Source organism: Anomalospiza imberbis, chromosome 6, assembly GCF_031753505.1.
Source record: "Anomalospiza imberbis isolate Cuckoo-Finch-1a 21T00152 chromosome 6, ASM3175350v1, whole genome shotgun sequence".
NCBI classification, from domain to species: domain Eukaryota; kingdom Metazoa; phylum Chordata; class Aves; order Passeriformes; family Viduidae; genus Anomalospiza; species Anomalospiza imberbis.
The window spans coordinates 33,683,511-33,794,317 of NC_089686.1; the positions used below are offsets into that span (position 1 = coordinate 33,683,511).

At 44.5% G+C, this 110,807-nt stretch overlaps 1 protein-coding gene across 6 annotated transcripts; it reads right to left on the reverse strand.

The window, feature by feature from the left end:
• Positions 1 to 3,107: 3,107 nt before the first annotated feature.
• Positions 3,108 to 90,493, reverse strand: ACTN1 (actinin alpha 1). 6 transcript variants are annotated; one of them, XM_068193201.1, is made up of 22 exons: positions 90,259 to 90,493; positions 49,071 to 49,185; positions 43,840 to 43,959; positions 36,867 to 36,953; positions 36,211 to 36,298; positions 35,226 to 35,304; positions 29,236 to 29,317; positions 27,527 to 27,612; positions 20,702 to 20,794; positions 19,343 to 19,573; positions 18,645 to 18,792; positions 17,903 to 18,053; positions 15,360 to 15,468; positions 14,735 to 14,875; positions 12,609 to 12,791; positions 11,757 to 11,891; positions 10,749 to 10,928; positions 9,656 to 9,802; positions 8,036 to 8,116; positions 7,419 to 7,484; positions 5,815 to 5,973; positions 3,108 to 4,000 (listed from the first exon to the last, which is right to left on the reverse strand). In XM_068193201.1, the coding sequence occupies exons 1-22, from the start codon at positions 90,361 to 90,363 to the stop codon at positions 3,842 to 3,844; spliced, it is 2,745 nt and encodes a 914-aa protein (XP_068049302.1). In that variant the 5' UTR covers positions 90,364 to 90,493; the 3' UTR covers positions 3,108 to 3,841. The 6 variants fall into 6 exon arrangements, with proteins under 6 accessions (XP_068049302.1, XP_068049300.1, XP_068049298.1 ...); XM_068193199.1 differs by lacking the exons at positions 8,036 to 8,116; positions 27,527 to 27,612 and adding an exon at positions 26,081 to 26,166; XM_068193197.1 differs by lacking the exons at positions 7,419 to 7,484; positions 27,527 to 27,612 and adding an exon at positions 26,081 to 26,166.
• Between the last annotated feature and the right edge of the window lie 20,314 nt (positions 90,494 to 110,807).

The following is a 110,807-nucleotide window of genomic DNA, read 5'->3' on the forward strand; positions in this document are numbered from 1 at the left end:
TGGTATGAAAATTATATTTGCATTCTGTTTTCTTAACAAAGACGTTTTAGTTCAAGCTGATCCTTTTCACAGCCATTACAGCCCCCACCCACTCCTTTATTTCCGTGATAAGACCAGTCAGTCTGATTCGTCTGGATGGAATCGCCATGGATATATGAATATTTCTTTGAAACAAAGTTCACTCAAGGTTGCAGACTAGTTTCCTTTCATTGCCTTCTGAGACTCCTGGCTCTGCTCCTGCACTCTGCTCCAAACCAGATGCTGGCAGCACCGAAGACATGCAACGGTCACAAGACATGCAAGGCTTTAGGAAATGTGGTTGACATTCTGGCAGGGAAGACAAGACCCATGTTGTTTGAGCATTGAAGTGTTTTCTGCCCCTGTACTATCTATCAGGCTGAATAAGGCAGGTCATTGAGATCTCAGCAGCCAAAGATATCAACAGTCATGAAAGAACTTTCTTTCTTACTTTCTTCAAAAAGTATTATTTCAATTTCCACACCTGAAATACTGAGTATGGGAGACTGGCAGAAATGGTTTACCCCTGAAGGGAAGGAGTGAGCTTGAAGTGAATTGTCCACTTTTTCTGTTCCTGGCAGACAAAGGGGCAGTCGCTGAGCTGCAAACAACTGCTTCTAGAGATGAATTTCTTCAAGACTGATTCCAGGCCTTGGCAAAAGAATGGCATGTTAGCTGCAAAACCATGAGCCTAATACCAAAAGCTGCTTTCACATTTCAGCATACAAATTGCCACAGACTGTTAGGCCACACAATTGCACAATAAATCTTGTGCTGCAAATGAGGAAGGTGAATGTCTTGCAGCAGGTCACGTAAGCTCTAGCCAGTCTGTCGGAGGCTGTGCCACCTGAGAAGAAACATGCCAGTATACTTTAAGCACACCTATTGCCAATATTTTTAACCCTATTCAAGTACTCAGAAGCACAGGCCAGACCTTTCTGTTGCTGTTTACATCTCAGTTTCACCAAAGCAGTGCTGGGGTACCAGCTTTCACAAGGCTGGAGCCACCAATCTGTAACGTCAGCGGGGATGTGACTCTGCCCACACATTGCCACCAATCTGTAGAGTCAGCAGGGATGAGCCAGCTGCTTTCTGTCATAAAAGTAGGAATACTTACACCTAGCTGGTATTATGTGTGAAACCTGGTCACACATTGCAACGTTGCCACAGCTCAGGAAAAGATTTTTATGAAGACTTCTGGAATCTCCAAGCACATACTTCCAGAGCGCTTGTCACCAAGATGATTCAACATAATTTGGCTTCATTCTCAGAGTGGTGGTAGACCTGGGCCCAAAGTGATGGCCCAAGAGGCAGCTAAGCTCTTTTCTATCCCTTTTTCAAAATAACATGGATCTTTTCTCCAGACAGTGGTCATTTAATAGCCCAACAGACATGCCCATTCTCCTCCACCCCAGTTTTATTGCTTAAATAAATAAATAAAATTTTATTAAAATATCATTGCATCTTCTGGGAGTGGGTACAACCTACAGAGATCGATTTTTTTAAAAATAAAATTTTTTGTAAGTGTAAATGTCCTTTTTCAGGTGCAGCAGACCAAGAACAGGGCAGCTACTGTGGACAAGGAAAGAGCGTTACCAAAGCAAGGGCAATGGATATTCAGAGACAAACTTCAATATAAATTATCTGTTCAGGCCTCTAGTTATCCTCTCTGCTGTTTTAGCTTTCAAAGAGATGAGTACTATGTGATGCACTTTAAAACATGGCAATGGAAATCAGTATACCATACCTTTGAGGAGGACAGTCCCATTTGCAGCAACACAGTAGTGACATAGCTGAAAATCAAGTGGATTAAATGCTGCTGTGGCTCCAAGTCCTACATCACTGACAACTCATAACAACACCTCTAGGCCTCTCAGTATCATGGGTTTCAACACAGGAGGCTCCAGCTCAATTCCAGCCCTCATTAACAACACAATTATAGCTAAGTTACACAGAGTGTCTCCTTAGAAGGCAAACTGTGGTGAATGCAGCCTGGCCTAGTCTATATATGACGCTAAATGGCATTAATATGCACGCTCGCTGTAAATTCGTTATCCAGCCTGCAGGAGAATACAAATCTTGGTATATGCTGGAAAGAAGTGTGGTAGCAGACATTAGCATCCCCTCTCCACATACAGTAGGCAGATACTGTCATGTTGGAATACGTCACAACATGCTCCTATAATTACTGTGTCCTACTGAAGGTCAGGAATAAACCAGAAAGCTGTGCTGAACCCCATCCACCATGTACAATACATTCCTCAGGTAGGTATGCTGAACCCAACCATGAACAACACGTTCCTCAGGACTCAGCTCTGCCCTGGGGAACAGGGCACGATGTTACCAAGGAGCTCTTGGTGAATCTGCCCATGAATCCACCATTCCTGCAGTCGTTACTTCAAAATAAAATCTGTCTTTGGGACTAGAGACAGAGGTATGTGCTTATACCTATAAAACACTTGAAACATGTAACGAAGCAGTAATGTTATTTTAATGTTATTGCTCCTAACCCTGTGTTTCCTAAGAAAGCTGTGGGAGGGCAGGAAATGCACCTGTAATATGAGCTGGCTGGCAGGGATTAGCTGCTTCCCTTTGCCAATTTCTGGACACATGCGTGCGTGTGTTACTTTATGACTCAATAAAAGTCCCACAGGAGTTGTCCTGAAGGCTGCTTTCTTTTGTATGTCAAATATAAAGATGACCCCTGGAGGAATCTATGTTGTCAGAAAATGTGCTATCAAAATCAGTCAGATGTTCAATATTGAGCAAGGAACAGTAGATTAATTTTTCATGGGTGGTTTAAGATATGGTGCTTGTTTGTACAGTTCTAGCAAATAATTCTGTGCTGGTTTTTAAGGAATAATAACAATATTGCTTCTAAAGATAGGGGTGTATTGGGGATTTTAAGTGGTCATTAAGCCCTGAAAATTTCAAAATTATTCAGCAAGAATGGAACGGCTATGGGGCTGAGAATATACCTTTAAATCTAGAGTAGCTTCAATTAAAACCATTAATTTTGGATTTCTCCTTATCATGTGTAACTAAATAGGATTAAACTATTTAACTATACAAATGAATAAAGTCTAGAGTTGTTATCACAAGAAGTTTTTAATATGATTTGTGACAAGCAATATCAAAGTTATCAACTCTCAAGCTTCATGTTCTGAAACCAGACAACTCTCAGCAACAAAAAAAAGTTGTGCACTGATAAACATAGGAGGCGTATTGTATTTTTTAATTAAATATGAAAACATGAGCTGTGTACATTATTTTTTCCCTAGAAAACACAGCAATTTCAAAAGTTTATCATAAAATATTTTCATGAAATGAGTGAACCAGCAAACACATGCACTTGTGTGCCTTCCCCCCTCCCAAGAAAAAAGTGATGAGAGAGACATACGCAAATGTAATAGTTAACAGAACAAGTGGAATTTTGTCATAGTTTGGTTCTTTTTGGAAAGGATGGAATGTAACATTGTGCTTGACTTCCTATGTCACAACAAAAAATATTTGGTTCAATATTATAACATTTTCTTTTTAAGTTTCAATCTGGTGGAGAAAAATACCTTTTTCTATAATAAAATATGTCTGTTCTTTTTAAAACGTAATTTTTTGCACAAAATAATTTTGTAAACTGTTATTTCAAGGGCAAGGTAGGCAGTCCCGTGTCAATGTCCTCCCCCCCACTTAAAAATGTGATCTGTTATCTGAAGCAGAACAGGAAAACACAAAAAAGAGCGGAGCAGAGGTTGCTTTGCAAAGAGAAAATAAGGTGTGTTGGACGGGGGAGAGGGGAGGGAGCGTGTGGTGTGACAGAAAAAAGTTAAAGGTCACTTTCGCCGTAGAGCGCTGTGGAGAAGGACATGTAGTCCAGGGCACCGGGTACAGCATCACGGCCATTGTATGGTGCCATCCTAGCAATGCAATATTCAGCCTGGTCAGGAGGCAGCTCCCGCCGCAATTCATCCACAGTGATGTAGTTCTGCAATGGGGACAAATGATAAGGCAATGGTTACTTTCTGGAAACTGACTTTCCTCTGAGGGACAATCATCCCCTGTCGCACCAGGGCAGCAGGCAACACTCAGGGCTAGGGTCCCAACAACTAGACCTGTGCTGTACACCCACACCAGGAGCTCTCTGCACTTACACCCTGGGAGGACAAGCACTCCTTCCCTACTGTTTGGACATGCAAACGGTTTTTACAGTGAAGATTGGTTTTGCATGAGAGATGCTGGTGCAGCTGAAGAAAGACCTGGAGGTAAGTCAGGCAAGTTGTTAGTGAGATGACTGTGCCTTCCTGTTGACAAAGGAGGTCCTGCTGAAAGTACATGGGAAGCAGCAGAAATTTAATTTGGACGCTGTCGCTCACCAGCAGGAGGTAACAGCTGCTTGTGCTCCTTGGGAGTTGCCATTCCCTCTCTTCAGAGAAAAGGAAGAGGCCAATCCCCACTAGTTCTTGCTAGTGCACCAATGCAAGCAGCAGACAAGCAAACACTTTGTATTGCTTCCACAGTTCCAGCAACAGTCTTTTCACTGCGGACATTTTTTAATAAGCAAGGAAAACTTATGTAAATTTGGCTTCTGGAGAGTGACTGCGCTGAGCTGAGCTAGCTCGGCCTCTCTCCAGGCAGAAGGTAACAGTAGTTGCCTGTTTGCTAATCATAATCACTATGTTGTCTTTAGCTAACTGACTCACGGCCATTTGCAGTCTGTCTGAGCAATAGCTCAGGTTTCACACTATCCCGGCTCTCTCCTGTGACTTCTTATGATTTCTTTCTCCCTTTCACTTTAATGACTGGGGTATGAGGGACTTTTCTTCAAAATGAAATATTAATTCCTGTTACAGTCACCAGAGAAGTTAAACACTGACAAGTATATGTAACATACTGCACAGAGTAAACAAGTTAATAAGTAATAGTGCATCTCAAAGTACCTATTTATTCAGTGGTTAGCTTATCTGAGTAACATGGAATTTTCTGGCCTCAAAAGACAATAGAACTGGCTTTGGTCAGGTATATGTCTAAAGGACAGGCATCATGGGTTTCTAGATTACAATTACAAAAAGATTTTTAGTGAAAAATTAAAACCAGTACTGGATTTGAGGGTAACTCATTACAATCTGAGAAACGGTATCCAACATCTCGTGCGAAATAACTAAAATCATTAGCAAATAAGAAGATATGTTAATATTACATGTGCATATTATTTGTTCAGTTACATAAAAGATTAGTGGGCATTGTTATATAAGAAAAATAAGATTACATTTTTTTATCAGCTGCTTCCCCGATTATATAAATTCCAAAAATTAATACTTTTCATATCACCCTGAGTTCTCCTACATTCAACCAATTTCTGTGGTTAAAATATGTCCCCCCTGCAGATACAGCATATCCTCAATGAAAATCTATTGATTGTGTAGCTGATAGTGACATGTAAATCTGAGAAAGATAATCTCAAGTTTACAGCTGTCAGTAATGAACAGTTTTCAACACTAATCAAAAACCATCTGTTGAACTTGTTAATTTTAAAATAACATTGCGACCAAGCTCTTAATTAAAATTTTGAAGCAAGAGTGGGCTGCAAAGTTCTGACTGACAGCTCAGCAAGACTTTTGTGTGCCTTAGCAGGCTGCTCATTAACCCACACTTTAACCTTGCACTCCTTCAGCACTACAGAATGCTCCTGTGAAAACACCCTCCCATGGCAGTGCTTCCCTTGACACTTTCTCTCAGAGACAAGAGAAAAAAGAAAGCAAAAGTTAAGCAGATACAGGAAACCAAGGTGTGGAGCCTGACCTTATCTCCAGCCAGGATCTTGAAGGAAGCCATAACCTGGTCAGCAGTATCTGTATCTGCCGTCTCCCGGGACATGAAGTCGATGAAGGCCTGGAAGGTCACTACACCCAAACGGTTCGGGTCAACGATGCTCATGATGCGGGCAAACTCTGCCTCTCCCTGGAGAGCAAGAGAGTCATGTCAGCCTGGGGACTTAGGCAGCAGTGCTACCAAAGTGTGGAGAAACCGTTCAGCAACTCATCTCACAGGCCAGAAAACAAAGCCAAATAGAAAAAACCTCTGGGTTTTTTTTTAATCAGGATGTTCTTTTTTAGTTTGCTGTTGTGTACAAATGCTTCCTACTCATTTGTCCACTGGAATAAGACATTGCCAGCTATGCCTGAGGATAACATCCACATCTAGGACAAAGTTCCTACTGGGGAACAATACCAACTGACTTCAGAGGAAGACCCAAATTTCTCTATATACGTGCTAGATGTCTGTAGCAATATTTGAAGATCGGCACTCCTCAAATCCTTTTACTTTCATTTACTTAAAAGAAAACTTCTACAGTTTTCTTCAGCTGACAGAAGAGATGTCTCTGGGACATTTTATAGTATGGTACTCATCTTTAATAGGCAAGCTTTGCAAAGAAGGACTTGCATATCTGGAGTGGACATGGGAAATAGTCTCTACAGGGAAGAACCTACAAAGAAGTTTTGCTACAGAAACCAAAACCTTGTAATGTAGTTTTCTTCATTTCTTTCTGCATTTAAACCAAAGGTTCTCATCTCTGGGATTCCTTCCTCCCCAGGTAAGGTGGAGAGAAGAGCAGAGCAGTCTTTTCCTGGGAACAGGCTCTCCTAACACATTCAGAACAGTATACATTCAAGAGTAATTAAGATACCTAATCAAATGTTATAGTCTTGGCATGCTACACCATAGAGTCTGTATTTATACTGGGCTGATGAGTAAGATAATTAAACACTATTTTGCCTGATATCAGGAGCAAAGACACCAAAAGTGCAGATGAGTATGCTTGCACTGTGCTCTTCTCCTGCCCTTTGATGAGCATCAGTCTTTGGTGAAGCTCTTCCTAACAGCTGTCATGCCTCTCAAGGTGTGACGTTACTGTTCTGAATATTCAGGTATTCTGGTGAGGAAAGAGCTACAGGAGAATGACTGGAACTTGAACTTACATGTACAGGAAAGGAGATGTGAAATGAATAGTAGGAATGAGAGGAGCAGCATTCTGAGTGTGTTCAGAAGTGAGGTCACGTATACATTGAATGATTTCAACTGATATTCAGGGCTGGGGGAGGTTGTGTATGCTATGCATCAATATGAGGAAGCTTACTATTTCTTCCAGTAGTAGCTACACAGTTTGATAAATATAATTTTTATTAGAAACATACATGAATTAGACAATTATTCCCATTTTTGTACCTTTGGCTAGACCTGTGAGACAAGAGTTTTACATGTACAACTAAGACTAGATTTAACATTGTTGATAATTCTGGAAAATAAGGCTATATTTACCTTGATTCACTACACATTCTCCCTGTATTTTTGAAGGTGCCTACAAAAATCACTTTGCGTAGGAGTGACAGAGGGCTCTACATTACCATATTGTAACCCATGGAGATAAGGCAGGCTCGGAAATCTTCACAATCCATCATACCAGTCTTCTTCTACAGAGAATGATGCAAAGATGGAAAAGGCCAAAAGAGAAAAGGGAGACCAATCCAGGGAGAAATGAACCCATAGGAGATGTTATAAAGAATGAGTTTCAGGGGGGAGAAGATAGTAGGGGGATTTACAGGACAATGAAGAGTAACAGAGGAAAGGTAGTTTGCAAAACCATGAAGAAGCAAAGGTGGTTTTGGACGTGGAATAGTTTATACACAAGAAACATATTGGTGATGAAAGAAGAGCAAGAAGATATTAAGCAAGACAGATGGAGGAATGGACAATGAAAGGAGTTAGTTTTAAGTGACACAGACGGAAAAAGAACAGTTTGAAGATATAAAAGGAATTCTCCCAAGACAAAAAATTAAGGAATTAAAAAGGAATAGACACCAAAGTGCATTTAGAGAGGAAGTAGTATAGAAAAGTGATGTATATATAGTCAAAGACAAGAACAACAACAGATGGATTAAGACAAACAAGAAAAGAAAGGGAAAAAACCTGTTATTTTTTCACAGTTTAATATCTGGCTGTGTTCACCACTAGCTTTCAGTACCTGTGCATCGTTTCCAATATCGTAACCCAAGCTGATGAGACAGGCTTTGAATTCCTCAGGGCCAAGTGTGCCGGAGTGGTCCTGGTTATGCGGTGTGCCAGGCAGCAGGACATGCAGTGCCAGTGCGGTGACGGTGTGGGGCAGAAGGAAGGGACACACAGGGGAGATCAAAGGGAGGTGAAAGGACAACAAACAGGTGCACCATGCAGTGGGTGAGGAGAGAGGAACAGGAAAAATGACATGCAGATAGAAAGACAGGGAAGAAAAATAAAAAGTGCACAACATTAGATATCACAATGACATTTCAGGATGTGCTAAAAATGCTCTTGGAACAGTTCCTTCTCAGAGAGCTCATCCCATGTTTAGAGCATTTGAATGACAAAAACAGCTGATGCTCAGAAGCCTCAAGATCTCAATCTCCCAAGTGAATTACTTGCATCACTGCTTGTTATCCAGTGTCAGAAGCCCTGTGTTTCACCAGAGTGCAGGTAAGCAGGCAGAGGCAGTGGGAAGCATTGTCTTAATCTTATAGTCAAAAGTTCCACTAAAGGAGTAGGTGAGGGCAGGTATGTTTGGCAACACACCCAAGGAGGCTTAGCTGTCAGGGCATCTGAGGAACAGACAAAGAAAACCAGCTGAAGCTCAGGGGAGCAGCGTTACGGCTGTATTTATGAGACCTGCACAGGGGGTGGAGCTTTGACTGGCAAAGCTATTTCAAGTGCTCAGCTCTGCCAGCAGCACGGATGTACAGTGCAGCACCACACGGCTTGGCAGCTGCTCCTCCCTTTGCTCATTGCTCGCTCCCCCAGTGTTTGGATGTACCCCTCAAATAATACACAAGCTACAACAGAAACTAAGAATCCCCATCCATCCTGCAGAATTTTACCTCACAACAGCCCCAAAGCACTGAAGAGTCCCTGCCTGCTGCCACCACCTCTGGCCAGATCAAGGAAGCTACAGACAGGATGATGGGGCCAATTTCAAGTGACTTTCTTCAAGAAAACCCAGTTTTTGAAGTCAATGTTAAGCCTTCATAATCAAATAGTTGAAGGCGGGAAAACCCTGTTATGTCTGCATTAACATTTAGACTGTTGTGAAGAAGGGGCAAATGATAGGAAGGTCAAAATATAAAATCTACAGGGCTTCATGGGTCCCTCTCCTAAGAAAGGAACCCATGGTTTATTTTTCTTAGGTAGAGAAAGGCTGAAATAGCCAGTGTTCAGCAATTTAAAAGCATTGCCAATCTCTGAGGGCAAGCTGTCCTCAGATATAGCAGAGATGGTGTAGAAGAGTGGAGAACAGATGGTCCCAAGAATTTCATAAACCAAATAATAATTTGCTCTCTGGAGAGGAATGGATAAAAGTCTAATTGCCTAAAAAAGCCTTCAAACCTCTCCATACTCTTGCTTTACTGGGAAAGTTTGCAGATTCCTATGAAGACATACCTCTCCCAGGCTAACAATCACTTGGCAGTCTTCACAGAAATGAATGATCCACAGGAGTGGCATTTTTAAGAATGAAACATCTTCTGTGATCCCGTTTTATCACAGTGACTGCTTGTTTTTTATTGCACTGTGCAGTCCATATGGAAGCTTGTAGCTGCAGTCAGCACTGACTTACCCTGTCAAAGTGGTTGAAAGAAGCCCGGAACTCATTCATCTGTTCCTGGCTGATTCCTTTGGCATCACGGGTCAGGATCTGGTTTTCCACTTCGTTGATGGTTCTAGCAATTGTTGTTAGTAACTGCTCCCAGCCCACGCGGATATGCTAGTAAAAGAGGTCAGGACAATATCGAAATTAAGAAGTCGCTCTTCTGCTTCTGAGGCCAGTAGATCAGTTGGATCAGTGCTACTTATTGCAAATTAAATGATCCTAGTGTGGAAGGCAGTCCCTGGTGTCCATTTTCTCAGAAAAGATTCCTTCTAATCTGCATGTGTTTAAAATCTGAATTTTGACTGAAAATACCCCATACTGAAGAGGCCAATTTCTGATCTTTCTTTCTCTTAAGAAAAACTTAGTCCTATTGCAAAATTCCTTTGCCTGATCAAAGCAACATATTGGAGGCCTTTAACACAAATGAGAGGCAAGCCCAGTGCTTCTAGGGTTTACTTAAGCAGAAGACTCTTCTTAACCAAGAAACTGAATAAAACACAATGCTTGGAAGACATTGGTACTCCTTTGCTTCTGCTGTTGTTTTAACGGAAATGGCCAGAAACAAAAAAAAAAAAAAAAAAAAAAAAGAAAAAAAAAAGTTTCAAAGCCTGTCTGTGTTCAGCTGGACTAATGTTGAACTCAGACTGCTCCCAAGAAACCTCATATTATCAACAGGAAGCCAGTCTCTGACTTTAAAAAAAACTTCTGTTGAACTTTTTTTTTTCCTGCCAGGTAGTGGCAGCTCAAATCATCAGCGCTTCCCTTTCTAATCCCAGCTAACACCATCAGGTGGCAGGAGAAACGAGACTCGTCATTTTTTCAAGCACTGTGGGATCTCATTCAGGTTGTTTCTGTTCTCTGTATTTGGAAGTACTTTGGAATGGTTGGCATGAAGTATAGTAAGGCAAAAATGAAATTCTGTGACACGTCAGTGCACGCTTGGCCATGTTATCAAGCCCTCCATTTTCCTGAGAACCACAGCACGTTGCCAGAGCTATATGTGGCTGATGCTAACTGGCCACAGCAGATGAGGCTGTTTAGTTGCTGCCAAAACATTTACCTCCATGGTGTAGTTGGTGTGCTTGTTGTCAAAGATAAGGGCTTCCTGGATCAGCTGGTGGTCTCCTTCCAGCTGGTCAATCTTTGGTTTGTAATTCACAATGCTTTTCTCGTACTGCCGCAAGTGGTTGAGCTGGTCCTCCAGGGTCCCGTGCATCTCTATTGAAATGCGGCCAATCTCCTGCATTAGCAAAGCCACAGGAGTTAAGATTCCACTGAAAGGACAAGCCCTAACATGCCTGACATTTATTGCAGCAACTTCCCTCTCACACAGCACGATGATTCAAAAAAAAAAAAATCTAATGGGGCAGTTACTTTACAGGAGCTGAGACAGTGTCAGCAAAAAATTTAGCACAGCACTGAACATTTGTCAAGTGAGGTGAATCACATAAGATGTGTCTAATACCAGAATACAAAAGAAAAGGAAACTGCAGTCTATAAGCCAGTAATCTACCAAGCCAGATCTTTCTCTGGTGTACTGTCTGCCACTAAGTTACTTCTTCATAGAGACATTTCTTTAATTGCTCTCTTCTTTCCAGCTCCTGCCATCTGTAATAGCTTCCTATTTTTAAATTTTATCAACTCCAGTGACTTTAACTCAAATATTACCTAAGGAGAGATCTCCCTTAAAAATGTCTCCTCTGCAGATGTTTGGCATATTAATTGTATTTATTTAGTCACATGCATCAAGACCATTGCTGTGCAAGCAATTACACAAATTGTCTCTGATCTAGGATTTTGAATTTGTTGCATATAAACACAAATCTTAAAATACCAGTGTTCCCCATCTTAAGTAATGCTTTTTTTCTGGTACTAGAGTTAGAGGAAGAAAAGTACAAGCACCTCAGTAACCAATATCAATCTTTGGATTCTTGATATTTTCTATGATGTTTCTCTTGCTGTAACTTGAAGAAAAAATGGCTGTGACAATGGGCAAGAGAGAACACGAATAAGAGTATCAGAGAAGACCACAGGGGAAAACAGTGTTTCAAAATTTGCAAAGCACTACCTCCATCTTGGTCTGGATCCAGGGTCCAATGACATTGGCCTGTGCACCAAACTGTTTACGAAGTCGTTCATTTTGCTGCTGGCGAGCGTGTTCTTCCATCAGGGCTTGATCCCTTCTGGGAACCAGCTGCCGCACCTATAACAAAGAGTAACAGTGTGCAGTTTAGACACACAAAGGCACATGTACAGGAAATGCAGAAGTTGCCGCAAGGGAGGGAGGAGTGGGTGTTTGCAGTGAATACGAGCTGTCATATGGTTTTAGTCATAGTGGGCAAGCTCACAGAATGTGAATCCTATCTGCTGTAGGACAGACACAAACTCATGTCAGGCCGTGGAAGACCAGAAGCAGCTTCCATTCATTATTTGGGTTTTTGGTGCTCATGATAACTGAGTTGTAGGATTCTGTTCCGATCTCACATGGGTCATTTTGTTTGGTAGTGAGAGCCATAAGCACAACGGGTACAGACAGCAGTTGCTCTTTTAGGATTACAACAGGGAAAAGCTACTTGGTGCAGAGATAGAACATCGGAAGGGCTGAATGGTGACAAAGGATATTGATTCACATGCTGTACTTACCTGCAGCAACTGAAGACTAAAAACCTCAAAGCTTTCAAATCTAGCAACCTTCTTTTAAAATTAGCATGTAAAAGGGGGTCTGATGTGCCTTAGGCAATTACATCCTTCCACTCTCCAAGTACAGGGCAATTGAGCCAAAACCAAATGACAAAACCCCACTAAACTCAGCAGTAAGCATGAGAGGGTAACTGCAGAGTAAATGATCCATTTCCTGGGCCCGCAGTGGTTGAGCAGTGACATTGAACCCCACTACCCTGCAAGGCTGGAAAGAACTCACATGTTCCCATTTGCCATTGATCTCATGTGGGGTGATTGTAGTGTAAGGATTCGTTCCTGCCATGTTGACATGATATGTCTGGACAATCTTTGAGACTTCATTGTGGATTCCCAAGATGGCTTGTCGCTCCTTGTCCGCATCTGGCAACGTGGCTTTGAACTGCTCATGAGCTGTGGTCAATCCCTGCAGAAGGAAGGCAGCAGCAAAGGGAGGGTAAGAACATTATTTATGAAATAGCCTCTTCAGCAAATGTATTCCTGAAGTGACTGTAAAAGCTAACATATTCCCAGGACACAATGCAGGCTACCTTAATACACTTTTCAGGTTCTCTCAGTATCACTAAATGGGATGTTTTAAATAGATAAATGATGTGAAGTCTTGTTTTCCCTCTCTTTCTGTCCCACGTTGACCAGTGACAGAGATCACATAGCAAAAAAAGAAATAATAATGGCTTATAATTTAGGGGGAACTATTTCTCCAACACTGCTCAGTGACTGCTTGTTAGCCTCTTCAGGGAAGAAGATGTGACTACTAGAATTACTATTAAAAAAAAGTCTCACTAGTTTAAATGTGCTATATGCTCTTCTCCCACTAGGTATGCACTACTTCTACACCCAAAGTAACTCCAGGTGAGTACTGAGGGTCAGATTCAATTTGATCACAGTTAGAACCAGGTGAAGGTCTTCCAGCCAACTGCAAACTTGCACAGGCATCATATGCTCCTGCTGCTGGAAAACAGCTCCTTCTCCCTGACCACAACTGGCCCTTCCTGCTCCCTGTCTCGCTGCGGTGCCCTGGCTGTGCTTCAAGGACTGATGGCTGGGGCATGCTTGCTGGTACTCTGTAGCCAGCTGACAAGCCAGCTGGCCCTGGCTCATCTCCCACTGCTTCTACAGGCCTTTAAGGTACTTCATCCCAGAAACCTAGAAGATCAACTCTAGGGAAAGAGGCAGGAAAATGCATGGGAAACAGAGGTGTGTGCAGGGATAAGCAAGAGAACAGTGTGGACAGAAGAAGGAATGAAAGTAAACCACGTGATTGACTGCACTCTGTCACAACACACACTGTTAACTATTTTCTGTAAAATTCCTTCCTTACACGGTGACTCATCGCTTTGCAGCTGCTGTAGCAGCCACAGAGATGTAACACAAGTCTGGGGGCTGGGAAAGACATTGCAAACAGTCACAAGGAGGCAATGGAAATGGTTAAGTGCTGTTTAGATTATTCTGCATTAAGAAAGACTTAATGACCTCCTTTGTTCAGGAGGGAAGGATGGAAGAAACAAGTAGCAGCTCAGTAACTGTCAGTACTGCACTGAAGTCCTGGCTGTTGTGTTCCCTGTAGGTCTCCCTTTTGCTGCCTCACTGATGGTGACACGCCTGTTAGCCATTCTGGCAAAGACCTGACTTGGATTCTTTTCACAAGCCCATCAAGCAGGTGAAATACAAGTCCCCACTGCAATCCAGGAAAGAGTAATTCCTGCTCTCTAAGGTCTGCAAATGACCTTATATACCTCAAGTTAATTTCCTAACACCCCTTCAGAAGGGGAAAAACTGAGATACTGTGTTTGTTGTCTTAGAGAAGGCAAGACAACTTTGATTTCAAATGGTAATTCAGCACCAAAGTGGACAATTCTGGTTTTTTCTTGTGCTTAGCATCAAAAACCAACTAGTAGCTCAACTGTCCTCATGGCACATCCTTTCACATAGGACCAAATGACCTGGACACGACATTCCATATGAGAACTGACTTGCAGACCCTGTAAGCAGCACAAAGCCTTGCTCATGTGGGTTAAGAAAAAATCCACAAGACCCTAAAAGATTCTCTCAGTTTTCAGGTTTCCATTAATATGGTTCTGGAGTTACTCTGAAAAATCTGTTTTCAGTTTTTGTGTTCAGCTAGGATGATGTATGTATGTATGCTTTATACCTATTCAGATCCAGGTTTTTGGAGAAAATAAGGAAAAACATACTCATTTTTGTTTCTCTTGATAAGGTTCACTCAATAGAGCAGAAGCACCAAAATTATATAACCTATAAATTCATACCACTCTGAATTCATACAACTCAGGAGACCCCAAACCTCTCACTGTCCCCACCTAACTGGTGCAAATGACTGCTCTGTACCTGGATCTCCTCAATGGTATGAACGATGAATGTGTCCTGCAGATCTTCCATGGCCCCTTCCATCCAGTTATTGAAAGGGGCAGCTCGTTTGGCATACTCCAGGTACAACTGGTCAATTGTTTCCAGTAGTTTCTCTGTCCTCTGTGCATGCACAAAAAGAAATAAAAGAAAGAAAATCAGGAGAGATGGCTGGAGAAGAATAACCACATAGATACATGGGTTGTCTGAGCTGCTCCTTCCTTTCAGACCTCCTTGGTGCTCCCAGGATGGCACATCAGTAAAAATCTCTCTGCTGTTAAGAGATTACACACTGGACAGATTTTTTCCCTCTAAGGGAAATAAAATAAATCCAAGGTCCTTTGAAATAAAACAAAACAAGGCAAAATTTCAGGCAGAATGAGATTACAAAACACACTAAAAAGTAAAAATAAATCAATAGCCTGAGCAAACAAATCGCACCATAATTGAGCTGAAGAAAAGCAGCCTAAGTATACTGAAATGTAGCCCATGTTTACAATTTAGGATGTTCTAGGAGTTCATAAGTGAGCTGATATTGCTTGTGCCCGCTGCAGCTTGGCCCCCACAAACACACTACCCAGAAGGTCCTGCTCGTGACATGTCTCACCTCCAAGGCTTCTCTGCGTTTCTGGGTTAGGGCACCCAGATTATCCCACTGATCACAGATCTTCTGGCACCTGGCATTGACACTGGGAGAGTCGTAATAGTCCAGCTCACTATAAAGGGTGGGAAAAAATGACAAGAAGTCAAATAATGACCCTGTACAGAAATAAGAGAAACCTATTAGAAATCTTCATCAGTCTTGAAGACAGATTCAGACAAAGAGATCATGGTCACTGCAAATAAAGCAGGTCAGGATGACTTGTTTAGCAAGTTTAGGAGACACTATATGTTATGCTGAACCAAACAGCACAGAACAGGACTACCCAAGGCCTCAACAAATACTGGGGCTGGCCACCTGATGGGAATAACTTGCCAAAGGGGGAAGGGAGTATAGACTTTTGCTCAAACTGGAAATAAGCAGATTATGATGAGAGCAATCTGCTCCTGTATTCTGCTTAAGAACATTATGCAGTCTAACAAACTGTGTCTTATACATCAGAATAGAAACGGAAGATTTTATTAGGAACACTAAGAAACTGCTTAAGATTGTCCTAAGAGTTGCATAGTACAGGTGGCAAGGAATAGCTGTATTACGTAACCCAGTAAATTTATTTAGGACAATCCTAGAATAACGGTGTAGGTTTCTCTCCTGTATGCCTGACAAGAAGTGCTTTGCTGACATGTCTATAAGGCTGACACTCAAGGAACACAGGCTGGTAAAAGTATGACTGGGGAAAAGAGAACAAAGGGGCACACTAAAGCTTGCAACCTTGCATGCTTCATACTCTGCATGTGGGCAAAGAGGGAGAAATCTGCAGAGGGAGACCAGCCAATCTGGGAAGTGTCAGCCTTGAAAGAAAACCTCAGAATAAATCACTGGGAATAAATCACTGAGTGACCCTGAGCCATCTGACGAGCAATTCTTTAAACAGTAATGCAGGTTACACTCTTGCCCCCCTCAGCCTTGTTTCTTCATGCTGTTGTACTGCCCTCCTGGGGTGTGTGGGCACAGCTGTTGGTGGAGTCCCCCAGTAAACTCGCCAGGTAACTGATGGGGGCTAAAAATAACTTCTTTGCTAGGTTTTTAATCCAGATCAGTTGCTTGATTTACTTTGCTGCAGAGCCAGCACTGCAGATGGAAGAACTCCTTCTGAAAGCCTAACCTGTAACACACCTGTGCTGGACCACTGCAGCTCAGGAGGGGAACGTGCCATGTCCCCAAACATTCCTGCCATGGGTAGCTACAATGGCTTCCTCCCACCCTCTGCATCTCTCGGTAAGTGTGTCTCTTGGGGAGAGAAGACCTCTGCCATGGTTTTTCAGGGCATGGCCTCTTTGCTGAAATGGAAGATGGCTTTTATAATAATAGCAGAGTCTGCTGTTCTTACACTTTAGAAGAAATAACCTCTCCCACAGCAACCCAGGATGCTACACTTAGGCCTCAGTCTTCCCTGTTGCTCTTAGAGCTGCAGCTGCTCTGGCTGACATGTAGTGTGTGCTTTGGAAGTGGCAAGTCAGGTAATGCTTGCTGACTAGACAGACCCAGTTTTAATCTTACTGACATGGAGGATTGCCTTGAATCCTCCTCCTGTTCCAAGGTCAATCCTCCAGTGGAAAAGAGAGCAATTCTGTAAATCTCTGTTGTTAAAGAAGATAATGATCTTGATCCAATAATCCTAATTTTTTAGAGAAAAACAACTCTTCAGCCCAAGAGGACTGATCTTGGCCCAGATATTAACTTCAGATAGGCCAGTGTGACATACAAATCTTTTTAAAATAGGAAACAGAGTCAAAACCAAGTAGTTCAGACTGTTTTTTGCCAAGAAACATGCAGGGTTTCAAAACCTCTCTGTGCTGCAGCTGCTAGCTCTTTGCCTGCCTGCTATCTCTAGCAATCCTGATAAGCCCCCCATTTCTCCTGGTAACTTCTCTTACTCCAGGAAAAGGAGTGGAGGTGAAGGTTTCCAAGCTGGAGGGAAGCAAGGAAAGAGCTGATCTGCTGCGAGGATGCCCTGCAGCAAGTGCTGAACAGAGTGCACACAGGGCAGGTACTCCTGGGGGAAAGAATGAGGCCACGGTGGGCTCAAGCAGCTTTTTCCTTGCTGTGATAAGGAGGACTTTTTTTTTTTTTGCTTTGGTTTGAGGTTTTTTTTGTTAAAGAGAGCAAACCAAGACCCTCCTATCCTCTCCTCTTTCCTTCTGTTCCTGGAAAAGTATGACAGTATTACAGGTCTGAAATACAGCATGTGCCAGCAGCAGGTCAGACTTTAGGAAAGGGTTCATGGCAGCATAATGAACTGGAAGAGGATGGAAACTTGGCTTAGGTGTATAATTCTGCCTCCTCCTCAACAGCACCCACAGCTCATCCATTTTCTGGCCTACTGTTCTGGTGTGTCCGGATACTGGATAGCAGTATCCTAGATACTGTTTGGAAACACTGGGAATTCCCAGCATTTTTGTATGGGGATGGATTTTTTGCTCTCCAGAGGGCAAAGCTGACTAAGCCTCCGTGGCTCCAAGGATGGGATGTGCGCTGGGGTGCCGTACTTGAGCTCTTGTGCAATAGCAGCAATCTGCTCCACGCGGTCCTGGTGTGCTGCCAGGTCACTCTCAAAGGCCTCGTGTTTCTTCAGCAGGGCCTTTATCTCCGAGAGGGTTGCAGTTTCGTAATCCTTCTGCTGCAGCATTGCTTCCTTTCCTGGGGAGGGAGCCAAAGGACAGAAGAATGAAGGACAGGACCCAGGGTGGCCAAAGCCAGCTCCTGCCACCCAGGCACCCTCGAGGGCCCTCAAAAGAGCATCGGCCTCACTCCAGCTGCCCTGCCCGAGGCTTGTCCCTGCGCCTGCTGGCCTAGAGAAGCACAATGCTCACTTTCAAGCCACGAAGTGTGAGTTTGCCATTAACAACACAGAAGGGCACATAATGTAGCTTAAGCCAGCACTGTCACAGTTTACTCTGCTCGTCTCAGTATGTGCAAAATGGGTTATGCTGATCCTGTAAAAGCCCATGGTAGCATTTACTGTACAGGAACTCTTCCTCTGCTCTGTGGCTGCTCTCTTCTACCCAAAGTTCTCACTTTGCCACAGTTAGGAAATGCCAGTGTTGACTGCATGATGCAGAACAGAGATCAAGCTGGTTTCCATACACTGCTTTCTTACAAAATAAGATATAAATCTAGCCTTCTCAAGAGCAAACTCTCATGGAAGGACCCGTGCACAATCCATCTCCTCCTCCCTACGTAACAGTCAGCACTGTGTCAGGCAATAGGAAGCATGTAGGTTGGCATTACCATCTGTCCAGGACTCATGAATGGATGCCTTCTGCCGGAACTTCTCTGCCAGGTGATCCAGCCTCTCTAGCCTCCGGATCTCATTCAACAACCACTCCTCGTAGCCCTTCTCAGCCTGCTCTAGGCCACCCCAGGCATTGTTTATATCCTAGAGACAGAAACATGAGAAGGAAAGGCAAGTTAGAAGTTGGAGGGAAGACGTTCAGCAGCATTAGTTTCAGTGAACTACATGGCTCCCACTGATTGGAGGGAGTGAGCATGTGCTTTTCATCTCACAGGGCTCTGCAGACAAGTCAGGGAGACAAAGTGTCAGACTTAAGGCAAGCAGGACTAGAAATCCAGGATATAACCATCTGCAGAAAAGAGCCTCTCTGAACACTTCTGGAGTTTTAAAGTTCCCCATCATCAAACTTTAATAAAACTCAACCGTTTCTGAATCAGAAAGAACGAAAGTCACTGAGACATCTCCTCATAAAGACACGCAACTTGTGAAGAGTCTCAGAGTCTGATTTAGACACAGGGAAGCAACAGTCACTTGATCCTCTCCTATCATGGCCTCCCTGATCTGTATTTTTCAGGAGTCCTCTCATAGAATATGTCACTATGAAGGTGGGCATTCTCTGCCCACCCATGGGCAGAAAGGACCTCTTGTTTTTTAGGCATGTTTGGGGTATATAGAAGCATTCACCCCCACTCACCGAGACCATTTTCCCTTCGGAGGGCATGAAGGCAGGCCTATTGCTGAGCCGCAGCTTGGTCTGCAAGGTGTTGAAATTGATCTCAAGTTGGCACTTCTCCTGGACCTTGGGGGGCTTGTGCAGGCGGCGGTAGTCCCGGAAGTCCTCCAGCTTCTGCTGCATGGCTTGCATGGTGTTCTCTGGGGCCCGGTTCTCCAGCCAGGGGATGGTGCGGCGAATCCACTCCAGCAGCTGGGAGGAGCAACGACAAGAAGCCTCGAACTGAAAATTGTGCTGAAACTGCAGGTGTTGCTCTGATTTCATAAGGGACCATTTACTTTTATGTTTGCTGTCGGAAAGATTCTGCCACCAGGAGGGCTCATAAAGGAAAGTTGGCCAGCTTTTTTGGAAGTACTTTTTTTTTTTAATGACCAGCACATTCCCTACCACACTAAGTAGTATTGTTTGTTGAAGCAGTGTCAATCCAACATACTTAAGGCACAGCTTTTGCACAAGCAGGACCAAAACTATATCCTCAGATTATGTTAAAGCCTTAAGAATTTTGCCGGACTGTTGCATAACTAAAGGATGCTGTAAGTCATCTTCAGAAGAATCTGACAGGAGAAATCAAGTTCTTGCCTTCAGTTGAGCCTTACACTTTTCCCACTCTAGCTTCCTCAAATTCACTGTTGCTCTTTGAATATACCTCCATAGCAAACCTATGTGGAGAGCTGGCAAAATGCTAATGCAATAGGCAGTCTACAGGGTGAGTGGAGTAGTGCCCTATGCTTTTCAGATCAGGCTGAAACCAGGCTTATGGGTTACGTTTGCTCTTCTATTGTCCATCTCTTCCCTACTTATCTACCACAAACATACTCCAGACCCCATCTGGTCTCTTGTAGCTTCCCTGTTGTCAGTCTGACCGCTTTCTCAGTTAACAAATGCAGCCTCCACCTTGTATCTGACACAGATTCTTTCCATTAGCAGCAAATGTGTGTTTCTTTCCTCAAATATCTCAAACTTTTATTCTCTGATCCAACTCCTGACTTCTACAGTATATGAACATACAAGCTGTATGGAAGATGCAATGAACTTGTATAGTTCTGATGAATGCAAGTTAAACCAACTTAATTTTTCCTTCAATTTTAGCATTTCTGAGTTGGCTTTTAATAAACTGAGAAATTCAAAGCTTCTCTGTGGAAGCTTTCTGTTTTAAAGTATATTGCTCTTGTCTTTAAGGTAACTTCAATCTTTAATTTGAAGAGGAAAAACTAATTTTCCAGGGAAAACAGCAGTGGTTCAATAGCACTCCCCAAGATTACTTATCAGCATTAAATGCAATTCTTTTCTGCATACCACCACTCAGAAACCAACACCTACATCACTGGCCAGTTTTTCGTAGTCTTCCATGAGCTGTTCATTTTCTTGGTTGACTGCCAGCACCTTGCAGATCCGATTTGCTGCTGTCTCCGCCTGACAAAGAGAAGAAAAATGGAAGAAGGGAAAAAAGTGAAAAAAAACCCCAAACCAAAACTTGCAGCTTAGCTTCCTGCTACATACCTGCAGGTAAAATCTTCTACCCTTAGCTCTAGAAACCTGTCTGCACTTTGAGACATCTGTCCTGACCTCTCTGCTTTCCATCTGGCCTTCTACAATGATTTGGTTTTTCCCTTCTTCAGAGAATCTCAGCTGTACTGATTCTGCCCTATGTGTTGTGGGACAACCAATGTTTCTATGCTTTTTCTGGAGCTGCTTCTGTAAGAGGGCCTTGTTGTTTGCTTCCTACCAGAGGGACCCTGGCTACCTCTTCACAAATACAGGGAATTTCTGCTGCCACCTCCACTCCCCACACCAGCATTCTGAGCTGGAACAGCAGTAACAGAGTGATGTCAAGGTGATGAGACTGTCTCCATACTTTCATCCCAGGAAAGAACTACCCAAACAGAGTTAAGCCACAGACTGGACTTACGGGAAAACTCCTAATTTTGTTTGGAAGATAAAATGGTAGATACTCCTTTTAATCTTAAATTCTGCCCAGCAGAACTGTATTCCAGTTTTCACTGTATTTCTGGCACTGATTACAGGGCCACCTCCTTGGTGGAGCATACACCTACCATGTATTCAGAGTCTTATGATCCAGCTGAGAAGAGGATTTCTTTTTCCCCCATTTTTCTGGGTGATCTTTCTGCTTACTCTTCCAAAACAAGTCTCACAATGAAAAAAATATCCTACTGTTACTATTTAGGTTTGGAGTTTTTTTCTTTCTTTCTCTCCACTGTGAGACCAAAACATGGTTCTCTGCAGGAAGCTCAATGTGTCAGAACATGAATTTGGAAAGTAAGGATCAGAAAAATCCCAGCTATGAACTCAGAAGCAGTGATTGGCATGGGGGGCTTACAAGCAGGCTGACCCTTGCACAGAATGTATCTGTGGGTTATCAGCTCCCTTTATCATTACTATGGTGTGTGCCATACCACAGAGCCTGAGGACATGTCCCTGTGATGCATCAGGGGATTCCTCAGACCCCTCTTACCACAGTGCAGCTGTGACCCTGGTGCCTGGGGAAGGTGCTATAGGTACCTAGAGACCCCCCTGGGAGAACTACTCCTTACAGAGGCTGAGTGTAAATAAGGAGGAGAGGCCAACACTAAAACAAACCAACTGTGAATGCTGTGTCCTGCCTCAAAACTGCATTTAGAATTGATGCCAAAATAAGTTTTGCTGAGCTTATAGCTGGTAAGTTTCAACCTTTTTCTATTTTTAAAATACCTTTTATTATTTGTTTATTCAATCTTCAAGGACATTTGAGAAAAAACCTCTAATTTTAGCAGCTGATATGAAGCAGCCAGAATAGCAATAGTCATAGGCTGTACAGTGATGTATGGATTGCTAAGGTCCCAGGGGACACAGCAATCTTATTCATTTGTAGAATGAAACGAAGCTGTTAAAACATCTATTCAGTCATCTGCCCCTTCATTAAAGTTGACCAGCTATGAGATACATAGATTATCAGCTAATTTAAAACACATCAGAGAGACCTGTACAGGGAAAGGAGCAGTTTCACTTGAAAAGAAACCTGAAAAAAGTGCAAACAATGGTTACATTTAAGAAAGCTTGTACTTTGACCTATTTTTAACTAAAGTTTGTACTCTAATGGAGTGTTTTTTGATATTAAGAGAAAACTATAGACATGGGACCAAATAGTATGTCAAAAAGACATTGCTAGAGTCCTACCATGATATGCCTAGTGACTGCAGCGAACTGGCAGTACCTAATGTTTATCTCAATCACCCCAGGAGAGGTGTTCATTTAACTTTCTTATTTTTACACCCCATAAGCTCACTGCAGCAGCAGCCAGCTGTGCAGGCAGGATCCCCTTCCACTGAGGCATATTTACATGTATTTGATGATAGACTTTCTCCAGCTGCTCAAGTTTAAATATGTGTGTGTATATATGGGTGTTGAACAACTGTCCAAACAAAAAGACCCTAAGAATGTCAGCAGTTACGACATTAGTTGTATTTTCCTAATGGCAGGAGTGTAGAGGCTTTCTTTCCCCCACTAGTACTTGCCTCCCAATGGTTCTTGCCTAGGAACTGCTACTGCTCTAGGCAATAGTGTGCAGCTGCTGCAGCCACAGGAAAGGCTCGGTGGCCACAATCACCATTAATGTCATGAGCAACACGTTACACCGTGCTCTGAGAAAGGTAGGACAAAAGGATGCCAGAGCTTTCAGGCAACCTTCACAAATACCCTCCACACTACTGCTCACTGCTGATCCATGGTGATGGCAACCTCAAAACTAAAGTGAAATACTTTTAGGTAAAAGAAGAGTGGCACACCAAGGTGTTTACATGAGGCCAAGGCAGCTGCCCCTACACCTTCATTAGTTCAGTGGAAAAAGCTATTTTGGCTTCCCCACACTGCTAAAGGGAATGATGCATTTAGGATGTTCATGCTAACTCCAAAAAAGCCAAGATGCCCACAAGGCACAGGGCTGCACTGAGAAGATGCAGAATCCTGGGCTCTGGAAGCTGCACACCTGTATTCTCAGAGAACCTGTGTGAGCTCATCAGCTTCAGTGCAGCATCGTGCTGACACATTGTACTGCTTGCACTCAGAGTCTTGGGGAGGGCAAGCCCAGGACACTCTGCTTGATACCACACTGCTGTGTCTATGCACATGCTGTCTGGTGGAATCAAAATGAAAAACTGAATGGCAGCAATTTATCTGCCTTTTGTCTTTCCTGTACTTCTCAACCATAACTTGAAATGCTTAGGATAGGAGTATATAGTTCATAGATCCAAGTCCATAGATAGTTCTCTAGTTCATAGATCCAAGTCTTTCTGCTGAGGAGGATCACAAAGGAAGGCATTCCCACAGTGCACTATGTAGGGATGCCTGCCTGTTGCTGTCCTCTAGCCTCAGGGGAAGATGCCTGGCTGCTGCTGTCCTCTGGCCTCAGAGGATCACTCCAAAATACTATACACCAAACACAATCTCTTAATAAAACAGTAAAACATTAGTTAGAAATTGTCACAAGTTTACAAAATATTAAGCCAACCAGCAGTTGCATGCATTTAGTGTGAAAGTCAGAAGCGGTTAGAAAACAAGCAAACCAACCAAAGCAAGTATATCTACAAATATATATATTAAAAAAATGGCATAGAGAAAAGCAGCCATCTACACACACATGTCGGGCTGGGGACCCTGTACCTTCAAAGGCTCAGGATAAGAGAATGAAAGAAGCAGAAAGCGGCTCATGGGACTCTCCCTTCAGGCCTGGTGGCAGTAATGAAAAATCTGGATGAAAAATTGAGCGATATCACAGTAAATCACCTAACCCTGCATGAGGTGGCAGGACAGTAACATCTGGGCAGGGGCTTATACTCAGCAATCACTTTGCATTTGCCTGCAGTTTGAATCTGTGTCACTTAGCAGCTGGCTAATTTATGACTAGGGCAGCTCCAAAAAGGAGCTGTGCCCCTCCTGCCACAGCACAGTTGAGTTGCTGGCCCATGAGGACTGCTAAAAAACGAATAATATATTAAATATTCCCTGTAAGCCAGCTGGACTACATGGGATTGAAACTTAATACTGAGAAAATTCATCTGTAGTTTTTGGCCCAGCTACTTGGTTCAGGTCCTGAGGCAAGCAGAAGACTGTTTTCAGTTATCCTAGCAGACTGAGCATCCACCTAAATTGCTGATCAGAGCATGGAAGCTGCTGAGCAGATTTCCAAATCATGGAATGGGTGCAGAGAGAAAAGGAAGAGATTGGCGAGTAGCATGGCTGTTTTTGCAGCAGGCTACAACCCTCCTCATATTGTGGTTTGATGTTTCCTCATCTGGAGTTCCTCAGGTTAAGCAGACTGCATGGAGCAGTCCCTCAGGGGCACCTGGCAAACAGTAGGCTTTATCATGAAGCTGGCATGATTTCTGAAACTACAGTCTTCCTGGGCAAGTATCAGCGGGCTGGAGCTTGCAGACTGGTCTTGAGTGTTTTGAACAAAAAAACCACAGGATCCTAGCAGGAACGTCATGACTACACAAATTATGCCAAATGGGCAAGTCTACTGCACTGCTGTGGGATGCATTCCCAGTTCCTTGGAAACAAGACAGTATCACATAATTTATATGAAACTGGGCAAAGAACAAAAAGCTTGAACTAAAGAGCTGCTCCCTGGAAACTACTGCTTGCATTTGCCCTCTGAAAGCCAGCATCAACATGGAAACTGAATCAATGCTGGGACATCAGCACTGCTTTGCACAAGAGATGGAATCTTCCTGGAGTCAGATTAGCCCTCAAACTGGGCAACACAAGAATTTTCTAATCTCAAATAGAAAAGGCCTGTCCGTAACATGAAGAACATAGTCCTGGATTTTGGATTTTACTGTTTTAAAGCCTCCCATTTGAAATTAGCAGTAATCTTGTGGAAGGGCTGCAGCCCAGGCAGGTTATGACACGGGAGAAAAGAATTGACCCTTTTCTCTTATTCAAAGGATTACAGGGAAATTGCTTGCCCAAAGGTGATCTGCAACTATTTAGTTCCAAACATCCTGATGTCAGGCAGAGACTTTGGAGTAAAGAGGAAGCAGAGGAAGAAGGAAGGCCTGAAGCTAAGGAAACGGGCAAGGCAGAGGAAAGATAAATAAAACATATAGGTGGTTTGGAAAACAGAAAATAATTACAAGGGAGAGACAAGGAATGGAAAAGCTTGTGAGTTTGGGAAAGCTGAAGGCCTGGTAGAAATGAACTTCATGGCTGGAGCACAAAAGTGCTACGTAACCAGTTCACAGATGATTCAGCCTAGGAAAAGACCACTGACCTAGTGGAGGCTGAGTGTGGAAGGCAGGATGGCAGCCCAAGAGGAACAGGCTGTGATTTCCTGGAGTGGGCGGATTTGACTCTGGTACTTCTGGAGGTGCACTGCCTGGCCAGGACAATGCCCACTAGTTACTGAAAGGGTACTGCCTCTGTCAGAGCAGACATCCATTCACCTTCCAATGCCAGCTTTACCACATGCTCTCTCCTCTGCTGTGCTGAGAGACTGGAGGGAAGGAGCAGCTCAAGTCTGTCCAAAAGGACATTTACACCACTTCTCCAGCAAGATTACAGATGGCATATCCAAATGCATCACAGGATGCACTGGGCTTCCCTGCAAACGCCCTGGGGCGGATGGGGTCTGGCGCTCCTCACCCGAGAGGACAGGTGGGCAGGGCGGGGTGAAGGGAGGGGTTGTTAGCGGTAAAGTCTCACCTTCTGCGCCCCTGAGAAGGCGTGGTAGTAACATGAGACATAGGTCATTATGGCCTTCTCATCCGGCCTTAGCGTGCCTATAATATCTGTGCAGAGAAGGAAAAGAGGTTGAAAGGATAAAGTAAGAAGCAGCACATAGGATAAAACAAAACAATCACGGGTGGCGTGAGAGAGGGGGAGAAAACTTCCCATCATGCATTGCAGGACAGGCCAAACAGATTTCCATGCGGAGAGCTGGGAATTCGGATCAGAAGGTGGCTAGCAGTGTTGGCTTGTGGCTCAAAGAGGCACCCCTCCCTACCCCCCAATCCAGGGGGATCCTGAGATGAGGATCTGGGCTCTGCACCTTCACAGCTGCAGTCTGGGGCCCGGCCCAAGGATGCAAACAAGCTGTTTGGAGATCTGAACACCCGCGCTCGAGGCCCTTCGTACGCCAAGGAACTGGAGATCAGAGCCTTCCCACGCAGTGCACTTCCTACACAGGATCTGCTCTGCTGCAACGTGCACTGCCTGTTCCTAAGGCACTCAAGTACAGGAGGCTGCTTGGTTTTGGCAAGAGATGTATACAAGGTTTCATCCTCAAAATGTTTTCCTTAAGTGACTCCATTACCAACAGGAAAATGGCTAAGTCAGAAGCAGCAAGGACTCAACTGCCTGATTTCCAACATGGATGAGAAAAGAGAGGGGAAAAAGGAAACGAATGAACAAAAACAGGCATCTTTGTCATGATAAGCAATGCTCTGTTTACAAAACCACCATGGATGTACTTGTTAGACATGCTTTGTAAACCCCAGGTGAACTGGGACTGAATTTGTGGCACATCTTGAGAAAGCAGCAAGTTCAGACCTTAAAGCAACGGTGCTGGAACCTGCAGCATACATAAGGCAAAAGATAAAGCTTTGGCCATTCATTAAACCCTTCATAAAACTTCAGTCAGCTCTGTTTCTCCATCTTTGGAAAAGGCAAAAAAAAAAGAAAAAAAACCGAAAAGGTATCTGTATTACTTCCCATGGGGGGAGGCTACCGTTTCCTGCTGGGCAGAGCATCTGTGTGGTGTGTGGTGGTCTTTACTTTTTGTAAGACTAAGCATGCTAGCTCAGATTTACCAGGATCAAGAGGTCCAGGTTCTTGGCCATGAGGACAGCAGTTCACAAGGCAAATGGAGAAGAGAGAGCTCCCCACTCCCTTAAATTTGTATGTGTGCCAAAGTGTGGCATACCTAAGTGCCACTGGAAGTACTGCTGACTAGAGGGAAATGGAATTCCTGGCTCCCTTGCCCCGTGTATTGTATCTGGGGCACCACTTTGAACCAACAGCCAACTCTACCAAGAACATAATAATAAAGATGCCCGTAGCTAGAGAGGAGAGAGAGAAAGGAAAAAAGGTTTGGACATTAGCAACGGCACCAGGTGTGCTCTGTGGAGGGAGCTTGGGATCCTGCGATACCTTCTGGGCTCCTGAGAAGGCGTGGTAGAAGCTAGAAACATAGGTCATGATGGCCTTCTCGTCAGGACGGGCAGTTCCAACAATGTCTGTCAAAAAAAACCTCACGTTAAGAGCATAATCAACTGATGGGAGGAAAGCAGAGGAGAGGTAGAACCACAACTGTCCAGGAGGCCTGCTGCGGCGTGTGTGTGTCATAGCAATTCCACAGGGCTTCCCAGCATTCCCCAGAAGATGTGTGTGTCTCTGAACCCAGGATCACCCTTCTCGTTCCCCTCCCTCATCATAAAATTTCCTCTGAGTCTGGCCAGGCTAAGGCAGCCATATGTCAGCAAGTCTTGTGTCACAGCACTTCCCTGTCCTGAGAACATTACTGTGATTGGTGGATTGAATCAACCCAAACTGGCATCAGGCTGACATGACTTTTATAGACATATTATACTGCACCTCCTCCGTGCAGTTCTGTTCTTCTGGAAAGATACTTTCTCCCTTCTTTTCCATGTCTCCCTCCTCCATTTCAACACAATGATGGCTTGAATTTCAAAAGGCCCTTTCATTAGTTTCAGTGGAAACTCAACACCTCCAGAGATCAGAATTAATGGTGTGGAGGAATGCACATTAGCTTGACTCCATGAGGGAGGAGAGAGATCAGTAAAGAGCAATGAGAACTCCTGCCAGGGGCCCTCTTCATCACTGCTACTTTTGCTGAGATCTGAAGCTAGATCCGCTTATTTTGGAAGTGTCTGTATTTCCTACAGAATGGCAGGATACTTTTGAATTTACTCTGGAAACCTCATGATTTTTTTTTTAACCTCAGCATGATGAATGCAGGGAAAGCAAAACTCATCTCTGGGGATGGGAAATACCACCTAGGAATATGAACATCCTAGTTACTGAAATACAGGTTCACTGGGTTTGGCTGTCCTATTCCCACCTTTCCTCTTTGCTCCTCTCACTCCTTAATTTAACAAAAATGTTTAACTGCTTCCCCTGTCTAACCCATCTGAAAAACAGCTTCTACCATTGAAGCCTGATGGCTTTAGGCAAACAGCCAACAACCAGTGAACTTATTTCAGGCTGTTGGTTGTACTCCAGAGTTACAGTCTTCAAAATCTGTTGCCAAGCTGGTCCTGACAAGGCTCTGAAAAGTAATCCTTGCTGTCCCAGTAGCCTCAGAGATGCAGTCGTAATCAGCACCAAAAGCATCTCTGAACAACATGGAACTCTGCTTTGGTCCCAGACCCAGTCATGCCAAACACTTCTGAGTAGTCAAGAAAAAGCAGTCTATAATAATACCATGCCCTCAAAAGGAAGAACACCAGCAATGTCAGAAAGACCACAGCAAAAAAAACCCTGGAGCAAAAGGAACACAGGTCTACACCATACACTAACTCAGTATTTGGCCTGATAATTGAAAGAGAACACTTCAGTCAGCAGATGACAGGTGTTACTCATCTCTGCCTTGTGTGTCAACCCCAAGCTAAGATCTCCACACTAGACTCAAAAGACTGAAGGTCAGAGGAGGAAGAGGGAAGCAGAACATGTGAGTCATTATTCCATTTTAACTTTTTCCCTATACAGTCACTACTACACAGTCACGCAGGGAACATTCAGAGGTTACTGGAATCTTGTACAAAATAAGTCCACCTAGAAGAAGTGGAAAATTTCTTCAGAAAAAAAAACAATTTAAAAGCTGTTGGAGTCTACTTTACCTTCTGCATCCAGCATCTTCGGAATATCCAGATATTTCTCAGCCACATCAAAAGCTGTGTTTAGATTAGTGAGAGGATCGTCCTGGGAAACAAAGAGAAGAAGAGCATCAGCATCAACTTTTAACAAAGTACATAGAATTTCTCTCAGAAAGACCTTTGTTTGGTTCAGGTAACTGTGCTTGCCAGACAAAATTGTGTGAAGCCTCATGCAGCAGATGAAATAATTAGCTTCCTTTGAAAAGAAGAGCCTGGGGGACTCTTGGTATGATATTTAATGTATAGTCCATGCACTTGCAAAAAAAAAGGAATAATGCATTTTGTCTTGAATCTAGTTATAAGTAAAATTAGCCTCATATCATACTGATAGTAAATGATGAGACCACATCTCACATTTACATCTCATGCTTATATTAAGTTTGCAAGTTCCATTTTAAAGAACTGTAGAGCTGTGTATCTGTTAGAACATCTAAGCTATACCAAAATAGTAACAACATCTGCAACGGGTGCTGTCCTCAGCTAGTGTACAGTTTGTTGAACACCAGTTGAGTGGGAGGAAGAGAAATGTTTCAACAAATCTCTACAAAATAAATACATATAAAAGTACCCATTTTGCCTTGACTATGGCTTTTCCTCATGCACAGGTCTTGTAATTTCCCTAGTACATTTCTATTCCTCTCTATATAAACTTTCTGTAGATTTTAAAGAGCCACACAAGAAAACATGAAAAACAAATGTCATTGAAAATTAAAGACTCTGAAAATTGTGTCCAGCATTCAAACATAAAACTCAGTAACAAGACACTTGCCAACCTGTGTAAGAGTGTTATACCAGCTTGTTCCTACATTCCTGTGATACTTCATTATTCTGAAGGATCAATCCACTTCATGGGGGACACATGACATTCGCATTATCAGTTTCTACTGTTGAGACATGTGGCTTCTACTGGATGAAAGGTTGTGCATAAACTGTTACGTGTTCAGCTGTCTTGTTTGGTGCCTTTTGGGTGGGAGGAAAGGTGGGGTGGTACTCTCCACACTGTCATTTGTGCTATTCACACTGGGACCCACATAAAAAGCCAGGAAAAAGGTAGTAAAATTATTTCACCTTCTTTCTAGAGTGGCATCCATATTCTGTTTGTTTTCTATCTGAGCCATGTGCCTTTGCTTACTGCACTGCCTTGGAAGATTAAGCTGTGCCTCAGCTCTAATCAACAGGCAGTTTCCTTTGAACCACCCAGCAGGAAAGATGAAGCTAGGCAGGCTTGGGTAGACAGGGTAAGGGCATGAATAAAATTTCCTTTATGGCACTGGTCATTATGTAGCCCTCAGATTACAGCCTTCATGAACTAGGAAACTGAGCTGCTCTGAAAAGCAGTTTCCTGCAGCATTTCCCTAGGAACCAAGCATGTATTAGGCTGGCATCCAATATCAGCAACATATTCCTTTGGGTGAATGTCTCTCTCAGACAGCAACCTATCAAAGTAAATCACGCGCAAAGGCCACTAAAACAGACAGTGATCTGTATTAAATCCACTGGAATAAGTCAATAATAAGCAAGGCAATGTTGCACAGGCATGCTGTGATGAAGCCAGCAGCTGTCACATACAGTGCAACATAGTGTCAAATCCCTATATTCCTATATAATACACCTTCAATGGTGACTACATCAGATATATCTACATCCACCTCTTCAGAGCTGAGCTGTGGAGCAGGCAGTGGATTTTTACTGGTCTCCAGCTACACGGAACCGTCCTATGCCATGGAATTAGAGGAACCACTTCAATTTCAACCTACTTGTCTTCTATGCCTGATGTGGAGAAACCTCTATGAACCCACAGCATAACCAAAAGCCTTATCTGAGGAGGTGAGACGAGGTGGTATATAACCTACTTTATTCACTGAGTGTAGACATAGCCCTAGCTTCATTTAGGGAGAAAAAAATAATGGATTTTCTTTCACTCAAGTGCAGGAGCATCTAGAAATGCCAAGTGGCAGCTCCCTTGCCAGTCTTCCCCTAGTCCCTGTGCCATTTTCTACTTCTGTAGAAATGTCACCACTGTGTAGCAAATTTGACCCCATGCTGACTGTGACCATCATGGTTATTAACACCCTGACAGAGTGTTTAGTATTAACACAAACCCCTCTTTAGCACAAACCCATCTGAACAAGCTGCATGAAGATCTGCCAGCCACTCCTGGAGGAAAAGGAGGAGCAAATGTCTCACTGCAGACAGCTTTCCTATCAGTTTGCAAGTAACAACACCAGGAGCACTGCTGCTAAAGGTTAAAAAGAAATTTTTGGCTGAAAGCTGGGAGAGGTTTCCTGATGGGAAAACTTACTGGGCTTGGGCAGTCCCAAAGGAAGGGCTGGAATTTTTAACATGTGGGAAACTGGACTCACCTAGATAAAGCCAGCAGATTTCTACTTCAAATGCAAGAAAGATGTGTGATCACAGTATCTCTTAGGGAAAGAAACTAAAGATAGCACTACTGAAAGCAAGCTGCTTAAGTCTAAGACTAGCTTGGAGATGAGCAGAGAGCTACACTCGAGCAAGACTCTGTTCCCTGCAGGAAAAACTTCACCCCTCAAGAACAGTGGAGCAGCTCATCCCAACAATGATGCTTCTTTGTGCATGAGTTAGGGTCCCCACTGGGGCATTTCAAAGTCTACAAGAAGGTCCCAAGCCCTATGAAATTCCTCCCAATTCCACCACTTTCAGTTCCATCCCACTGTACACCAGCTGATCGTTACTTCAAATCACCTGTTTCAGCTGATGCCCATGAAAAGGGCCAATGTAATAAAGACCGGCCAGGCAGCTCCAAGCCTCGCACTGAAGCACCACAGCTGCAGGCACACTTCAGGGACCCAAACACAGCAAACCAAACAAAAGACAAGTCACCTGTCCCCTGATTCCTTCCACAGCTGAAACACAAACACACACCCAGAAGATCACTGACCCAGATGAGGCTGCAGAGGTGACTTGGTTGCAATTCCATTTACAGGAACATAGCAATGGCAGAGGCATGAAAAGGAACAGTAACTAGCCAGACTGTAGCTGAGCTAGCCACAAGAAAATCTATACCTTTACCATAGAGGAGGTATTTTTGTTTTAGTGCTGGCAGACAGCAAACCTGCCCTTGACAGATGCCAACTGGCTCATTCTCTGCTTTTGCTGACTAAAGACTATCAAACCTCTTCATCTTTCACAACTCTAATTCATGTGGGGACTCCTCTCTTTCTCCAGCTATTTCCAAGTCCTTGCAGCACACAAGGTTGCCAAGGCAATTATTACAATGTAACATAAAAACCATCATCTATTAACAAGCAATCAGGAAATGAGATGGAGGGGAAGGAAAGCTGAGAGAGAGCAAGCACTTACTATATCTGCTAGAACTGAAGACACTAGGACAGAAATCCAAAACTCATGTTTTCAGACATATCTGCATGTAACACAGCAGTACACAGACCACAGTTCTATACATATTGTGGTATATAAGGGGGTGTCAGAGCCAGCAGTCAATCACTGTACTTGACAGAAGTATCTTAGATGTAGCTCACAGCTGAGCTACAGTCAAGGTTAAAAGGAGGAAGGGAAACCCCATCTTTGCACACCTCTCACTTGCAGACCACAAGCTGAATCCCAAGACCTTATCTTCAGTGAGCTGAATAACAGCAGACAGATCGGCACTACATGGAAGCTAACTAACCAATTAACTGGGGTGTCAGGGAATCACCAACACCAAGCTGAACTTGTACCTGTTGTTTTGAGGCCTGGACTACACAAATAGCTTTAGCTAGGCAGTGCCCGTATGCAGAAAAGAATTGTGCTTGTTCCTAACACAGCTAGACTAGGAAAAATAGCTAGGAACAAACTCAATACAAAACAGTGCTGATAAAAGAAGTTGCTAAATTTTGGGAAAACATGCGGTTACTACACTGGCTGGCTACTTTCTGCAAGTATTCACTGCCAGTACAGGTCTGTAGCCTGGGCAAAACCTCTGTGACAGAGCACAAAAAAAACCCTCAAGTTGCAGAAGAAAGCTGCCCAAATAAAAAGTACAGTGCAGAATTCTGAGCAGCTTGGACTGATTTCACCTCTTTATCTCATAGATTTGGTGCATATATATACACAGAAACACACACAGCATTGCCAAAGGCACACACTACTGAGTTGCCACTAATTGCTCCCTAGAGCTGGAAGACAACTTGAGGTGGATCTCTCATCTACTATCCACTGCAATGGCTGCCTCTCAGCAGCCTCCTCTATGTCTATATATTCCACAAATGGTTTCAAATATCTAGCATTAAAAAAGGCTAACTTCCCTTCAGCACACATCAACTGCCATAGCTAAGGACTAGGCTCTTAAGTTCCTCCCAGCTATTTGCTCAAGATTTCAGCTGTTGCAGAGTTCTCTAACATACATTTAATCTCATCTCCTTAGAGTAACTGAGGCAGAACAACAATAAAAATGATACAGAGACTGTGAGAACTTAAGGACAGAGGGATCCAGATGAAGGATGGAATCAAAAGCAAGCAGAGATCAAAAGGTGCTGGTTCCATTTAACCGTACCCCAAACAGGAAAAATCCCCTTTCATGTACATTGAATTTGGCTAGAACAATCACCCTGTTTTTCACCCTAAAAAGCCTACAGTCAATATCAACAAATAACTCGCTTTCCTTCATTATGTTTTTGCTTGGGTTTGGCTTAGGGCTTTGTTGATAATAGAGTGTGTGCTGTAGCATTTACCTGCCTGGGTTTGTCAGGCACACATTGCTTAGCTGCGTTATTTTCCCAAGATTAGGCATGGAAAATTTACTCCAACAACGCTTTTTCTTCTTGCTGCTATTTATGTAAACAGGTACAGTCTTCCCCCCACTGTTTATTCACCATGTGCTGACTCCAGACACTAAAACTGATCAGAAAAACTGACTGCTCTGGAAGACAGTAAAGAGCTAAAAGGTTATTGAAAAGCAGATCAGGCATTGTACAATTCAGTGCCTCTGGGATGCAGCTAATTTGATTAGGTCATTTACACTTTGTCCATTTGCATGGTGATCCAAGAGCCAGGATCTGCTGGTGATGGGCTTCTGTTTTTTTCCCTAGCTAACATCAGGTACACATGCACTTTAAACAACACAGTCCAGGAGACCTGATGGACAAGCTTTTTGTGTTAGCCCCAGCAATGACCCATAAATTATAGTCTTGGTGACATTTCATTATGCTCTTGGTGACATGGGCACATTCACAGTGAAACTGGATCTCAGCACACTGCAGGAATGCTGGTAGGATAAGAACCCAGTTTGATCTTCTATTGCACTGCTGGGTCAAGATATTGGGAGCAGCATAAACCACAAAGTGGTTATAGTCATCATCCATTCAGCAATCTTGTCTCCAAACCACACAGAGAGTAAAATTTGGAGCAGCTTGGTAGCATGCTACCAGAACAAGTATTTAAGTAAAACTGAATTTTCTGACAAATGCTTTTTTGGCACTTGATACCTATATGCTAGGAGAAGCCCAGAAGCACTGCAGATGACTCAGTGCTAAGCTGCAAGCATGTGACAAGTGTCCAGTGAGGGCATACAAACCCCTCAATGAGCATTTTGAACACCAGATAACTGGTTTCTATCCAACTCTCCACAGAAATGTTAAGCCTGATTTGACTCACTGGTCTATGACATTAGCACGGAACTATTCTCACATTTGGTATTACTGAGTTTGCCAGCTTTTGCTCATCAGCTGAGATTGGGGCACGTGTGTCTCATACAAGGCATTCTGAAAGCAGGGAAAGTCAAGCAGGAAGCTCATTAAGTTCACGCTTCACTAAGAAGCCTGAATGTACTGATTCATCCCTCCCTTCCTTCCCCCCCACAGTCCTGCAACTGCCAGCTTGTGCTGAAGTTCTCCAATTATGTTTATCAAGCTAATTCTTCCTCTTTACTTCTAAAGTGCCAAGCATCTGGTCTGACAGACAAAATGGATTTGTACCTTTCGTAGCTTCCCGTAGTCGATGAGCTCTGGACGGTGTCTATGAATTAAAGCACAGAAACCAAGGCCATCCTTCCAACTATGAGAGAAACACAAGAGAGAACAATGACCATTGTTCAGCCACGGAGACAAACAGTGGTGAGCATGAGGGAACGCACCAAGGCAGTGAGACAACTAATTCTGGTTTAGTTTCCAACCAACAGTGCTTCTCTAAGTGCTGGGAATGAAGGATATCTTGTATGTGCATGAGACTGCAATAAAGATTCCTTTCAACCCCTACAAAAATTCATTGTAATTAAGACTTGCCCATTGAGTTGGGACCTCGTTTTTGGCAGTTCTCTGTGCTGAACCCTCTGTGCATGTCCTGTGCAGCACATGAGCTCGAGGGTGGAAAAAGGTGTAGACGCAAGCCGCAAAGGAGGAACAAGTACATTCCTCAGGGAAAAGACAGATGTCCCCAGCCAGCTCCGCTGATGGCAGTTAAGCTAAGAAGCGCTTTACATTATATGGTTCATACAAGGCTCCAAGATATGCTGGAGAAAACACTTTTATGCAGGATCTTCACCAGAACATCTGCCAGCTTGGAAATATGAAAAGCAGAGCAAGTGAACCTCTTATTCCTTCCCAGCTTTGCCATACTACAGAAGTTAGGAGGCAGGCCTTTTTTCATGGCTCTTAAAGTGTTCTGAGTTTTCACAGAGCAAAAGCTCTCTTGCTTAAGGCCATGCCACAAATGCTGCTCTTGGAGGACTTAATACCCCGAAGAACTTTATGAAAGCAGCAACTGTAACCTGAATGAGGAATTGGGATGTAGGTATTTGGATCCTCTTAGAGCCTCTGCCTTCAGCTTCCTAGGCATCTCTCTGGACCACACTGTTACTTGTGCACGTGCATTGCCTTGGGAGTCGTTTAGGAATACTGCTGAACATACTGAGAGACATAGGAAAATAACACAGATTGTAAAGCGTTCTTGCCTGTAACTCACCTGATATGGAAGTTCTGGATGTTTACATTTTTGTAGGGGGCTGTCTTCCGCTGACACCATAACAAAAGTCCTTCTTTAGCAGATGTTTCTAGAGAAAGAAAGAAAACACATCAATTAACTTATTTTCTTAGAAAACAGAAGTCTCTGAAACATATGCTAGAAAATCATCACCAATTCCTCTTTGGTAGAGACTGCACTAAATTGTGCTTTATTTAACTTCACTTGTCAGAGAATTTCTTGTTTGGAAAAGTCTACTAGGATAGTTTTGTTACTATTATCTTCTTCATGAGGTTCAGTAATAAGGAGATAGCTTTCTGGAACTAGATAGTCTTGTAGTACTCTTAAGTGATAGGTTCATTTTCGGTGCTAGTCCCTAAATCAAAGTCCAACACTAAAGTTTATTTTCAGTTTGTTTTCATCCTTTTGAGCTACTCTTGAAATCTCTTCTAAGAGAAGCATCTGAAAAACTCATCGCAGTGTGCTTGAGATTGGCCATAAATGTTTATAAGGTGTCAGGGCAGCTTGGGAAGGGTAGCTCTTGAGGACCCTTCAGTGACTCACTTAAGAGCACCTTTTGGGCCATTTAAGTGGCAAATCCATTTAGTTACCCCAGCTGTCCGTTACTGAACAGTGGCAGGAAAAGAACTGAAATTTACCTTCAACTGAGATATCCTGAATGGCAAAACGAAGGATGATGGTCCAGATCATTCCAAGGGTCATTTTAACATTGCCATCCACGATTTCTATGGAGAAAAAAAAAGGTAGAAAGAGAAGAAATAGACAAAGTTGCAACTGCAAATCCTTGTAAAACAGGAGCATTGGGGAACATTTCCTTTTGCAGATGGGAAAAATTGAATGCCTGCTAAAAATTGTTTTTCCCTGCCTTCCCAGGTGTTCTGCTGATAGGTACAGTACCCACTAACCAGACTGGTTCTTTTGCAGTACAATACTGAGAGCAAAACAGACACAGATGATCCCAAAGATTGGGAACAAGCACTAATTTAAAACAGTGTTATTCCCCACAGGGGCCTAAAAGCACCCTCCTCAGGTATAATTACTATTACTTAGAAGTCAGAGAAGCCAAACTGAGACAAGGAAAAGCCTTCCTTCTCTTATCCCATATCTGCTCCTAGTCACCTATAGAACTCCCCCACCATAAATATTCCAGAAGAACCAGAGATAATTTCCAGAGCAGATGAGCTCTAACAGCTGGTTTTCTCCTGTGAACAAGATACCACCAAGAAAACCATACACCATAAACATTTTAATTTCAAACAAGCCTAAATACATCAGACTGCCTGTATAGGACTTCTTTCAGTCATGTAATTCCCAAAAGATACTACAGAGCATTTCTCAAAGTCCATGCAGCCTGCTGGAAGAGGAAGCAAGGACTCATGCTGACCAGTCTGTGCAGACCATAACATAAACTATGATTGAGAGCAGACTGTGCTTTACTATTCATTAGATTCCACAACATAAATCAGCAAGGGTCAACAGCTTGGAGGTCTTACAAGGCAACTGCTTGCGTGTGTGAGGTATGATCTGTTTAGGATGGAGGATCAAGGTCCTGAGAACAGACGCTTGGGGCAATGCTGGCCCAGAAAGAAGCTTCCACCATGTATGGAATAGAGCCAAAGAGTGAACAGATGGGTCTCAAGTACTGATCTCAACATCTACAAAAATTCCACAGATACATATATATACAGTTACAGAATTTACAGCCTTCACATTGTTGGATAGTGAAACCAGCTAAGCTGCTTTCTCCTACTCATTCTCTGACAGGTCCCTGTATGGCAGGATCTTTCACAAGCAAATGGCAAGTTACAAGAGTATTTTCACTAAAAAAATGGTTAGAATTAACCTACTGTTTGGAGGTAGAATAATTCACGTCCCAAGACGATTGTCAGAAACTATTTTTGTACTACTGTAGACACCTCCATGCCACTTCTTTCCTAAAGCTGCCCAGCAGGAACATGTGTTCTGGGGCAAGCACAATTTGCAGTATAGGAATTGACACCTGTCTGGATAGCGCCAGAAAAGTAACAGTATTTGAATCTTTCCTCTTAAGCTGTTAAAAAAATGTTTTTCTTCTTATGAAAAAATTTCAAAATGTGAACCTTGTATTCAAAACCAACAGAGCAGCAGCACACACCCAAAAATAGATTTTCAGAAATCATGCCCAAATTCCTGAAAACTTAGGATTTAGAGACACATGTCACACAACTTCCAGTGTAAATCAGGATTATAAAATCTACTGTCCTTTGACATATATATGAATTAGTGATTACAGATGCAAAAGACAGAAAACAAGACATGCTACCTTGTTCTACCACAGTAAAACTCTGTTTCTGCCCCTTTCTAAACTTCAGAGTACACCAAGATCTCTTACTGGGTCATCAGTGCGCCCAGAATTAAACAGCCAATAACTTTTCAGTTCAGTACAAAAACCTACAGTTACTTTTGTTGGCATGAAAAAACTGTGTTTGTCAGTTAACCATTTTCACATAAATTATTTTTTTTACAGATATTTTGAGGTCAGGGGGTTGTCTGCTAGGCTGATGCAAGACAACATCATGCAACGGCAAGTGTATTCAGTTCTGTACTTTTTGCATTCCTCATCCCTCCAATAAAGCACTGCAATCAACTTAAAGGAAAATCCTCACTATTCCTAAAAGTACCTGAGATACTGCAGCTAAAATATACAGAAAGCATCTGTATTTTTGGCTTGTTTTGTTAATGTGATAGATATTCATGGGGATCTTCAAAAAGCAAAAAAACCAATGCTTGTAAAACCCCCAACAGTTGGCAGGACTCTTCTAGGATATATTTAAGACATGAAACTAAATTGAACTCTTTATTGGGCTTGATTAAAATCTGATGACAATACTTTAATGCTGAAAATGCTTCATGAACACTAATTAATCAGTCAGTCATCAATAATCAATTAAGTCATTAACATCACATAAGAACTCAGCACTATGCTCTGGTCACATTCTAAAATTCCAGTTTTATAAAGTCAGCTGGTGGAATTAAAGTGGAAGTATCCCTTCTTTCCTAGTCCTCTTTACAGCACAACCCATTTAAAAAGGAAGATGTGCTCCCTGTTCCCGTATCTGATTGTTCTTTAGCAGTGCACAAAACCAGAATATTTCTACCACTTCATCTCCACATGCCATTTTACTTCACACAGTACCACCATGTACCAAGCAGATACTGATGTCAGTGAGATTAGGGAGTGATCCATCCCAGGATACACATTAAACAAGCCACACAATCCTCTGTCATTTTTTTTTTTGCTGTTGTTGCTCTTTGAAATAGAGTTGACAAAATGGTTACTATTTGTTAGAACCAGGCAAGCATTTTTCATTTCTAGTACTAAAAATCTTCGCCTGGAAACCTGGTTACAAAGTCAACCAGACTGATCAGAAGACTCTATGCTCTGTGGCCCTCACACACTTGGTTTTCTCAGCATTCCCTGCTGCCAACCTCCTTTTCCTTCAGAATTCACAACCCTTTATCTGCTGCCAGTGTCTTTCTAGTATAGTAGAATAGGCCAAGAAACAAAAGCTAAAAATATGGTTGCAAAATAGGTTTGCATGAAGATCTCTGCTTCCTGGTGATGAAGAAAAAGAAACTCCACAGGAATTGTTAAAACGTTGAATGCAACACTACAAAGCTAGAACAATCTAATGTTTAATTAAAGACAGTATGCTGGCTCCCTGCTGATATAAGGAAGACTCAGTAATGTGAGAGCAGTTCACGTATTAAAACACTTGTAATCAGACAGTATTTTCTAAAAGCCTGACTCTGCTTTCCAAGTGCTCTTTCTAGGCAGGGCCTCTGCAAGCACTGTGTGCACTTCACTGCCAGCAGCTGTTGAAGGAACAGCAGCAGCAAGCACATGTTATCAGTGTGATTTACATTCAACTTGAGGGTTGATCAATTGCTGGCTGAAGCTGGTGAAGCATCTGCATCCACTAGAAGGAAATTTTTTGCACCAGTGAATATGCTTCCACCCAGCTCCTATCATTGTACCGAGTAACAAGTAGGCAAGAACTACAGTATTGGTTGGCCACAGAGACGTGCCTTTTGAAATGCCACCACCTCTTTTAAATGCATGAACTCATTTTGAAAAATGCAAAAATTATTAAGCTTCCTTTCCTGCCATGGATAGTTAGAAGCAGAATCAACAACACAGAAACTGCTATGCCCTCGTAGATACTTCTGAGCTGCCCATGAGAGCAGAGCCTTTGGTTACCCCATGGAGAGAAGAAGTTGCAGGGCATGAACAACTGGCAGGATAGCACGATGGTCTGGGAATTGGAGACATAGAACAACAATGGTGACAACATAAAGGCTGCTCTGCATTTTGCTCTGCAAAAGCCAAATACAGCAGGACAACTATCCACGGCCCTGTCTTCAGAAAGCATGTTGCTCCTGATGGTCCTGTCAGATTTAGGACAGATAGCTGGCATTGTTAGTGAGGGTATAACTCTCAAGTCCCTAAGAGTGGACAGGACATTAGGGACAAATAAAATGCTACACTTCACTCACTGACATAGGGGAGACCCTATTCCCCCCCCCTTTTTTTTAATAGTGAAATAAATGTATGCCTGCACTGCTTGATGCTTCAGTAGGTCTTTTACTCAGATGGGACTTTTGCAATCATTGAAACCCCTAAGCTTTATTTCTCCTTTTGCTTGTGCGGTGAGAATAGAGGTCAGTTCATCCAAAGTTATCTGTATGTTGAAGTAAGCAAGATCTGTTTAAGAAAACAGCAACTTTCTATGCAGATTTAAGGTAAAAATAAACCAGTCGTAGGGTGACATACTTGACCTATTCAGCCTGTTAAGTCCCAGGAGCATTTGACATGAATATGGCATCTATTACAGCAAAAGAAGGCTCCTGGAGGTGTCAGATGACAGTGAGATTTAAAAGCAGATGAAAACCATTTGGCTAGAGTCTTCCTTGATCCAGATTTACACAGATCTGCTGTATGCCACAACATACTTTGATTCTATGGACTCTGGCTAACAAAATGTTTAGATTAAAACAAAGCAAAACCAACCCCCCCAAAACACAGGACATTGATGGCCAATATGCACAGAGAACTACAGCTAGACTGCAGACCCTTCATGCAGGACCCTGGTGCCTAGCAGACACCCAGAGATGGAACAAGCCCCTGAGGTAAGGAGTGTGCTTCCTCAGCCAGTACCACCACACTGCTGCTGCATGGTGGTTTTCTTCTCTGGGAGAAAAGCTCCCTAGAAAACCTTCTACCTCAGTCCAACCTGACCAATGCACCTACAGCTCATTTTCTTGGTGCAGAATGATGACTGACTCATTGGTTTTGACCTTCTACCTTGCTGCTGCATGATGTCTTTTAAAAGTCTCAAAGCAAGTCCCTAAAATTCATGCTTCAGAAAGGTTCATGATCCCTTTCATGGACAGAATAAACTTCTGTGCTGTCCAAAGTAAATTCCATTTTTATAGCTGATGTGCAGTTTACTGCCCACCAAGCACCTGACAGGCTGGGCAGAAGTCTCTGCAGCAGGTTATGTTCTTTGGTGACAAGCAGAGTGGCCTGGGCTCAGTCTGTGTGCAGGGGCAGGCTCTGAGGCGGGCAAGTCCATGCTGCGACCACACCCATACGGCCTGAGCTCAAGCACCTACAGCACAGGCTCAAGCACTCTGTATAAAAATCAAAGCTAACCTTAAACTAAACTGTAGTGCCTTGCCACCTTTGGTAGTTTAAAGAAAGCCATATGTATTGTCCATGTAGCTCCATAGGCACCAGGACAAAGGAAAGCCAGGAAACATTTGGCAGGGGAGTTCAAGATCACTATTCAGATTGATATGGATCACACTTCTGTCACAAAATGGCACTTCACAACCTATTTCTGAACAGGGTAACTGCTCTGAGTCCATACTGAGTAAGTGGGCCCTGGTGATCTTTGGTCACAGATCATTTGACTTGCAAATTGTTTCTAAGTGCTGTGAGATGCAGTCACAGCTGACTCAGGAACAGAGTTTAAAAAAGAAATCCCTCAGAAGAAAAGAAACTAGTGCCAGGGAGAACAGAAGGGGAAAAAAAGGGAATTTAGGAAGGAAGGAAGATAGATAGGGTTTACATATACTCTGGAAAATAGGAACTATTTTAAGGTAGACCATCTCTGGGTCCAGATCCAGCTTCCAGTTTTCTAGTCTGAAAAGAGTCCTATGAAGATACAGACTATTGTATCAGACACCAGATGCATCAGTCTTTTTGTAAGGGCACAAAATGACCTTAGATATGTATTTGTGCTCCACAAACAGTACTCACAGCCAGCAACAGCTTAAGGTTGCTACTGCTGAAAAAGCTGAGAAATTTGAAGGAAAGTTTTACATGCAAAATACTGACCTCTTGCATTTTGCTCTTCAATACCAAACACAGTGAAGAGGCATCTGCAATGTCCCTGACATTAGCTCTGAGTTATTCCAGAGTCTCCATGAAGTCAAAGCAGTATGTTGAGGTAAAGGTTTTGGTAAGGCAAATATAAGCACCTGCAGTGGCTGAGGTATCTGCCTGATCTGATATGGAACCAACCAACCATAGGATACCCCAAGAGAATGCTTGAAAATTCAAAACTGGGGACAGCATGCCAAGACTGCAATGATCTCATGAGCTGAGAACAGGCACAGCTCAGCCCTGTAGCCCCAGGCTCTCCCAAAGAAGGAATACACATCCAAAACTGTATCATGGGCTCATTTCCTGGCTGTGTCATGAGTTTCCCTAGAGAAACCAAGTATTTCCATCTGCAAAGGGGAGATAACAAACTTCCCTCATCTTCCATGGTCACTGTAAAGACAAACCTACAAATATCTCATAAGCAGAGAGTCTCCACAGCAACAATGACAACCTGAATCCATAGGAAGGACTTACAAACAGATCCAGAACAGAGTAAAGTGTCATGAAAACCTGTAGGCCCTTCTGGGACCTGGGTGACATATCTGTAAAACACCTACCGCCTCTGCTAAAAAGACAAAAATCTTACACAGCTGCCTGCTTTCTGTATGATCTGCAAGTTCTTGAGGGCATCCCAGATGCTGCCCACACTGGTCTCTCCAGAATGATAAAAGGCTTCCAGCCAGAGCATCCAGCTATGTAGGGTGCACAACCAGAAACATGGAAGCCATGACAATTGGAACCTCTGGGGTCCTTGTCCTGTGCTGGGGACTGCACTTGGCTTTGACCCATGCAATGTCCCCCAGCAACAGATCCTCTCCAGCAGCTCTGAAACAAGCTAAATACAAATAGCTGCTATGCTTCAATTCAGAGTTTTCTTCATTTGAGAAATACCTCAATTAATTTGTTTCTGCCATTGCTCAAAGCTTTCCTTAACTCATGAGAACCAGGAGAAAAGCAGGATGACCTGACCAATAATCCCAAATGGAAATCAGGTTTGGCAGCCTGGTGTGAAGACAGGATTTAGAACCAGAGTAAAAGCCTACTATATCCCATTTTTAACTCAATTGTTTATTCTGCAAGAACACAGTAGGGCTAGGGAGGTGCAAAGAGAAATGACATGCTGCTATGAAAAAAAGGCAAGGGCTAAGCGCAGCTTGGGCTCAGAAAAATGGTTCCTTTACCTTCTGCTCCAATGGATACGAGCTTGACTCCTTTGCTGGCAATGAAATCCAAGGCCTTGTTCACATTGGATATTTTGTGCACGCGCATTTTGCCTCTTTCAGGCTTAGCCAGACGTTCACCTGATAAGAAAGAGGCAAAAAATAGTATTAGAAAACAATTCTGCACCTGCTCTTCCCTGGTGCATGTTTCCTGTGGTGTGGCTCCCCGTGCTCAGCCTGGCAGAGAGTAGACCTCCCTGCATCCTTTCAGGACAGCCACACTCACTGTTTAAGCACACCCAGAAAGAATCAGACAGAAAAGTATCTTTTTGATGCATCACAGATAAATTAGTAACAGAAAACATGTCCTTTTCAGAATAGGTTTGCATCAGAAATGAAAAAATCCGTTAAATCTCCACTGAGCTTGGCAATGGAACCAGCCTCCCCTAGCCACAGATAATGAGGCCTGCAAAGAGCACAAACTCCCCCACCCCCAACAAAGACAGGTGAGGAGCGCTCCCCCAGCATTTGCAACACCCAACTTACACAGCAAATCTCTCCTTGGAACTACCTACAGTCAAGTATGAGGGTGATCTTGTACCTTGCCTTTTCTTTCCCCCAGCCAAGATTCAGACCTCCTACCTCTCTAGTCTCTCCACTGAATGGCCAAAAAACTGCCTGTAACAGGGAATAAAATTACTTCTTTGGCAAAGTGGCTTTATAACTGTAAGGACTGTCACATCAACTCCTTTCCATTAAGTTTGATGTATTTCTAACTCTATACTAGGTCTTTTGCACAAGAGCATTCTAAATGTTTATACGGAGGCACAAAGAAGGAAGCAGCCTAGCCCTGAGGAAAGAACAGGTTAATCTCTGATAGAAATCAGTCTTAGGATAACACCCAGCTCCTGACTGCAACAAAGCTGGTAGATTTGGAAAAGCACTTTCCAACCTTATTTATTTGAAAGAGGTACATTAAATGCAGTCATGTCCTTCTTGATAGGCTGCTTGTAACTACAGTCTACTTTTACTAACAATAACCCAAACACACAGAGTAAGGAAATTAAAGCTTGGACAGGTGGACTTTTCAAAGAAACCTCAAACAGAAATATAATTAGATGGGATTTGAGGAACCACGTGTATACAACAGGTGCAGAATTGAAGAGAACATCCACATCCAGAAGAGAACATCCACATCCAGAAGAGAACATCCACATCCAGATCACAAGCTCCAGAATACAAAAACAATCTAAAGAAAACCCAAGCGGATTTTGTACTTTAAAAAGGTGTAAATAAAAGGAGATCAAATGGGCAAGTCTAGGCAAGTCACTTGACGTATTCAGTTTCAAAAAACTTCAGCTATATCTTGAACTGAATTTTTAAGTAAATGTAAGCTGACTCAAACCCTTTATTTGAGGTCTAAGCATGAGAAAGAAAAGTACTTGGCTTGTTTCCTAACACAGGTGTGAGGAAAAGCTAAAACAAAGAGAATAGTATCTCCACAACCATGCCCTCTAAAGGAAAAATGTCTGGAAATGACAATCCTTTAAAAGTGTTTCAGTGGTTACTATAAACTGGTGTCATTATCTCTCACACTAAAGGATAAAACCAGATTCATTTTCAAAAGAAAACAATGTCTGACAATTTAAGTAAAAAGGTGTATTTTATGGTACTGCCTCCTTTTCCTAGGATTAAAAGGAAAACCCAACTTTTTTGTTTTAATGAAACCTCAAGTACATGTCACAGTACACTGCTTTATTTTTCCACCTGGATAATGCTAGTCATTCTAAGAAAAGTTGAAGCATATTTGGTGACAGTTATTTGCAACAGTTTGACAATGACATTTTACTGTGTAATTTTACAGTAGACTTAAGCAGTCTTACGCAGCCAAATGTCAACAAATGGGTTGAGCCAGCTAAACCCCAGCTATTTCCTTCAGTTCAGTGTGACTGTAAACTAGCCTTGCAAAAAGAAAAATAAAGACAAGCGATTAGGTTTCAGCTGGAATAGCAAGCTGATCCAATTCACCTTGTGGCCACATGTGCAATGCCAGTGCAGTGGAGAGCATCTGAACTGCTCTCCCTGGGGCTGGGGAGAGCAGGATTGTTCCCCGTGACAGCCACAAGATCCTCAAGTCCTTGAGGTGACTGCAAACCCCTCTCAGATTCAAATCCTTTCTCGGTGAACTTTTTTAGCTTTCAAAACCCAATAACTATTTCCTTCAGACTTGGACATTGTTAGAGACTTAGACTTCCAGAAAAAAGCATCATCAGTTTCCATGCCATACATTATTAATGATGTGGACTGTTAAAAGGAAGCCTGCTAGAAATATGTTCTACTTTGAGCTATTGGTGTTACTGGCTTTATTTCTCAGTACTTCTCCTAGCTGACAAAATGAAAATGGTCTACCACTTGCTTCCATTCTCTGATTCTCATGTACTAGCCCAAGGCTGTGCTGTAAAAGCCAAGCAATGCAAGGATGTGTTGGCATAGAAGTTCCCTGCAAATTTATTTGGGAAAAATTTCAATTATTGACTCTGTTTCAAGGGGGAAAAAAGCACCTTACAACTTTACTTTAGAAGTATTAAATGTAAGTTCAGCCTTTTCCAGTATTTTAGTATTATTTTTAAAACGCCTTTGTCAGGAGAAGGAAACATATATCGTGAAAAATGAAAGTGTATCTTTTGGGGCAGTTTCTAAGGGGGGCTGCAGTTGTTACTTCCAACCACAGAGGCCAATCAGAGAGGACCTGCATTGAGGAAATCCCAGGACAGTCCATAGAACTTCCCCAGCTGTACAGTGACTGGGGAACAAGGGGCTCCTGTGGGGCTGAAAGGGGACCTGTCAGCAGCACAGCTCACCACCAGAAGGTACCACGCCAAGTACAACTGAAGCACTCTCCTCTTGCAGACCATCATTGCTTCCCGTACCTTGGGAAACTGCACTGGATGGGAAAACTGCTTCCTACTTGCCCCAGATGCCTGGCACCAATGTGTTCCCAGGGACACATGGGAGGGTCTCCCTCCCTGAAACAGGTTTCCCACAGTCCCAGTGGCAGTCCTTCTTCCACTGCAGGGTCTCCAGAAGCTTCCCCGAGGCAGGCTCCATCCCTCCTGCCATGGCAGAGTGTCAGGAGCCACCCTGCAGCAGGGGCAGAGGGAGACAAGTGCTCCCTCACTCCCACAGGTCAGCCAGGTGGAGGAGGCACTCAGCTCCACATGGCTCTCAGACAAGCTGGCCCAGCACTCTCATGGCTGAAAGCTCTTAGGGCCTCATACTCTGGGTTAGAGGAGATCAGCACGACAGAGTAATCCTTCCCACGCCAAATTCCCATCAGCAGCTCTGCAGTCCCCCAAAATACATGAAGAGGATAGTGTGAGCCAAGAGCTGAGAGGCCAGAAGCTGGAACTGGAGGCCTAAGAGCCATCCAGAGACTCACCATTTTGGCAGATGATGAGTGGGAACCGTGGCAAAAACATACAGGTGAGCCCTTGCCAAACATCAGGAGACTCCTGACCTTCCTACACTGCTCCCCTTATGGGCTGCTACTTCCCCAGCTATGGACCTAAGGGGCTGCTAGAGGAGCTGGCAGCTGGAAGGAAGCTCTGTATGAGCAGTGGGGCTCACAATGGATAAGGGAATTGCCATGATGGAAGCAAAATGAGGAAAAAATGTGCTATGTTTCTCTTTTTTTTTTGCCACTGCACTTAGGAGAGCTGCATTCTAGCTTCTGCTGTCTCTAGGGAAAGGATGCTCAGTCTTAAGGGTGTGAAGGACCATGGCCTCTGGTGGGATGCAGTCCCCAGCTGTCCTCCACTGGTCATTCAGCAGCAGGCTGCAGTCACAGAGCTGCTCTGCACTGGGACAGGGACGTGCCATGCCCACGCCATTGCAATTGGAAGCCGCTGGCTTCTTCTCAAACAGAGGTGGATATGACAGGCCTTGCCAGTGGGCTACCAAAGGGACAACAGCAGAGGAAGAGTGGGAGATGATGCAAGGAAATTAAGCAGCATGAGATACAAGGTCCCCTGCTTTAGCACCAAGCCTCATCTGCCCTCTCCTACACATCCTTCTCTCCCCTATCTTCCAATCCAACTATTAGAAGCTAAGCTTCTAATCAAGGCCCAGCATCCAGGCTGCAGACCTGCCTCTCTGAGGGAACACAAATACAGAAAATACACTAACAGGACTCTGCTACCTCATTTCTTACAGGCACCCCAGAAACAATGTGCATGCTGCAAAGGTCTAACAGTATTTCGAACTCAAATCCCTCCAAACCACCAGCATGGGCAAACTCCCCGAGATTTCACGCTATATTCGTAACTTCTTGAAAAACACTGACAATAAACTGACAGAATCTTTGCATAAAATGGAAAAAGGGACATTAAGGAAAGAAAAGGGACATAGGAAAGGCAGTCTGAGTGCTACTGTCATGGCCATTTAATTGGAAAATATACCAAGGTCAGGAATTCAAGTCACTGAATTGCTGCAACTGGCTCAAAAGCCATCAAAACAAAGCCTGTGAGCTGGGGTGAACAACCCCAGTTTGATAAATACAGTCCTGCCCTCCTTCAATCCCTCCTACAACACTTTACTAAGGTATTTATTTCATGAGCACATTAAAAGCGATTACTGCTTATATGAAATAATCCCTGGGAGATAACTCTCTAGTAATGGGCCATTTGTGACACAGAGTAATACCAAATCTGACCTAACTTGTCCATGCCACTGCTTCTATTGCAGAGGGATTTTGCTTTTCTTCGGGATTTTTTTCCCCCCATGAAGGTTTGAGCATTGAGCTCAGATTGAAACTAGAATGGAAAAACTTGAGTCATGGCTGAAATTGAATGACACAGAAGATTTACTCCCTTCTTCCAGAAACTTCTATCATACTCCTACTGCCATGTGGCTCTGGTATGATTTCCCAGTGCAGCATTCCCACACTTCCCAGAGCTGCTTCATCAGCCCTGCCAAGCAGTAAGAGCCACTGCCTGGATCTTCACAGGAGGCTGTGCATTCCTGACAGGCAGAGAAAAGCCAAGAAGCCAGAGCAGGAATGCAATAGGCAGCAGGCACAGGCCATGAGCTTTGGAGTACATTCCAAGATGGCCAGTGCTGGAGACATATATTCGTTGGGAGAAATTTGTTCCGAATCAGGAAGCAGCTGTTCTTCCATTCCAGCAAAAACTGCAGCATTACAGCCCTTGCAAGCCGTATCCTGCATGGGCAGCACCACACAGAACCTCTCTCACCTGAAATGACTTCCAGAAGTAACATGAGTTTAAGACCATCCCTGAAATCTTCCTCTATGTTCTCAATCTGCGTCCCAGCCTTGCGGAGGTGAGAATTACACCATGCTGTAAATGTCTAAAACACAGAAAAAGGAAGGAAAAAAAAAGCAGTCAGTAATCTTCCCACAAACCAAACAACAGTTCCCAACCAAATCAGTGCTGTTAAGTACCATGACAAACGCTCATTAAGTTATCATCTCTCCATCCCATGTCCTTGTGGAGCACAAGCATTTGCACCTCTAAACACCCAAAGTTGCAGGATGTTTCTGCAGCAGAAGGAATTTGAGACAGTCATTTTACAGCTCTAGCACATCTGATATTCTGGAGAGGCTTCTCATTTTCTGTTTGGCTTAGAATACCTTGAAAACGATTTTTAACCATGCTCAGTGCTCAGATTGCTAAAGACTTCCAGTGGTATTAGATACCACATATTAATACGAAGGAGAACAAAGAACAACATTCCAGATGATTTTTTCTCTAGAGAGGTGCTTGAGAAAAAAACCAAAACATTCTTCAACCACCTCTGGCCTACTCCATCCCTAGCAACTCTTAGACACTGAAGGAGAGCATGCTGAGCTCCTCAGCCACATAAATCACATCCCAGTAGTGTCTGTCCTGCTGTCTCCATTCTCACTGACTAACTGCTAAGCAGACCTCCCTTTCCTGTGACCATCCCAGCTTTCCTCCCCCATCACATGGAGGAATAAATACTTTCTGAACCAGGATAGTATCACCCATCTCAGCAGAAGTGCAGGTCCTAGAAAGGATACAGGCATCCATTACTTAGTGACACTACTGTCTAGCACAGCCCCAAACTCCCACTACCTGAGAGCCTCTGGCAGAAGCATCATTGCAGCCATCTCAAAAATAAAATCGCAGCACTCTGTAATTAGTGATACCATGCACCACCACTGGAATAGTAATACGAGTCTGAAGTGCAGGACAGACTGAGGCCCAAACTACAATACAGCCAGTACTATACAGGCTAAACAAAACTCTTTTTTTGCACCTTCTGACCTCAACTAGTCAAGACAAAAGTATCTATCATGTGAGAGAAATTAATTTCACCACAACAGATGACACCACATTTTTTGTGGTTGCAATCTGTAAGCCCATGCTCTGAACAATGGGCCTGTGGGGCACTGACAGGGGAGAGCATTTCTTCCAAGAGATGTGACAGGAGTTATCTCAAAAGAGTACCATGTGAACTAGTCTGAAAGAGAAAAGTTTGAGGTCAAAGCACAAAAAGCAAATATAAAGCATGTCAGACACCTCTGTGTGGCATAGACTTAGGTGAATCAAAGAGCTGATTCTCATCTGAATGTGCAGAAGCTGTTTGACACAAAACTACTGTTTGAAGAGTAAATGGTAGCAACCAGGAGGACAAGTTTGTTCAAGTGCTAATAAATGTGTTTCCCGGTGTTTGAATAGCAGACCAAGTAAACCCTTTCCTTTGTACAACCTGATAACCCCTCTATCACCCTCTAAATAGAAGGCTGAGGTTACTCAAAAATGAATGTATCCAAAAGCTCAGTACTACCACGAGGACAGTCTTTCCTCCCTCTCCCAGATGTGGTCCTAGAGCCAATTCAACTCACTGAGCCAGCAAAGAAAATTGTTCACTTTCTAAAGACTGGTCTTCTGCTCAGTAGTGCATGGAGGCAGTTCAGCAGAATGTTAACAAGCCTTTACAAAAGAAAATTGGGCACGCAAGGGCCAAGCAGAAGGGTGGAGTGGACCACAGCAGCCATCCATTTTAAGCTGCTGGGGAACCACAGAAGGACTCATTTAATACTGAATCAGAGCACACTAAAAATTTAGAAATGCTTTACTACTTATCCCATGCATGGGATTTCAAAAGAAAGATTACCCCAAATGGCAACATGATTGTTCTTCAGTGTCTCAAAGCTGGGCTTTCACTACTAACCTGCTCTCATTTGAGTTCACCAGACCACATACAGTGCAGCAGAACACTTCCTTGGAAAAATCATTGCTCAACAGCTGCCAAGCCTTCCACTGCTGTGCTCAGGCCTTGTTCTCCACTGGGACTAAGGAATGGAGCAGGATAACAGCACAGCTGTAAATACTTTTATGGCAATGGCCCTTTGGACAGATGCATATATTATGGAAGTCTGGGATCTCTTTTTTTCAAAATGGCCTGGTTTCCTTACAGATTTGGAAGCTTGGAAAAAAGAAGAGTAAGTAATTAGGCACCTTTTATTGCTTTTTATTGTTAATCTCCTGAGGAAAAAAAAAGAGGTGGTGGGTTTTTTTTTTTTTTAATAAGAGTGGCTTTATTTGGAAAAGGGCCCTGTATCCTGAAGTACATCGTTTTGGTGCTATTTTCTTCATTCTACTGCTTGAGCTGTATTACAAGAAGAGAGGTTAATGTATTTGGCTCCCTTTTGCAGCCAGGCTACTTCACTCTTCCAGAAAGGGCAAATGAGAGAAGAGATGCTTTCAAATGCTACATCATCATCATCACATGTCAAAGTATGAGAGCAAGTTTTGTCAGAAAGGTTGTGGATGCCCATGAACCTCCTTCTCATATCTGGAAAGCAGACAAAGAAAAATACCTTGAGCTAGTGTCTGGCCCTGGGTGACATTACAAAATTCATGTCAATTTGAAGAGGAACCCTGAGATAACTCACAGGCCACAAGGCTGCACTTTTATTTCTTGTCTGACTTCTCTGAAGTAATTTCAGTTTTGTTCTCCATCAGCCCAAAGCAGATCAGACATCTCTGCTTTAAATCACTGATAACTCCAATACAGCTCTACTGGGCATCCCTCTGCACAGTTTGAGGGTGGAAGAGAGTCACCAGTTCTACACTTTCAAGAAACACAGATGAATGCAAACTACTAATTTTCTAAACTTTGCTTTATTAAAAAGCCTGGCAGGATAACTAGATCAGTGAGAGTATTTTTATTGCTGCAAGGGTCACCTAGGGCTTGGTAGGAAACAAAGTCCCAGAGCCAGCACCAACTTCTCAACTGGAACCATCTCCATCTCATCATGGCCTCAGACAGGCTCAAGTGACACAATTCCACAAAACACTGCCACTAGCCATGAGTGGCAAAATGGACACTTCAGCTTCTCAAGAACATGGACCATGAAGGGTGACTAGATGGAACACACAGTTTCCATGAGACAATTCCCAGATGTGCAGACATTTTCTCAAGGCATCTTCATGTCCCACAAGAATTCCAACAAGCACAACACTACAAGCAGCACAACAGCATATGTGAACAGCAACAACCAGTATCCCAATATGGATACATTAGGCCACTTTACAAGAAAGCAGGATTATGAATGTGTTTAATAACTGCAGTGGGACTCACAAACTGTATTCACCACAGATCAACCCAAAGCAATATCTATCATCAGAAAATAGCTTTATGTTGCATTTACTGTACGTACTGCAGAGGGGTAAAATACCTTCATACTTCAAAGCAGTAAACTGGAAAGAGATCTGACAGATAGGAGAAGCCTGGAGAAATGCATCAGAAAAGCAGAGGGAAGCAAAAGAAGGGAGAGTTGAAATTTTCACTGTCCACTGATCAGGTCTTGCAATCCTGGCAGTCTTGTTTAGAGCCATTTTTACTGACTTGGCTTCATGCATCTGCAGAGGATCCTTTTTGTTATTCTAGGAAACCTACTGAAACCTCCCACTCACCCCAGCCACCTTCTGGGCAACACAGCAACTCCTCCCCACGCCTTGAGTCACAGCTACCAGTGGCAATAGGCTCGGTGACAGCTAAGCCCTGCTGGGCTGCCTGGCACCAGCAAACATGTTTCAAAAGCAGAAAGGGCTGTCAAAAGCAGCCAGCCACCTTTCTGGTGCAGGCCTGGTCCTGGGAGCAGCCAGGTAAGGAAAAAAAAAACAAAAAACTACCACACCTGCATTTGTTGTGGTGAGGTGACTTGCACCCAGTTCAGAGGGCAAAAATACAGTGTCAGGCAGAAACAGCAGAGGTTCTTCCTTGCTGTTTGCAGACACAGAAGTCTGCAGATCATTCTCCTGCTTACTTCTAACTCCCTGTCCCAAAGACAAGAAAACAAACAGTCTGTTAACCTTGAGGCTTATGGAAGTTTCAGAGCTGGAAAACTACTTAATGTTAAATAACAGCACAGAAACCTCACACCATAAATTTTCTGTGGCAACTACACAAGAGGTGCAAAGAGAGCTGTGTTTCTTGGCCCTTGGATCTTTCCATATATTGTACCTTCAATTTTATTTTTGGACACAACAGATTGCCAGGATACCCCTGTAGGTCTGCCTCTTGTTCACTGTTCACTATGGAAGATGTCTGATGAAGGAGCACGAGTGTTTGCACGTATATAGATGCATTTCTCATCACTGCTCTCTGTACTCCCTGCTCCTATCTAGCTACGATTTGTAATTTTTTTTTGGTTTTTTTTGTTTGTTTGTTTGTTTGGGTTTGTTTTTTTTTTTTTTTTTTGCTTTTACATCTCAGCCTAATCAGCAAGATCCCTGACATCAAGATCAACTCTTGCTATTTGGCTAATAGGTCCTGCACAAACAATAGCACATTGGTATTTTACCACAATATATACCTGTCAGATAATAAAAAGAATAACAAATGTTATTAAAAGCAAGCAAATATGATTAACTGTTCTGCTGCCTCAGCATATTTACTGTTGGGGTATCCTCTGCAAGGCTACCTGCATACCTATATATACCAGTCTTGCAGACCCTTTCTCTTGACACAACATGAAACGTCCTTGCTTCTTCACTGTATTAACCCTTTCCCAGTCATGAGTTAGTTAAAACAACAGCCAGGTGACAGTCCTGCAACCAAAACTCTAATGAGGTATCATCTTCAGCTAGGTCCTTCCAGGTGTCTCTCAGCCCTGACAACTGCTAACCTAGCCATACCACTTGTGCATACACACATGCACCCTCTGGTATTCTTTGCACTTTCTCAACATTTGCTTTTGCCCCTGAAAGCCAATAACCTTTCCCTTCCACACTTATTTCCAATCTGAGTACCTTTCTGGTACCAGAGTGGCTCAGGCAGAAATCCTGAAACCTAGGGAAGCAGGACAGTAAGTGAACATTTTAAAGAATGTTTCTGCCTCAAAAGCAGCAGCACCAATACTACTTGGAGCAAATCTAGAGAGCTCTTTGCTGAAAGAAGGCAGTCATAAGGCACTTCAGCTGCTGAGCAATTTTAGCAGTGTAAATGTTGAAGCTACCACAGCCACATAAATGACAGATACTAAGAAAATAAATAAATGGTCAGCTTCATCTCTTTGTGGCTGGGACAGTGACATTCCAGCTTTATCTGACCCTTCCAGATGCTCTTCTCCCCTTGCTAAATCACTCTTCCACACAGCCCTGCTTTCCATGGGTAAATGTAAACTTTCTGACACAGCCAAGAGACTGCCATATTTGTGCAACAGCCCTGGAGAAGCTGTAACTGAGCCAGAGCACTGCTCGTTGCCTCTTTTCTGACAGGAGAAAGGTCTGGCTTAAACAGAAGAATTCACTGGAGCACTGCCTCTCCAGACCACCACCACTGTGCTCAAAGAGCAGCAGTGTTCACAGCCACCAAGGCACCCTCATTCCTTGTGTTCATGCTGGGGATGAATTTTAATCGAATATTTCAACACAGCCCTGCTGTTGAGATTTGTCCACAAAGGTTTGGCTCCTCTTAAGAGGGGGATGGAGCTGCTAGCACACAAATCTCAGTCTAGTAGTACAGTTTGATGCTGTCTACACGTGTGCTCTGCCAAGGGAGGTCTTGAGTGGGCTGAAAGCTATGGGTGCTAGCCCAGGCTTTCTTCTAGTGTTGTAGGAGAAATGACAGCAGGACTCCCTTTCTAGTCGCCAGAAAAGAAAGCAGGATATTCAAACAATACTTCATACATGGCTGAAAACCAAAATCAATTTACCCAGCTGCAAGTGCTGCTCTTCTGCTAGACATGTAGTTAGCAGGGCAGCCGGGCTTCTGACTGCACAGCTGGGCTGCATTCCCTGCTGGCCTGAATGCCAACCCTCCGTGGCTCCTGCTTACTGCAACATCATACATTCCTACAGGACTGCTGGGACAAAGCAGCCAATTCTTGCAAAAACTTTTACACCCAAGTCCAGGCTGAAAGGAATTTTATTCAAATTATCTGAAACAAGGACTGATGCAATCCTCTAATAACATTAAATAGTTTATTATAAGGGGCAGAAAACTGCACACAGAGCTTTTTTTAAGCAATAGGATTACTAATAAAGCAGTCCAGCTGGCCCATAATGGGATCCCTTCCACCTTGGTAGCCTGGAAGCTGAACATACTGTATCAATTAAGGAGGATGCTAGCCCATGGCCACCACAACTATCTCTCTCTTGCTACTTGAACAGAGAGACTAGGCCATCATCAACTTACTAACTGGAAGGATTTGGCTGGAGAAGCCATGAAAAATAAAGCTCCACAATCCAGTTCCAGTTTCCCCTCATTCAGCAGTAACTCATTTACTAGCATTACCTCTCAGGGTCTCATGTGATTTTCCTTTTCCTAATGCTACTGCTCTGAATCCTCCTTTCACATCTTAAAGCACTTGGAAGAAATGCTGGGGTCTCGTGGGTGGCTGCTTAACACCCTCCCCACATTCAACACAGACTCAATTGACAGGCTTGGTTGCAGCTTCTTTTTCTGCACAAGTCTGTGATATAAGCTGACAAGGAGGTGCTCATTTAATTGGGCATTAATTACAAAGTAATCCTAGATCCTGTCAACCCCCAGCACAAGAAAGGCTATGGCTGGACATAACAGAACACATCAATAACCCTAGTGAAGAAAGCTGGGCATTAAAAAGGCTGTTCATGAGATACAACTGGCCCATTGAATATTTTCTCTGCCCATGTGCTGCAAGTGACAGAAGCTTTATACACATACATATTATTGGTTTTTAATAGTGATGGAGGAAGTGCAGACCTACTACAGCCCTACTTGTGTATACTACACCTCTTGGATTACTCCTTGGTGTGCCTGGATGTCTGCCAGAATGCCCAAAAATCCTCAAAAATGGTTGTCCCTTCCCCTCAGGGGAACTCTAGGAATTGCAGATCCTCTAGACAAACCTCATCACAAGTATAGGGAGCCACTCAAAGTGCCTTTCATTTACCCTGAATTAAGAGAAAAGTAACCATTTGCCATACTCTCCAATTTCATCTTCTAACCTGAAATACCTTCATTACAAGTTGCTTTGCATTTGAAGCCACATTACGATTTTGAAAAGAAGAAAGGCATTTGGTAAGCCCTTTTGGTATTTATGTTCCAAGCCCAGTCTCCAGGACACAGGGGTAGCTCAAAGAACTTGGTTTGTGTTGACAAGTTACGTTATCAGCAGCTGACCTCTAAAGAATTACAGGTATGATGCTCAATGAGATGAAGGCTGCACAATGAAGAGCTTTGCTTTCCAATAGAGCTGGCCTTTTAGAAGAGCTGAAGGAATTATATGGGTATTCAGAAGGAACCATTACAAACACTTGCAGCACAATTTCACCACCTCCACAAAAGGAGTTCAGTACTACTAGCATCAGTGCTAATGCACTGTTCTGGCTTAATTGCAGCTGCTGAGTTCCAAGCTGAAAGACAAAATATAGCCCACACTACTTTCTCGAGTGCTATGCCCTGAAAACGGGATGTACCATTATTACTGTATTATGCAGTACCAGCATCTGCTCAAAGAACCATCTGGTGGCTGCATAAAGACTTACTGAAGGTGAAAAGGCCAACTATAAGTCTACTTGCATTTAGCAACCCCAGGGCACAGCCCCTGCAATTTGGAAACACAGAACTCAGTCACTTTTTAGCCACTTTCCAAAACCCATCTCTGCAGCTCAGGATGAGAACAACAGTACAGCAGTAAGAGCTCTACCCCTAAGTGTAACAGCATAAGCCAGCTTGGATCTCACTGGCAGTGTGAAGTTCTCCACTGAAGTCCTTCTTTGTCTAGACGAGCTAGGAGCTGCTGCATAGAGAAAATAAACTCTTCTGACAGCCAATTCATCCTTTTGGACACTGGCAATGAATTAGCAGCACATCACTTGCAAGAAGTACAAAGTAAATTCAGTGCAGGAGTTTACATTTTTGCTCAGTGGAATACAGTTCTCAGTGTCTTGCACAGTTTTTAATTCTTATATCCTGGAAGACAGGACAAAAAAAGAAAAACTCGAAGTCTGTTCCACAGTGGTTTCCCAGTGCATGGTGTTAACTGCTTTGGAGCCAGAACACGCCCTTTTATTAGCTAAGAACAGGCTGAAGTGGCAAGGGCAGAAATCTCAATCCAGCACACTTCCTGTCCAACACAGGGTAAATATTTGTTCTCCTCTACATTTGTGCCTCTGGAGCCTTTAACTCCACTTCTGCTACAGAGCTGCACCATCTCACAAAGAATCTGCTTCTGGTATTTGAAAGCTACTGACCATTAAATCAATGAGCTGGCTGGTATTTCAGATCAGTAAAGTATAAGCTCTTTTTATTCCTGAATTACCAGAGAGCACTAATAGCTAGGAAAACACAAGAAGCCCTTGAACATGCAAAAACCATGAAAAAAAAAAAACCCAAAACTATACAAGGATATCAACTGGCTAGAAGAAAGGTCTTTTAGAGTTTATCATGAAGCTCAGACTAGCAAGACTCTTTATTATACTCCTCTCTCCTATGAAATCAGCTCATAAATGTCAACTTGCTTCCTAGCTCTCGCATAACAAAAATTAAACAGAGCTTGTCTCTGCATTTTATATGCTGAATTTCCCACAAGCTTTATAGCATTTCAGGATATACTGGAAGAAACCACTTTACCACACTAGGATGCAACTATTTATAGACTGGAAAGCAGCAACAAACCACTGAAAGCCAGACTGTTCGATTCCTGGAAGCTTAACTCCAATTGCTCAGCACAGGATACAGCCAAGACACCAGGATGAAAACCTGCACAAGCAGCCTTATATTCCTGATGGCAGGCCTCCACTTTATAGCTCACCATCCAGGTTTATTCAGACACAGTACTGATTTCATTGCGAAGGTAAGGTGTCACCCACCTGGTCCCAGAACAGGCTGGGGGGATGACAGAGAACACCTGGCAGCGTAACACAAATCAGGACATGCAGCTCTGCCTCAGCTCTGGCCTATCTGAGAGCATGGGCCAAAGGTACAAGACTTCTTTCAACTTGAAGCAGGTCAGGGAAGCACTTCCTTCTGGTGGATTCACGGGTAGACACAAACACAACTGCTCCAATGAAGATTTGTCTTGCTTCTGCCATGAAGGAATATGTGTGGGACCTGACAGTTTGTATTAAGTCCACAGAGCCAGCAGTGCAGGAGCTGATCTGGCTGAAAGCCCTTCTGCAGTGTAGGTTCAGAGACATCTGGGACTGCCCAGAGCTTCCTGGGAGGATTCACAGGTGGTGCTTTTTCTGTGGCTCCTCTTTGGCTGTTTACTTTGCTGATGATGGGAAAGGGAGGAAGAGGAAGTTACACCTTCATTTATCCAAGTTTTTAAAATACAGATCTATGTAAACAGGTTGATTAATTGAAACAACTGAATGTATTGCCCACTGCTCTGTATGGATGCTGCAAAACAAGCACAAAGCACTGGCTAAAGTTTAGGGCCTCTGCAGCTCTAGAGCATAAAAATCTTGAAATAATCTGGTTTTCTAAGGGATGATGGCAAATGTTTTGGATAAAAGAAACGATAGCTGCATTTCAAGCAAGAAAGGGCCTCCAAAACAGTGTCTGGCATGAAGCCTTAGAGCTCCCTGTCAAAGATTGAGGAATCAGAAAAGATAGGCTACATGGCATAGATGTATTTGGGCTTCACTCCCATCACCAGTAACACCAACTCTTGGATAAAACATATAGAAAGAAGTAAGATTTTTGAATACATTTATCCCCTTGGCCACCATCACTGTCCCTGACACAATGTGCTGTCAACATTCAGAGCTCTCACAGCAGCTATTTGCAACTGTGAAACGCATAATTCCCCGCTCCAGAGAGGTTATTCCCAGCTCCAGAAGAGTCACCTTCTGAACAAGGTCTGCAATTGTTAAGGTCATTCATCTGAAATAGGATTTTCCAAAATTAAGAAAATTGCTCCTGGGTCAAGATGACTCTGATTCACATGTGCTACCAAAGAAGTAAAGGCCCTGAAGATGCACATGGATCTTACTGTGCTATGAACTACCATACACAGGGTGAAAAGCTGCTCTGTGCTCCAAAGCACTTCAAGGTGAGACTTGAGATGAGGGTGGAAGTGTCAGGGTGCTTGGCAGTGGTCTCAGCACACCCACACCCTACCTCTTGTCATTTTCTATATCAAGATCATAGTAAACTAGAGAGATCCTACACAAACACAAAGACTGATCCTTTCTGAAAAAGGAACAAACAGTTCACAATCCCTACAAGTGACACAAACATGTCTGAATTGCAGCCTCCTATGCAAGACCACAGGCCTGAATCCTCCCCATTTTCCAATGTTTGGAGCCATCAGGTTGCTCTCAATAGCTACATTCCCTGCCATAGTGCATTCTGCTCTGGTTTGGTCCCTGCTGCTAGCACTGCCAGCCTAACATAAGGGAACCAATGTAACTGTGCCAGTCTATAGCAGATCACACCTAAGCAAGTGAGGCAGCACAAACGAGAAAGAAAGCAACTGAAAATGCAATGAGCAGACAGCTCAGCATCAGGGGCTGATACAAGTGCAGGCTTACATCTCACAGCAGAGGTAAGAATGGGAGAGGTTGAAACAGGGCCTTTAAACAGAGCCAGGTACCTCATATTTAATAAGGTGAAGAAAGGGATGGTACTGAAGAAACATGAACTGAAGGACGTTTGAAAGTGATGAATGACAAAAATTACTGCTGCAGCTGTTTGGGTGAGTGTGATTGGATTGCTTCATGGAGGTCAGAAAAAAAAATAATTGCCATTACTCAAACATAAGATAATTGGAAATCTGTGTGAGAGCTGCATGGAGATTCATCAGCCATTTTGGAATAAATAAAATGTCAGGTCAGAGCAGGGAACGTCACACCTATTGTTGGATAAAATTATTTAACTGATCTGGGGGAAGGCAAATTACTGAATGTTTACATGAAGGCACTGTAAAAAAGTCTCACTGCTAACCCATGTGAGCAGTAAATGTCTTCTGAAGTGCAAAATACAGAACTGAGCTTTGGGAACCCTGAAGAGGGACCACCTGAGCACCCTTTCTTCCTCCCACCTCCACACAGAACAACAGAGACTGAGAAGGTGGAACTGCTCCTCCATCTACCCCCAAGAAGATGTGCTCCTTTCATTCACACAAGCAGAGCAGCAGGAGTTATCCCCTTTTACTGCTGTTACCTCTGCAAAGGCAGCACAGACAATTGGGATGGGACTGAGATCTACACTTTCTCACTAATGAAGAGAAGGTAAGTCTTTTTAGTATGACACAAGCTTACCAGTGCTTCCATTCCCTGGCTACCTGAACCTGCAGGCCTTCAACAGTGCACAGACAACCAGTGTCAGGATGATCAGATCCTCAGTGAATTAATGGGAGTTGACCACAGGAATTTTGCCTCCCAGGCTTTAACTCTTAGGTGGCCTCACATATTTGCACAGCTGTAGGTTCAATAGTTTTTTCACTTCCAGTTTAAATGAAACCACTAGTAACAAAAAAAAATTGTACAGATCAGTGTCTCTGTGTCCTGTGGTTGTGGGGACGAGTATTTATTAAGGTAATGGCCATATTTTAAATTGAATTGCATTGACATTTACTTTTAATTGGATACCATAAGTAGGAAAGCTACTATGGGTGGTGAGATTGTGAAGATGGTCTTTTCTGGAATCTTAAGACATGTTTGTGCTTAGGCATGAATGTGTCATCTAAGAGTAGAATACAATAGGATTTAAACTCTCTACAATAGCACTGAATAGCAAGTTATTTCTCAGTGAACACCACAGCCAGAGGAGGGTATAATTAGCGAGCATCTTCATGGGCCTCAAGGCACCTGCATGCCACTGCAAGCTTCTAGCACTGACTTACACCACATGCACTGCAAGTGATGGGACTGCCTATCTTCACGCAGTAGACATAGTCCTGACTGGTACTGAGGTGCGCTTTGAGCGATCTGTGCCAAGTCGGTGGGTACACCTGGACAGCACAGTCAAAAGCAGTGTAGAGCATCTAAGCCAAGGCACCAGGAACAGTGGTGGGAGTACAGCACAGCTTAGCAATGGCTGTCTAACACAGGAGCTGTAACAGGCATCTAGGGCACAGTCCCTCACAGAGATTAGGACCCAGCAAACATGGGCACTGAGGCTGAGCAGTACAATGAAGTGAAGAAGGGGCGTTCACATCTTCCCAGCATGTTGTGTTCAGACCAGGATGCAGATCTTAGAACAAAGTAAGAAAAAAAGGACAGCTGAAGATTAAAAATTACTATAGGGCATAATTACAGCAGGAGTTTTGTTCCAGACTACTGTGGTTCAATGTTTCAGACATCCCAAGAGACCAGCAATTGCACTAAGAGAGATGGAGGCAATGCTGGCTCACCCAACATAACATCTGGCTGAGGATAGCACAGCACTCTCCCATGCATCCTTCAATTTGCTGTCTTTGCTCCAAACTCATGTTCCTTGGCCCTGCCCACAGCCACCAAAAATTCAGCCGGGGAGTCTAGGGACAATATACTTTAAGGGGATGCAATCTTTAAAGAGTGTCTTGATCTCACAAGCAAAACCTTGTATTTTTATCTTAATTATATTGTCTTGAGACTGTTTATGTAGGTTATCAAAGTAAGAAACACTATCTAAATGAAGTCAGATGTGGGACTGATACCAAGGATTAAAAGCAAAAGAGAAACATTCCAGTTTGTTGGGTATTTTTGTTTTCTTCTTTCTTTGATCTTTTATTCAGTCGGAACCATTAACAACGGTGGTTCCAGTTCTTAGTAGCACAGTAGCTCTGAGCTAATATCTATTAGTATTGTTTGCTATTTTAAAAGGTTGTGCTACAGGTTTATAGTCTAATTTTCCATAACTTCTATGAAAAGGAAAAAAGGAAGCGAGACTTAAAGACACATGCACCAGGGATCTGCAATACTTTGGGAGGGTGTTGAACTTGTTAGAATAGCTGCCCTAGGTAAAGCCTGGGAAAGGCAGCAAACTTTCTGGACTTAATCCAAAGGCTACCAAGAAGAATGTTTCCACTGACTGCTGGGAGTTGGGTTCAGGCCCTGCACCGTGGGGGAGAGTGGCAGAATGACAGAAGAAGTCTGATGACTCTAACCACGTCCAAAGGAGCCTTAAGGAGTTGCTGCGTTATTTAATAGCAGTCACGCAGAACACTTCACCAGATATTATTGGGGGGAAATTGATCTCTTTTTAAACCTAGCAGCAAGATTTTCACCATCCTGATGACAGGAAAGCCTAAGGGAACATAGCAGGAAACACACTGCAGGAGGAACTGGGAGGAAAACACTGCTAACCAGCCAGTTCAGCCCATCAGGAAATGTTTACTCTTTTTTATTTTTCCATGTCAAAATGCTGGAGGCTTCAAACTATGTTCTCTGAGAGACAGAGAACAAAGGGACATAGGGGACACAAGTCCCAGCATCGATGTCCTGGCCAAGCGGACATTGCCATTGACTAGTGAGGATTTGGGGACCAGCCCAGGACTGCCTTCTCTTAAAGTCATGCTCTGCTCCACAGTCACCCTATGAAAAGATGTGACAAGCCCAAATGTAATCTATATTACTAACACCACTCTACTGTGTCTGGCTTAGGAAACTGGCACACAGGGCAGTCAGGAAAGCACATGAAATATTTGAATGCAGAAGCTGAATCTGTAGCAACTCCAGTGGCTGAGGACACACTGTGATTTAAGCACTAGCCACAGACACAGTGAAATTCTTGCATTTTCTCATTTCTAGGAGATGAGGTCAGAGAGGACGTATGATGTAAACTGGATGGTGAGTGCCAAAACTTTGCTGGGTTTTTTTTCTTCCTGTGCTCCACACATACCCAAAGCCTGTCCATTTATAGAAAAGGCTATTGGTATAAAAGGTGCATTCTGCATTAGACCAGAGGAGGCATCATGCTGGGTACAAAAACATTAGCTCAGTTAAGGAATAGGAGAAAAATCTCCAGTGTTTTCCCTCACTAAAAGGAGCCTTCAGATAGACAGAGGACTGAAAGAGCAGAGAAAAATCATGTATTTTCATCAAGGAAAATTAACATACCTCTGAGTTTATGGTGTGCTAGCAATTTCTAATAAAAAGCACTAGACACCATTTTTTTTTTCTTAAACCAGCTTTAGACTGGAAAAAAAGAGGATTGGAATATTGGAATAATTCTTTTTTGCCATGACAAATTTCCCAAGTTACTGTGTATTAAACCAAATATCTTAGGAAAGAGCAAAGATAGAAGAAGAGTAAAATCCCAGCAGAACCAAAGTCAAATTTTTACAGGCAACTCCACAGTATTTGTTAGTATTTTCTCTTCCTTACTGTAGCTCCATTTCAACCCTAACCATACTCCCATATACTTGCTTCCTAAACTGTGAGTGTACCTAACTGATGGCTGCAAATTCCCCATTTTTAGAAAAGACAGTTTCAGGATAGCTCTGATAATTTGGCCTTTTTTCTGCTCTACAGAAAAGGGTCTGTTTACAGCAAGGGTGCATATGACAAAAATATTTTGTTACAAGTTGCAGAATTTTGCCCTAGCAGTGGAATTGTGATGTCTTTTGGGAACTGTAGTTCAGATGCTTCATGCTCCCACTTTCTTGTGTTAAGAAGAAAGTGCGGGAACCTTCTGCGGGAACTTGTTTAAAGGCATTGTCCACCATAAGGTACCCGGTAGGATGGTACTTTACAGAGTGCACTTAATGGGAGATGTAATTCCCCTTGGAAACCACCTCACAGATACAAATGAGGAATTGCTGATGGACCCCTTACATGCCAGCATTCCCCATAGCATTGTCAAGGCACAGGGCACACACAGTGCTGCCAGTTTTGCCACCAATCATGCAGTTGCTGGTGATAGCAAGCTGTCTCTAGGACAACAGTCATTGGGAAGTGATCATGGCAGCTCACAAGATCGTAGTTTGCTGAAAAAGGAGGGCAGAGAGGCAACAGTAGGGTTTAAATTTCAATTTACCTGTAGGGAGATGGATGATGAATAGTTGAGGTGACCAATTTGAATAGGGTCAGGCAAAGATTATTATTTGACTCTGCTACTGTTTAAAGAGAAGAGGTGATGAAAATTGCAAGATGATAACTGTTACTGACTCGTTCTGGAAGGGGAGGAGGAAAAAGGGAAGATGGGCTCTAGTTTTGTGTTTTCTTGCATGAAAGAAATTGCAAAAAAAGCTGAGTGAAGAGGGTTGTGTTACAAGTGTTAATCTCAGTCTGGCAATGGTGGCAACAGGCTTTGGTCCAGCAGTAGCTGGAGAGAATGACCATATGAAAAATCTTTACTACACATGAATATAAATATAGAATTTTCCATTTCTCTTCCTTTTCCCTGGAAGCATATGGCATTTATTCCCAAAAGTTTCAAACAGCAGACACTGAAATGATCACTAGCTCAGTGAGCAAGGAATTATTTTTCCACCTAAAAAAATTGTATTTTAGCCTTGAACATAATGAAATCCTGCAAGACGAGAATATATTATCAGGTGATATGTAAATCAAATTAATTTTTAACCTCCCTGTCAAACAGAGCACAGGAGCTCACTGTGAGTCCAGCTGTACATTTACAGCATTCATGACCACAGGTGCAGCCAGTCCTTAGGGAGATACGCTACAGGATGTACAAGCTACTGGTGGAGGTGAGCATTTGCAAAGGTTGTATCCACACATCTCTGTAAAGCTGTGCTACATTCTGATGAGCAGCTCACCCTACTACTGCTACTAGCTCAGGTTTCCTTTTGGCACTGGGCTCTGCTGAAACTGCTCAGAAACCACAAACCACACTTTAATAAACAAAACACATACACACAAAATAGAAATTCCACCACAACTAAAACCCAGCAATTCTTCTGCTCTTTCCACCTCCCACACTGAGCTTCAAACTTGCATTTAGAAATATCCAAAGTGACCGGCTCTGCTCAAAGCATTAAAACAGCTGGAACACAGACACATCAGCAGTTTTAGTCTTTGTATGTAGCCGCTGGTAATATGTCTGCATAAACTCATTATAAGGGTTTTTATATTTGCTTCCATTTCTAGGCTGAGCAGAATGGGAAGAAGCCACAATAAGAAGCAGCATTAGAGAACTCTAAAAGCTGGAGTGCTGTGCTCAGACACCTCAACCCCCCAACAGGGCACCCCTCCACTCTGCTCAACAGCTGAGATGGGATTAGTTTAAGAGGCCAGAGGGAGGACATGGAGATGGCTGCAAGGCATACCCTCAGATCAGAGCTCCCCAGAAACAAACAGTTTGAGCACCCCCCTCATTATGCACCAGAGAGCTTCACTGTAAACACACCCTCTACTGAGGCAGAGAGCAGTAATATAAACCAGATGCTGTAGGGAATTTTTTCCCTCTTCGTCTGCACTAAATTTAAATACTGAACTCTTCTTTTGCCAATTTATTTTTAAAGAGCCTGTGTGCTACTCTTCATCTCTATCTCACTTGCTTGAATTAAACAGAGAACTCAGTAACCCTCTGTGCACTTCAACCACCCTGAGAAACACAGCTCTTCACAAGATCTTGAAAGCTGGGATGGAGCTTTCCAACTACTGGGCCAGGCCCCCTCACAGCTTCTCTACCCTTTCACCTGAGAACAAATGGAATCTTGCAGGTGAAATCATGCCCTTTAAAAAGCTTCCTCCTCCTTCATATAAATTGCACTTCAGGTCTTTATCTTCTGAAGAGTCATGTGGTAGAATCAACACAGGAGCTTAATTCCCACTTTGCAAAGTGTTTTGTACTTGCTTTCAAAAACTGCGCCAGACCCGATGAACACAAATTAAGCCCCACCAAGAAGCCAGTTTAACTACAGTGCCAAGGGCAATCCACCAGCCTTCTGGCCAGGTGACCAACATGATGGGTATCCAACCACAGGCCTTGCCTCCCAGGCAAAGGAATGGAAGCGCATTGCTTCAGAACATGCTGTCTCATGCCTGCCTCGAAGGCCAGGGAGGACAACACCCAAAGAGCAGTGCCCCTGCAGACAATGGGCTCCATCCGCACTACCCCTTGGCACTCCAGTGTGCCTGCTACCACAGCAGAGCTTAAGTGACTGCACCTGCCACAGGCATGAAGTCAGCACCAGCTTCCTAGTGAAGGCTTTTTAAGTGATCGTGGCTGATCATTAAAATGGAATCAAGTTGAAGCATCATGGGAGCTGTGGCCTTGGCTCCTCTTCCCTTTGCTGGGCTATCAAAACCCACAGCTGCTTTGACTACAAGTAGGGCTTTTTTCCCAGGAAGCTGCCTTAGCCACTGAACACCTCTAAACATCGGCTGTCCTTGGCAATTTAAACAAATCACTAGTAATGAAACAGACAACATGCCATTCTTGAAAGATGCAAAATGCACTGCAAAATGCCAGTGCACATTTTCCTACATACTGTTGTGTCAATTCCTGATTGGTTTCAGCTCTTCTTGAAAAGTAATGCTTCATCCTCAAAGTCAAATATTAACTTACTTATTCTTTGATAATGAGCCATTCCAGAAGCAGCAGTACTAACATATTCTGGCTCCCTACACTGCCCCAGTGTCCTGGTGTCTAGGTAAGGAACAAACCTATTGGGCTCATTACATCATGCCACACCTCTAGAAATGAGATGCAGCTTGCACCTTTCCTCTTTGTTGCCCAACTTTTGACTTATTTTCTCCATTGACATAATTGACTCTTCACAGGGCAACAGCTCTTCTGGAATACAAACTAGCTAAAGGACGGAAAATGAAAGGATAAAGTGGCCAGTCTCCATTGTGGGGAGAACTAAGTAGAGGATTACACAAAATCTCATACAAGAGCAGAGATCATCTGATGTAATTACCAGTGATAGAGAAAAAGAAGATTATCAGTAAGGTGTAAACATATTTTGGTTTATAAATCCTAGCTGGGAAGAACTAGATTTAATCTAAGACAGGTGGGTAAGATAATGACAACAAAAGTCACAGGTGATTAATTCCCCAAGGATTCAGCTGTATTGGAACTACACAAACATCTTACTGAATCTTAAATTAACTCAAAATAAACTGGGACAAAACAAGGAAGATCAACAAACTCATCCCTTTAACAAACAGCAATGCCCAACATGTGAAACTGCAAGCACAGGTGAGGAAAGAAGAGCATGAACAGGAATTATGGGCATCACAGTAAGAGCACTCTGCTCATGCTGAGCCTGCATGCAGAGCACAGTGAGGTCCTGAACGTGCACAACGAGACAGCAGGAACAAAACATTTTTGTAAGCAAACTCCTTAAATCATCTGAGGTGTTCAATGTACTTCTGTTTTACAGTTCAGTAGGAAAGAGGAAGACAGAATTATGCAGCAATTGTTCCATATATTTACAGCAGATTTTACGTAGAGCTTGACTTAAGTGAAGGTCAGATCAATATTCTATGGCTTGCAGTTGGTTTGCTTAGCTCTTTTAAGGCAATACAAAGGAAATCTCTCCTTTCCTGCCCCTCCCTTGCCACTCTTGGAAAAGACATTGTCAAGGTACAGAAATAATTGTGGAAACCTAGACTCTTTGTGGACATTATGGTTGCATATTAACCACCGGTGACAATAGCAGCTCTGAGGGCAGCATGAGGAGGTGCCCTTCTCTCATACACAAAAGTTAAACCACTCAAAAGCAGGGGTACTTTTTTACCTTATGTATTGCAAGTTCTGAAACTGTCTTACAAAGATACATATTTTGGGAGGCTATCAGAACTGGACTGCTTTAAAAAGTAGTGCCTCAGCATCCCCCACAAAACAGGGCATCAAAGCCAATGTGAATCATCACAACACATTATTTGCCTAGACTGAGTATGCATGCAATGATATCTCTTAACTCATACCCTTCCTCAGACTCTTTCTTCCCTTTCTAGTAAGCTCTGATCTCATCTGAAATGCATGCTCCTTTAGCTGCAATGTCCCCAAGCAGCATATGCTGCCTTTGAAACTCTCAGATGTGGCTCCTGACCACAGGAAGCCATTTGCAGTCTGGCTTGCAGTCAGGAAGACCAAAGTACAAGGATGCCCGCTGCTTTATACCTGCAGATGGGTAGCTGGAACCACTACTTTTACCTAGGACAACAGGCACACCTTGTTTTCTGTGATGCACAGAATCACAGAATAGTTCAGATTGCAATGGACCTTTAATCTAGTCCACCCTCCCTGCAGTGAGTAGGGACATCCTCAACTACATCAGGTTGCTCAGAGGCCCATCCAATCTGACTTTAAATGTTTCCATCCAACACTTCTCTGAGTAACCTGTTCCAGTGTTTTATCACCTTTATTGTAAAAACCTTCTCTCTTATATCTAATTTAAACCAAGCCTCTTGCCTGCACTGCAAAGGCCCTGGAAGCTACACAGGGTGCCTGCTTACACACCCCCATTCACGTGTTAGACACCATTTGCTCTCCACCAGGTGCACGGCCTTTGGAAAAGCAGATGCAGCCAAGTAGCACTTTCTTTTTTTTTTTTTAGAACAGTCTTTTTTATTAATTGCAAGGAAAAGAGAATCAGCAACAATAGCACAGCTTCTCCAGTGTCTGCCAGCAGCACCTACCTCCTCCAGCAGCTTTGGAGAACCCCCAGGGCCTGTTTCACACTATGCTCACAAGCATCCTGATGAAGGAGACACAGGAGGGATCAACTACAGCAATACTTTACTACAATGACTGAAAGAAGCCCCACAGGTACAGCAGGGCACGAGGCTGGAGATGCTCCTACATCTGGTATGAAGGATAAACATGATGTCTCTGCTCAGGGAAAGGTGAATTATTTACACAAGACATTTCACCTGAGAGTAGAATGAGAGAGCAGGGATTCTGCCTTTATTTGTACGCTTGCAACAAAGAGTATGCCTGATAAGGACACAAAACCACATAGGGCAGACAGCAAGTGACACACCAGTGCTCATACCAGATCTGCTGAGACTCATCACAGTGATGGGTTCTCTCTCCACATCATCTCTGGTATCATTCCATCAGAAGGGACAGGACTTGCAGAAATATCCAGGCCTCAGGTAGGAAGCAAATTGCAGAAAAAGGTAACACCTTGCTGAGAACAGTTTCCTGAAAGGCCTGGTTCAAATATGGAAGCTCTCATATTGGAGAGCTCCTGCTTGAGCTGCGCTGTCACCCAAGAAAAACACCAATTCCCCCTGCCACATGATATACATTTGAAACAGGCAAGGAAGAAAATGCAGGTACTGAGGAGAGCATGCTCTGGTTCCAACTCAGCCCTGATCTGTAAAGGCAATGGAAGTACTGTAAAACCTCACTGCAACAGCAGGATACTGGGAAAAACAAAACCTCAACTACAAGACCGGGCAAGCAGTCTGGGCAGACTACTACTAAGCTGTACCTTGACTGTTCCTTACATAACTTTTTAATCTCTTTTTTTTTTTTTTTTTTTTTTTTTTGCATCGAATTTAATAATCAAGTAAAAACTAGTCTGTAAGACACATGCCAAGCACCCTCTCACATAGAACCCAGCAGAAAGGCTCCCGCACACTGAGGCACATCACATGTGCCAGTTCAAGGTAGCTTTCTTCTGCCTTTAATCACTTCTCCCATGAATAAGTAACACCTAATGAAAGTGCTCTTACCCTGACAGTATTTGTATTCTGATACCCAACTGCTACTCATATGCCTCTCCTTAGACAGCCTCTTCTTAGGATTACAGCAGTAAGGGCAGGAGACATGTGAACACAGATGCTGCTTAACATAAACGCTTAAAGCAGTTGTTTAGCATAGTACTGATTTCTTATTTCAGACTTTATGCCCAAAGACTGCTGGATTAGCCCCCTTCATGGAGACTTTAAACACAGTGTTCTCTATAATAGGTGCACACCTATACATGACAAAATTAAGCCTGCTTCGTTGTGGATTCACCCTCCGGCTCCACAGCCAGTATTATTGAACAAGGACTACAGGGTCACTCATCATTTTGCCCAGTCTTGCTCTGTATTTAAGAGTGGACACACCAGTACCTCATTCACACTCGTGCTTACATCACCATCAACCTTGGCATAATCCCACAGAAGGGAAATCTCAAATACAGTATTGGTCATGGTCCTCTCAAGTAAAACATGTATTTTAGGGGAAAAGGTATGGTTTCATGATGGAGAATGACTAAGCCAACCAGATTTCTTCAGTTACCATGGTTGGATGGCCACTCAAATTCTTCCCTGCTGCCCAAGGATTGGTAGCAGAAGTTACCACCACGTCAAGCTCTTCAACCCTGCTGCCCTTTATTGGTAAACTGCATGCAAATATCTACTACACACAGAAAGCCAGGCTAGCAAGAGCATTGGCAGACCTAGGGGATTAGACTGAACTTGCTTTGATGCCTATTCACAAACGCTCATATTCTTACATGTTTGTGTAAGAAAATGCCAAATCACTTAGTCACAGATAACACGTCAGAGTACAGCTCATCTCTCACAAAGAGTGCCTTCCATACTCACCATTCCTAATTTTGCTGTTGCCTGACAATTTTCCTTTGCAACAGTTGCTAAGCAAAACATTTGCAGATCAGCTTAGTATCACAACTGACACTTGATGACTGTCCTAATGGTTACACACAAAAAATGCATGGCTGTACAGTCTGGTTCAAACCACTGACAAGAAATAGGTAAATCAAATGGAGGATATGCAGTTCATGTGCAGGTCTGATCACAGCCATTATGTTTGCTGTCTGTTTTCTCAAATAAAGAATCTTCTGAGCAAGGCAAGATACACACAGATAACAAGACAGAAATATAAGTTATCATGTGGAAGTCAAATTACCTTGGTACAAACAGTCAAAGAACATTTACTGTCACTTGTTTCATAAGACCTAAATATTATATTTCAGAAATGTCCATACAAGGTCTGTCAATGATAACTGAAAAGAGGTATCTTGCTAGCATCCTAAGACATCTACCACAAGTCTTCTAATTAGAGGAATTTGACAGTATTTCTGGAAGTTCAAGTAGCTTTTTCTCTTACAACAGTGCAGTTAAGTGTAAGACCAAAATAAAGAAGATAATTCAAGATAGACTCAATGTGCTATATTTTTAATATCTGTGGCTAAGAAACTGTGCCATACATTAGCAGCCACAGCCAGCACTCAACAGAATAGAAAGCAGGAATTCATCTCTTTTCCTCCTGAAGTACAAAGGAGGAAAGAGTCACTGGGGTTGAGAAAAGGAGGGTCCTTCTGACACTACTAGCAGACATATGGAGAGGTTTATTTCAAGCTTGGGCTTAGATCAGAAAACCTCTCCTAATTCTCTTCAGCCCAAGAGTTTCCTAAGCAGGTAGACCCCAACAACAGGATGGTCAAGAGAAATTATTTTTCTTTTAGCATTTATTTTTACTTCTTTTTCAATTAACATTGGATTCATCACAGGGAAGTGGGGAAAACGTACACCTCCTCATCCTTCCTCTCCCATGTTTACTTTGTGTAGATTTTATCCATGGATGATGATGCAACTTTTCAGATAAGACAGAAAGAAAGGGGGTGGAAAAAGACCTTTAAAAGCAAGGGGAAAAACAGACTTTAGCAATCTGTCTTCAGAAATGGCTGCAATGCAGGTTGCTGCCAAGCATTGAAGCTCTAAGGAGGACAAATGACCTGCTACTACACCAGAGAAGGGAAAAGCCACATGTTGTGTATGGGCAGAGATGAGTTTGTTAGGAGTGAGAAAGAGACAGAGAGAACTGCCTTGTGCAGGAGCAATAGAATGGTGAATCAAAACCTGCCTTGGGCCCCATGGAAGTTTGCTACAGTAATGTCCATGCTGATAGCAAGAATAGACTGTGCTGTGAAATTACACTTTTCCTCTTATCCAAAACCACACCTCAAAAATTAACGTGAATTTTACACTTAGTTCTCCACCACCACAGCTTGTACTCAGCACTGAACCATACCCATCCAAACCCCTAAGCCAAGGGGCACAGTCTCATTTCCCTGTCACTGTCAAGCCAGTGCTCTAATTTCAGACCAGGATAAGGCAAGAACCTCCTTTGGTAGAGATCAAGTTACTACGGTGTAAGTCAATTTCTGGCAAAATTCCCCTGGCTTCAAGCTTAGACTAAGATGAATGTAGTTCGGTCCAACCCAGTCTTCATCATGAAATTGTTCATTTGCTGCTCTCCCCATAGCTCCCTTTGAAGGCTGCAGGGAGAATCATGTCTCTGCAAGAGAAATGATGGCAAACTGCATAGCTTCAGAGGAATATAAACATGACACACATTGTTTCAGGGTCTTTGGTTAAGTGCTAATCATCTGGATTTGGATGCCAGTCCTGATTATGAGAAATATGTAGTAAACAGAATCACACCATGTGATATGCGGGCTTAACCCTCTTCCTGCTGGCAGCTGCACATCAGCACAAAGCTGCAATGGGAACAGCAAAACAGTCTCCACAAACCTAACTGGCCTTTTGTCCTCAGCTTGATGCCTGCTGCTGTCTCCTCTGAAGAGCCACACCCACACAACACAAGGCTGCAAAAGGATGTATGCAATTTTGACCATAATCAGCCCCCTGGACATCTGATGTTTGGTGATCTTCCCTGCTCTGACCCAAGCATATGGCTGGGCGATCCTACATGCAGCTTCACAGGGAAGAGGGTATGGGTAATTAAGATGCCGCAGTGAGAGGCTCAAGCTGATCTTGTCTGTGGGCCAGGAAGAAATAATCCCACTCCCAACATGCTGAATAAGCAGTGGGTGGGCTTGAAGGGCAAGGGTATATGTGTTCCAACCCTTTCCTCAGCAAGCAATCACGCGATTGTTGCACACTACAGTAGGTACTGGCCATCACCCAGGGACACCACGGCTGCTACACAAGCATGCGGCACAGGGCATCGCTCGCTGCGCTCCCGCTCCAACTGCTGCCACACATCACGCAGTTATGGCCACACAACCCTACAGCAGCACCCACCACAGGTGGGGAAGAGTAAGTGACCTGAACCAGCAGGCTAGAAGGCAGTAAGTAAAGAATTTCAGTCCTCTGTTCTCATGGGATTCTCTTCCCTTCCATGGAATCACATATGCTATTATCAAGGCACGCAGGACCTAACCTTTGCAAGACTCTTACTTCCTCTTATGCAGTCAGATGGTCACACAACATTGTGCTTGTAAGGGAAATATTTTCTACCTGCAGAAATCAGACAATCCAACTCAGAGAGTAGAGTTTTCACAGATCAAATTTAACTTGATACTTAACTAGCCTAGCTACACTTATTAGTGGCCCAGGACCGTCTCACATCCTACCTCCTACATCCTATGCAGCATACTGGTACTGCCAGAGGAAGTTAGTCATTTCCACATTAGACAGTCTCCCATGCCATGAGCCAGCCAGCTCATTTCTGCACACAGGTAAGGTATTGTTAAGTGAATTAGAATTTATTTCTTCCCTTCGCAGCTGCCAAAACTGCTAAGCCACTTGAATTGCTTAGCAGGCTACTCTAGTACTTTTTTTCCCCCTGATTTCCTGATGTTTAAGAACCCAACCCTGATAATTTAGAGCCTGTCTCCAGCTCTCTGTGTGGTTTTTCTGTATTTAGGACTGCTGTAGGCTGAGGTCTACCCAGAAAAACTCAGAAGAGAGCCCTGACATGCTCATGCTGCTGACTTTGAACTACATTTGAAGCAACAGCCAGCAGAACCATAGATGTTCATATGAACAGTGACAGGGTAGCAAAAGCAGATCAGATCAGAGCCCTATGCACTGGATATGGGATAAAGAGCCAGGCACCCATCAATGGAGCCACTACAGCAAAGCATCTCCCTGCTGACACAGAATTCCCGCTGCAGCAGCAACCAGCCCTGTTGTATTAACCCAAAAGGGAAGCACCAGCTCCCAGGCATGAGGGGCCAACCCATGGTACAACCCTGTGCTCCCCAAGCTCCCTACAGCAGTCTGGCCCCTCTTTAAAGACAGGGGATCAGACTACTGCTACCTATTCATGGAAGTCTGGTATTCTGCAAAGCAGCATGTCAAAGTCCTCAGGTTTTGAGCTTTCAGTCTTGGAGGGCTAGAAGACTGCACTTGCTCAGCAGTTTTGTTGCCTCAAATCTTCAGCAACTAGGTTCATGAGAGCTGGACTGAGCTCTGGCAGTCTCTGCAGGGCCTGACAGGAGGCGGTTAATACTCCTGCACAGGCAACAGCAGCAGCTTCTTTCCCAGCTCAGCAGCTGCTGTGCAGCAGTTCTTTGACAAGCCATCAAGCACTCACTTCCAGAAGGCAGGAGACTGCACTGGACTTGAAAGTGAGACAGATGCCAAATCCCAGTCCAGGGCCAGTGCTTGGGGAACCAGGCAATGTGATGTTCAGAACACAGATGTGTGGGTATTTATTTCCACATGAAAAACAGTCAGAATTGTTTTTTTCTTAAGACTCTTTCCAGCTCTTTCCCATTCTCCTGCTGTTCCTTCACTGTAGAGAGCTAAGTTTAACTCTTCTTCCCCTTATTGTTTTGGTAAATTAATTTAAACACCAATTAAGATTTTTCATCTGGCTCACAGTTCATGTCCACAAGTAGTAAATGCGGGAGCAATGTAGAGGCTGTGCCTTGCGAGGCAGGGAACAAACAGCTATTTCTCAGGCAGCTATGTTTAGTTCAGCCCACTTACTCTGTCAAGCAGTAAGCACAGTCTCGCTGCTTCCAACATGACTTACTTGTGTCAGGCAGATTTCCATTCTCTACTTCAAAACCCTTCTTCATTCTCAGACATTTGCATAGCTAGAGGTGGGCAGGTTTTAAGCTGCATTCCTACCTATGGAGAGTTGGCAGACACTTCATTCTTTTCACATGCAAACTAGAACTATCACCTGGACCGAGCTACAAAAATTCAAGGAATTTGGGCAGGGCTTAAATTAAGTGGGAAAGCATTGCTTTGCTTTCCAACATAGCAAAAGGTATTCAGAAGCCTGGAACAAAGCACAGACCTCTAGCTCCTTTGGCTGCCCGGAGCCAGGTCCCCTCTCCATTTGCTGCAGCTCCAAAGGGATTGGTTTGATGGCTGACATTGACCACTTTATTGACAAGCCCACCATTTATGTGGTGGGCAGCCTCACTCTGAACTTACCCTTCACTTCCCCCACCCTGCCACCTCCTTCTCTTTACCTTAGGCTCAGCAGTGATCAACTCTGATCTGGCTCATAACTCATTTTTCCATAGCACATTCAGGTACTGATGCATCCAACTGAGAAAGCACAGTCCAACTGGACTAAAGACTCTGAAACTGCATCTGGAGTGAGTCTTGTCCCAAGTAAATGGAGGAAGGGAGAACATTCAGCACTTGCATACGCCAAAGTTAAATAAATTAGGTGTGAAACGAGATTTTGGCGGGTATTTAGAATCATCATGAACTGTAAATTTGAATATACTTTATGTCACCCTCTGGCAAATTCTCTAGCATTCACTTTACAGACAGCAATTACACAACACATTTATTCACCCCTTTTGTAAGGCTGCAGAAGTAGCAAAGTTTACAAGCCAAAAAGCAGATAAGCACTATATAAACTACATTAAGAGCTCTGGAGTGCATTATCCTGAATATACATATGTGAAATATTTTGACCACTAATATCTTCTTGGGAAAGCAAAGCAAGCAGCAAATGGGGGGTAAATTATATCCCACTTAACTTGATAGAAACAAGCATGTCTAGTTAATATTTTTATTCTATTCTTTTCTACTAAGATCAGAAGAGTGGTGGTTGTTCTGGGCACTGCAGCTTCATGACAAATAAGCATACTTAAAAAACCGTGTTAAGGCTCACATGAGGTCACAGGAGAAGATGACCTACCAATTCACCATACAGAAGGTCAGAGTGGAACAGAAACCCAAGTGAGCTCTGCAGATGCCTCACTCTTCATGATGGACATGAGGGCAATACTCATTCCCAGAGGCACGCTTACCCAAAGCACACATCTTACTGTGTACTGTGTACAGCACTGATGGAGAACTTTGCTCTTTGCCTAGAGAACTGCTCCTTCGGATGGGCTGTGCACCCTGAACACACACCTTCAATCCCCACAGCCTGCCTGTGCCCTGTACAAACACTCCTCTACCTCAGGCCTCCCTGCTGCTGCCCCACTCAGAAGCAGAGCAATGCTTGCTCAGGGGCTGCTGGAGCCCACTCCCAGCGGGGGGGGCTTCCAAATAACCTCTGAAGGACAGCGACACCACAAAAATAGTCTCTAGATGAAAGAGATAAAGGTAATTATTAAAATTTTACTAACAACAAGTTTCAAAAGCTGTCTCCAGCAGCACATCATTTTGTTAATGTATCAGACCATGAAAGCCAGCAACTCACCTAAGCAGAACAGCAATCTTCAATCCAAAGCACGTGAGATCACTGAACACAATGGCAGAATAAGATGGGAACACATTTCCCTTCCCAGCGCCTGTTAATGAAGGTGAGGCAAGAAAAGAAAGGAAGAAGAGGAGGAGGTAGAATTTGGGATAGGGATATATGGGAAGAAAAAGATATCAAGGAGTACTATAAGATTGCTTTAAAGTCAAAGCAAAATTTAACAAAAAATAGTATGCTGTGATTTTATTCTCTGGTTACATCCATACCAGAAACACACTACCAAATACTGCTGTACTATGCTAGAAAAATTGAAAGAGAGTGAAGAAAGTGTTATATAATTGCAAATTTGTAGCGATGTAGTGAAAGCAAACATCTGAAGCTAAACATCACAGAAATATAGAAGAACCCCTTTGAAGTGGCCAATCACTAGACTTGGTCCTGAAGAGACACTTGGGAGCGCTTAATCAGGGTGTGCTGACAGTGGCTGCACCAATACCTAAAACCAAGGCAAAGACATGGTGGTATTGCAGAACAACATGGAACTGAAAATAATTTCTCTGAATCAAGCGCACTACATGCAAGCATCACAACCAGGATGTACTGAAATCAGCATAAGTGGTCTTAAAGTAACACGTAAAAGCAACAAAAACTAAGGTAAATTTAAACTCGGTTACCATCTTTTCAGTGCTTGTCGCCTTGCATCACCTGGGCACCATGCTCACAGATCAGAGTTCTGTGGTGCAGGCAGGTGTACAAACACAGCCGAAACACAGTGCCTTTCCCCAGTTCCTGCAGGCTACAAGCCCAGCAAGAGAGTGCAGGAAGATGCAGGGAGCTGCACAGGCAGAGTGCAAGGCAACAGGCAGCCGCTGCTCAGGCCAGCAGGCAGAGATCTTGGCACATCACAGGGCCCACCACCCCCACCTTACTGACCACTCTGCCCTGTAGGCAACAAGTACAACTCCAACCTTTCACACAGCTCTAGCACAAGTTAAGTATAGGACAGCAGCAGTGGAGGTTGACAACATACACAGGGCCCAAAGGGGTAAGAACATCTCTTCCTTCCTAGGCTAAATCCAGAGCACATGGAAGAAATGCATTCTCATCAGAAGTTCTTTTACTCTATTTGACATGCCAGGGGCCATGGTGCAGACATGCCCCTATTGCCCAGCACCACACAGAAATAAAGCCTGGAGACTGCACAATAACTTCCCAAGAGCAAAATGAAAACCCTGCAATGGAAGTGGGTTTTGGATGGATGTGTTTTGTGTTATTTTGGGGGGGTTTTGAGGGTAGCAGTAGTAATCGTGTTTGTTTGGTTTGGGTTTTGCTGTTGATGGTGGTTTTTTTTTTAAAACCTCCTCCTTAGGCCAGAAAGATTTTTAATTTTTCTGACTCCATCACAAGCTAAATATTACCAACAAATACCCTCCACAGCTGCCGAGTACAGCATGCCTGCCAGCTGGACAACGAGGTGTTTTACCACTGCACAGCCTCTGCTGGCTGCACTTGCATGCAGTCACCCACCCTCAGTCCTCCTCATCCAGCAGGGCCCCCCATTTCAAAAGCTGCCCACACTTGATCCTCACCGTGGCCCTCCTCCTCAAGAAGGAAGAGCTCAATTTACAACAGGCTTCATCTCAGGAGGTAAACATGAGGAAACAAAGGCCAGAGACAAGCATGCTGACAGAGTATAAAGGGGAGAGCAGGTGAAGCCCTCAGGAAAGCTGTCTCATTGCTCCCAAGAGAAGTGGCTGAAGAAGGCAGCAAGGCATGCATCTGCCTGGAAACCTTGCAGGAATTAATTTGCAGGGTTAGAAGCTAAAGTCCCTTGGCCTTGCCCATGAATTTAGTGCTTTGGCAGACGGAGGGAGAGCATAGGCACTGCACATTGGGACAAGAGGGTACCCTGACAGCAAGAAGACATTAAGCCTGCTGCAACAGTGATTTTCTACCCTGTATAAAGCAAGCGCTAAGTACTAACACATCACACTTTCGATGCCACCAGCTGCCCTGAGAGTTCCACCCAATGCCACCATCTTCTGCTGCATCTTGTGAAAAGAAGCCTCCTCTTTGACAGAAGATCACCACCCTAAGCTTGGCACACCAGCTCACATCCATGGGGCTCTGAGGCATCCCTCTGCTGTGGAAAGGCCACATGGCACCTGCTGGGGCTTGGTACAAGAGGCAGTGGCAGCTGTGCCAGGCTTGCCCAGTGTCCCCTGCACCCACCTCTGCCCCATCAGCAGAAACTACCTCTCACAGGACTGCAGGCAGAAGCTGTGCTGGTTCCAAGCTCTGCAATCAGAGGATATTCTGCTTCAAGTGCTTTAATTACTGTAAGCAGTTCACTAATTACAGTAGTAATGATTGGATTATGGCCAGTTAACAGCTTTAAAGAAGCAAGCCATTATAGAAGGGGGAAATACTCCTTTGGCTTTACCATAGAAAGAGATTTCAGCAGTCCACCCAGTAGGAGGCTGTTTGTAGCTGGCTGGGTCAGACTATTTGCAAAAAGCTGCAACAGCAAGGAGCTGTGTCATATGTCACTAAATGATACGTTGGCACATGAAAATTATCAGTGCTGGAGGAGGTGTGTTTGCAGGAGCAGAAGGTCTGTTAATGTGCTGAACCCATGTGCTCCAATGCCTCTCCATGACTGGACTCAAAAGACATGATGCAGGCAGGTGTGTGCATGCTACATTACTGACATGGTATCATGCCTGAGATGCTTTGTTTCAGCATGCAAGTCATGAACACAGGCCTTCTAGAAAGTCTTAAGAGAGACCTGCTAGGTTGAACCAAACAGCTAAAGGCAACCTCTCACACTACCAAAAGCCAAAGGCACTCACCAAAAAGAACATAAATTTCCTTTCACTAGCAATTGTTGCCAGCATTGGGAGGACCAGAAATCCATACAAGTAATGGACAGAGAGGCTCCCTCCACACCTGACACATACATCTCCTCACTCTTTCCCAGAGTCTGACTACAGAATAGTTTGCAGAAAAGCAACTGGACTAATGGATCCCTGCAAGAAGTCCTATCCCAAAGGAGACACCTCAACAAGAAGGACTAACAGCTCTGGAAGATGAAGTTTTTTGTGGCCATCCCTTTTCTGAGAAAGGCAAGAAGACTCCCATATATGAGGAAGGTAAGATTACCAGATACACAGCCTCCCCACCTTGAAAGGCACCTTCCACAAAACAGGAAAGCAAGATACTGCTTTACAGAAGAAACCCCCAGTGTGTTGAAACTACAATAAAGGCAACAATACCCATTCACAGGTGACTACTCTGATGGTACTGCCAGCCAGCAGTATGCCACGGCCCTGTGGGTCAGGTAGCTCTGCCTAACCAAGAAAAGCCAACTTCTTGCACCACCAGCAGCCACTTTTACATCTCTACTCACCCTAGGAAAAGCAGATGTCTCCACCTCTTGCTAGCCCTCACCCACAACAGCCAGCCCTTGGTGGTAACACCACTATTGTACGCCCTGCACAAGCTCTTCAGTTATTCCCCTTGCCTACCCTCAGCAGTATCTTGTTCTGCTTGGTTTTCTTGTTCTCTTTTCCCTTCAGAGGTCTTCAGCTGAGGACTGGCAGAAACTGAGCTTGGTATCGCTGGCTGGAGGGCGAGGATTTCTGGCAAGAGAAAAACAGTAGATCTGGGCATCTTGCCCAGAGTGAGTTCACACTTGGCTCACCACAGCTGGAAATAGTCTTATCCGTGGCCAGAGCTCCCCAACGGCCCAACAAAACCCTTGGGAAACAGCAAGTTTCCACACGCTGACCATTTTGAAAGAGAGTGAAACACTGGTGCTCATGACTGTACCACCACGCTGCACCCAGCCAGCCTTCTCTGCACAGCGCAACCACCTGCAAGTGCCACTCCCAAGGGGTGCCTGATGAGCAAGCACTGATGAAGCACAGGGTCTCTGGCTTTGTGGGCAGAACCAGGTGGGGCCAAGACCAACGCTTCCTCTGGAGATGCTCCTCCTGTACAGCAATACTGCAAGCAGGGCTAGAGGGAAGACAGAGGCTAGCCTGGCATAGATACAGTCTAAACACCTTTAAACAGCCTCCTTTTTTTGGCACTGTTTAGCAGTTAAGAAATTAGTTTGCTTTTTTTGCAATCATGGAGTCACTTTTTACAATTTTCTTGGGGATAATACATTTAAGTAGCAGAACTAACTTGCCATGTACTGAAGGGTAGATTTAAATAAAGTGAGGGGTATTACAGGTAAGGAAGTACTTGGGTAGCAAAATAAACTTGGCCGCTGGAGAGCCAAGGAATCTGGCCAGGAAACAGGGCTCTAGGACTTACACATCATTTTCCATGATGAAGGAAAGAGCACTCAATTGGGATGAAGAGACCATACATGGTTCTCTCACTGCCTCGCATCGGCCTTTACAGGCTAGCTCCTGCAGGGAAGATGCAACAGCACAACTTCCATTTACAGCAGCAGTGAAGTTCAAATGCTTAGCATCATATGAGCAAGGAGTAGCAAGTGCCCTGGCTGCCTGATCAGAAGGACATGTAAAGCAGATATCCTTCCTCAACTGCCAATTGGCCTTGGTTCAGCACCTCTGTAGGACATGAGGGTCATCCTCAGCATTATAAAAGGAAACGTCAGTATTCTGTGTGAAATTTCTCCAGCCATCCAGCACTGTGTTCATGGAAGGAGCAGAGCAAACCACGTGCCCATTCACACTATGCTATGTGACACGTAGAAGATTTCACAAGGGTCCCTCTGAAAAATGAGGGCCATGCATAGGACGCATGAGCAGAGCCTACCTGTGCTATCCTGAAGGGAGACCCCACACTGCAGCAGTGCACACTCACTGCCAAGTCGGGCAGACTGACAAAGAAGCAATCAGCTGATCCATCAAGTCATCCCTTCCTTCCCACTGACCACGTCAGTTATCTAGGAGGATGTGGAAAAAGTTGCTACTTAAGAAGCCTGCCCTGCAGCCTCACCTGCCTATGAACTATCCACACTGGTGCTCCCAGTAGCCCTGGATTGCTGGTATTCAGAGACCTACTTGAAACCACTTCAATCTGACAGACAGGTGATACAGAGACACACATTAGTGGTGTTCACTGTAGTGAGTGTAGCCAAGACAGTCTTTCCACTTGCCAACACTTCCCATCTTGGCTCTAATACAATAGAAAAATGACAGGTTTGCTGTCATTTCTCACACCACAGGGTTGAACACATTTCCAGTCTACACAGACAGAATGACAAATCAAAGACTTATCTGGATGAAAGACCAAAATCCCCTCTGTTTAAAAGCACATTCCCCAGCCCTGCCAATGGGAGCTGTTTCAGAACACTGAGGCTGGAGAATGTCTCTGCAGAGTCTCTTTCATGTTGTAGTGCTTCAAAGCAGCCATGGATTTGGAAGAGAGGACAATTGCAGGTAAAATCATGAAGACAGCAAACTGCAGTACATACAACAGCTGGCTTTCAAAGGCCTGACACAGTCCTTACCAGTAAGATGCACTCACTGCCAGCTGAATGGCAAAGACACAAGGACAGGGAACCAGCATGGGGAAAAAATGGTTCTGCTTTCCTGCCTAATAGGGAGCCAAGAGGCTGAACTGGCACCAGGCCACACCACATCCTATGACCAAGTTCTGCTCTCATACAGTAGGGGAATGAGAGCAGGAAGGCAATGGCAGGAAGGGAACTGGAAGTAATTTAGTTAATCATATTCTTAATTATTTTTTAAATTAATCATATTAATGCTAGTGCCTTGGTTCACCTCAGCATTTTTTTATTAGCCCAAAAAGTCCCCAGTTCTGTCTCAGGGATCTGAGTGACTATTGGGAACCTGTATGTCAGTCTCATGCACCGAGGTCAAAAAGAAGTGGTGGGTGGTTCCACAGACTTCAATAGAAGGCTCTTCTGGCATGACTAACACCAGACAGACAGTACTGCTGCTGACAAGTCTCTCACCACTCTTCACCAACTCATCCCCACGGATTCAATCTCTCAGTAACAATGCTTCAGCCCCAAAACCCCAGAGTTACAGCAAATCCTATGCCTCTATGAAGAAAAGATGACTGCCTTTCTTGCTGATGTTATGTCTTTCCCACCCTAGCAGTTGTCAAGCATATTATACCTGCTTTTCCACCCTTCAGGCACAGTTCACATACTGCTTTGATGGGATAACAGGGTTTTACATTGCTATAGAAGATTTGTAGAAGTCATGCTAAGCACATTCCTTAAGATAACCATCATGCTTCCAACAGTCACACATGGCAAGATGTCGGAACCCAGAATGTCCCCTGGACACCCTTGGATGTTCCAGACCCAGGTCAAAAGCATTTGAGACCCTGGAATGCAGCCACAGACCCCTGTGGCTTTGAACCTGATCCATGGAACAAGTTACCAACCTTGCAGGAAGAACAAGAAATCACAAAAGTTTAGATATTATAGTAGAAGTAGTCACAAAGTGAAAGGAAGAATTTTTGAGTGCTGTACAGGGGGGTTTTAGGCCTTGTACAGAGGGGTCTGAGTTTTGTACGTGGGGGTCAGAAGTTCTAAGATGGAGGGATTTGGGTGTGCCCTGTCCTCTTTCCTTCTTCTTCCTAACCTCCATGGTCATGGTGATGTTGGCACTCACAGATTGGTTTAGAGTAGAAAGTCACTGTTCAATATAGGTGATGGGCATTGGGGGAAAACCAAAAACACTTAACACGTAATGGATGATATAAAAGAGGGCACCAGCCCCCTGGGCGTCGGAGTGTGCCTTTGCCTGACTGCTGAACGGACCACAGCAGCTCAGGAAGAAAATCTTTTAGATAACATACAATAAACTACCTTGAGACCAGACAACTGAAGACTACTGAGTCTTTCTTTGGAGACACGGGATGCAGGAGAGACTTTTCCACCTTTCCGGCTCACCCCAACCACGGGGTGAGTTCCTCTAGCAAGAAATCAGTTTTATAGTCTCATACAGAAGAAAAGCAAACTCTTCCACTGTCTTCTGTCCTCCTCAAACACCATTTCTCAGACTGTACAAAATACCTCTAAAAATCACAGCAATCCATCCAACAAGCCCCTGGGACTGACACAACACATTCAAGTGAGACCAGTCTGTTATATGTTGTATTTCTGCAGCTTCCCAATGTTTCCCCAGACAGTTCTCCAGCCTCTTTTCTACACTGACTGCTTTCTGCACTTCATTGTCAGAAAAGAGCACAGCCGTTCTCCAATAGCTAAGTGCACTCCAGAGAACAGACTAAGTGTCAGGCACAACAGTGATAATCCACAGCCAGATGGAAAATACTCTCAGACCTTCGCCAGCACAATCATGCAATTTTTCACCATCTCTGTCACTGCTGTTTGTGCCAACCTTAAGAACTCCAGGTCAGTGTTTTTAGTGGATTCCAGTGAGTCGCCACAGAAAAGCACACAGGCTCACAAACTGGCTGGGGAGGCCAAATGAACCCCGCTCCTCCTCTACTGAACACTGCATGAGAGCTGCACCTCTCACACAGCACACATGAAAAGAGTAAAGTGCCTACAGCAGGAGCAACTGGAACCTCAGGGCTAGGAAGAACAGATACCATTCACTGGGTCGCTACTGTAACACAGTTTCTAAAAGCGTGATTCCAGTGTTCATGAACACTTTTACCCAACAGGTTTACTGTCCCACCTTCTCAGTTACCCCCCAGTTATACCTGAATTATACAGACAACACCATCTCATACAAAAGCATGTGCTTCTGAGGGGACAAGAGGTGATAAGTTCTTGCCCAACACACAAACTGTTTTCCAAGCAGCTTCTACTTAAGGATGCCCAAAGTAACATGTCACATGCCCCAAGCTACAAACACTGCAAGTGGTCAGGGCAGAAAACAATGTTATCCTCTCTAGCCTTTCCATTCAATGCACTGAAAAAATGTCATTACTAAATCACATGCACAAGAATTTAAACTGGTTGCCTGAAGCAGACAGCAAGAAATTCCCCAGACAGACACCCTTTACATCACTGGGCTGGTAGCTGGATGCCTTTGAGGTGTTTCACCCTTCCCTAGAGGACTGGAAGGATAAGTTCAGTATGGATTGATGAGTACCATGTTCTCATAAACTGATCCTTGGTATCTATTACAGACTCCCCCTGAAAGAATCTGCAGTCTCCTTTTTAACCCATGCCTGCTTTCTCCTTAGACTGCCCCCTTACACAGGATTCTGAATAGGACTGTAAGTCACAGCAAAACACACATGCCTCATTCATCATCCTCCATGAGGTTACAATGAATAATAATATTCTTGTTAGAAAAACCAAACACACATATCCTGACAAAACTTGATCACAAAGTATGAGGCAGCCTCCACACTCAAGGACAAATAACTGATCTACAAAGCAGATATTTCCAGAGTTCCCTACAGCAACTTCTGAGTTTAATGTTTTGAAAAGCAAGTATCTGGCAACAAGATACCTATGTTAAACAACAAAAGCTTGATCTGAAAGATAGGAGATATCTGGTGACCTATATCGACTGCCTGCAAAAGAGCAGCTGAGCAAGCATCCTTACAACTGTGACTATTCTGCTTCAGTATCGATACTGGCCAGCGTGAATTAAAGCTCATAGGACACTCAGGTGCATCAGGGCCACCTTCCCTGCAGCACACCCACACTGCAAAGACCATGCAAGGACCATCCCTTGCTATGGCCCACACAGGGTACAGTGTCACAGCAGGAGCAAAGCAACCCAGTGCAGTGCATTCATCAACAATGCACATTTATTTACCTCATGGCTGAATCTATGATGGCACTGAAAGAAATTTCAGCAAACTTCAGTTTAGGAGTGATATCACACCTTTTTGTGGGTCCACAGCAGCTACCACAACAACTTCCAGCTTTCTGGAAATTTAGATACCTTTTTCAAAATAGACCCTATCTGGACAAGAGGACACCCAGCCCAAGTGTAAGGAAGCTATGATTTTGGCTTTTACATTTTCTCAGAGATAACAGTCACAGTCATACCACCTGATTGGAGCATGCTTACCAGCAGGCTTGGAGGTGGGGTGTTTCCATAATGGCCCTATTTAATGGCTGCTTTTTATCATTAACAACCCCACCTCAAAGAGGTGATTAGAACAGCAAAATTCAAATCATAAGAACATTAAGGCCTGCAGGATGCAGACACAGTAGGGCCATTAGACTCCTGGCTTTTTTTTAACCCTTGTATTTATGTGTATCTTTACATGCAGTGCATGGCACAGAGTAGTGAGAGAGGTTTAAGAAGACCTGGGTTTCTAACAGAAAATTTCTCTGAGTTCATGAACAACTGTACTTAGTAAGCACGTATTTGGCACAGAAAAGATGCAACAAAAGTCTGTGCTATCACTGCTTCTGCAGCACCATAAATATGACCAGTCCAGTTCTCTAAGCCAAAGATATCATTTACTGCCACATTGTCAGAGATGCCAACGTGGCAAGGCACAGCAAGAGTGGATAAAGCACAAGGCACATTAATTTCATCAATTTGATTTTTTTCATAATTTTTTTTCTTTAAATAAAGACCAGCATTATTATCATTCCTTAAGAGCATTAAAGTTGCATATGGCTATCTTCCACACACTGCAAATGAACACTGCTTCCTGCTCCTAAGAAAGCAGTTGTCAGGTCAAAAAGCAATCTGGCATTTAAAGTTTCCCTGCCAGCGCTACAGTTAGGACAAGTTGCTTAAGGCAAGATTTTAAAATAAACCTGAACGAGCAGTACCTTGAGCAACGAGCTCATTAAATGAGAATGGCCCGCATGAGAACCTGCTGTATGCAGGACCTGAAGGCTGACCCCTACCAGCACCCCCAAACAAACCCAGCTTCACCCCAGTGTGATTCCTGACACTCAGGAAGGAGACAGTGACTGGAGATTGTCCTTCCCACTATCACCCTTCACCTCATCTGTGAAGATGAGCCAGGCATGCTGAACACCACCTGGCTCACCTAGTCCTTCACACCACACCCACCAGGAAACGTTTGAATGCTGCAGCTGGTAACTTGTCATCAGGAGGTAGAAATGTCCTTGTGGGCACAAGTGACAATCTCTTGGCCACTAAACACTCACCTATGTACTTCTTACTAAGCAAGCTTGTCTATCTTGACAGCTAGGTGAGTCCACTGCAATGGATTTCAGCAAGTTTTGCTCTGCAAATCTGGGAAACTGCAGGATCAATCTTGTTATGCCTTAGCTACTGCTACTTTGAGGCCTGACTCTATAGACACGAAAGAAGAGAAGGCAGAGGGAAAAAAAGACTGTTAGAAGAAACTGCTGAGATGAGTTCAACAGTTCAAACTACTGAGATGTAGCTCAAACTACTGAGATGTAGTTCAAACTACTGAGATGTAGTTCAAAGGAGAAAGCATTTTAATCCCCAGAACAGACCCCCTGCTCCTGCACAAAAGATTGTGCAGAGGCTTATATCAGGTGAAAAGTAGCTGAATTTGTTCAGCACAATTTTTTTTTTTTTGCTGCTTAAGAATAGCAATGCTGTGATGAGCTCTTTAAAACCTCTTAGAGAGTCATTTCTGATAGACATGAAAAACTGGCTTCACATAGAAATCTGTTTTCCTCCCAGGAACTGTCACTTTATACCTACATTGTAAAACAGCAGCCTCCCAAGAAGGGGCACCTAGGAAGAGGTGTGAAACCGGTGCTTCTCCTCTGCATCATATTCAAGAGGCCAACTTTCACCCTCCAAATATGAAATTCATTCTGCAGTTTGCCTATTTACCCATTTCAAAGCACCATTCCAGACAGCAAAGGTTGTAACATCTGTCTCAGCACAGGTAGGAAATTTGCAAACCAGCTCCCAAAAGCTCAGCAAACTTGTCCTTATAATGCTCCTGTGGAAGACATTACTAAAATTCAGTAATCTTCCCGCTTTTGATGTCTGCTGTGAGTTCTGCTGAGCCCGTGCAGCCAGGAGAAGGGGAGCTGGATTTAATTCACATTTGAGTAACATTACTAGACTGCTCGCTTCCCAAGTCTCAATGAGTCCCAGCTGCACAAAACCTGGCAGGACAGCAATGTGGCACAGCTATCCCAGCCTACAGAGCCTTCCTGAGGCAGGACATGAGGGGCTGGAAACAGCTGGCAAGACACTGACACTTCTTGCACAGATATTTGCTCGCTGCATTACTGGCCATGCCACCACTTCAGACATGCAGTCCTCGCTCCCAGAGAGGGCCCAAGAAGTAAAGTTTAAGTCTGCCTCACCAGCTGGTCTCAGTGGTATAAATAATAAAAATGACGATAATTCAATAGCACTTAAACCAGACTTAGGTGAAAAAAAGCCTAAAATATGTGAGTCAACAATAAAAGACTGAGCCTGAAAAGAATCTACAGGAATATTTGGGATCAATCTCTCCTATTAATCTCAGTAAGGTATTAACTAACATGTACCGTACTGAACATTTAACTTTAATTACCGTAGTGATTTCATTTCACAGGTAAGAGGGACTGACAGTTTTACTACACCACACTTTTTGTTTGGTAGATACTGTTACCTCCTTACATCTGAAGGAAGCAAGCCCCAAGACCCCAACAGCGCTTTTGGTCACATTCAGACCCCCAGAAGTCCCTGCACAGCCTGCCCTGGCTGGGGTCCAAACACCAATCCCTCTGAGAGGATATTAGCCTGATGGGCTGCAACTGGGAAGAGCCATCACTCCCAGACCTGATCCTCCTAACTACAGACACCAGAGGGGTGGGTCACCAGAAAACTTTGAGCTTGCACCCTACTGCAGAAGTGAACAGCTTCAGCTGTTGATCAGCAGAAAGAGAAATAATAAAGTGATCCCACCACCAGCGACAGACATTTAACTATATAGACTCCTCCAGTCCAGCAAGCTGGAGAGTGACTCCCACCACATAAAATTCAACTGGCAGCTGTTGATCAGCACAAGAAGTTGGCTTTTATTACTTAGAACTCCCTCTTGGCTTCTTCCCTCTGCACAAGTAACCCACGTTAACAGAACAGCTCTCTGTCACCCTCTTGTGATAGGACCAAGAGGTCTTAAAATCTCCTGGAAGGAGGTAATACTAAAAGAACGTGACATTTAGAGCATGTACAACAACCTTGGGTTTAAGACTTTTGAGTCCAAAGGTTTCACTCCAGCTTCTGACAACCAAACCAGTGTCCCCCTACATATAAAATATTTTACCTCACTCAGCACCATAAAAGGCAAAAAAAAAAAAAACCCTACAGCATAAAAACCATTTCCCTTCACAGCCTGTCAGCAAGGCTGGTGATCTTGCTGTGGGCCCCAGTAGCTGTTTCTAGATGTATTGACCAGATATAGGCATAGGACTGGAAACAGAGATTGTGGCCAGGCAGATCTTTTGAAAAGGAAGAAACTTCCCTCCTCAAAGGAGCAGAGCTCTGAGTTCCAATAAGCCATGCACCACTCACAGCCCAGACCAAGACTGCATTCCTCACTTTTCCTTTGCTGAAATATAACCTCACACACCATCAACTCTTTCTCCAGTAAATGCCCTTGTTTGTATACCTTAGTTCTCATGCTGTCTACTCTCAGCACTCAAGTTCCTGAGCAAGGAAACCACTGACAGCAGCTCTATAGCTATCTCCTTCAATTAACTCATCAAAATCCAGGGGAAAAACTTCTCAGTGGCACCATTTCAGACAGCTTTGAACAGGAAAACCTGAAAACCTTTGATCTGGAAGGGGAGGAGGGGAAGAAGAAAAGAGTTAGAGAAATAATCATCTTCTCACTGTTGTGCTCTCCTTCCCAACTGTTCCCAGCTTTCTACAGAAAGCCCCATACCTCGGGCCACATTATATATGTTAATATATCATTTGTGAATAAAAAAGCACTATCATCCCCCCTTCTCAGGGAAGGTCTGGGATTCTTCTGCCTGCTCACAGCAAGGGGAGAGCAAGGCATGATCCAAAACACGAGCCAGTGACGGGCTGCGAAGCCAGCGGGAGCCCGCTGCACCCCGAAGTGCCCCTGCTATGCCAGCATCAGTGTTGTTCCAAATTCTGCTTTACTCCTGTCTGACGGAGTGACCAAAACGGAAATGTTTCGGGGATTAGGATTCCTGAGTGATCTAATACAGGATGCTTTTGGTTTAAAGGAGGAGGGGGGGAAAAAAAAATATAACTAGCTAGCGGCGAGGCTGGAGCTCCTCCTGAGCTCCCCTCCCCATCGCCACCCTTTCGGTTTAAAAAGGGGCCGAATGTTACCATTTTTGGACATGAGCTCGGCGCAAGCCCTGCCCAAAACCACACCATTCAAACCAGCAGCCAGTTACTGTCCCGCCGCCGGCCGGCGGGGCCGGGGCACGGGCGGCGGCGGGGGTGCGGGGGGGATGCGGAGGGGCCCCGCCACCGCCCGCCGGCGTCCTGGCTCCGCCCGGGCGCACCTGCGGGCCGGGAGCCCGTGTCCCGGCCGACGTCTGCTGCAGCGGGGGGACCCGCCGCGGCACCTCCCTCCCCGCCCCGCCATCACCTGCCCGCCCCCGCGTCCCCGCCGCCTCGCCTCGCCTCGCCCCGCCACGCCGCGCAGCGCCAGCCTCCGGCCGGGCGCGCACCGGCCCCGCCGCAGCGGTGGAGGGGGCGGCGGGGCCGGGTCCCGGCAGCCCCACGGGATGCACGCCAGGAGAGAGGACGGGGGTGCGCCCACCTTCCTCTGCTGCTTCTCCCAAGCTGGGTCGAGGAGCAGGTCCCGGTCCCAGTCCTCCTCCGGCTGCATGTAGTCATTGGTCTGCTGCGGGTCGTAGTGATCCATGGCTGCGGCCGCTGCTGCCCGTCGCGTCGCGTCCCGCCGGTGCCGCTGCCCGCTGTGTCCGTCCCGGCCCCGCGGCCGCTCAGCCCGAGCGCGCGGCGGCGGCGCCCGCTCCCACCTCTCTGCCTCGGCCGCGCGCAGCGCCGCGGGGGCGGGACGCCCCGCCCACCACCGCATCCGCGCCTCTCATTGGCCGCCATCCTCGCGGCCGAGCCCCGGCCCCCCGAGCGTGAGCTCTTGCTTCATTGGTGGTCGCGGGCGTCCGTCACAAGATCCGTGTGCCGTGATAGGCGGTTTGCGGCAGCCCCGCCCCACTCGCGGCCCTGCCCGGCACCTCCCCGGCGTGGGGCGGAGGCCGCTGGCGGGCGTGCCGGGCCGCGCCGCGCCGCGCCGGGCCGCGCCCTGCCGTCCCACGCCGCGCTGTTCCGCGCCGCGCCGTCCCGCGCCGCACCCTGCCGTGCCATGCGGTATGATGCAGGGAGGCTCCGCGCCGCTGTGGGGGCATTTGTGTCTCGAGGGCTCCGCGGCTGGATGGGGTGCGGGAGCCTGTATTGGGGCGTCCTCACCGGCGGATCCGGACAGCATTTTGTCACTCTTGAGTTGGAAGGGACCCACAAGGATCATCGGGTCCAACTCCTGGCCCCGCACAGAACGCCCCAAGAGTCACACCCTGTGCCTGAGAGCATTGCCCGAACGCTGCTTGGACTCTGTCACATTTAGTGCTGTGCCCTCTTCCCTGGGGAGCCTTTTCCAGTGCCCAGCCACCCTCTGGGTGAAGAACCCTTTCCTGATACGCAGTGTAAACTTTCCCTGATAACAACTTCAGGTGCATCAGATCCTGTCACTGTGGGGATGTTTTTCTGCGGCTCTGCTGGCGCCCATCCTGCCGGCCCCGGATGCGAGCGCTCAGCCACAGCCCCACAGTCCTGCTGCCCGACTCTAAACACAGCTTTGTGGGGTTGTGCAGGAGTGCCTGCACCTAGGATGCCGAAGGAAAGGGCTGTGCTATCCTGTTCCTGACCGGTCGCCGCTGGTCGAGGCTGGGATTGCCAGCACTGGCAGCCAGAGGCCTCACGGCCCGAGGGAGATGTGTGCTGCAGCCGTGGGGCATCCAGTGCCGCGCCAGGGCCTCCCAGACGCATCTGCTGCCGTCTGCCCACAAATATCCTGTTTGACAGGAAAACGCTAAAGTGCGTTTGGCATCGAGCAGCTTCCTAGAAGGGAAACACAGCGCGTTAAGGAGTGCACCAACACGCAAATACTTGACGCGGGCTTCCGTCAGTTAAACAAGTAGAGGGGGAAGAGGACAGCAGCGTTGTTTGTTCCCCCTGGTAGTCCCGCTGAGAAGCACTGTGGCATCTCTCACAAAAGTGAGAGGAAGCCCAAGAAAACGCCACTCCACAGCACGGTGCAGGGCAGAGTGAGCTTGTGTCCCAATTCCTCTGATACAGAGGAAGCAGAGAGTTTGGAGCCCAGGAATGTGAGAGAGGAGGTAGCTGAGAATGGACTAGAAAGATGCTGCAAAGCACCTGGTTGAATTGAGCTGAAATGTTCCACATCAAGCTAGATTTAGCCCTAAATTACACCAATGAGCTCCACTTGCAAAAAAAGGGGAATTTTTTTCCTGCTTTTTAACAAACATTGGAGGTGAAATTGGATATATTCTTTACTTCTTGGCATAAATAACTGTGCAGTCTATAATGAACAGACATGTATGGTATAATGGTACTCTGTACTGTACTCTGTCTTCATGTTTCATATGATGTCCCTTTATGTACACTTGCAGATGTCAAAACCACAAATATAATTATCAGAATTACAATGGTTCTGCACCATTCAGAGACTTGTATTCACTCTACCATGCATCACTCAAGATGAAGAAAGATTATTTAAATATGTAAGTACAGTAACATTAATAATTTTGAAGAGGAAGGGCAAATTTTTATTTCTTACAACCATTCAATGAACCCCCAGTAACAGAAATTGTGAACCAACAGCTATAGCCTGATCACATGATAGAGAAACAACAAAGATGTCTAACAGTTTTGTACCTTCTGGTTTTTATTATTTATGAAGATACTTTCCACCTGAGAAATCTGGACGAGTATGGGAATTGGTAGAGATCTGGGGAAAAAAAGGAGGAGGGAAACAAACACATTCCTTGAGAGAAGTTTTAAGCTTTGTATTTTAAGGCAGGGGGTCCTACTTGCTTTACCACCCCTATATTTTAAGAGCCCATTATTGAAAGGCAGTTTTCAGACCTTCACAAATGTGGTGAGAAATCTCAACTGTCTTTTAGTTAATGGGGATTCTCAGCATTTCCCAGGATATGCTCAGCACCATGGAGGTCCAAGGCCTGAGACATGCAGGGTTTCTGTGAGGCTGAATCTTCTAGCTGCTGCCTCTTTGGTTACTTGGAGTTGAGTTGCAAAGCAATTGTCCCCATACTCATAAAGTTACTGTTTGTACCTATGTGAAATACACCAGTGATGTCTTACAAGGGTCTGATGATACTATAAATAGAAAAATGTTTTTAGTTGCCAGTATCCTGTTCATGTACCTATTTCTTCTTGCACAGGGCAAAGGATGGATTAGACATTTAATAGAAAACATAAGTGCAATAAACTGTTATAAAATCAAGAACTAGTGTGAGGTTTCCAGTGTATTAGAGCCTCTCTTCTAATTGTCTCTGACACTTGTATTTCTAACTTCACCATCCTTGCTTCTCAAAATTCTTTCTTGGATTTCTGGGAAATGTCTTAATTTTTCACTCCTAAGTCCATCCCAACTATTAGCTTTTTACAAACTCCTTAACAAAAGGAAGTGAGTGTTCTTAGCCAGTTTTATGAACTTACGAGCAATAGTGAGAGGGGGGAAAAAAGACTTTCCAAACTTGGAATAGTTCCTGGATCCACTTGACCTTTGCCCTTGCAAAGAGTAGTACCAGCACCACAAAGGGGAAGAGACAAGCTTGCAATGGGAGAGGGAAGCACAGCAGCAAAGGAGCGACAGAGCCCGGTGCTACTGATGGGAGAGGCGCTTCTAACCCCAGCAGTACTCAGGTCTTCCTTACTTCCTTTCATTACTCCTAGAGCCCTCTTCTCTGTACAAGATTGCTGCTGATTTCCATGGGCATTATTCCAACCCTGCCAGACCAAGTGGGTCTACAGTAAAGTCTTTCTGATCCAATGAAGCGAGAGTGGGCTTTCTGCAGGGCAGGGGACAGAGTCACCATGAGAAAAGCTGGATGTACATCCTACTTCTTCAGCCTGCAAAGGATGAAAAGAGGAACAAGCCCAAAGGCATTAGGGTATTTCTGGTTACTGTTTGCTGCTCATTCTCTTTGTGCTTTGCATATTAGCTACAGGTCACGAGCTTCCCTGGGGACATAACTGTTTTCTTGCCAAGAACATCCATAAGCTTCTGTAATGAGGCCCGGCAGGTGAGCTCAGTCACTGTACAACAGTGAACAAGGCTTTGTTGGAATGGCCCTTGACTTTTGTTTTGGGAAGTCTCACAGCCAAGTTTCAGCACTTATATTCTGCAGATGCACAAAAACTTTGTTGCTCAGAGATTTGGCACTCAAATTTGAACTGTATGTTGGGCTGTCACAGTATAGAATTCAACAAGTTAAATCTTTTTCCTAATTTCTGTCACCAATTCAGGACAGACCACCAGTAAGAGCTCAGGCCCTGGGAAATGCAGGCATTAATTTGGTTGAGCTCAGTGGGGTATATCATGTTTCATGGAGTCTAGGGAGAAATGGGCTTGTGTCCAGGGATTGGGTAGAATTTACATTTTTAAGAAGTGCCATGTAATAACTGCCATGGTCATCCAGGGATAGGTGGGGAAAAAAAAAAAAGAAACAACCAAGGTGGAAATTGTGTGTTTGGACAAAAGAAAAAAGAGGCCCAAATGAAGCTCCTAAGTACAAAACGTTCTCTTCAAGGGTCCTTCAGGGCCTCTTCACCCAAATTGCGTTTCTTCTTCTACTAGGACCCTACCATCCTAAGTCCTCTTTCCCTTTACTTCCCCACCCAATTATCTGATCTTCCAAAATTGGCTCCTCAGACTTTCACCCTAAACTGCGAGATTGTGCAAGTACCTAAAGAGGATATTATCTCCTCCTTCTCTGACTAGAGGTCAATCACACTTGTTCAGAGTATGATCTTTAAAACCAGTGACTTACAGAGCAGTTTTCATATATACTTGCTAATATTGTTTGATGCAGGTCATTTTGTGAAAGTGATTTTTTTTCCCCTTTAAATATCCTGATTTTACTTTTCTAGCAGAGTATACCCTAGATTTTTCCCTTTGCTTTCACAGTGTCACTTAAACAACAATAGAATCAGGAATTACACCTCTAGTCCAATATTCCTGTTATCACATACCCCTATCTACTTTCATCCTTCAAGGACTACTTGACTAACATTGCCCATATAACGCCCCCTTTGCTCCCTCACTTTATCCCTGAAGGGAAAGATGTTTGCTGCTCAGAAGTGCACAGGAGCATCATGCAACCAAAGCAACTTGGGCTTAGTTGAGCTCATTCTGCAGAGGGTTATAGGGAGTAAAACCATCCAGTGGCACTGACAGAGTCATGTTAGATGCCCATGAAAAACATTGTACAGTGAAATGACCACCTCATGGGGGTTACCATCCTTATTCTATGACATGGGCATAAAGACCTTCAGTAACCCATGGTTAGTACTTCTCATGTTTTGCCTGCAAGTTGCCCTTTACTAAGGGGCAGGTCTTTGTAGGCTTTTTTTGCTCTGTCTTTTTGATTTTCTGTGTCAGTCTTTAAAGGACATTCTATTTCACAGTGCTGACATAGTACTGGCCCAAACAATAAAGAAACTCAGGAACCGGAGAAGATAAAGACAATAGCATTTTCCAAGTTCCTACAAGAGACAGGGAATGGATTAAAGTTTAGAAGAGAGCACATTTCAAACTGGACACCATAATTACAGAAATCCCTGAAAACTGGTGTATCCACGTACAAACCAAAGGCTTGATTCAGGCCATGCTCAGTGCCATCTCTCCTGGTGGAAGCAGAGGAAGATGCTGCTCTGAGGCACAGGGGAAGCCATGGTGCAGCAGCTGCTGCAGAAGCTACACACCTCCATGAGCAGAGCTCTGAAAGGCAAAGCCAAATAGTGCCTTCTACATGGCAGCAAGAAGGCAGGAGAACCTGCTTACCTCTGGAGACTGCATATGAAATATAGGACAGCTCATTCCTGCTGCCACCAAGAGGGAGAGTCGGGTTTGAATCTCTTGTTCTCACTCTCTGATTGCACAGAGCTTGCCTGATAATGCGCCCGTGGCTTAAAGAGGCAAGAGGCAGAATTTATTGTTTCTCTCACTTCCCAGGCACCAAAACTGACCATGGAAAAAGTAAACGTTTGGAGGTAAATGTTGTGAAATTTTTCTGGAAAGGGAACAGCTGCAACACGGTAGGAGAATAGCAAGTACAGCACAGTCTCTTTCCGGCTCCACCCTTGCCTTCACAGAAAACCTTTCCTTATGCGAGAGTCACTGAGCTCTCAGACTTATCATTATTTAGCTCCAGCTTAAAAACTTCACTTAACATCCATTCACTTTGATGCTCTCCATAATTGCAAGTCTACTATTTGTAGTACAGTGCTTGGAAAAAAAACAAAAAAACCCAGGAAGATCTGCAGGATACTGCCACAGAAATGCATCACCAGAGTGCTCAGAGCTGTGGTCACCAAGCCCCATCATCCCTGACAGGTTGCTGGTGTAAGACCTGACCATGCATGAAGTTCACTTACTCATAATTTTTGGTCCATGAATGATGCAGGCCTGGGATAATCCTGTAGGGGAAACCATGGAGGGTGATTGATGGAATAAATTTGATAAATGCAAAATGCGATACAAGCGGCCAGGCACGTACTGCAGTCTTAAATTCTCTGTGGAGAAGTGCATGGTGTGAGAGTTGAGGCTATGTGAGTTACATATGCAGAGCAAACACAGAAGAGCGCACATCAACAGATCTGGAGCAGACTGCACTGTCAGCAGCCAGGGAATGCTGTGCAATTGCAGCAGCATGGTAAGGCATGAGTGCTATGCAGGCAGATGGTAATGCTGGAGCTGCAGATGTCTCAGGCCTTTCCCCAGGAAATCCATGTCCAGAAGTGCATGTACAAAGCAGTGTAATTTGTAGAACACGAAAAGCAAACCTTCTGTCCCCCTCAGCATTTGTGAGGCTGTGGATGGAGTCCTGTGTCTAGCTCTGGGTGCCAGTTTTTAAGACAGATACACATCAGTTGGAGAGAGTCCAAAGGAGAAGTAAAAAGAAGGCTCAAAGGCCTAGAAAACCTGACCTTTGAGAGGAGACTGGAAGAAGCAGGCTTTGTTTAGTCTAAGGAAGAAAAGAATTTAAGTGACACACAGTACCAGTCCTCAAATACATGTAAGTTTACTGCAGAGTAACACATTACATCTTTTGCCGTGGCCACCGTGAATCTGTGAACAGTCAGGATAGCAAAGAACCTGAGGAGGCCACCAAAGGAAGCTGCTGAATTTCCAGTGCTGGAGATTTTAAAGAAAAAGTAGGACAGCTATAAGAAAGGCCAAACTTTAGGGACAATCAACCCCACCATGAGCTTGGAAGGTGAACCCTCCAATTTGGTTTCATACTGTGCAATATCACCAGTTTCAGAGGCTAAGACAGTACCATGAAGCACCATGATTGTAAAGAGACTAATGATTGAATAAAAGTCTTTACAACTGTAGGAAAATAAAAATGTAAAATCAGACATATGGAACCTGACCTAGACAGTCTCATCAGACACCATGTGTAAAGCACATTGCAGCACAACTGCTGCAGGATCTTGACTCAGCTGAGAGAGATGAGAAAGGTGAAAGGGGCTATGGGGAAAATGTACAGATACACTTACATGGACAACAACTACTTTAAATTCACTTCCAGCTACCTCATAAAGGAAGTGGCAGTTCTCTGTGGGAGCAACTCTGCACAGCTACTGGAGATCAAACTGCGTAGTGCAAAGTTACCTCTTGTATCAGAAAACTTCTTGTTCGGAAAGCTGCAGAGACCCTCATACCTTTGCATTTGCAGTGGCCCCACTTCGAGGAAGGTGACACTTGTGGAGCAGTATGCCCATGCTGTAAGACAAGCGAGGATGATGCCGCTGGGCAGCACCGACAGCATACAGCAGGGGCAGCCACTCAGTAGGCAAACTAGGTGAACTGCTTCCCCAGCTTCCTTTAATCTCTTCTCTAAGAGGAGGCTCCAAACCAGCTGTGCAAGCCCTGCACTCCCCTGTAATGCTTTGACTGTCTGAGCCATGACTACTCATTTGTGCCTTCCCTGCAAGCCTCTCATAAAATTAACTTTGATACACAGCAAGTAAAGAGGGATGTGAGAAATGCAGACAGTGGCACTTTCGGACCGAAGCAAGGAAGCTCTTGGGACAGCCCAGCCACCACCTCATTCGGGCTGGGCTGCTGCCTGTGTGCATGTTCCACCTGTACTCTCTGTGGCTGTAGCCCAGTAGTCAGGGCCAGAGGTCATCTTTACCATTTAGAGTTTGTTCCATAAAGAGGTCTTCTCCCATCCCTGGGGGCCCTTCCCAGGGCATCCTGGCTCTCCATTTATATATTGTACTTTAATTTTTTTTTTTCCTGTGAGAAAGCCTAAGCTATTTCTTCAATAGCAGAGAGGGAGATGAAGAGGCTGAGTAATAAATAATATAGAGTGGTGGAGCAGACCTCACATTAAGCCTGAAGTCCACATGTCATGAGATCAGACACTCATATCCTTTGTTTGACCAACAAATTAACCCCAGTTGATTGGGACGTGTTTCTTTCCTGCCTTTTTAAAAATTATTATTTATTTATTTAATATTTCTTGCAGGGCAGGCATCAAGCAGAGGAAGGACAGGCGCAGTTCCATGTGGGATGCCTGGGAATCAGACTGTAGGCTTTTTACATGACAGCTTTAAGCTTTAAGGCTGCTGCGCAGCCCAGCAGTCGGTGACCCTCCCTGGGTCCCCTGGATGAGTGATGCACACCAGCGCTGCTGGGCTGCACGCCCCTCTGACCACTGCCTCTCCCCGGCCCCAGCGGTGGCTGGTGCTTGTGTAGGGACAAAAGCCCAGAGTCCCCGGTGGGCCACGCCGCTCCCCGCGCCAGGTCTTCCCGCCCTGGGCTGTGCCTGGCCCCGCGGCGTCAGCCGGGACCTTGAGGTTTCCTCAGCCACCCGCGGCCAGGCTGGTTCCCGCGGGCCGGCCGCCCGGCAGGAGAGGCGGAACCCGCCCAGCCTCGTGAGGAGCGGCAGCGGGGCCGCTGCCCCGCCGGCCCAGGGAAGCCCGGCCCCGCCGCCGGGGCTGCGGGCTCCCAGGGCAGCTCCTCCCGCCGCCGCTGCAGCGCCCGGCTCCGCTCCCGGGCCGGGGCGGAGGCGCTTGGGGCCTAAACTCTGAAACGGAGGGCCAAACCCCGACTGTGTGCAGGAGGGAGAAACGTCGAATGGGGAACTTGGGGCTGGGCTCATTGCTTCAGACGTGCGCTGTTTAAATGGCTGTCTAGGTAAAGGTGTGATGCTTTATATTGCCTTCTAGGACATAGGCAGAAATCGGTGGTGTTCTCCTCTCTGGAAGGCAAAAGCTGCCCTAACGGCTTCCCTGAGTCTTTCCCTGCTGAAAAAGGAGAGCCTCTTGTTAACATAAAGGAAGATGTGTTGTTTTTCCTTGTGTTCTGGCCAACAGCAAACTCACCATCACTGTTCCTGTCCAAAAATACCCTGAACATCCCTACCCCATCCTCTTCACAGGGCAGTAGATGTGGTTTCAGCACTCTCAGCTGGCTGGGAGGCAGCCTCCACAGCAACAGCAGCCTGGCCTCTGACCCTATATATTTAGTGAAAGCAGTGCTGTAGGAGAGCTTGACAGCTTTAGGGTGAAGTAGGAACCTCATCATAGGCAGAATGGTTCTGGCCTTGGGGCTGACACAGTGGGGCCTTGGACCCACTTGGGAAGAGGTGGTTTCAGTCCCGGCACACGCCTAGTATGATTCCTCTGACATGGAATCACTGGCCCTGTTTCGTCTGTCCCACATAAGCCTTGACTCAAAACACACTGGATGGCAAACACCTGCTTTTATTCAATCTGCAAAGAACAGTTGGAATCCATATTCATGCAAATTGCCAGAGAAAGGCTAAAGGCTGAAGTGTTATCTCCCCATCCCAAGTAGCAATATGCTAGGTCATGGCAGTCATATCTTCCAGAGGAATGAACCTTACAAAGAGAGGTGGCAGCTGGCTGTCATTTGGAAGAACAGGGCCAGTCTGACCCACAGAAGCAGCCGTGTGGCTGTTGTGCATGCAGCATTTTTCCACTCGGTGAAGGCCATTTCTCCAGCTAAGATGCTTGTTACCATGGTCTCCTTCTCCATCTTAGCTTTATCTTTGGTGATATGCAGCCTGGTATATCTTGCTTATAGCCACAGGTCCGAGAAGCTGATCCCAAGCAGTCACCACTGCCTCAAAGTTGTTGGACAAGAAGTAAGGACTTTTCCCCATCTGGGGAAAAGAGGGATGACAAGAATGAGCCACTAGTCAGTGTGCTGGACTCTTTCCCTCAATTACTTAATCTCTGACTTTAAAAAAAAAAATTCTTCATCTCACAGGGTTTTTTTTTTTACTGCAGTAGTTTCTGTGATATCTGAGGTTGCAGGTATTGGGAAATAGAGTTATAGTCAGAGACAGCAGAAGACATCCCATTGTTGGTGGCAGTGTACAGACCATGAGGCAGAAAAAATCATCAAGGATTTTTCTCTTGCCATAATCATTATGCAGGTTATGCACATTGTACCCAAATGATTATGAGAAGCTGAGCTAATGAAGCATGAGCCTCAGAAAACTTCCTTGTACTGTTGTGGTACAAGTGCTCTTTAATCTCTCTTGTAAGGCTGAGCTAAAAAAAATGCCTTTCAGATACTGAATCAGCCAGGACTTTGAAAAGTAGTGATGAAAAGAAATGCCTGGGAAGAAAAAGAAAGTGATGTGGTCTTACTATAAGACTTGGCAGCTCTGGGGATGAGTTTTTGGCACTGTCCTGTTCCTCTGAATGTCCCTCTGACACCTGACATGTCTGGACCAAACTGTTCACAACACTGCAGTGTAGCAGACTAGGAATTCGAAATGCCAAGACAGTGAGATTTTGTGAAATATCTTGGCTATTTCTTATGAAGTCCCATTCCATATCCTCCATTTGTATGAGTGAACTTAGACAATTCTCAAGATAAGCCCCAGGCAAGAGCCCTATATTATAACCTTTCTTTATAGCAACACCCACATAAAAGAAAAACCCTCGTGGCATAGTCTGCCTGTCTGTGTATAAAGGTGGTTTGCTCCTTTTAGAATGGTAAGTATTTTCTGAGGGCAAAAATGTGAAAAAATTAAGAGAGCTGAGAATTGTGTGAAATTAACTGACAATATTTGTATGGGAAATACAGTGAAATATATTATTTTCTACTACACATCATTACAACTACTGATATGCACAGTACTAATGGTCATAGCCATCTCAAGTACAGAGCCAGAAATATGTTCTATGAGAAACATTTCTAGTTCCCTGCTGATAGACCTCTACCTACAGTTAATGAAGCATATTTTAATCCCTGTTTCTTTCAGACCCAAGCTACATATGTGCACCTCAGGTACCTCAAGTATGTGGTACCCTGAAGAATAATGGAAATCAAAACCAAAAAGGTGTGCATATTTGGCTAAGAACACAAGGGAACTGACATGCAAATTACACTTTTGCAAAGCTTTGCCAAGACAGTGCCAAATTCAGCCCTAGCACTACACAAATATATATCAACTTGGTTGATGAGGGGGTTTGTTGAAGAGTTACACTTAAGTCCTTTTCTGACAGCACCTTGTTGTGGTATCCTGTGACAGGACAGAAGATAAAATTTGGAAAAAAAATTTCATCATATGTGTGCATAGACTCTGTTCCACATACTCATAATTTCTGGAACATACTGCTTTGGGGTTAATAATCCGGGATCTTTATTCAGGGATGATTTTCTGCTAAGGCAAAGAAAGTAACCAAACATCCCCCTGAATCCCCCTGAATCCCCCTGAATCCCTAAACTGTCATTCTTTGAAGCACAGACAATGTGACAAGCAAAAAGTACACAATTGATACAGTATAAAATCAACATAAGTATTTCTTCATCACCTCACTCAAGTCCATTTTGGACTTTGAAAATACCCAGGTCTCCCTTGTGCTGAGTTCAGTTTAACATCATAGCACTCGCTTCAATGAGGCCTAAGGTTATGGGAATGCCACTTTATAACATGCTCAAAGAGTGTCTGCTAATAGTAAACCTGAGCAGAGCTCAGAGCATTGTGTCATCTCTGTCCCCATACCCTCTGCCCAGGGCCTTAGGCTGGGGCTGTAGAGCTGGAACAGGCTGTGTGGGTCTTGCTGAAAGGCATAAATAACTTCACTCCTTTCTGATTCTGTTTTATTAAATCATGACATTAGCCACAAATTACATTGCTTTAGCTAAAAATAAATGTAAATATCAGGGCTTGTCTGCAGACATCTAGTCTCTTTGGGACTGGCACCTGAGATCCCTACACATGAAAAATAAGTGGAGAACACAAGGCTCCCCATTTTCTCCATGCTTTTGCGGTATAGTCTCTGGACATTTGTCAACACTGTGCAATTGCTGAGTTTCCTGTCCAGGGCCGGTTTCCTTGTTTGCCCAGGGCTTTCAAATAGCTCTGAGAAAAAGTCCAACCTCTCCTGTATGATCACAACAGAGGAAGGTGAGTCCCAGCCCAGCTGCACAGGTTATTTTTGGGCATGACCAAGGCTCAGGGCTCTGGCACTTCTTTTGGAGCACAGCGATGGCACAACATGTTTGCCAATGGCATCTGGTTTGGAATGAGTCCCCTGACCCTTACTATTTTGCAGCATGACCCATCTCAGGGCAGTTGCATCCCAGCCCTTGGGCACTCTCTGGGAGTGACTCCCATTTGCATCATAGCTTTTGCACACAAGGGAAAAAACCATAACTATATACAACAGTAGCAGTAATTATGGCAAGAGCAATTAAAAAAGGAGGCAGAAAGAAAGTCTGGGCCCCATCCAAATTGTGTATGCCCAATACCAAAACTAGCATTACCTTGAATGGGACTGAGTGCTGGTTTCTTCCTGATTCCCAAATAAAGCTACAGAAGAGGCACACCTTGGATTTACAGCAGTATTTTCTCTTGTACCTGTTTATCTGCTTTGTTCATTTATCTGTGACTTAACATTTGTATTTCCAAAATCCAGCCCATCCAACAGGTTTCTGGGAGCATAGTCACAGTGTATTGCATACATCTCAAACACCCTGAGAGAAAAAAAACCAGCTCCAAGAGCTTTTTAAACATCAATAGACTTCAGTTCTGCTGGAGCGTTGGTGGAAGAAATTAGAGATGGGTGCAAATAATGAAAAATTCCTGCCACTGTTCTCCAGTCTGGTTCAGCAGAAGTACCAATCTTCTTGGAGCAAACTCATCCTTCCCGACAGCAGGTCCGTTTCCCCCTGCCTCCATGGTCACTGTTGATCTGACCACAGCCCAGAGCTGCATGTGTGAGCACCGCTTCACATTGGTACCATCCTCTTCTGTTAGGCCCATTCAGACCAGCCTAGTCCCAGTCTAGGTCTCTATTTTCAGATAAGCCTGGGATGGATGCTCTGAAGAAGGAACAGGGCCAGTATCTGCCTTCCAGCTTCCCTCTAAGAGCAGAAGCAGCATTTGCTCTACATGTATTCCCACTGAGAAAAATTCAGGCCTTGCATTTGAATGTATAGCTACAGACACATCTCTCACTCCTTCCAGCTCTGATCGAAGTCTTGGAAAGAGCTACCACTGCACGGTGTAGCCTTCAGGGAGGACATGCATATGCTTGGACTGCCAGGTACGAGGCACTCCCTGAACCTCTAAGCCAGAGGGTTGGCTGCTGGGGAGCTCCACACAAGTGGATACCCTGGGATTGATGAAAAACAAAACCAGAAAACCACATCAAGTCCTGGGCTTGTAATTCAAAATGGAATTAAGATCTTGAATCTCACTCTGATTTACTGTCTGTGGAAGTTCAAGTCAAATTTTTGTGCAGGCCAGTAGAAGTCTGTCATTCTTGAGCACAGTCAGGAAATCCAGTTTGGAAGGGGCCCTGAGAAGACAGCTGGTCCAGCCACCAGCTCAGAGCAGGGCCAGTTTCATCAGGCTACTCAGGCCAAAAAAAGCAGGATTCCACTAACTCTCTTTTTCATCCTATCTGCTGGCTTGAGATACTGGATTGTGTTTTTACCACATTTTAGTTACACTAGCAATAGCAAAACCACTGCAGCTCTGCCCAGCTGAGGAGTCAGGTTGTTTTGCTTTTTGCCCTGGTTTATATGAAAATGGCAATTGGTAAGAGCCCAAACTCTTCTCAGCTTCACCAGCACAACGGCCATTGTCCTGGGAAAAAGTAAATCATGCGGATCCCTGTTATGCTACCTCTAGTGGCCACATTGTCTTTGATAAAAATAACCCAGGGCTATTCTTTAAAAAAACATGGCTTCTCATGAAGAATGAGGCTTCTTGATAAAAAGCCATGCCTGAATAGCCTTGCCTCACAGCACCACAACTACAGTACTGCTGGTGACCTCTTCTTGTGGTACCTGGGTTTTGCTTCGGAGATATCCTGGCCAGAGTGTGTTGGGTCCATGCTTCCTGGGCACCAGGTGAGCATGTGACCCTTCCCGCAGAGCCCTCTGGTTTCACCAGGAGTCCTGTGCCTTGTAACTGCTTTTTCTGGGGTCCACGGACTAGACAAGGGATGATTGTCTGGCTTTCCTCACACTGTGCTGAAAAGCAGCATTTCAGCCAAGCACTGAGACCAGGCAAAAGGAAACGTGGGGAAGGAGAGGCTGTAAAGAGGTAAAACACAAAATAGGCAGGAATTGTAGCATGAGGGATGGAAGCAAGAGGGTTTTCATGGCAAGATTAACTGGGGAGCATGCAGAGAGACACTGCCTAAAGTGATGTGTCAAGAGAAGCTGAGGACCACACAGGCTTCTTACAATGGGACAAGATGTTTCTAGCTAGGCTTTGTTTGGAGGAAATAGATGGAATTTAACACCTGGCATGCTTATATTCTATACCAACTCTTTGCTTTTAAAGGAGACAAGCCATCTTAAAACAAGGTTTAAGTGATTGAAAAATCTCTTCCGGGCAAACTTTGTGGGTGTCGGGTAAGAGGCAAATGAATTGTTTTGATAGCACAGCATTTTCCCCCACTGTACTTTCAGAGGCATAGACAGGGCTACTCTTAGAAAAAATTGTATGAGGAAAATGACAACTGATAGATTGAAAGGCTTATCTCAAAACCCTCCCTCGCTTTCTCCCAGTTCATTGTCAAAGAGAGGTCAAAAATAGAGATAGCACACTTGAGGGTCCTAAGGACTTTGAATATTTTCATTTTGTCATACAGCCAACAGATTCAAGCTTCCAGTCAATGATTTTTAAAATTGATATTGTATTCATGTCAGTATAATCCTCCAAGGCACAAAATGGGACACAGGCAAGCAGGCAGATTTCCAAACTGTCTGGCCCCTTTACATGATTTCCTCCTTGTAAGTCATCCTGTGTATTGTACCTCTGACTTGACATCTCCAGCTTCCTTTAGATAAGGGAGAAATTCTTCTTGTGTCACATGAACTTCTTCGGTTTTATCGCCAGTTTCTCAGATAAAGGGTTCACGTGAAGCAATCCTTGCCGAGCTCACATTCCTATCTTCTAACAGCAGAACATGGAGCTTTCCCACCTTATAAGGATGGGTTCCACTGCGTGTTTGAAAGGTGCTGCAACTGCTTCAAAAGATTTTGCAGCCTGAGTATTACAGAAGAAAATGTACCTGGTACCTGCCCTTCTGGATTAGCCAGCAACCTGGCATTCCTGCGATGCTGTTCTGTGCGCCAGAGCAAAGACCATTTGGAAGATTGTATTCCACACTTTTTTGCAGACAGATTTTCGTCTGTCTTCCAGCACAAGCCAAAGCTAGCTGCATTTAATGGAATAAGTCAGAAAATTTCTTCACTGATTCAGGAACTGCTGTCATAGATGGGAATTCAATTCCCCGAAGTCTGTTCTCCTCACTCCATGGTTGAAGTCCAGGCTCTGAGTACATCTGCTACTAGTGCCTAAAAATCAAGCATGTTAATGTGCTTCCATGTAGAAGAACCTCAAAGAATTTCCTTTTTACTACATGTAAATAAAATTAGAATGTAAATGTATTAACACAATAAGCACTGGCATTTAAAATGAAGCAGAGAAACCAGATGCTCTATCTCTTTCATTATGTAAAGAAAGAAGGATGTGTCCTAAGAAACACCAAATGGTACCTGTTGTATGGAGGCCAGGCTGCCTATTCAGACTTTTATGCAAAAAAATGGACACTTTAACATTTAACAAATGTACAGTCCAGCCTTTTAATTTTCTTTCATTTTTGTTTCCAGTTATCAGGCTACAGGTTCCACTCATAGTAAAAAAATACCTGTTTTGGAAGCAAAGGACTGGGGAGGAGGGGAGAGGCTCCCTCTTTGGCAACTCATTTAAAATCCAGGCTGTGATGATGAGTGATGCACTACAGGCCATTTCATCACAGGTCATGCTGTTCTCACAAGGCTTCCTATTTATCACAAGCCTCCTTGCCCATGGAAAGGAAAGCTCAAGAGCAGAGCTGCACAGGGTGCCATGCTCCTCTTCACTCCTGGGCAGACGTGGGACTGTGTGGTGCTGTTCTGCAAGAACTCAGCTGCTCTCTCCTTTCCTCCTCTCTGCATTTTCCTTCTAGCTCCACTCATGTGAGATTTCTCAGTAGGACAGTCCTCAAGGGTTACACTGAGTGGCAGGGAGGTAGAAAGGTCCTTTCTGGGTAGGTGCAAGGGCAGATCAGGAAAGTTGGAGGTCAGTGTCCAACTCCAACTGCTTCAGCCAAAACTGATGCCAGAAGAAGAGTAGGTTATTTTTAATTAAACTAACAACAGAGAAGGACCCATGATATTGTTCTTGAATAGAAACTATTTAGAGGAATAAATCATCACCATGGAAACGGGGAGCTTTGCCAGAGCAAGGCAGGAAACAAAGCACAGAGAGAGATACCCAAGGAATTTTCAGCCATGATAACTGCAGCAACTGCTCTTTTTGGGGTTGCACTTTTGGTTTAGGGGACCCTAAGTTGCCTTCCTAAGCTCATGGGGCACAGGCGAGTCAATTAACCTAGAAGCTTGTGGTGGGATGCAGTACCTCTGCAAAGCTACCCACCAGCACCAGCACCACGTATGCCTGAGGTGGGACATGAAGAAGAACAAAGCCTGCAAGAAGAGACTGCAAAACATCTTTGGGATGTAAAATTAACTACACAGGGATTAAACCAAAATTAATCCAGAGGGCTTGAAGCCTTGAAATGTTATCAGCTTGTCTGTTTCTCTAAATCCTAATTAGATCTAAATGCCAGTTCTTTATCTTGAAGTCCTAAAAGGCAAGGACTAGAGTTTAGCTGAAAGGCAACACAGCCTTCATCACATTTAATAATTTTTGATGTCCCTCACAGTTGTGCTACCACTAAAGAGAAAATATGGACACCCCATTCTTGGCTGTTTGTGCTGTCAGAGAGGCTGACTCCTTAATATACCTTTTCACTCAGTATGATTTTGTCAATTTTTGAGCTATTTTCATATTCAGGAGTCCAGCTTGGGCAGCTGTCATCTCCTCCATTGCATTTGAAACTGGGCAGGATATATGGGCAGCTGCTTCACGTTCATTGTTGTGTGCCTCTTCACATTCATTGTTGTGCGCCTCTTCAATGCAATTCCAACCATGAGTGTGTAGGCAAAACCAAAGTTAAAGGCACAAAAAACCCAGAAAAAAAATCCATTTGTATAAAGCAATCTGGAGAAGTGACAGCATCAGAACTCCAGGCAACACTATTGTAGCCAGAAGGCTTAGGGAAGCCCAAAGGAGCAGCACCACCACCAGCTCAAGAAGAACAAGCAGCCCTAATCCTTGCTTGATTGCAAGTTCAATGATTATCCAGCCTCCTTGACACTTATCCTAATATTTCATGTTGTGACAAGAAACTCCATCAGTAGTGCATGAAAGCCAATATGCAGCAAGAGCCCCGGCAACCTCAGAAGTGACCCTGGTTTAAGTGGCAGTCATCTGCCTGTGAGCCAGCCCGGAGGCTTGCTGCCATGAACAGGTGTCTGTAGACACTTCAAAATCCATCATGAGCAGCAGCTCTCGGGTGTGATGAGAAAATGTTCTCTGCATACAACACATGGGATTTAATGTCGGTTCCACATCCCAGGACAAGGCCTTGGTAGCTTAGCCCTCCACGTGGATTGAAGCAAAGCTGGGGAACCTGCTGTATCTGAGGAACAGAGGGTTTGTTACGTGCCTAAGTAGGGGGGTCCTTGAGTTCAGTGTCCTCCTTGGATGGGAGCAGCACCTTGGATGGGAGCAGCCTGAGACACATGGCACCGGAGCCTGTGCTGGGCCTTGGGCAGCAGGGCTGCATACCAGGCCAAGGCAGCAGCACACCAGACAGAGGCTAATATTACTCTTCCCAGAGGTTCAGTAGGTCACTGCTTCATCCTGTGAGCAACTCCAGATTTCAGGGCAGTGAGAGAATTGTTTACATTGGCTACTTGTATGAATGCTAAAAAGAAGAGAGGGTATTATGGGACTTCTGTTCTTTAATTCCAAAAAGAAATCAAACATGTCTAGACTGCTGTATGCATGTGGCTTTCCTCCAGGCTTCTCCCACCTGGAGCAATAAGCAAGCTGGAAATTCTCCATACAAGAGTTTTCAACACCCATTTTTAAATGCTGTCACCCCAGGCATACTAACCAGTGTTGACCAGTCAAATTCTATTAGGAGGCAACATCAGATAGAGAAAAAGTTTTCAGGCATAGCTCACAGAGATCCCCTGTGATTTCCTCACACCCTTTCAGCTGAGGGAGACTGTGGAACCCGCTGGCAGCTCGCCCCGGCCAGAGTCCAGGCAGCGCAGGGGGATGTGCCTGCCTGCATTCCTGCAGCGAGGCTGTGGGAGCAGCAGCCACACAGCCACCCCACGGGGCACACACTGCCCTCCTGCAGCCACAGCTCCATCCCCGGGGACTCATCCCTGAACCAGACCCTGTGAAACAGGGCTGCAGTTTAGCTGTGGGCTTTTGTTATTGGTGTTACCTGGTGAATTTGAAATTGCTGCTGACAAGAGGTGTCAGAGCTGGTTGTGGAGAAAGATATTTTCCCTTTAGGCAGGAACCTGCCCAAGTTCAGACTTCATTGATACCCGCTCACTGATGAGCCAGGATGGCAGAGGTGGGGGAGGACCAGCAGTCAGGGAATGGGTGCTCAGTCCTTGCAGATTATCTAGCCTGTCTTCCTTGACAAGGCTGAAAGCCAGGGAGGTAGGAGGGCTGTGGAAAATGATTAGCAGAAGGGACAAGGGAATTACCATGTTGATTGAAGCCTGAGATGTACCTTGTCTGGCAGCAGCCCCAGCACAGCAGTTCAGAGGGAAGTGGAGAACTGTGTAGTCAGGCAGATGTGAAACCATCACATACTGTAATTCAGTCTTGTTCTTCTGTGAGGTTTCCTGAATCTCATAAACTCTCAAGCTACCATGACCTGTGTTGTATTCAATTTTCTTGCCTAAGTTACCAGTCCCAGACTTTTCATTCTTTCCTCTCCTACTGAAGGCAAGATTCTTCTTAGCCCAGTGCTGTAGACATTTGTCCAGCAGAGACTGAGGTCAGATACCAAAGTACCTACATAACAGTCAGAGATGGGAACAACCATAGCAGCTGGCTTGGGAATGCCCCAGGACTCCAATACCTCCTTTTTCTTAGCAGATCTACAGCACTACCTTTAAGTGTTTTCCCTGCATGTCCTTGTTTACAAAGCTGTAACTCTTTGCCATCATCACCATTATCCAGACTTTCCACAGCTCCCAGGGACATGGATAGAGAGTTTAACTGCATGTGGAGAAGAGGCCCAGGGAAACGGCAGTGTTTTTCACAGTTCTCTAGTCCAAAAAGAGGTCCAGATTGTAATTTTCTGGACATGATGCAATAGATAAATATTTGAGAGAGATTTTGAGAGAGCTGCTCCCACAATGATGAAGAGCTTCTGAACTCAGACAGCAAATTTAGTCCCTGAATGAAATATTGCTTAGCACTGGTGGAATGTTACTACACAGCAGTGGGGTGTAAATAGATCTAGATCATCAGACAGGAATTTTTCTAAAGCTATAAAACTTGAAATAAACAGAGAACTGGGGGCAGGCTGGGTCAGTTCCCCAGGGCTGGGGACTAGTAAGGAAGAGCCCCCTGCTTGGGAAGGGGGTGCTGAGCCTGTCTGCTGGCGATGTGCTCTGAGCTCACATGGAGCTGGAGCCAGTCTGCACAGCTGAGGACACCAGCCCTGCAGGTAAGCTGGGCGGCCCCAGTCCTGCACATACTTTACAGACTTGCAGGGGCTCTTCACAAGGAACAAAGGTAGAGATCTCTAGGAGATCTAGGAGATTTGATGATTTTGACTGTGTCCCCTGCAGAGAAGTGAGGAGAGGAGCTTGGACTGTGACCACATTGGTTGCCCGGAGTCCACTTCCATGAGTGCAGCCCTGCATTGCTTCTCCACAAACCCACTCCTAAAGACACCAGGCCCAACCCTCGGCCAGTGATGATTTATTTCCTGAGAGTCTGTGTGCTCCAGCCTGAGCGCAGAGCCCACTGCTCCCAGCTGGCTGTGGCAGATGGCACTGTGGTACACAGGCTGCGGAGTGCCTGGGGTGAAAGGGTCGCACTTGCTCGAATGCCAGTGCAGGTGTTGGGGATGGGAGCCCCAATCCTCCTCACCCAAGGGACAGAGGGGACCATCACTGCTCATCCAGCACTGAGCGCAGGATGTGCACCTACCCTGCTACTAATTAACCATGCTGGTGGTCCAGCCCTCTCCCCCTTCCTATTACCACAGCTGCAAAAAAGCACGAGCAGCAACTTCTCAGCAGGCCTCAGCCAGGCCCCCCAATGGGGGAGTCAGGAACCATCCTGGCCAGCTACCTGTGACCACTGTGGTCCAAGACCTACCATGCTGCAGTTGGGATGTCTGAGACAGGAGGAAGACAGAGCGCAGCTGGGCTGTGCAGGAGCAGACGTTTCCCATCTGGCAGAGCCGGCAGCCCGTAGGCGGGGGGATAACACTGTGGTTACACAGATACGCTACGTCCAATCAGCAGTTCATACATAATTCAGGACGTATGTGATGACATGCTTTAAGTCCTGTAGAAGAATCCAAGATATGTGTGAGACTACCAAGCACTTGCCTTGATGAGTTATACCAGCT

What these genes read in the sequence shown, in the direction of transcription:
- ACTN1 (XM_068193201.1), bottom strand. Translation starts at nt 90,363, where the DNA reads ATGGATCACTACGACCCGCAGCAGACCAATGACTACATGCAGCCGGAG. An exon ending in CCGAAGGGAAAATGGTCTCG is followed by an intron (nt 18,793 to 19,342) that starts GTGAGTGGGGGT and finishes TTCTGTCTCTAG; the next exon opens with GATATAAACAATGCCTGGGG. An exon ending in GGATCCAGACCAAGATGGAG is followed by an intron (nt 10,929 to 11,756) that starts GTAGTGCTTTGC and finishes TTGCTAATGCAG; the next exon opens with GAGATTGGCCGCATTTCAAT.